The 144,179-nt window shown below is 44.2% G+C and overlaps 3 protein-coding genes, 3 non-coding genes and 1 pseudogene across 9 annotated transcripts; 3 read left to right on the top strand and 4 right to left on the bottom strand.

Annotated features, from left to right (window-relative positions):
• Positions 1 to 33,761: 33,761 nt before the first annotated feature.
• LOC132383889 (histone H2B-like) lies at positions 33,762 to 34,158 on the bottom strand. The gene has a single exon (XM_059955090.1). The coding sequence runs from the start codon at positions 34,156 to 34,158 to the stop codon at positions 33,784 to 33,786; it is 375 nt and encodes a 124-aa protein (XP_059811073.1). The 3' UTR covers positions 33,762 to 33,783.
• A 4,309-nt stretch (positions 34,159 to 38,467) lies between these two features.
• On the bottom strand, positions 38,468 to 139,565 carry LOC132383849 (uncharacterized; annotated as a pseudogene).
• On the top strand, positions 71,877 to 71,948 carry trnag-ccc (transfer RNA glycine (anticodon CCC)). The gene has a single exon. It is a non-coding gene; the product is annotated as a tRNA-Gly (tRNA).
• Positions 73,571 to 73,644, bottom strand: trnan-guu (transfer RNA asparagine (anticodon GUU)). The gene has a single exon. It is a non-coding gene; the product is annotated as a tRNA-Asn (tRNA).
• trnam-cau (transfer RNA methionine (anticodon CAU)) lies at positions 73,762 to 73,833 on the bottom strand. The gene has a single exon. It is a non-coding gene; the product is annotated as a tRNA-Met (tRNA).
• LOC132383857 (late histone H2A.2.2-like) lies at positions 102,882 to 125,634 on the top strand. Of its 4 annotated transcripts, XR_009508781.1 has the most exons (3): positions 102,882 to 103,020; positions 115,414 to 115,517; positions 116,408 to 117,350. XR_009508781.1 is itself a non-coding variant. In XM_059955056.1 (2 exons), the coding sequence occupies exons 1-2, from the start codon at positions 122,848 to 122,850 to the stop codon at positions 124,169 to 124,171; spliced, it is 624 nt and encodes a 207-aa protein (XP_059811039.1). In that variant the 5' UTR covers positions 122,822 to 122,847; the 3' UTR covers positions 124,172 to 125,634. The 4 variants fall into 4 exon arrangements, 1 of the variants encoding a protein (XP_059811039.1); XR_009508783.1 differs by lacking the exons at positions 115,414 to 115,517; positions 116,408 to 117,350 and adding an exon at positions 123,924 to 124,060; XR_009508782.1 differs by lacking the exon at positions 115,414 to 115,517.
• On the top strand, positions 136,941 to 137,558 carry LOC132383863 (histone H1-like). Its single transcript, XM_059955061.1, has one exon. It carries the CDS (start codon positions 136,941 to 136,943, stop codon positions 137,556 to 137,558), a length of 618 nt encoding a protein of 205 aa, XP_059811044.1.
• Positions 139,566 to 144,179: the final 4,614 nt, after the last annotated feature.

Genomic DNA, 144,179 nt, shown 5'->3' with positions numbered 1-144,179 from the left:
GTTCTTCCTACATTGTTGGTACTCACATGGACCAGGTCCACTGTTTTTTTTCCAGTCCCACCCTAAATTCCTCTGCAGATCAGACCAGATGATCTAAATCTACTATTATTTTTGAGATGCAAAACGGAACAGGGACTTCCAGACACTCAAGCTCTGTCACCCAGTTAACTCTGATGAAACCTCCTGTAGTCACAGGACAATTTGAAATGACCAATTCACAAGCCAATTGGTCTTTCAATTGTGAAAAGAAACTCGAGCAATTGGGAATATCGCATGCTTTCCACACAAAGGATGCACAGAGACTCCGAACATGATTAGAGTGGAATTGTTCTCCGCACTCCAGAATGCCCCCGTCGCCCCACTCTTTAAGTAAGGTGTGAGGCATAAGAAAGGGAATTAGCGACCAGTGAATGTGCCTTCAGTGGTTGGGAAGATGTCGGAGTTGATTTTAAAAGATGCGTTTTCGCGATCCTTAGAGGAACGAACTGCCAGTCCTCAGCATGGTTTCCTTGAGAATTCCTTCAAAAAAAGAAACAAAAATAAGGTCGATAGATATGTAGATGTTGTGGAGTAACATATAATAAAGAGTAACATGTCAACAGAAACATTGCGAAAGTTTGTAGTGAGATACCAAAGCAAAATGGATTATTGTGTAATGTAGACTTTCATTGCAAATTTCTTGCAACTCATTGTCCTGTAATTCTGTTTGAGACATCATGCCCGTCATGTTACAGAAATGAAGATAAGATGCAAAAACAGTCAAAGTTTTGATTAATTGTGTTCTCAAATATGACATGGAGAAAGCTTTCAGCTTTTTGGAAAGGAAGGACTAGATCTACCAGTACCAAAGTTGAGTCATCCTGTCAAGGTATTCTGACTGAAAGGTGGAGACTTGAGTAAGCAGGTGACCCTGAGCAGAGCTGTGTCCGATGGGGTTTTAGTACAATGGGTTAGTTACTATACTGTAATCCAGCCGTCGGGCCCTGCAATGAATGAGTTCAAATCCCAATAGAACTGCTGTTAAATTGCCACAGCCTTAGTGAAGAACGAACATTCTCGATAACTACATTAGGGTTCGGCCCGGAGACCGCCTTCCGGGTCTTGCTCCGGTTTCGCACTCCCGACTCTAGGCCTTGCTGCCAGCCCTCCTGTCACCCGGAGCCTTTGGATCGTCTTGGCTTAAGGAGGCACATCTGTCGCCTATTAGGGAACAGGTGGTTATGGGGCCTCGGGGACTGAGTCTGGCTGTGGGGTTGTCCTACTCCGAAGCCGGTTTAACCCGCTTTGTACCAGGGCTGCCGGCTCTGAATTCTGCACTTTCCCTGGTTGCCGGCCTGCTCGGAATCCTTTTCTTCCCTGGTTGCCCGCCTGCTCGGAATCATGTTTTGCCCTGGTTGCCGGCCTGTTCTGCATCTGTTCTGTCCGGCTGGTCTTGTTCCCCTGCTTCTCTCGTGTGCGCTGGTCCCGCTGTTCCACCTTAGTCGCCTTGCCTGCGCTGTCACGCTGCCGGTTGCCCTTGCAAATTTGCCGGTGTATCACGGTAGTCCTGCTGCTCACCCTGGACCCAGCTTCCTTCTGATCCCTTGCCTCCGTCGGGCAGGCCCGGCTGGACTGCCGCTGCCCGGCGGGGATTCTGCCCTTTCCACCCAATGTTCATTAAGGGTTGTGCCCTGCACCTGCCCAGGTGTCTGCTCCTTGCCCAGGCCTCCGTGTTCATAGCCTGGGAGGCGGCCCTGCCCGGGATCCATGCGGCCCGCCACGAGCTCCGGGGTCCTCCTGCCCTGCCACGAGCTCCGGGATCATCCTGCCCTGCCACGAACTCGGGGATCCAGCCCCGCCTGCATAAACCGCTCCATGCCGTGGCATTCCCATCCTGTCCTACCCCTAGTACTTCAGTGCCATTTGGGTCCAATCCTGTCCCCGTCCTGACAAGCTACTGGAGACTTGATTCTATCAAAATGCTTGTCAGGAGGCAGCTAAGAGCCATAAGTCTAGATGTAGGGATGAGAGTGATGAAAAACCAGAATGGGTAAGGATGGCATTTCTCTATTAGGTATGCAGACAGAGTTTGAACAACCAACAGACTTATGATCTGTTATGGTTTCTGTCACATAAAGTGGATGCTTTTCACAGGGTACTGTAAAACAAATGGAAAGTTAAAAACTGTAAATTCCATGAATGGATGACCTCAGCTTTTCTGTAAATGCAGAATCATCTCACCCACTTCCACATAGCAAATCACTGGTCAGCACTTTACACCATTTAATATCGTTGCACCCAAACCCCAGCTCCTGAAGGGAAAAAAGGGAGGTCATGAGGCATCGTGAATAAATTATTGAGATTTATTTCTCGTCAGCTGAGGAGTGCTATGTTACCCTCCAGACTTTGTATGAACTGAACGAGCTGGCCTTTGTGCAATAGATGTCAAGTCTGATCTCTCATTGCGACTAATAGGTATCTGCGGAGGGAAATCCCCATAACTGGACAACTGTAAATCATGCATTCGACTCAGCCGACGGCCCCTGTGCTCCACCATTGTCTTTCCATAGAGTCCAAAAAGAGAGAGTGACCTTCCATAGATTTTCCCAGTTCACAAGCTGGGAAATCCTCTGGCTAAACTGATCTCAGGTTAACTAAGTACAAACTAAGTTAATGGACATTTTTATAACATCTGGAAGACATTTGGACATGTGCATTGATTAGAAAGGTTTTGAGGGTCATTGAGGGCAAATAAGAAGCTCATTCAGGTAACTTGCTCAGCGCGGTTGTGTTTGGCCGAAGTGCCTGTTTTCTGTGCAGTATATTTCTCCAAATCTATTTTATTAAGTAGTTCAAACCATTTTATTTGTTGTAATTGTGGACATGTGTTTTCAGCCGATGTATTGTTCACATTGAGCTTGTGGAAAAAGCTCCTCACTGATTGCCAAAGGCTGTTCTGTCAGCAGAGCAGCTGCTCGCTCTGTAACTGGCCCTGTGCTCTTTGAGTCCAGTTGATGTGCAGTCAACTGGCAAACCAGGGCAGAGAATCAATTGTCAAACTGATCTACGGACACTAGTGCTTCCAGCTCCCCTGTAAGCAGACTCCATTATAGAGTGTGACTTTATATATAGTAAGCAGCACTCAGCTTCAGGGCTTAATACTGAATTAACCCCATGGACTGGCGTTATGAAGTGTCTGTGGGCCAAGATGGAAACATACCCAGAGCAATTGTCTTAGGCCATCCTGAGCAGGTTCTCCAGAGAACAATTGGAGCAAGAGGACAGTTGGCATAAAGTAGATTTTGGGTGAATGATGAGTGATAATCTCAAACACTTTAGTACCTCAGGGTTTCATGTGGGACTACTAAACCTGTTCCACGATCCAGCAGAGATCAGAGGCTGGTCACTGTCTGAACTTGATAAATTCCTTGTGTTCTTTGTCTTATATCCACATCAGGTTTAATAATTTTACTGGTGTTTATCTGCTGCACCTTTATTTCCAGTACTCTCATCGCAGTGACAGATCTGAATACAACTCGTACTGACCCAGACTTTTACATTAGGACCTAATGTATCCTCTTCTACACATCATCACTTGTTCACTTACATCAAAACAGTGCACCGTTCCTCAGTACTGTCTTCCGATATATTGTATGTGCAGTCATAAAGAAATACAGAATGAACAATATATATTTTTCACCCTTTGTATGTTCTACTTGTGCCTGTCGACCATGTGGCCTTGCTTATCTTGGTGCTCCTCAGTACTGTTATTCAGCTGATGTAAGAATGACGTATCATAAAGGGAGAAAGATGAACTTAGAGAAAAGGAGACTGCAAGAACTGCTTCTGTTCCCACCCATTCTCCATGACAGCAAGAATTCTGGACTGGCTGGTTGACAGGACCCGCCAAAGGAGTAACGACAGAACGAACGTTCACAAGGTTTGAGGGCAGCATTAGTGAAATAACAAAGATAAATTTGTTCAGGTCTCGTACCACACATCCGCCAATCTCTTTGACACCCACAATCTTCAGGAAGGAAATGTTGGAGCATCAGGACTACGACTGCCAGACTGGGTAACAACCTCTTCCCTCAGGCTGAGAACCTAATAAATATCCTCGCACCACAAAGGTCTCATCACGAGTAAAGTGAGCTGCTTACTGTTTACTCTTTACTCTTTACGGTTTACCTGTGCCGCCTACTGCATGCATTATGAATTTTATTTTATTCATTTATTTGTGGTAATGGTGTGTTTTACGTGCTGTGCTTTTTGGGTATATGTTTCCTGAGTGCACCATGGTTTGGAGGAACATTTCTTTATTTGCTTGTCTGTACTTGATCTTGAGTTACAGAACCTGTTGAGCTGGTGTATTTCTCGGTGAAGGTTAACAATGCACAAATTAAACAAGTGGAGGAAAGTCAAATTCACCTGTGCAGACTGAGGTAGATCCACTTTGCTTCTGAATCTTTTGAATATAAATTGGGCTCTGGAAAACTCAGGGTTAATAAACAGAGACCAAGTGTACTTTAAAAAGGCATTTACCTTTAGGAAGAGATCTCACTGTTTATGGCTCTGGGAGAAATTCATTGAAACGGGAGGGTTTGTGGATCTTGGATATGAAGTAGAAATGTGGGTCGTTGTGTGAGGGTACTATGTTGTTGAAGGCAGTCTAACATGTCTGGTGCTATGAAAATGCTTTGAAAACAAAGCAGAGTACTGTTGGGGGAGACGGTCAATGGGGGAAGCAACTATGGTGGCAATTCTGGCACAGAGTCTGCCCCTGTGACTCAGATGACAGGGACATCAAAGATGCAATAATAACAGGGTTGACATGGTGGGCGATTTTAATTTCCCAAATATCAATTGGCATCTCCCTAGAGCAAGGGGTTTAGATGGGGTGGCATTGTTAGGTTTGTTCAAGAAAGTTTATTGCCAAAATATGATGATAGGGTTATCACGGAAATGTATGGCATAAATGTGGTAAATGTTCAGGTGATATTTGTGTGGATTGCTGAAGAAATGTGTTCTAATGCGACAGGGAGAGGATGGTACGGTACTGGAACCATGGGGTACAAATGCTCCTGTAAATCTAGTCAAGAGGAGAAGAAAAGCTCATGAAAGTTTCAAAAGACTAGATAATGATTGAGATCTAGAAGGTTGAGGCCAGAAGCGGCCATATGAAGGATTGATGAGCAGGATTAAGGAAAACCCCAAGGCATTCTACAAGGACGTGAATAAAGACGTGAGAGAATAGGACCAACAAAGAGTGCCGGTGGATAAGTGGATAAGTGTGAATGGTACACAGACGACTGTGGAAGGCGAGGGGTGGAGCCCCTGGCAATGTTATTTGCTTCATGAATGGGGACAGAAGTAGTTCCGGAGGATTGGAGTGTTGCAGATCTTGTTCCATTATTCAACAAAAGAAGTAAAAATAGCCCGGGAAATTAAAGACCAGAGAGTCTTACTTCAGTTGATGGTTGGTAAGTTGATGGAGAGATCCTGAGAGGTCGAATTTATAAGCATATGGAGAGGTATAATATGATTAGAAATTGAAAGCATGGCTTTGTCAAAGAAGGTTGTGCCTTACGAGCCTGATTGCATATTTTGAGGATGTGAGTAAACGCATTGATGAAGGTAGAGCCGTAGATATAGTTTATATGGACTTTAGCAATGCAAATCATAAGGCATTCCATGGAAAGCCTATTAAGAAACTAAGGAGGCTTGTGATCCAAGGGGTCATTGCTTTGCGGATCCAGAACTGGCTTGCCCACCGAAGGAAAAGTGTCATTTTAGACGGGTCATATTCTGCATAGCAGTCTGTGACCAGCGGTGAGCCTTAGGGACCTGTTCCGGGAGCTCTTCTCTTCCTGATTTTTATAAATGATCTAGATGATGAAGTAGAAGAAGGAGTTAGTAAATTTGATGATGACAGAAAGGTTGGGGGTGTTGTGGATAGTGTGGAGGGCTGTCAGAGTTCGCAGCAGGACATTGATAGGATGCAAAACTGGGCTGAGAATTGACGGCGGGAGTTCAACCCTGAAAAGTGTGAAGTGGTTCATTTTGGTAGGTGAATTATGATGTCACAATATAATATTAATGGTAAAATTCTTGGCGGTGTGGAGGATCAGAGGGATCTTGGGGTCCGAGTCCATAGGTCACCCAAAGCTGCTGTTCAGGTTGACTGTGGTTGAGGAGACATACAGTGCATTGACATTCAACAACAGTGGGATTGAGATCAAGAGCCGAGAGGATAATATTGCAGCTATATCGGACCCTGGTCAGACCCATTTGGACTACTGTGCCCACTTCTGGCCTTGCACTACAGGAAGGATGTGGAAACAATAGATAGGGTGCAGAGGAGATTTACGAGGATGATCCTGGTATTGGGGAGCATGCCCTCTGAGAATAGTTTGAATGATCTTGTCCTTTTCTCCTTAGAGCGACGAAGGATGAGTGGTGACATAATAGAGGTATATAAGATGATCAGGGGCATCAATTCCATCATTCAAATCATTGTCATACAACAACATTATAATTGGTCACAACACAAACCCATGAGGAACACCAATAGTCAGGGCAATGAATCAGAAAAGGATCCCTTTCTCCCCGCTCTTTTCCTCCTGCCAATCAGCACTGCTTCATCCGTGGTGGTATCTTTCCAGCAATACCATGGGTTGTTAAAGCTGGTTGCTATAGCTTGTTAAACAGTCTTATGTTTGGCAGCTTGTCAAAAGCCTTCTGAAAATCCATGTCGACAACAACAACATATCTATCTATCTTATTTTTTTCTTTCTTCAAAGAATTCCAACAGATTAGTGAGGCAAGATTTTCTCAAGGAAACCGTGCCTACAACAAGCTGTTCGTGCCTCCCAGAATCCCTAAATCACATCCTTTACAATCAACTCCAACATCGTCCCCACAACTGAAGTCAGATTAACTGGCCCCTAGTTTCCTATCTTCTGCCTTCCACATTTCTTAAGAATGGAACCCAATAGTAAAACATAAAATTGGGTAGGGCTAGTCCACCCATCTCTTTATTTCTTTGTAAGTAAACTTTTTTTAAACGAACTTGTTTATTATTCCAAAAATAAGATGTTAAAATTGAACCTAGAGAATCAATGTAGGTATTAGGAATAAGAATAGGTAAAGCCTCAAAAAGATATAAAAATTTAGGAAGAGTCTTCAATTATAGACAATAGACAATAGGTGCAAAAGTAGACCATTCGGCCCCTCGAGACTGCACCGCCATTTTGAGATCATGGCTGATCAACCACTATCAATCCTCGCTTCCTGCATTATCCCCATATCCTTTGATTCCCCTATCCATAAGATACCTATCTAGTTCCTTCTTGAAAGCATCCAGAGAATTGTCCTCCACTACTTTCCAAGGCAGTGCATTCCAGACCCCCACAACTCTCTGGGAGAAGAAGTTCTTCCTTAACTCTGACCTAAATGACCTACCCCTTATTCTCAAACCATGCCCTCTGGTACTGGACTCTCCCAGCATCTGGAACATATTTCCTGCCTCTATCTTGTCCAATCCGTTAATAATCTTATATGTTTCAATCAGATCCCCCCTCAATCTCCTTAATTCCAGCGTGTACAAGCCCAGTCTCTCTAACCTCTCTGCGTAAGACAGTACTGACATCCCAGGAATTAACCTCGTGCATCTACGCTGCACTTCCTCTACAGCCAGGATGTCCTTCCTTAACCCTGAAGACCAAAATTGTGCACAATACTCCAGGTGTGGTCTCACCAGGGCTCTGTACAAATGCAAGAGGATTTCCTTGCTCTTGTACTCTATTCCCTTTGTAATAAAGGCCAATATTCCGTTAGCCTTCTTCACTGCCTGCTGCACTTGCTCATTCACCTTCAGTGACTGATGAACAAGGACTCCTAGATCTCTTTGTATTTCTCCCTTGCCTAACTCTACACCTTTCAGATAATAATCTGCCTTCCTGTTCTTACTCCCAAAGTGGATAACCTCACACTTATTCACATTAAACGTCATCAGCCAAGTATCTGCCCACTCACCCAGACTATCCAATTCACCCTGAATTCTCCTAAAATCCGCATCACATGCCAGCCAGCTTAGTATCTTCAGCAAGTTTGGTGATGTTATTTTCAATGCCTTCATCCAAACCGTTGACGTAAATTGTAAACAGCTGTGGTCCTAATACCGAGCCCTGTGACACCCCACTTGTCACCAACTGCCATTCCGAGAAACACCCGTTCACCGCTACCCTTTGCTTTCAATCTGCCGACCAGTTTTCTATCCATGTCAATGTCTTCTCCCTGATGCCCTGAGCTTTGATTTTACCCACCAAACTCCTATGTGGGACCTTATCAAATGCCTACTGAAAATCGAGGTACACTACATCCACTGGATCTCCCCCGTCTAACGTCCTGGCTACATCCTCTAAAAACTCCAACAGATTAGTCAAGCATGATTTACCCTTTGTAAATCCATGCTGGCTCGGCCCAATCCTATCACTATCTAGATATGTCACTATTTCATCCTTAATAGTGGACTCTATCATCTTCCCCACGACCGATGTCAGGCTGACAGGTCGATAGTTCTCTGCTTTCTCCCTCCCTCCTTTCTTAAAAAGTGGGATAACATTAGCCATTCTCCAATCCTCAGGAACTAATCCTGAATCTAAGGAACATTGGAAAATGATTACCAATGCATCCGCAGTTTCCAGGGCCAACTGGAATTCATTTATTAAAACTTATTTAAAGAAAACTTAAACCTCTTACTGAATTATGTGAAAAAGACGCTTTCTAAATGGTCTCCTCATTCTTTATCCCTAATTGGCCGAATTAAACTGATTAAAAGGAAGACTCTTCCTAATTTTTTGTATCTTTTTGAGGATTTAGCTATTCTTATTCCTAAGACCAACTTTGATTCTTTAGATTCAATTTTAACATCTTATATTTGGAATCATAAAAAAAAGCTCGTTTAAGTAAAGTTTACCTGCAAAGAAATACAGAGATGGGTGGATTAGACTTACCCAATTTTAGGTTTTACTATTGGGCTGACAATATAAGGAATATTACTTTCTGGTCCTATTATATTTATCGTAAAGATTGCCCATCATGGATCTCCTTAGAAGATAATTCTGTAAAAAGAATCCTCTATTGTCTCTCTTCTTGGATCATACTCTTCTTTTCAGCAAACAAAACAACAGGTAACATAATTGTTAAGCAATTTTTGAGGATCTGGTCTCAATTTAGAAAAAAAAATTGGTTTACCGAATTTTTCATTATCATCTCCCATTCTCCTTAATTATTTTTTATCCCTTCCCTGACTGATAAACTCTTTAAAGATTGGGATGAATTAGGTATTAAGTGTATTGGGACCTGTTATCTCAGGATCCCTTGCTTCATTTGACCAATTGTCAAATAATTTTGCACTCCCAAAATCACATTTTTACAGATACCTTCAAATTAGAGATTTTCTACATTTCCAATTAACTACTTTTCCTATAGGTCCTGATAAAAATTTACTGGACGATCTTTTAAGTTTAAAACCTTTTGTTAATGGTTCTATTTCCGATATCTATAAATTGTTGATTGATACTAGACAAGACATTTTAGATAAAATATAAAAAGCTTGGGAGGATGACCTAAATTGTCAAATTTCTGATGATAGATGGAATAAAATTCTTAAACGGGTTAATACATCATCGTTCTGTGCTCGTCATTCTCTTCTACGATTTAAAGTGTTTCATAGAGCTTACATTTCTAAACAGAAGCTCTGCAGTTTTTACCCGAATGTTTCTCCAATTTGTAATGAATGCAACTCTGCTGATGCCTCTTTAATTCATATGTTTTGGTTTTGCCTTACAATTGAAAAGTTTTGGCGGGAAGGATTTCACACCTTCTCTCAACATTTTAGGGTCCAATTTGACCCGAATCTCCTCACTGCCTTGTTTGGTACTATTGCAAATGAAGATATAACTTTAAATACTCCTAACCTACAGGTTTTAGTTTTTACCTCTCTTTTAGCAAGAAGAGCAATCTTGCTTAAGTGGAAGGAGTCTACCGCTCCTATACATCTTCAATGGCTGCGTGATATTATGTCGTATTTAAATTTAGAAATGATCCGCTGCTCAGTCTTAAATTCGAAAGAATCTTTTTATGATATTTGGGGATCTTTCCTAAATTACTTTTCCAATTTATAAAGTTCAACAGTGCACAGATTTTTAAGTATATTTTTATCTTCTCTTCTTAAGTGAATATGTTTTTTTTTCTAATTATCCTTTGTCATCCATCAGCTTTTTTCTTTGATAGTTGGTAGGGGGTTGACTTTTTTATATATAAAAAAAATTATTTTATGATGCATGACCTATCTTTAAATTTTTGATTACAGAGTGGTATACCTTTATGTGTTATGCTATGACATTTTGATCAATTTTATTACAATATATGAATGTACACAAGGTATGTTGAGATGCATCTATGTGTTGCTCTCTGTAAATCTTTTTTTTTCATCTGAATAAAAATATTCTAAAAAAAAGAGTGGGGTGACTGGGCCGTTCTGGAATTTGGAGAACAATTCCAGTCCCATCATATCTGGAGTCTCTGAACATCCTCTGTGTGGAAAGCTTGGGATATTCCCGACTGATCGAGTTTCTTTTCACAGTTCAAGGACCAACAGGCTTGGGAATTGGTCATTACAAATTGTCCTGTGATTACATAGCTTGTATCATGGTTTACTAGGTGTCACAGCTTGAAGGGCTGGAAGTCCCTGTTCCATTTTGCATCTCAATAAATAAGTAAATAATAGATTTGGGGCATCAAATATGAACTGCAGAGGAATTTGGTGGGACCGAAAATAAAAACAGTGGTCCTGGTCCAGGTAGAGTACCAACGATGTAGGATATACAAGGAAAAGCGACTGCTAAGCAGCTAAGAAATAAATATAAAAATCAGAATCAAAGGTTAATAATCTCTGCATTGTTATGTAAAGTGCATGCTGCTTGTTACAGGATCAATTAGTTTGGTGAGTTAAAAGTGTGGCTGAAAGACTGGAGGAAGTGAAGAGTGCTTAGATTCATGCTACTTTGGTTCCACTTTTGGGGAGGGATGGATATGATTTGATTGGACAGGTTCCATCTGAAACATGCTAGGACTGAGGTCCTGACAAATCACATAGCTCGGGCTGAAGACAGAGTTTTTTAACTAAATAGCAGGGAAGTCGGTTCAACAGATTGGAAATGGGAAGTTTTTATTATTGCCATATGGACCGCAATAGAGTGAAAATCTTTGCATGTATACCGTTGAGACAAATCAGATCAGATGATTACAAAGTGCAATGAGGTAGGACAAGGTAAAACTATAATAATGCAGAAGAAGATGTAGAATAATGTGCTGAGTAATTACAATAGAAGTAAAGAAAAGTATGGATGAAATAATAGCATCCAGAACATCTTTGAGGAGCGCTGCCTCAAAAAGGCAGCATCCATCAGGAAGGACTGCCACCACCCAGGACATGCCCTCTTCCCATTGCTACCATCACGGAGGAGGTACAGGAACCTGTAGGCACACACTCAATGGTTCAGGAATAGCCTCTTCCCATCTGTCATCGGATTTCTTACGTATTTAACTTTTTAGTAATATATATACACCTGATTGTGATTGTAAATATTATAGTGCATACAAAGAGTTGGAGAGTCGAAATTCTTGAAGGTGGGTGGACATGACCCAAGGGTATAGCAAACGCAGGCTGATGAGAATGTGGAGGGATTAATAGTGCAAGAATAATTAGTCAGTTATTGCTCCAGGGGACTGGGAAATCACAAATGTCACTCCACTCTTTAAGAACAGAGTGAGGAATAAGATACATAACTATTGGCTGTTTGCGCAGATTGCAGTGGATGGTGCCAATTTTGAGTCCATGTTATGGATGAGGTTTAAGTGTATCTTGGTTTTTACTTCTCCTGGCAACAATACTATTAAATTTGATGGTTAAATATGTGGAATTGATCCCAAGGACAGTGAAGACTTACGATCCCCAGTTGAATACACTGAGTTAGGAACTGTTTGTTCATGGTCACCGTGCATTGATTACTCTTGGCAAAAATGTTTATCCAAATAGAAACTATTTACATCATTGCAGAATACTCCACTACAGGTGTCTCCCCTCCCTGGCTCACGATACATAGGGGGACAACCGAACAAAATCTGATACAGCAGCTCAAAGACAGCAACGTCAAGTTCTTTCTGAGAAAATCTGAACTTTCCGAGTCTTTGATTCTTTCTGAAATAATTATTGTCAAGCTTTAATTTTTACTTTAATTTTGTTTGATAAGGTCATTTTAATTATACTCAGTAAATAACGTCATAGATGCATGAAATAGTTAACTATTTTTCCGAAGGTCAGGACAGAGTTTGATAAGGGTAGGCAGTGCATGTATCTACATTGACTATTGTCAGGCGCTGGGCAAAGTCTTTGTCTTTGGGAGGGTAATCCGGAAGATTCAGATACATGTGGTCGGCAGGGAATTGGCTGTCTGGCTTTCGCAATAAAAGACAGAAGGAGTGTTTGAATGGAATTTTTGTAGCTGGAGGTCTTCGGTTAGTGAAGTTTCACAGGGATCTATTCTGCGATCTCTGCTGCTTGTAATGTATATAGATGGCCTGGATGAAAATGTAGATGGGTTCGGTAGTAAATTAGTAAACGATACCAGGATTGACGGAGCTGTGGATATTAGAAGGGAGTGGCAATAAATTCAACAAAATATAGATCAGTTGCAGATATAGCCTGAGAATTGGCAGACGGAATTTGACCCAGATAAATGTGAGGAATTGCATCTCAGTAGGGCAAATGCAAAGAGACAGAACACCGTTATGGGCAAGGTCCTTTAGAGTGTTGTTGAGCAGAGAGATCATGACATCCTCGTTCATTGCTAGTTTAAAGTTGCTACACAGGTTGATATGGTGGTTCAGAAAGGCTTACAGAATGCTTTCATTTATTAGTCGAGGTATTGAGTTCAAAATCATGTTCCAACTTGGTAAAACTCTTGTTGAGCCATGTCTCGAAGACTGCATACAGTTCTGGTCACCCCACACTTGGAAGGATGTGGAGCCTTTCGACAGGGTTCAGAATATGTTTACCAAGATGCTGCCTCATTTAAAGGGTGTGTACTATCACCACAGGCGTGATCAAATAGTTGTTTTCACTGCAGTTCCAGAGACTGAGAGGTGATCTGATACATGAAGATGGAGGGATTTGGACATGGCTTAGGGAGGAGGGATTAGTGGGTTTGGTTTACCAATGACGGACTGGGCCAAATGTACTCCTTCTTACAGGCTCTCCCGTAGAATGGCATCGATGCTTCCGTATCAGGCCACGATAAAACCAGTCAATATACTTTCTAACATACATCTGTAGAAATTTGTCAGTCTTTCAGAAAATATGTCAAACTTTGTCAAGCTTCCAAAAAAGCATAGCGTTTTTGGTGACCTTCCAATTCTCCTCAAATTCCTATTAAAATATAGCCGACGACATACCTTCCTTATAGCTGCATCAATGTGTTGGGTCCAGGTTAGGTCCTCGGATATACTGACACCCAGGGACTTAAAATAGCTCCCTCACTTAATTTCTGATCCCTCCATGAGGATTGGAGTGTGTCATTCTCTCAACTATTTTATTGCACCTGTCCTCATACCTGAACCCTTTTCAGTGCAAAAGCACTCTGGAAAACATGCTGAGGAATTCTTCCATGTGCAACAATGTCAATCGTCTGAGATAACAGAGCTGCAAGCTGAATTCACTGTTCTTTGTTTATTGTCAATTCACAGGAAGATATTTGTGAAAGTCTGAGATGCATATTCCAACATAGCTGTCCAGGAGACAGCAGGTAACCATTTGGTAAGTAAAAATCTGTTAAGAGCTGTTACGAACACTGCATTCCAGTCATCCATCACTCTCTGGGTCAAAATCCTACCTCTCACATGCCCTTTGAACCCACAACTTCTCACTTTAAATACCTGTCCTTTGGTATTTGACACAATTAGTATCCTCAGTTCCAAAATGATTAAAAAGTGTTATTAGAAGGAAAGGCGATGTAACACAATGGTAAACATGCCTCTGTCCCAACTTTTGTTGAGTGTGTTGCAGCCATCACATTCTAAATTTGTGCATATTTACAAAATAAAATTAAGTTGGTCAGTAAAACTATTGAAAATCGTTTGATTGTACATTTGTCAGTTAAAGTTTTATTTAAAGGTAACGTGAATTAACATATCACAGATTATTGTTTTTATTGTATTTTGGAAAATATCCCAACTTTTCTGGAAATGGGTTGTAATTTTCTGTCTAATATTTTGCCGATTTTAATGTAGTCTTCTCCCACAGTTGTAATATCTATACCCCTGCCATGGTTAAGGACTTCACATTCAAAGTCAACACCACCTCCACAGTGACCATCAGCATTGGTGAACCACAAGGCTGTGTGCCTGGTGCTTGGTGATGGTGTGGCTAAGTACAACTCCAAGGCCATATTTATGTTTGCAGATGACACCACTGTTGCTGAATGATTCAAAGGTGGTGACAAATTTCCCATCAGGAGGGAGATGGAGGATCTGGTTGAATGGAGTCACGACTACAAGCTCTGACTCAACATCCGCAAAACAAAGTGCTGATCCTTCTCTGCAAGAGGAGGAAACAGGAGGGCCATGAGCCAGTCATCATCAGGGTACTGGAGTAGAGAGTCGGTTACTTTCAATTCCCTGTCATTATCATTTCAGAGGATCTGTCCTGGGACGGACAGTAAGTGCCACTATAAAGAAGGAGCGGCAGTGACTCTACTTAGAAGTTTGTGTATAATCGACATAACATCCAAAACTTTGATATAACTTATATGGATGCACGGTGGACAGTATCCTGACTGGTTGCAGCACGGCCTGATATGGAAACACCAAAACCCAGGAACAGAAATTGCCTACATAAAATAGTGGATACAGCCCAGTTCATCACAGGCAAAGCCCTCCCATCATTGAGTTCATTTTCATGGTGTGCTGCTACAGGAAATCAACATCCATCATCAAGGGCAGCCTTCCTCTACTTCATGCTCTCTTCTCGCTGCTGCCATTGGGAAGGACGTACAGGAGCCTTACGACCCACACCACCATCTTCAGGAAGAGTTATTACCCTTAGGAGTTATTAGTCCTGCTGTTGAAACAGTGTGGAAAACTTCAGTGAACTGATTCCATAAACTACAGAGACACTTTCAAGTATTCTGCCACTCATGTTCTCAGTATTATTATTTTTTATTATTTACACAATCTGTTTTATTTGGCTCATTTGTTGACTGTCAGTCTTTACTGTTTATAGTTTTCATAAATTCCATTGTATATATTTTCCTGTATATCCCTGAGAGGAAATGAATATTAAGGTAGTGTAAAGTGACATATGCATATGTTGATAATCACTTACTTTGACTGTGACAGTGTTTGTTGGGTTTTCCCCAAAACAGCAAACGATTGTTTACAAAAAAATATACGAAATGCAAACATCAAGTATTTACAAGACCGTAGAGCGTCAAATTCTGCAGATTTTCCCGTGTAGGTGTCAAATTAAAATGTGATTATTGCAGTTTGAAACACAGTCAATTACCGTGGGATTGGGGGTGGGGGTGTCACCGTTCCTGGATATTCCCCTCTATACTCATTCTATTCACAATGTTCGAAAGTTTCCCTGCGGCTCCACTGATTGACTCACGATCACGTGACATACGAGAAGCCGACCTGTTGCGCACTGACGTCATGGAGTGCATTCCTGCAGAGACGACGTTGCCCGGGAAACGAACAGCGATGGCGGGTCTGCGGTGAAGTGGACTCGGTCTCCACTGTGGGAATCGGCCTCTGCTCTTCCTGCCCACGGAACAGTGAGTGTCTGTCAGCGCCTCACCGCACCGGCTCTCTGCGCCAAGTACAATATTTAAAGCACAGTTAAACGGACAGGAAAGTTTGAGAGGGATAGGGGCGGAATGTAGGCGGATGGGACGAGTTGGGAGACAACTTGGACAGCGTGGATGAGTTTTACCGAAGGGACGGTTTCAGTTCTGTATAAATCACTGACTCTATTTTGGGAGGTTAAACCAAGGCAAGATGTACACAGCGAATGACAGCTTCCTGGTGAGTTTTAATGAATAGAGACTTAGTCCTCCTGAAATTCAGTGTTCCAGGTTCTGTCTCCAGTAACTCAGCACTTGGTCTGTCTCCTACCCTGCACTGGTGATCCAAATGCTCATTCAGATGGTCCTTAAATACCAGCCTGCACCGGCCCTGTAGGCAGTGTGTTCCCTTCTGGGGAGAGAGGAAGTTTTTCCTCAGATCCAATTTAATCACACACTCACCTCTCCTTAAACTTGTTGTACACAAGTAATACTCGTCTGCATTAAGTTCCAACTGCCACTTTCAGCCCATTTTTCAAGCTGGTCCGAATCCCACATCAAAATTTGCTAGCCTTCCTCCCTGTACACTGCATCCCTAATCTTGGTGTCATCTGCAAACATAACGATCTAGTTTACCACATTCTCCAGCAGATCATTAATACAGATGGAAAACGACAAATGATCCCGCACGGGGAAGTTAAACCAGGGCAGGATGAACACAGTAACGACAGGTTGCTGGGAAGTGTTCATCAACAGAGACTTTGTTTGTTTCTGCCTCCACCACCTCCTCTGGCAGCTCATTTGGGATACCAGCTATTCTCTGCGTGAAATATTTACCCTGCAGATCCCCTTTAAATCTCCATTCTCTCATCTTAAAACTAATCCCTTTCGTTTTAGACACCCAACGGTAACAGTCTGTGTCTCTCTAAGCTCTGTATGACTTGGATAATTTTATCTGCCTCCATCTCCTCACTCTTCAGATCCTCTAACACCACCTCTCTGTCACTTTAAAAATAACCCCTCCAGTTTTAGGATGGAAAAAGTGGCCCCGTCCATAGAAGTCCATGGGAGTGAGGTTTTCTCTCCACCCATCCCTAGCAGATGTCCCTTTGATCCATGAAAAAGGATCTCTGTCCACATTCATCAGTTCTATATTCATATATGAATATATGAATATATTAATATATATGAATATATTCTAGCAAATTTCCCTGAGTCCATGTGCCTTCTTGCTCTAACACATCTAATTCATCGTTCTATATCAACTGGGAGTGATACAGAGCTTACTACTCTGCAGGTTCTGCTTTTTATTTTCTCTCTTATTTCTGTAAATTATCTGTACAGGACCACATTCCCCCTTTTCCCTATGTTTTTAGTACTAACATGCACCATTTCTCATGATGTCCGGCTGATCAACCTTCCCTTTGAAATGTTCTGCAGCTGCGCCCGGACCATCGGAGCAGCTGGATTAGGCCATTTGTCCCATACAGTCTGCTGGGAATAAGTGGTCATGACAGGACTCTTATCCCTCACAACCCTGTTCTTGTCCCTTTTGTCCATAACTCCACAATCAAGAACTTCTGTCTACAATATATCCAATGGCTTGTCCACATCTGTCTGTGGCAATGAATTCCACAGGTGTACTACCCTTTACTAAAGTAATTTCTCCTTATCTCTGTCCTAAAGTGGTGTAATATTATTCTGAGGCAGAGCGCTGTGACTCTAGACTCCCCCAATATAAAAAAACATCCTCCCCATATCCACTTTTTCTAGGCCTTTCAGTATTGGAGTGGTTTCAATGAGATGATCCCTCATTCTTCTAAACTCCATTATCAATCCTCAGCTTCTGAGTAGTATATTCGTTCTGTATAATCATCCTTGCTTCTGTGTAGTCGTCCTCTCAAAATGAATGCTAACATTGCATTTGGCTTCCTTACCACCAACGCAAACACTATGTTTATCTTTAGGAAATCCTGCACATCTGAGATGTCCCTGACCCTGATACCATGGAGGTGACACACTATCCTGGCATCTCCCTTGCTGCCACAGAATCTCCTGCACATCGTGGTGGAGGAGAACATCTCCGGTACCCCTTCCATCATGGTGGTCACACAACAATCTGCAGCCTGACCTCACATGTGACCAACTCACTGAATCTCTGGTCTCAGCATCCTGGTTGATCCTGGGTCCATCCATCTCCAGCTCCATTTCCTTCACATGGGCAGTCACATTTTGAATATATTCTAGCAAATTTCCCTGAGTCCATGTGCCTTCTTGCTCTAACACATCTAATAGTTCCATAAACTTCAACAAGGTCTTCGTCAACCTCCTTCACTGCAGTCCCAGCCCATTCAGTCTTTCCTTGTAACTCAAGCCCCCAGTTCAGGCGACATTCCTGTGGTTATTTTCTGCAGCTTTCCAGCTTAATGACATGCTTCCTACAGTACAGTGTCCAAATCTGCACAGGGTCCTGTTGCTGTGACCTAATTAATGAATTTTAAGACTGTAATGTGATGTCCCAACTCCTCTCAGTGCCTTGGACAATAAATGTATGCAGGTTCTTCACCTTCTTCAACACTGTCTACCTATGTTGCTACTTTCAGGGAACTATATACCTGTATCCCAAATTTCTCCTGTTCATTCAGACTCCTTAGGACCTCTGCCATTCACAGTGTATGTCCAGACCTGCTTTAACCTCCCCAAATCCATCACTGTGCACAATAGAGTAAAGAGAATCACAGGGGTATGAGAGAGGAGCTGACCAAAATTGATCTGAAAAGAATACAGGCAAGTATGGTGGCAGAGCAACAATGGTTGGAATTTGTGAAAGCAATTTGGAAGGTATGGGATATATACATCAAAAAAAGGAAGAAGTATTCCAAAGTCAAGATGACACAAACGTGGCGAACAAGTGAAGTCAAAGCCAACATAAAAGTCAAAGAGGGGGCATATGGTAGAGTAAAAATCAGTGGGACATTTGAGGATTCAGAAGCTTTTCAAAGCGAGCATAAGTCAGCTAAAGTCATTAAGAAAGAAAATATGGAATACAAAGTTAAAGAGAGGCAAGTGTACATATTGGACCATTAAAAACTATGCTGGAGTGGTAGTAATGGTGGAAAAATTGATTAAGTATTTTGCGTCAGTCTTTGTTGTTAAAGGCACTTGCAGTGTGCTAGGGTAGGAACTGTGTGAGGTTGTCATTACCAGGGAGAATGTTGTTTGGAGATTCAAAGGTCTGAGAGTAGATACATCACCTGGAGTAGATGGTCTGGGCCCTGAGATTCTAAGAGAGGTGCTTGATGAGATTGTGGATGCATTAGTAATGATGTTTAAAGAATCAATTGACTCCGGCATGGTTCCAGAAGAACAGGAAATTGCAAATATTGCTCCAAGAAGGAAGAGAGACAGAAGAAAGAAAATTATAGGGCAGTTAATCTGACCAGGGTGATTGGGAAGATGTTGGAGGCAATTGTTATGGTTTTCGGGTACTTGGGCCAAAACCTCAAGGAATTTTCTCAAGGGAAAATCTTGCCTGACAAATCTGTTGAAATTATTTGAAGAACTAACAAGCAAGATAGACAAAGAAGAATCAGTGGATGTTAGGGAATTTGGATTTTCATAAGGCCTTTTACAAGGTGCTACACATGATGCTGCTAAACAAGTTAACTGCCAAAGATACCATGGGAAAAATATTAGCATGGATAAAGCAGAAGCCAATTGGCAGGAGGCAAAAAGTGGGAACAAAGGGAGCCTTTTTCAGTTTGTTGCCAGTAATTAGTCATGCTCTGCCCAGGCGTCTGTGTTGGGACGGCTTCTTTTTACCAGATATAGGAGCAGAATTAGGCCATTTGGCCCATCGAGTCTGCTCCATCACTTCATCATGACTGATTCAGTTGTCCTCTCAGCCCCACTCTCCTGCCTTCTCCCCGTAACCCTTCAGGCCCTGACCAGTCCAGGAGCTATCAACATATCAGTGACATGGACGATGATGCGAAGATGGCAGAGAGGCAGCAGATTTGATTCAGTAGAAAGGCTGGAAAGGGATTCAGACAGATTAGAAGAATGGGCAAAGAAGTGGCAGATGGAATACAGTGTTGCTTAAGTCTACGGTCATGCACTATGGTAGAAGAAATAAAGGTGTGGACTAGTTTCTAAATGGAGGGAAAATTCAAAAATCTGAGGTACAAAGGGACTTAGGAGACCTCATTCAGGATTCCCCAAAGCATAATTTGCAGGTCGAGTTGGTGAGGAAAGCAAATGCGATCTTAACATTCATTTCGAGTGGACTAAATAAAAAATCAAGGGTAAATATTGAGGTTTTATTAGGCACTAGTGAGGCACATTTGGAGTATTACGCACTAGATTTCAAAGAATGAGGGATGGCCTCATTGAGACCTATTGAGTTTTGAAAGGCCTGAATGTGGAGAGAAAGTTTCCTAAAGAGTGGGAGTCTAAGAACTGAGGGCAGTCTTTTTGGAAAGGAGCTGAGCAGCAGTTTCTTCAGTCAAAGAGTGGTGGATCTGTGGAACAAAACACTTAATACTGGAGCAACTCAGCAGGTCAGGCAGCAGCTATGGAAAAGAGAGCAGACAACATTTCGAGCTGAGACATTTCAATAGGACTGGAGGGGAAAAAAGTATATTAAAAGATGGGGCTATGGGAATCTATGGAATTCCTTGTCACAGGAGGCTATGGAGGTCAAGTCCTTGGGTATTTTTAAGGCAGAGGTTGATAAATTTTTGTTTGGTCAGGACATGAAGGGATACGGGGAGAAGGCAGGAGATTGGGGCTAAGTGGCAAAATGTATCAGCCATGATGAAATTGCCGATCAGACTCAATGGTCCAAATGGGTAATTCTGCTGCTCTATCTTATGGTCTGACACTGTAACAACACTTGTCTGTTTCTGCATCAATAAATGTCAGTGCACTATTCACTTTCTGGACCTTGTACATGTCTGATCTAATGAACCTCCCGCTAAACCCATCTCTATTTTGTTGTGCAGGACACCTGCACTATCTCAATTTCCCACTTACAACTTCTCTGCACAATAATACTGTGAGAGGCCTCCTTTGGTCAGGGTAGACCATGTATGTTGTGTTGTAGCTGATCAGATGCACAAGCCTGGGCAGAATAATATGGAGAGCAAACTGTCGCCAATGTAGCGAGCTCCCCCTTTCTATGCATTGGATGAACTCAAAGGAACGGCAAAGACGGATACAGTTTGGCACCAGCAGCGCCACTGGAGTTGCCAGTCAGTGTTGAACTGAATGTAGGACTGCCTGAGGGACTCCAGCTCCAGATTTTTTTCCTTGGGTTTTTTTCCTCCCAAAGTCTTCCCCATGAGTCGGTACAGCCATAATTCAGCAGAGATTTGAGATCAGAATTTTGCTTCTCCTAGATAAGCTGCCAACCACATGAAAGAAACCCCATCTGCCCAAAGAGACTGGTTTTAAGAAAACTGGTAGAAATGGTTCTGCTGAGCTTATTAGCTGAGGCGCATGTCATGCCCTGGAGCTGCACTTGGTTGTCAGAGGCTATTTGAGGTGCACATCATTGGGAGCTTTTAATATGTAGTGGGAATTGGTCCAATTACCACCTCTGTCTGTAACAACCTGAAGGAACCACATAAATTATAGTTTAATTACTCATCCTATATCTGCTCACACTATCACATGTTCCCACATTAAATTCCACTTACCAAGTATTCTACTCAGCCAGCTTCTCCCTATCCTCTTCCGGAGACCAAATATCCCATCGCATGTCCCCACCACATTCCCCATTATTGACATCTTTGGATCCCTTACTCTCTGCCCCATCCTCCTGATCATTTGTATCAATAGTAAATAATTGACAGCACAGAAGTGGTCCCTGGGACACTCCACTAGTTACATCATCCCAGCCTGAAAAAAATCTGTTTATTCTGTTAGGTTCCTCTCAGCCTTCTTCACAGAATGTCCTGGACTTTTGTTTGGGAGAGCACCTCTGCACTCAACCAGGGCTTCTGGTGGGCTGTGAGATGACTGTTCTTGGGGTACCAATGTCAAAATACATTTAGAGATATAGTAGACAACGGATGAGACAAACTCCTTGAGGTCTGTGTCTGCTCTGTTTGTGGCAGCCTCCTTGAACGCCTCTCAGTCAGACTGTTTAAAAGAATACTGAAGCATGGAGATTAGGCCACACAGTGTTGTCCTTGACTGGTTTCTTAATTTTCATCCTCAACAGAGTTGTTTCCCAGGTCTGTGTGCTGAGACCATTCCTATATACTCTGCTCAAAGATGACTGCAGAGCCAAACACCCGAGTAATTACATTGCCATGTTCGCTGGTGAGAGGACAGTGGAGGGGCTCATCATCAGCAACGATGAGATTGCGTACGGAGGAAGTGGAAGAGCTTCAGGCCTGGTACCAGGCAAGTAACCTTTTGCTCAGTGTCAACAAGACATAGGAGGTGGTTCTCGACTTCAAGAGAACTCCCACCTCACACCTTCCTTTAGGTCGGCAGATCACTAAAATATGTCAATGTAGCAATGTACTACGTACAGAGCTGGAAACAACAACACACAGTCAGTAAGTCGTTTCGACACTATTTGATTCAAACTTCACGGCGCTGGCTTTTTAATCCCTTGCTCCTGCCCTCTCCGGGCAGAAATGACGTCAGAGGTGCAATACCAAAATCTTTCCCCACGAGTGGGCTATTTGTGAGCCAGTTCGCCTGCACAGAAAGTGGGTCGCTACATCAATTTCATTTGATCACATAAATCTTTACTAAATAACTTGTTATTTCTGCATTTATTACAGACTCCTGCACCTCACCAACCATAGATGTGAAGTTAACAGGACCACAGTTACTTGGTTTTGTCTTCCGCCCTATTTCAACAATGGATTTCCACTCCACTGAGAACTTCCTGGCACACAGTGAGTTTTACTACAATTTATCAGCACTTTCTTTCCAGCCACCCTCTGTGAAACCCTTGAGTGCAGGTCATTGGGACCTGGTAGTGTTTACTTTTAGTCCCATTAGATTTTCCCTCCTGATGGCAATTGTTACATATTATTGCACAATGTTGAAATGTCATCATTAAATATCTGTGGGATGCTTGCTGTGTCCCCACTATGAACACCAATGCAAATTATTGAGTCGACTTATCTGTTTTATCCTTGTTCTTTTTAGTTTTTGTTTCTCATCACTGGTTCCTGAAAAATTCACACTCGTCTAGTCTACCAGCAGCCGTTGCCTCTTCATCTGTTCTTCGATTTTGTATTTTCCTCTACTGTACCTGGTTGATTAGTCTAATCAATACATGGACTGAGGCAAACACAGACAAGATGCTGGAGGAACTCAGCAGAGACTTGATATTTCAGTCTGAGAACCTCCATCAGTACTACGACTAGGGCATACAGGACAGCAACAATTACAGGACAACATCACCTGACTGTGCAGGTGATGCTTCCCTCACAGATGCGCTGAATAACTTGTACGCCTGGGTTGATGCAGAAAATGACATGGTGGCGAGGATGTCCACCTCTTCTACAAATGACCAGGTGCTGTGTCTCACTGTGGCCGATACGAGAAGAGCCCTGTGCAGGGTCAACCCACAGAAGGCTGCTGGGCCAGACAACATTCCTGATAGAGTGCTCAGAGGATGTGCAGACCATCTGGCAGACATTCTCACTGACATCTTCAACATTTCACTGTGCAGCGCCACAGTTCCAACATGCTTCAAGGTCGCCACCATCGTCCCTGTGCCAGAGAAGTCTTCAGTGTCCTTCCCAAGTGACTACCATCCCATTGCACTTACATCCATCATCCTGAAGAGTTTCGAGAGGCTCGTCATGAGGCATATCAAGACCCTGCAGCCCCCCCACTGGACCCCCTGCAGTTTGCATACCGTCCCAACCGCTCAACAGATGACACCATTGCCACCGCCCAACACCTGGCCCTAACCCACCTGGACAAAAACGACATATATGTTTGGATGCTGTTCATAGACTTCAGTTCAGCATTCAACAAAATCACCCTCAGAAACTGATTGGAAAGCTAAACACCTCCCTCAGCAACTGGATCCTAGACTTCCTGACTGGAAGACCTCAGTCAGTCTGCATCTCCAACACCATCACACTGAATACGGGCTGTGTTTTCAGTCCACTGCTGTTCACTCTGCTAACCCACAGCTGTGCTCCAACACACAACTCGAACCACATCATCAAGTTCAGCAATGACAAGACCATGGTGGGTCTCATCAGCAAGAATGACGAGTCAGCTTACAGAGAGGAGTTGCAGCAGCTAATGGACTGGTGCAGAGCCAACAACCTGTCTCTTAATGTGAACAAAACAAAAGAGATGGTTGTTGACTTCAGGAGGGCGCAGAGCGACCACTCCCCGCTGAACATCGACAGGTCCTCGGTAGAGATCGTTAGGAGCACCGAATTTCTTGGTGTTCATCAGGCGAAGAAACTCTCCTGGTCCCTCAACACCAGCTCCAGAGCAAAGAGAGCCCAGCAGCGTCTCTACTTTCTGCGAAGGCTGAGGAAAGTCCATCTCCCACCCCCCATTTTCATCATATTCTACAGGGGTTGTATTGAGAGCATCCTGAGCAACTGCTTCACTGCCTGGTTCTGAAATTGCACCATCTCAGATCACGAGACCCTGCAGTGGATAGTGAGGTCAGCTGAGAAGATCATTGGGATCTCATTTCCTGCTATCACGAATATTTACATGACACACTGCATCCGCAAAGCAAACAGCATTATGAGGGTCCCTGTGCACCCCTCATACAATCTCTTCTCCCTCCTGCCGTTTGGGAAAAGGTTCCAAAGCATTTGGGCTCTCACGACAAGACTATTTAACAGTTTCTTCCCCCAAGCTTTCAGACTCCTCAATACCCAGAGCCTGGACTGACACCTTGCTCTGTTGTCCTGTTTATTATTTATTGTAGTGCCTGCACCTTTTTTTGTGCACTTTACGCAGTCCTGTGTAGGTCTGTAGTCCAGTGTAGCTTTCTCTGTCTTGTTTATTTATGTAGTTCAGTCTAGTTTTGTACTGTGTCATGTAACACCGTGGTCCTGAAAAACATTGTCTCATTTTTACTATGTACTGTACCAGCAGTTATGGTCGAAATGACAATAAAAGTGACTTGACTTGACTTGACTTGAAATAAAGGGCAGAAGCCAGTGGGAGGGGGTGGATTACAAGGCAGGTGAGACCAGGAGAGGGGCAAGGTGTGTTGGTGGGGGGAGGGGTGGTGATGTGAGATGCTAGAAGGAGATTGGTGTAAGACCATAAGACCGGGGCAGAATTAGGCCTTTCAGTCCAACGACTCTGCCATTTCATTACGGCTGATCCCAGATACCATTCAACCCCTTACACCTACCTTCTCGCCATTACCGCTGGTGCCCTGACCTATGAGTAAACTTTCAATTTCCACTTTAAATATACCCACTGACGTGGCCTCCACCAGAGTCTGTGGCAGAGGATTCCATAGACTCACTACTCTCTGGCTAAAAAAAATCCTCTTTACCACCTATTTGAAAGGTTACCCCTCAATTTTGAGGCTGCACCCTCTGGACCTGGCTATCCCCATGATAGGAAGGAGCCTCCACACATCCACCTTATCCAGTCAATCTCTAATATAGTGCAGAGGTTTAGTGCACAGTTCACTTCAAAGTAATATTAATTCAGTTTAATTACTGCAGTTGAAACAATTCGTTAAACCTTCTTTGATCAATTGGACACAGTGATCCATATTCATATCTCAGAATCAATGCTATCAGCGTATAACGGCATCAGACATAGGAACAGTATTTTTTCATTCGGCCCATGGAGACTGCTCCTCCATTCTCAAGTCAAGTCAAGTCAGCTTTCACTTTCATTTCGACCACAGCTGCTGGTACTGTGCATAGTAAAAACGAGACAACATTTTTCAGGACCATGGTGTTGCATATCACCGTACAAAAAAAACCTAGACCGAACTACGTAATTAAAAAAAAACTGAACAACAGAACACAGAGAAAGCTACACGAGACTACAGACCTATACTAGACTGCATAAAATGCACAAAACAGTGCAGGCATTAGAATAAATAATACACAGGACAGTAGGGCAAGGTGTCAGTCCAGGCTTTGAGTGTTGAGGAGTCTGATAGCTTGGGGCAAGAAACTGTTACATAGTCTTTTCGTGAGCGCCTGAATGCTTTGGAGCCTTTTCCCAGATGGCAGGAGGGTGAAGTGGTTTTATCAGGGGTGCATGGAGTCCTTCATAATGCTGTTTCCCTTGTGGATGCAGCGTGTAGTGTAATTGTCCGTAATGGCAGGAACAGAGACCCCGAAGATGTTCTCAGCTGACCTCACTATCTGCGGCAGTGTCTTGCGATCCGAGATGGTGCAATTTCCGAACCAAGCAGTGATACAGTTGCTCAGGATGTTCTCAATACAATCCCTTTAGAATGTGATGCAGATGAGGGGGTGGGAGATGGACTTTCCTCAGACTTCGCCGAAAGTAGAGACGCTGCTGGGCTTTCTTTGCTATGGAGCTGGTGTTGAGGGACCTGGTGAGATTCTCCGTCGGGTGATCATCATCAGACATAGGAATAATATTATGTCATTCGGCCAATGGAGTCTGTTCCCCCATTCTATCATCAGACATAGGAACAGTATTATGTCATTCGGCCCCTGGAGTCAGATCCTCCATTACATCGTGGCTGATTTATTATCCCTCCTAATCCTGTTCTCCTGCCGTCTTCCCATAAAGTGTGTCACTCTTAATATTTAATAACTTACTTACGTCCGCTTTAAATATATCTAATTACTTTACCTATAGAGCCATCCGCTTTTAATATACCAAATGTCTTGGCTTCGTCAGCAATGAATTCCACGGATTCTTTTCTTGTATGTCAATACATAAGCTTTCCGTTTGGTGCCGTCTTCTTCCACAAACCTGTCCCAGATAATAAAGCTGCGGGCCTCAAATTTTTCGTCTCCTACACAACGGTGTGAAACAACATCCACGTCTCGCCCAATGGATTCCTCTCCCTAAAGTTCAAACTTGAAAGATTAATCTATATTTATTACCGAAGTATATACACATAACCACATGAAAATCCACAGTAAATACAACGAAACACAACAGAATCTTTGAAAGACCGCACTCAACAAAAACAACAAATGAGTAATCAAACGACACTGAGTAAACAAGAAAGAACAAACAAAATACTAATAATAAATCAATAACCAATAACATGAAATCAGCAGTTTTGAGAGGGGCTGTGGGAAGAGAGCATGACCTCCAGGGTCGGGGCCCTGTATTCCGTTTATATGTGCTCAGCGGTGGGGAGGCCTTTACTTGTGTAGGACGGGGTCCATTCATTAATTTCTGTGAGTTTTCCCGTAGAAAGGCACTGGTGGTTCCATGCCAGGTCCTCATGCCTTCAGTCAATGACTCTCCACCTACACATCTATTGAAGTCTGTCAAAATTTTAGATGACATGTAGAGCGCTGCGGTGCCTTCTTTGTAATAGGAGGTATGTGTTGGGCCCAGGAGAGATAACCTGAAATGATAACACTGAGGACTTTATATTTCCTACCTCATCTTTCCCTCCCTGCTACTCCCTCGTCCCTCAGCATCCGCACTGTGATCTCACTCGGGTTTTCTCATAGATTCCCTTCTCACTTCCTTCATTAAATTTCTTGAGCCGAGTTTGCCAATTCATTCCTATAATTCCAATTCATTGAAAGCTTAAAGACCTCAAAATGTTTCCAGTGTTTCTTACATTGTTGCTTTCCAGAGCGCCTTCTGTCCAAAGGCAGAACACGCTGCCAGGAGGTTATGGCCATCGTGTACTTATTGATGTCCAAATGCAACTAATATTTAGCCAATTCCTCTCGGTTATTTCGAGGCCTGTCTTTCGTTGAATATGCCCACTGTATTCTCATATTTACTCCTTCAGTTTTCCAGCCACAGCGTTTTCTGCATTTAACTCGTGTGTGTGTGTGAGTGTGTGTGTGTGTGTGTGTGTGTGTGTGTGTGTGTGTGTATGTGTGTTTGTGTGTGTGTGTGTGTGTATGTGTGTTTGTGTGTGTGTGTGTGTGTCTGAGTGAGTGAGTGAGAGAGCTAGATTCACCATCTCATATAACATCACTTTAATGTTGGGAAATCATTCCCAGACAATAGAAACAACTGATATCAAGAGACTGCCTCTTGGAGGGAAAGGCTCCATTTCTGTAATCAAAAAAGGACTTTTAAATACATTTTCTACCATTTGCTTTGGTATGTGTTGATAGTTTTTATTCAAATAATCAATTTGGGTTTTATTTTTGCTATATAACAACATTTCTCTGAATACATACTTAATCAAAGATTTGAGGAGATGTTATGAGGAAGCAGATTCACTGGTTTCGTATGTGAGATAGAAGACACTGATCAACACTCACAAAGTTCTTGACGAACTCAGCAGGCCAGGCAGCATCAATGGAAAAGAGAACAGTCGAGGATTCGGGCCGAGACCCTTCAGCAAGACTGGAGGAGACAAAAAAAGATGAGTGGTAGAATTAGAAGGTGGAGAGAGGAAAAGGAGAAGCAAGGCGATTGGTGAAACCGGCAGGGGCTGGGGTGAAGCAAACAGTTGGGAAGTTGTTTGGCAAAAGAAAAGAGGGAGTCTGATAGGAGTGGACAGATGGACATGAAAGAAAGCAAAGGGAGGAGGAGAACCAGAGGGAGGCGATGGGCAAGCAAGGAGATACGGTAAGAGAGGGAACAGGAGAAGAGGAATGGTGAAGGGGGATCCATACTGAAATTTCGAGACATCCAGGCAGGTTCGGACTGACTGGCGGAGCAAGCTGGAAAAGCTGGATAGTCCTTCTTTGTTCCTGAACTAAAAGCTGAAACTGCCGAAAATACTTCGCAGGCGAGGCAGCGTCTGTGGAGAGAGAAACAGAGTTCACAATTCAGATCGATGACATTTTACAGCTCCGAGCTCGCAGGTAGACGGACGGAGTCTCACCGAGTCTATGCAGGGTAGCCTGAGCTGGGTGAAGGCACGGATTTCCCTCGCACTCTCCTTTCTGACTCTGTTGTGTTCTCGCACAGGTGTAAAAACTCTGAACTAAACACCAAGTATAAACCGGGCAATGAGGGGCAATCCCAGTAATATTAACCGTTTACTGTTCACTCTTCCGCATTAACGTATGATGAAAACTGTTGATAGAACAATACAAAATATATACAGTATTTGTTTCCTTCTTGGCATCATATCTTCATCATAAATACTTGTAAAAAGAAAACTACAACAAACTATATTTGATTAAAGTACAACATACAGTCAGAATCTGCCTAAGCCATCAACTGTTTTAAATACAATTCAACACAAACTATCCGCAACTCATTAAATAACAAAGAACATAAAGATTATCAACCGTCATTACTTTTATGAGAAATAACAGTACTTTTTTAATTTTTACTTCAACATATCGATTATCTTATGAACTTACGGCGTTGCTTCTATGATGTTTCTAGTGCGTAGAAAGAAAACTTTTCTCGCGCTTATCCTGCACACATAAGCTCCCTCCTTCCTGATTCTCCAAATCGGTATTTTCCCACAGGATGCAGCGAAACTGGGTGTGACATCATCGAATTCCGCGATATAGCACAGACAATGAATTTACTTTCAACAACCTTAACTTTAACTAGAAAATTATTACAAACGAATTACTAAAGCGAAAATATAATACAATAAACGAATGCCTTCAGGGGAACACACTCCACACCTGTCCTTTGTAAGGTCACTAAGAACATAATACAAACTTCAGTCTCTAAATCAGTCCTTAGGTAAAAGTAGAATGACTTTTGCAACTGGCCATTGGTAAGTTTTCACATCACCTTGCTTAACCTTCCTGACATATTCATCCTTCCCAGGGAGTGTGGCAGTGATTCTAGCCATTGGCCAGCAGTTGCGGACGATCTGCTTGACTCTGAGCGGTACTAAATCTCCAACTTGAAGATTCCTGCGAGGCTCTGTCCACTTTTGTCTATGTTGTTTTACGTATTCAGGCAACAATAAATATATGTGTTCGGCAAGGGTTTCTTATAACAAACAATACGTTTATTAAACACAGAAAACAAACCCACCAAAAGTAAACAAACACTACCGTAACCGGAAACAGCTGCTGAGCGGCAGCCCAAACAGTTCTTAAAGTGATATTCCAAAAAAATTCTTAAAAGTGGTATTGCCAAAAGTTCGATATGCTCACAGTCCATTTAAAAGGAGAGACTTTACAGGACGATTTAGGTTCTCTTTCACGTAGCTTGCTTCGATCCCCGACGTCGAACTTCCCACGAAGAATTTACCAAACAGAACGGCTTAAAGGCACTGACCTTTCCTTCTCCACTACCTTCAATCCTTTCTAGTTAAACCTAGGGATTAAGACGAAGTTAGTCAACGAAATCCTTCCAAATAAGGATCAAACAAAGGTTGGCTCCGTTTCACCGTAGAAAGCGATTCTCCTCGATCTTTAACTTCCAACTTCCAATCTTCACTCTCCACTAATTTCGAACTAACAGGATCGTAAAGAACCTGCTGGCAATGACCTCTTAAACTTTAGGCATTAAATAAAAACTTCATCTTTCAACTAAACTGCGTCAGCACTTAAAACACGCAGTGGCATGAAGTCAACCTGGCAAATCCAGCCACGAACTGCCCCTCCTCACAGGGTGGGGTCTACCTTTTATAAACTGTAGAAAAAAACCGTCACATGATCTCTACTGGCGGGACAATGACGTCACCACCATCACAAGACCATCACCTCAAGTCCAGTACAGATTCAAACCCAGTCACGTGACAAGGGCTCCACTGTCATGTGTCACGAGTACGTAACAGTTGCGACAAAGTGAGATATTCATGTCTCCAAAGAGACCAGAACTGATTTGAGAGTGCCTGAACCTGTGTCCATTGTTTTGTGTACAAATTATTATCCTAGAAGTCCCCAGGTGGAGGGGGAGATCCTGTCTTCTGCGGAAGGAGCATTAATGGAGAGAGTATGAAAGGGCTTTCCAGGTCAGAAGAGACAGGTAGGCGTGGTCGTGCATTTATATTGGATGAAACCTCTGCCATTAGTGTGCACAGTACTTCGTGGGTCAGTCGGGTGCGTTGCTGCAGAAACACTGAATCAAGAATCCTTCTGGCGATACCAATCATCCGCTCCCATGCGCCTCCCATGTGAGAGGCGTGTGGTGTGTTGAACTCCCAGTTGCATTCCTGCTGACTGAGGTACCTTTACACCGTCTTGTCCATCCCGAGCCCCTTGGACGCTCCAACAAAGTTCGTGCCGCAATCAGAACTCAACTGCTTTGCAGGGACTCTTGGTGCAAAGAAGCGCCTGAGAGCATTAATGCAGCTGGATGTATCCAAAGATTCGATTACATCGATGTGCACCGCTCTCGAACTCATGCAGCTGAACATATTGGCCCACCACTTGCTCTCTGCTTGTCCTCCTCTTGTGCGTCTAGTGGTGATAGTCCACGGACCAAATACATCAAGCCCCACATATGTAAAAGGAGGGCAGGCTTCACTGCATTCTGATGGGCGGTCCGCCATACGTTGAGCTTCCATCTTCCCTCGCAGTTTCCTGCAGGTTACACATTTGCGGAGTACTGAATTGATCAGTGTTCTCCCTCCTAAGATACACAGTCCCGGTGCCCTGATTGCTGCTTCCATCAGGTGACGGTCCTGATGCCTTAACTGTTCATGATGATGGCGAGAAAGCAGTAAGGACACATGGCTGTCTTTGGGTAGGATTACTGGGCTCTATTCTGCAGCTGAAAGGCGACAGTCTATTAACCAGCCTCCAATGCAAATTAGATCGCTCCTCATGATGGGGTTGAGTTTCCTCAAAGGGCTGTCCTATGGTATTGGTTTATTAGCTTGGAGGGCCGTAAACTCCCTTGCAAAAGCTGCTCTTTCAGTTGCTTTAAGGATGACATCCTTTGCCTGGGCCAATTCGTCAGCAGTGTACCTACGTGAGATATGAAGCTGTTTTAGATCCTGAAGTGAATCTCTCCAAGCCTCCCATCTGTTTAGCATGTCTTCTGGTAGGGGAGTATCCCAGTTGGAGGGCTGAGAGATAAGTTCCCTGAGATGGGCTCTTCCTTGGATCGTAACTGGTGCCAGTAGACCCAAGGGATCAAAAACACTGTTGACAGTGGAGGGAACTCCAAGGCGGGTGAATGGCTTGATCTTGGTAGGCACGGAGAACGTGAATGTGTCAGTTGTAATCTCTCAAAGGAGACCCACATTCCTTTGTATGTGTATGTTTTTTTCCATCTAGATCTAGGACTTTGATTGCCGGAGCACAGTCATCGTGTGGAATTGCCTCCATTACTGCCTGACAGTTTGATGCAAACTTGTGCAAGTGGAGTTTTGACTCAGCGAGTGAGGCTTGTGTCCGTCGGAACAGATCGATTGCTTCGTCTTCTTTCTGTAGTGATATCAAGCCGTCACCGACATAGAAGTGCCTTTCTACAAACTTAACGGTGTCATCCCCGTGCTCCTGTGCGCCCACTCTCATGGCTCTTCGCAGTCCATGGATGGCCTCGGCAGGTGATGGACTATTGCCGAAAACATGGTCTTTCATCCGGTACTCAATGACTTCCTTGTTCTTGTCATTGTCCTTGCCCCATAAGAAACGGTGGAAATTGCAATGGTCTTCCTGTACTAAGAAGCAAAGGAACATCTGCTGGTTGTTCGCCAGGATTGCGACCTTCTCCTCCCGGAAGCGCAGCAGGACTCCGAGAAGAGTATTGTTGAGGTCGGGGCCTGTGATGATCACGTCATTAAGGCAGATACCAGCGCACTCTGCACTGGAGTCGAAGACTACCCTGATCTGATTGGCTTTTCTGGGTGATAAACCCCAAATGTTGGGAGGTACCAGGACTCCTGACCTTCTCTCAGTGGCGGTGCAACTTCAGCATGTCCGTTAGCGAAGATCTTCTCCATGAATGCTGCGTATTGATGCGGCATCTCAGGTTTCCTTTTCAGGGTTTTTTGCGAAGACGTGAACCGCTTGACTGCTTGCCCTTTGTTGTTTGGCAAGCGCTGGCATGGTTCCCTGAAAGGTAATGTGGCAACCCAGTTATTTGCTTCGTCTCTGAAGACTTTGGTGTCCATTATTTTTAAGAAGACGGCGTCTTGTGGTGATGGAGCAAGTTTATTATCATGTTCAGATTGAGCGAAGACTGACTGTCCCAGCGTCTTGTCAGTTACTTTAGTACACTTGTTAAAGCTCTGTCGTGCTTCCTTAATACATATGTAGCTTGTGCAGGGTTAAAAAATTGAATGGCGGCCATTCTCTTACACATTGGCCTTCAGTATGTTAACTGTTAGTTTGTGTACATTGCCAAGGCAGATCTCTTCTATCATCACCCAGACCAGATCCAGTCGTTGGGCAAAGGGGTCGTCGTGTGGTCCAGTGACCTGCTCCCTAAACTTGTGCACGTGGAGAAAATCTTTTCCTAATAGCGGGAGTAATTCTGATTTTGGATCCAGTTCTGGGATATGCTTGGCAATGTGGTGGAGATGTGGCTGGTGTAACACTGCACTTGGCGTCGGGATCTCAGTGCGGTTATTCAAAATTTCATTGCACTCTAAGAGCGGAGGGAGACAGATGACAACGTTAACATCCAGAGTTTGATGATAAGGTGATGAGAGAAATTGATGAGGGTAGGGTCGTGGATGATGAGTAACCGATTTCACCAGGACATTTGACAATGTCTCTCCTGGGCGTATCAAAAATAAATTTTCAAACTTACCTCAAATCCATGTCTCAATATTTTGTAACTCTTTTAATGAAACGGTGAGTGGCTCTTAAAAGAGCTTTTGATTTTCCCGTTTGTTTTGTCAGTAAACTTGACTTCACTTGGAGCTGGTGTACTTGGTCACCGCCTTTGTCCCTTCGGACACGGCGTGCTTGGCCAGCTCCCCGAGCAGCAGCAGGCGCACGGCGGTCTGGATCTCCCAGGAGCTGATGGTGGACCGCTTGTTGTAGTGAGCCAGGCGGGAAGCCTCACCCGCGATGCGCTCGAAGATATCGTTCACGAATGAATTCATGATGCTCATGGCCTTGGAGGAGATGCCGGTGTCGGGGTGAACCTGCTTCATCACTTTGTAGATGTAGATGGCGTAAGTCTCCTTCCTCGACCTCTTGCGCTTCTTGCCAGTCTTGCTCACCGGTTTGGACAGAGCTTTCTTGGCGCCCTTCTTGGGAGCGGGTTTCGGTGCATCAGGCATTTCCCCTTCGGCTTCAAACACAATAATAAGCAGAAGCTGTTCCGAGCCCGGACTAAATAGCCAGTGCCCAAAGTGGTATGTTAATGAGGATGGGAACGCTGAGCATTTCCATTGGCTGTTTGGAGAAATGACTCACCAATCGGAACGCTGGGGGATGGGAAGCGGCGCCAATGTGTGGCGGTTACCGCTGTCGTTTAATGCGGGAGGAAGTACAGAAGGGCAGAGACAGGCGGGGGTGAGGGCTGAAATTGAAAAGGGAAACGCAAATTTCAAAAGCAGAATGAAAATAAAATCAGATGAAATGTTGTAAAATTAAACACGAAGACGTTCAGTTCATGACAGGGCAGCAGGGGAGGGAAGGAGAGATTTGAACATTTCAATGTAAAGTTCAAATCGAGCTTATTTATGCACAGGTGAAAGGAACAACGTATTTGTAGCAGCATCACAGACACGTTTCATCGGACACAACATTGACAAGAATAACTGGAATTAAATATGAATTATACCAACATATTCAAATAGACAGAGGACTATCAGAACAAAATCAAAATAACAAAGAGATTATGCGGGCAGTCGGAGAATCACCCTTTTGACTTTCTTCATCTCGTCACTCTCGATTCAGAGTCAGGCAACACTGCCACTTTGATCTGGCCCATGCCTTCATTCACCAGGTCCAACACTTGCCCTTATTGGATCTTCCCCCTACTTACACTAGTAATCGTGTTTGTGAGTGTGTGGCCAGGGTTAGAATGGGTGGGTGCACCTTCTTAGGATTAGGTTTGACGGTAGGGCTGGTGGATGTATATGTGGGGCTGGGAGAGATAAGGCTGTGGAGTTTAGTATGATGAGTTATGTGGAGCTATGGTGGAGAGGGTAGTGGAGCCACTTTAATCTACCCGATGCCTTTCATTAATGTGGCCTGACCACACTTGGCTTAAAGAACCGGGTGTGCTAAGGGATACATCATCAGTACTGCAACCTGGGGTTATTGGGGGTTTCAGGTCGTTAATCATGAGATTCCTTTGGCCAGGTGACCGAGCCAGGGTTGATCAGACCCAGCTTGTGTTTAGCCCATCGACCAAGATAATGACAGGCATGTTGTGGATATTTTAGACCTTGTCCCTTGGCTGTATTTTGACCATTTGTAGAGTTCAATGTTCTGAGGCCTAGTAATCAGGCTTTACCTCCAAGTAAGGTTCAACTTCCATACTTTAAATTTACATCTGTCTTTACTTTGTATCTGTGTGCCTGGGATCGCATGGGTTAAATTAACAGTGTTTACTGCAGTACAAACTAGTGATTAAGGTGTGCAGATTCACCCATAATTCTAAAGTATAAAAACCTCCGAAATCCAGAACTTTTTCTGTTGACATGACGTCACAAATGGAGAATTTTACCACAATTAATTGGCTTGTCATATGAAGAGCCTTTCATGGCTCTGGGCCACTCTTCCCTGTAACATCGAATAAAGAAAGGTTACCAAATTGAAACTGATCAAATAGTGCAAGGGCTTCATTGAGTGGATGTGGAGAGGATTTTTCTAGTGGTGGGAGTGTCTAAAACCAGCCCACACAGCTTCAAAATAGAAGGACATCCTTTTAGAATGGAGATGAGGAGGAATTCCTTCAGCCAGAGAGTGGTGATTCTGTGGAATTTTTTGCCATAGGCAGCAGTAGAGGCCAAATCACTGTTTACTCTTTGTCATACAGGCTACCTGTACTGATGAGTTCCTCCAGCATCTTGTGTTGCTTTAGATTTCCAGTATCAGCAGATGCTCTCGTGTTAGTGATTTACGCCTCATTCTGAGGGTTTCTTTCCTCAGTTATGGAATGCTCCTTCAGGGGAAAGATGCTCGTTGCCTGTTGTCTGTCACATCCTGATCGAATCTAACAGATTTCCTCATTTTCTCATTAACTGCAGGGAATATAGACTTAGCCCACTCCTCTCACATAACCAACCCTCCATCCCTGGAACCAGTCCAGTCAGTGTGGGGAACAGTCACTGCGCTCCCTCGATTGCAGGGATATCCTTCCTGAGGAAGTGTGACCAAACCCGGACATTACATTCAAGGTGTGCTCTCACCAGGGCCCTATAGAATCCAGTGAGACATCTGTACCCCTCTTCTCCACTCCTCCTGGATCACAGAACAAAATAGTGTTTGCCTCTCTCATTACTTGTTGTATCTGCATGTTAACTCAAGTGATTTGTTTACAAGGACACCCAGGTCCCTCTGAACATCCCCATGTGGAAATGACTCTTACAGTTTGATCCTGGGAATGGGTGATCTCACATTTCCCCACATTCTGTTCCATCTGCCCCATCCTCAACCATTCACTCTCCTGTCGACATCCCCCAAACCTTCTCACTACTGACACAGTCCATCCCAATCTGCCACAGCAGCAGACATACTCACTGAATTATGCAGCACAGAAACAGGCCCTTCAGCACAACACATCCATGCTGACCAAGTGGACAAAGAAAACCATTGTCAATTACCTACATTTGGCCCATGTCCCTGTGAAACTTCCCTCTCCACAGTGCAAGAGATATTGCAATGGTGCCCACCTATACCATCACTGGAAGTAGTTTGTTCCATGTAAATAGCGCATTCTGTGTACAATCCCGCTCCTCGTGGTCTCATTTAATTCTTCCCTCTCTCACTTTATGCCTGTAATCTCTAGCTTCCAACTCCATGACCCTGGAGATAACAGATTCACTACTGACCATATCAATGTCTGCCATTATTTTATCAGCCTCTCTAATGTCATATACACTCTGGTGAGAATGTTCCAGTCTATCCAGCCTCCTGTTAAATCCCTTTTGCACCCTCTCTAGTTTAATGTCACCCTCTGATCACTGGGCAACTATAACTGTACGCCGTGCTCCAAGAGTAGTTTCCCCAAGTTTGGTAGAGCTGTAATGTGACGTCACGGTCCAGGGCCCAATACTCTCCCGATGAATGCAAGTGTGGCAAACACCACCTTCACCGTCCTGCCGACCTGTGTTTACACTTTGAAGGAATTCGATATCTGCACCCCGATGTCTCTCTGTTTTACAACACTCCCAGGGACCGACCATTCCCCACGGCAGTTCTGCCCTGGTTCGTCATTGACAATGGAACACCTCACGTTTATCTGTCATTCCTCAAATCACTGACCTCATTCATCACCGTCCTGTTGTATTGCTGGTTACATTTTTTTCCACAATCCACGATATCACCAACTTTAGTGGCATCGGTAAATTTGCAGATCCGGGCATTGATATTGTCAGCCGAGTCTTTAATAAATAAATTGCCGCAGCAGACTTGACTCGATCCCTGAGTCACACTTTTGATCACAGGTCTCCAGTCGAAACGATGACTTTGACTCCTACCACCAGGCCAATATTGTAGCCACTGCCCTGGATCACGGGATCTCTCCTTCCAGACACGAGCCTCACCAGTCTGAAGCTCGCAGGCTTTTCCTTGCAGCGATACACACAATGCCGGAGGAACTCAGCAGGCCAGGCAGCGAGAAAACAGCCGACGTTTCAGGCCTGGACCCTTCACCACGATCTGTAGTTTCCTGTGTTCGGTTTTCCTCCGATCCCAAGTTACTGCATAACATAACCCATCCTCCAATCCTCTTCCACTACTCCTGCCCGAGAAGGGCGCAGAGAGACAGGAGTGGAGGAGACAAAGTCAGAGTGACGGACAGAGCTGAGACCGGACTCTCAACTTCTACACCCGTCAATTTCCAGCGGTTTATCAGAAACACAGAGCTCCTGAGAGAGGAAAAACTCCCTAACACACCACGTACACACTGAAGGAATTCTAGGAATTTACTGGCGGTCGGACTTCATCCAAACGGAATACAACGTTTTTGGCACAGGATTAATTTCAAATCGCCCGCCAATTTCAGAGCACCCAGCAACGGTGCTTGGTTACATTTCTTTAAAATGATTACCATTAATTTTATCACGGATTATACAATGTCAGTTTCATTTAATGCATTTAATATCTAATTCATTCAATTAAGATTTAAATGCATAATTACGAAATCCGTTCTCGAAACGAGTGAACTGCTTTCTGTCCGAGACGGATAAAAGGATTAAGATCGATCTTAATACATTCAGGATTTACGGTAATCACTGACTGGAACGGCATAATCACAGGAATATTTCAAGCGAAACAGATTAATCTGTTTCAAATGTAACTCAGCTGACTGTATCGATAAAAATAATTAAAAGGTTGTGGACACAGCTCCGTCTGTGAGGCGGTGGGTGGCTCTTAGAAGAGCCTTTACTGTGTTCGGGAGGAAGTGGGAGTATTTCAGCCGCCGAACCCATAGAGAGTGCGGCCCTGGCGTTTCAGAGCGTACACCACATCCATGGCAGTGACCGTCTTGCGCTTGGCGTGTTCAGTGTAGGTGACCGCATCCCGGAATCACATTCTCTAGGAAAACCTTCAGCACCCCGCGGGTCTCCTCGTTGATCAGACCCGAGATCCGCTTGACGCCGCCACGGCGAGCCAGACGCCGGATGGCCGGTTTGGTGATGCCCTGGATGTTATCCCGGAGAGCTTTACGGTGCCGCTTGGCTCCGCCTTTGCCCAGTCCTTTGCCTCCTTTCCCTCTGCCGGACATGATGCTGCTTCACTCAGGTCGCTGCTCAGTGACAAACCGACTGCTGATGTCTCATTTTATACACAGCGCCCCGACCTGCCCGAGAAAAGCGCAGAGACAGAGGCGGGGAGGGGAGGAGACAGAGTTAGAGTGACGGACAGAGCCGAGAGCGGCCTCTCATCGTCCAGCTCCACCTTCACTTTACCACACCCACCAATTTCCAACGGTTTATCCGCAACACAGCTCTCGAGCGGAAAAAAACCGCCCTCACACACCACGTACAGACCGGAGGATTTCTGGAAGTTTGCTGATTCGCCTGCTTTAAATTATAGGAAGTGCTTTTCCGTTCCGCAAATCCCCGAAGACCTCGGTCTGTCCCTCCCCGGCCCCATGACCAGTGCGAGCGCCCTCACACACAGCAGTTGGTGGCCGAGGGTGCAGTCACTTCCAGTGATGAGAGGGTTAATTCATCAGAACAATTGTTCCTTTGGGTCGCGAGGGAAATGAAAGTCCGGTCACATAAAGTAACAGGATACATAGGCAGATATAAGGATACACAGACCTCGCTTCTGGCGCCTTCTAAACCCCAGGTAAAGTGGTGGCTGAGGAGCTGGTGTGAGGTAGGTGGGGCTTCAGCTACAAAGCCTCTCGAAGGGAAGGTGGAACGGGTACATTGAGAGGAGAACTTTCTTCCTACTGCACGGAAGGGGTTAAACGAGCAGGGATGAGGTCCTACAAAGTGATTTTCGGGAACTCGGAAAAAAGCAGGACTTCCAGGATTGCAATCTCGGAATTATGACCCAAACCATGTGCTGGTGTACTGACAATTCGATAATGCCTGCACTTTAATATGTTGATGATGATCTGATGCAGGAGGGAGGTCTTCAGATTCATGGATCAATGGGCTCCCTTCCAGGCAAGTGGGAGACCGGGACAAACAAGGCCATTTCCATCTGGACCATAAGGGAACCAATATCCTCACCAGGAGGTTTGATGGTGTCACTTGGCAGAGTTTGGAGTAGCAAGTGGGAGAAAGTACGTATGATAAGACAGTCTGAAAAGAACGAGAGCTAATAAAATTGCTGGGACTGATGGGGTGAAATGAGTTTATTTCAACATTAGGAGTAATCTGTTGTCGGAGGGATAGGGCTGGCAGCTCAACATTCCTGGGTTTCATTGTTTTACACGTGAGTTGGGGTAGGGTGGGTTTAACAGAAGCAGAGGTTACCCCACTGGGATTGTCACAATAAACTGGAAGGCTCACTTGCAGAGGCAATCTGCAGTTACACTGATAGGATTATCATATTGGACCCCAATGACCAGTGTGGGGACTTTATCTTCCCTAGAATTGATTGGATCTTGCACAAGATTTCTTCATTGAATCTGAAGAGTGTTTGAAACATTATGTACAGAGCCCAACCCGAGGAGAGAACAGACAGGAGGAATTAGTTTTGGGAAACGAGCCAGGCCAGCTGACAGCTGATTGTCATTGAATATTCTGGGATCTTATTTTTTTTCTTAGTGATGAGGAAGAATAAAATCAGATCTTGTATGAATTGCAGGAGGGCAGGTTAGTACAGAGTAAGACAGAAACCACGGGGCATTGATTGGGAGCAGCCACTGTCAGACAAGTCCACATCTGACGTGCGAGAGTTGTTTCAAGACCAGCAGATCCGAGTTTGAAATTGAGGTACAGGATTTATGCACATTTGGAAAGGCATGGCCTGATTAGGGACAATCAGCATGGTTTTATGTGGGCAGATCACGCTTGACAAAATTGATCGAGGTTTCGGTGGTGGTGATACAGATTATAAGATACAGGAGTAGAACTAAGCCATTTGGTGTATCAAGTCTGCTCTGTCATTTCTTCTTGGCTGATACATTTTTCCTCTCAGCCCCAATCTCCTGCCTTCTCCCTGTATCCCTTCATGTACTGACCAATCAAGAATCCATCAACTTCTGCCTTAAATATACCTAAAGTCTTGGCCTCCACAGCTGCCGCCTGTGGCAATGAATTCCACAGATGCACCACACTCTAAAGAAATTCCTCCTCATCTCCAATCTGAAAGGAAGACCCTCTCTTCTGAGGTTGTGTCCTCTGGTCTTAGACACTCCCGTCCTCTCCATATCAACTTTATCAAAGCCTTTCACCATTCAATAGGTTTCAATTAGTCATCCCTCATTGTTCTAACTTCCAGGGAATAAAGGCCCAGAGCCATCAAACACTCTTCATATGACAAGCTGTTTAATCCTGGAATCATTTTTGAGAATCTTGTTTGAAACCCATCCAATTTCAGCTCATCCTTACTAAGATAAAGGGCCCAAAACTGCTCCCAATAATCCAAGTGAGAGCTCACCAATACTTCATAAATCTCAACATTACATCCTTGCTTTTATATTCTAGTCCTCTTGAAATGAATGCTAACATCATATTTGCCTTCCTCACCACAGACTCAACCTGCAAATTAACCTTTACAGAACCAGCACAATGACTACAAAATCCCTCTGCACCTCAATTTTTTGTATCTTCTCTCCACTTAGAAAATAGTCAACCCTAATATCTCCTCAACCAAAGTGCATGACCATACACTTCCCAGTTCTGGATTCCATCTGCCACTTCTTTGCCTATTCTCTTCATCCGTCTGTCCTTCCCTATTTCCTCAAAAATACCTGCACCTCCACCTGTCCCTTCATATCATCTGCAAATTTTGCAACAAATCCATCGTCAATTTGGATAGTTATGTGCACAGGAGGGGAATGGAGAGTTATGGGCTGAGTGCAGGTCGGTGGGACTAGGTGAGAGTAAGTATTCAGCAAGGACTAAAAGGGCCGAGGTGGCCTGTTTCCGTGCTGTAATTGTTATATGGTTATAAGAGACAGGTGGAGGCGCAGGTATTTTTGAGGAAATAGGGAAGGACAGGAAGATGAAGAAAATGGGTAAAGAAATCATTGACATATAACGTAAAAAGAATCAGTCCCTACATCTTGGTGCTTGATGAAGGCAAGACTGTGGACATGATCTCTATAGACCTTAGTAAGGCATTTGTAAAAGACCCGTGGGTTTCAATATAAATTGCAATTTCAATTCAGAAATGGATTCCGCATAGAAGTCTATGTCGGGCTGGAAGTCAGTCTACAGAGGTGATCCACAAGGATTGATGCTGGGAATTATGTTGTTTCTGATATATATCAATTTTTGGATGAAAATGTTGATGGGTGGTTTACAAGTTTACATGTGACAGCAAGATTGATGGAATTGTGGACAGTGTAAACATTGATCAATGCACACAGTGTGACACAGATCACAAACATATGCAGAGAAATTGCAGAAGGAACTTAATCTGGGAGGGAATGTGGTATGGCACTTTGGGAGATCAAATGAAAGAAGAAAGTATAATGTTAATGATTGACCCCTTCACAACATTGGTGAGAAGAGTGATCTTGGGGATCTTGGGATCCAGGCACATAGTTCACAGAACGTGGCTACACAACGGGATAAGGTGTACAGAATGCTGGTCCCCACTGGTCACTGTGTTGAGTATAAGAGCAAGGGAGTCACGTATTACGACAGGCACACAAACGCACGGTGAATGGACCATGTCCAGGTAGGTCGACTTTTGGCAGTATGAAGGATAAGAGGGATCTTGAGGTCCGAGTCCATAGGAGGCTCAAAGCAGCTGCACAGGTTGACTCCACAGTTAAGAAGGCGTATGGTGTATTGGCCTTCATCAATCGTGGGAATGAATTTAGGACTGGAGAGATAATGTTGCAGCGATACCCGGCCCTGGTCAGACCCCACTTGGAGTACTGTGCTCAGTACTGTTTGCCTCACTACAGGAAGTATATGCAAGCCATAGAAAGGGTGCAGACGAGATTTACAAGGATGTTGCCTGGAATGGGGAGCATGCCTTATGAGAATAGGTTGAGTCAACTTGGCCTTTTCTCCTTGGAGCGAAGGAGGATGAGAGCTGGCCTGATAGAGGTGTACAAGAGGATGAGAGGCATTGATCGTGCAGATAGTCAGATACTTTTTCCTAGAGCTGAAATGGTTGCCACAAGAGGACACAGGTTTAAGGTGCTGAGGAGTAGGTACAGAGGAAATGCCAGGGGTAAGTTTTTTTAATCAGAGAGTGGTGAGTGTGTGGAATGGGCTGCCGGCAATGGTGGTGGAGGCGGATACGATAGGGTCTTTTAAGAAGATTTTAGATAGGTACATGGAGCTCAGTGAAATAGAGGGCTATAGGTAAGCCTGGTAACTTCTGAGGTAGGGGCATGTTTGGCACAACATTGTGGGCGGAAGGGCCTCTGTTGTGGTGTAGGTTTTTTTTGTTTCTATGACTGAACAGGACTCCAAGGGTATTCAGTGACTTGGAAATTTTCTTGCATCAATCTCCAGATGTACTTTTCAATAAGCTTTTTTGCAGAGCTTCCTGGAGTGTTCTTTTGTCTTCATGGTGTAATTTTTGCTGCGATACTGACTACCAACAGTAGTGTAATTTTATTACAATCAATTGAAACACCTTGACTGCACATGGTGATCTCCAGTTAACTGATGAGGTAGCTCCTAAAACCAATTGGCTGCAGCAGTGATGATTTGGTGTGTTATATTAAAGGGGGTGAATACGTATACAGACAATTAATTTGTATTTTATATCTGTAATTAATTTAGAGCACTTTTTAGAGATCTGTTTTCACTTTGACACAAGAGACTTCTTCTGTTGATCAATAAAAAAAAAGCCAATTTTAATCCGCTGTGATTCAATACTGTAAAACAATAAAACATGAAAACTTCCAAGGGGCATGAATACTTTTCATAGGCACCTTACATGTCGGGACACTGATGAGAAAGGGGGAGGGAAAGAAGACACAGGGAGGAGTGGTCTGAAGAACCTCAGGTGTTCCTCCCGATGGGATAAAACACAAAAAGGGAAATATCAAAGAGAGATGAGAATGGAGCTGTGATTGTCATGAGAGATTTAATCAGAAGCAGATTCGAGTACTGCTGCATCGAGTAACTTTGTTCTGAGAGCTGGAACAACCACGATCTGCTGGTGGCAACCCATTCCAACTGAGTTTCCCATTCACATACCGGCATATCGGTCCCTTACAGCTGTCTTAACCGGTGATGGGGTGGTAATGGGACAAGCTCCTACTTCCCATTAAATGCTGCCAATGGTGTGTGCCTCAAATTGCCTCCGTCAGCTAAATACAGCTCCTGACTTTAAAATTTGGCTTAGCTACTAAGCCCGACGGAACTGTTTCTAGTGTCGGGGGAAGGTGCAAATAGGTTTACTAGCATCATATAACCAACTGCTATGGACAGATGGGCTCGTCAACCGTGCTTGGCAGCTCATCTAGTGGAAGGAAAACCCTGACCTCAAACCTGGACCCTGGTGTTCACCCTCAATCTGTGGTCTGGAGTTCTCCCTCATTGTGATCACTTCTTCAGGGATCCTTCACCACAAGATCTCTCTGTAATCCCACCACATTACACAGATTACATCTGAAATGTCCTGTTCCTGGGTAAGATCCTGCTGTAAGAAACTGTCTCTGACCACTCCACAAATTTCTCTTCCACTGTACCAGTTTGATTAGTTTAATCAATACACAGACTGAAGCAAACACACATAAAATGCTGGAGGAACTCAGCAAACAGTCGACATTTTGGGCTGAGAACCTTCATCGGGATGAGACAGAAAGGGACAAAAGCCAGAATAAGGTGGTGGGGGAGGAGGACAAGTGAGTGGGGTGTGTGGTTTGTGGAGGGATAAGGATGTGAGGAGCTGGGTGACAGGCAGAAAAGGCAAAGAGAGGAAGAAAAAGAAATCTAATAGGTCAGAATGTTGGACCATGGGATGACGTGAAGGAGCTGGAGAACCTAGGAGAGATGATGGGCAGGTCATAAGGGCGTGTGAGGAGAAGTGAAGGGGTTAACTGGCAACAGAATGGGGGAAAATAAGTGGAATTGGGGGAAACAGAGTGCAGTGATATCCGGAATTTTGGGAAATCAATCTTCATGTCATCAGGATTGGAGGCTGCACAGTCGGAATATGAGGTGTTGTTTGGCTAGCCTGTATTTGGCCTCATCGTGGGAAGAGAGAAGGCTACAGACAGACATGTTGGTGATGGCCCTCTGCTGGTCAAGGTCGAAGATGGATATTGTACCCTCACTGTGAAAGTCAATATGCAAGCCAGGGTACTACGATACGTAAAGCAAGCTGTTGCCCATGCAGTGGCTCCTGCTCTCCATGCAGCTGATGAATCCAGAGCAACCGCAGAGACCGATGGGGTCAGGCACCAGAGTGGTCGCATGATTACCAGTCTGCATTGAACACAGGACTGACAGGGAATTAGTGTTCACAGTGGAGACACAGCAAACATCCCACAGATATCTGATGGTGACATTTCAACATTGTGCAATAATGTGTAACAATTGCCATCACGAGGGAGAAGCTAACAGGAAAAAAAGCAAACATTACCAGGTCCCAGTGACAGGCACTGAAGCCTGGAGAGAAAGTAGAGACACTGAAGTCTGTCAAAACTCACTGTTACAGAAAGGTCCCAGTGGAGTTGAAAACCATTGTTGAAGAAGGGTGGAAGATAAAAACCAGGTGACTGTAGTCCAGTTAACTTCACTTCAGCTACTGAAGCCTATAATCTGTGAAGAAATAACAAGTCATTTGGAAAAGTCTAATGCATTGAACTAAGTCAACAGGGTTTACAGTCAGATTCACACAGCACAGATATGAACCCCTCAGCTCAAAAGGTCCACGATGACCAAAGTTCCCATCTGAGCTTGTGCTCTGTAACCCCCTCGCCACCACATTATGAACAAGGCTATTGTCCCATTTCCCTGCATTTAGCCCATATCCTTCAAAACCTTTCCTTTCCATCTACCTTTTTAATGTACCTGACTCAAACACTCCCCTTGACAGCTCAATCCATTTACCGATCAGCCTGCATGTGGAAAAGTTGCCCTTCAGGTTCCTATTAAATCTCATCTCAAACCAATGCCCCCAGTTCTTGATTCCCTTACCCTGGCAAAACTCTGTTATCTTTGACCCAACCCAGGCCCCTTATAATTTTATACACCTCTGCAGTATTGCCACTCATTCTCCAATGTTCCAAGGAAAATTGTCCAAAACAGTTTTCACTAATCAGTCCTTTGAGATCCAGTAACATACCTGTAAATCTCCTCTGCACTCTTTCCAGCTCAATGCTGCCTGTCATATAGCACGGTCACAAAAACTAAACACTATTTATGAAATGCGGCCAAACCAACGTGTTGGACAACTGCACCATTTCATCCCAGCTTCTATATTTGGTGCCCTGACTGAAGGCCGGTGTTCCAAAAGCCTCTTCACCACCCTGTCCATCTGGAACCTTGTTTTTGTCTCTGTAACTGGGGTTACAGAATGTTAAGTGAATGTTTGACAAACATACCAGAGATTTGAGACTTTACAGGGGAAGTTGGTGATTTTGGATTGTCAGGAGCCATTTGCCAAGGAGCCACACAAAAGGCTGGTGCACAAGACCAGATCTCCGTACTGGGAAGGAGGTGTGTTAATATTGACTGAAGACTGGTTATCATACTGAGACAGAATAACAGGTCTGTTTCAGGCTGGGATGACATAACTACTGGAGTGTCCCAGCAACCTGTTTTGGACACTCCATTATTTACTATTGATATTAATGACCAGGAGGAGTGGCAGAGAGTGAGGAATCCATGATTGTCAATGACAGGGAATGTGGTATGGGCATGTTCTGATTGGACATTTGGTCTCTCCAACAGGATATGGGGAAGCTGGTGAGTAGAATACTTGGTAAATGGAATTTAATGTATTAAGTGTGATGATGTAGTAGGAGGAATCAAAATTCACTACTATTTATGTGGAGATAAATTGTAAATGAGAGAAATAGAGAGGGGTCGAGGTGCTGCCTGCAAAACAAAATAGAAATGGATGCAGTGAAGGGTTCATAAGACCATATATGACCAAGGTTCAGAGGTGAATGGTTCATTGACATTTATTGCTGGGGCATTAGTGCTGCGAAACAGAGAAGTGTTGTTACAGTGTCAAATAAACACACAGTGACTGATTTTGGGAAGTTAAAGCAGGTCAAAACATACCCAGTGAATGGCAGGGCCCTGCAGAGCACTAATGAAAAGATGAACCTGAGGCACGGGTACATAGTTCCCGGAAAGACCCAACACAGTTAGAGAAGGTGGTGAAGAAGGTGCACGACATGCTTAGCTTCATCGGCAAAGGCTCTGAGAGGAGTTTGGACATCACGTTACAGATGTACAAATCAATAATTAAACCACACCAGGAGTACACTGTGCAGTTCTGTTCACCACGAGAGGAAGGATGTGATTAAACTGGAAAGGTGCAGAAATGATTCACAGGAATGTTACCTGGACTGGGGGATTGAGTTACAAGGAAAGATCAGACCGACTGGGACTGTTTTTCCTGGAGTGAAGTAGGCTGAGGGGAGACCTGACACAAATTTTTAAAACTATGAGAGGTGCAGACAAGGTAGACAGTCAGAATCACTTCCCCAGGGTAGAAATATCAAATATGAGAAGGCACAGCTTTAAAATGCCAAGGTGAGAATTTAAAGGTGGTTTTCAGGGCAGGTAAGATTTCTGTTTCTGTACAGAGAGTGGTGAAGGCTGGGTTTGGTCTGCCATGGGGAGTAGTGGAAGCAGATACGATAATGACATTTAACAGGGTTTTAGATAAGCCATGAATATTCAAAGAATTGAAGCACATGGATTACACGCAGGCTGAAGAGATTTAGTTTCATTTGGCATCCTGTACAGCACAGACAAAAGAAGGGTCTGTTCCTGTGCTGTACTATTGTGTGTTCTCGGTGAGCCTCAGTGACGGGGAATTCTTTAGCCGGGGTCACAGACAGGCGTATCTGTGGCAAGGAGAGAGACTGCAAGATGGTGCATTACCAGCCTGGTACCAGAGCCAAGGATGTAACTGAACAAGTACAGGCCATTCTGAAAGGGCAGGGTGAGCAGCCAGAGGACGTGTCCATATTGGTTCTAACAAAAGAGCCAAAGTCCTGCAAAGAGATTTAGGGAGTTCAGGAAAAAGTTAAGCAGAGTCTCTTGGGGGGGGGGGGGGGGGTAATCCCAGTGTCACCTGCTAGCGAGGGAAGAAATAAAAAGGTGGTTCAGTTTTATGTGTGGCTAACAAGCTGGTGCAGGTTAGTTACATGGATCATTGAGTTTTCATCAGGAGAGGCGATGGGAAGAGTTGACAAATAGACAATTTACAGTGTCTCAGGAGCACTACAAGTGTGCAGATAAACAAATATTAGAAGTAAGAGAAAGAATGAAAAGTTACCACAAACAGTCTGACATGAGGGGTGTCATCACTTCCCCGGGGGTCAGAATGACTTCATACAGCGCTCCTTGGAGCAGCACAATGGTGTTAGTCTGTTACTGAAGATGCTCCTCTGTTCAGCCATGGAGGCATGCAGAGGGTGAAAAACATTGTGCAGAATTGTCAGGATTTTCTGTCTGGTCCTTTGTTCCACCATGGCCTCCAGTGTGTCTAGTTTGACTCCAATAACAGAGTCAGCCTTTCGAATCAATTTATTCTCAGATGGCATCACCCATGTTGATGCCACTGGCCCTGTACACCACTGGATAGTTAGGCCAAGTTAATGAACACAGGGGCACCAAGGGGCAGAAGTGTGTTTGTATCAGTGCCTAGTTAATCCAAACGTACTTAGAGTCTGAATTAGTACATGGCACGGAGATTCAGCCATTACAGTGAAGGGTAGGACTGGGAGCTAAGCATTCCAGGATTCAGATTCAGACAGTTCAGAGGGAGGTGAATGAGATTGGGGAGCTGTACTGCTGATCAGGCAGAATGTCACAAATTCAAGGTCATCCCGGAGGCTCATCCAGTGAGACCATGTGGTGGAACTCAGGAATGAGAAAGGCACAATCACTGTGATGGGATTATACTGTAGGGCTCCCGATAACCAGTAAGAGTGAGGAACAGATATTTTGGCAGGTTATGGACTGATGTAAAAACAACAGAGTATCTATAGTGAATAAACTCCCCAGAGTGACTGGGACTCCCTTATCATCTGAGTCTTGATTGGGGCATTATTTGTTAAGTGTTTTCAGCAAGGTTTCCTGAAACAGTATGCAGATGGTCCACCAGGAGGGAGACTTTCTTGACTTTGCCTTGGGAAATATGGGACTCACCAGATTGTGGTAGGAACAACCAGTGTTCAAAGAGGAATTAGACAGGTCCTTCAGGGGAAATAACCAGCAGAGCTGTGGGGACAGAGTGGGAAATGGGACTGTGGAAATGTTGTAACAGGAGTTGGTATAAACTTGATGGTCAAATAGTCCAGATCATCCCAGAATGATCCTGTGATCTGTAATAGTCTGAAAAAATTATTCTAGTCACCGGTGAACCTTCTAAGCTCCAGGGTGGACAAGATCAATTGTGTAATAAGGACACACTTCGGTAAAATCACTGACACCATATTCCAAGCACACTGAGCTGAAAGAGCACAGCACCGGCCAGTGAGGACACAGACCAGTACAACACCCGGCTCTCTACTACAAAGTTCAAAGCTGTAAGTAAATGTATTATTAAAATACATTTCTGTCATTGTATGCAACCCCGGGATATATTTTCTTTTGGGCATACCGTTGGTTTGTTAGAGCTGTTGGGCAGGGTATAAACTAATTTGGCAGGGGCATGAGAACTGGTGTAAAAGGACTCAGGACAGTACAGATGGTAAAGAAAGAAAATATAGCATGCAGTCACACTGTCAGGAAGAGTGAGCAGATGATAGGACATAACTGCAGCCAGCAGAGGGATGCAGAATCAATAAGGGTAGCAAATCCAATACTTGTAGCGTCATTCATCAATGCACAGAGTATAAAAAATAAGGTGGATAATCTTATTGCCCTCTTACGGATTGTCATGTATAATGTGATCATCACAGAATCACAGATGAAAAATATTTATAGTTGAGAGCTACATGCCCAATTTGACATATCAGAAGGACAGAAAGGTAGGCGATGGGGATGGCATGGCTCTGCTGGTAAAGAATGTTATCAAATCAGTAGGAAGATGAGCCATAGGATCGGAAGATGTTGAATCATTGCGAGTAGAGTTAAAAAAAACTGCAAGTGTAAAAGGACGTTGATGCAGTTATAAACAGGCCATCAACAGTTGTTTGAATGTGGACCACAGATTACAACAGGAAATAGAAAAGGCATGTCAAACGGGTAATGTTATTGGAGATTTCATGGGAGATTCAACATGCAAGTCGACTGGGAAAATCAGGTTGGAAATAGATCTCAAGAGAGTGAGTTTGTTGAATGCCTAAGAGATGGCTTTTTAGAGCATTTTGTCATTGAGCCTACCAGGGAATCAGCTATACTGGATTGTGTGTTATTTAATGAACAGGAGGCAATCAGGGAACTTCAGGGAAAAGTACCCTTAGAAGGCAGCGATCACAGTAACATTGAGTTCAACTTGAAATTGGATAGGGTGAGAGTACAGTCTGACATAGCAGTGTTTCAGTGGAGTAAAGGTAGTAACAGTGGTATGACAGAGGAGTTGGCTAAAGTAAATTGGAAGGAGATGCTGGCAGAGATGGTAGCAGAGCAGCAAAGGTGAGAGTTTCTGAGAAAAATGAGGGAGGTACAGGATAAATGTATTCCAGAAACAAATAAATACCCAAATGGCACAATAGTACAACTGGTTCAGCTCGCTTCTCCACTCTGCACTGAACTAAGCATCTGTGCACAGTCTCTCTTTGAGCATTTCAGTTCAAAACGCTACAGAACTTGCTTGTGTTTATTGTTTGCAGGATTTGTCTTTCTTTCTGCACATTGGGTGTTTGATGGTCTTCTTATTTTATTAGTGGGTTCTTTTCACTTCCTTTGTTTTATGGCAAACTGTTTGAAACAAACCTCAGTTGCAGAATGTATACGTACTTTTGATAATAAATTTACTTTGAAGTTTGATTCAAAAACCTGATGCTTGAGGGATAAAGTAAGGACAAAAATTTAACAAAACTTAAAACTGATGCTCCATTAGTTACAGGCCAGGATGCAGAAAAGTGGAAAATGATAAATATTCTTCCTCTTTTTAAGAACTGCAATAGGGACAAGAGAGGAAAGTATACCCTGGTGATTCTTACATTCGTGGGAGGGATATTACTCGAAAAGATATTTAACGATAGGATCAGCTCAGGCTTTATAAGGCATTGGTCGGATCACACTTGGAGTACTGTGAACTGTTTTGGGTCCGTTATCTAAAAGGCTACAAGTTCGTAGAGGAGGTTCACAAAAATGATCCTGGCAATAAAAGGATTAATGAACAACGATTGTTAGATGGCTTTGGGCCTGTACTCTCTGGACTTTAGAAGAATGATGGAATCTCATTGAAACCAATCAGATATTGAAAAGGCCTAGAACAGAGTGGGGAGGGTATTTCCGATAGTGGGGCAGTCGGGGACCACAGGGCACAGCCTCATAATACCATTAGAGCAAAGATATGGAGTAATTTCCTTAGTAATGGGTAGTGAATCTGTGCTGCCGATGTCAGGATGTTTTTCTTTGACCAGAGTTCAGCGATTAACACCATCATTCCCACAGTCCTGATCAATAAGGTACGGAACCTGGTCTCTCTGCAATTGGATCCTCAACTTCCTAATCTGGAGACAACAGTCTGTGCAGATTGGTGATAAAACGGGCTAATCCCTATTGACATCAATGGATCTGGGGTTAAATGTGATGCTGGTCCTGACTCTGAATTCATCCCCACAGACAGATGTGGCCAACTTATTGGGTACATTGAAAGTGGAGGTTCTTGATTGTGGGGGCGGGGGCAGAATAAGCGTGTTCGAGAGTGTTAAGAGATGTGACATGATCTCTTATTCCTGGCAGAATGGGGCAGCAGACATGATGGGACAAATGGCCTAATTCTGCTCCTGTGTCTTATGGTCCGCTGGTCTCGGAGCAGCTGCAGGACATTTCAAAGGGAAGGTTGAGCAGCCAGACACCGTGGTGGACGATGCATGTTGGTAATAGCAACGTAAGGAGGAGGAGGGATCTGGTCCTGTGCAGAGAATTTAGGGAAATAAGACAGACAGACATACTTTATTGATCCCGAGGGAAATTGGGTTTCGTTACAGCCGCACCAACCAAGAATAGTTAAGAAATATAACAAAATAAATCCATAAATAATTAAATAATAAGTTAATCATGCCAAGTGGAAATAAGTCCAGGACCAGCCTATTGGCACAGGGTGTCGGACACTCCGAGGGAAGAGTTGTAATGTTTGATGGCCACAGATAGGAATGACTTCCTATGACGCTCAGTGTTACATCACAGTGGCTGAATGTACTCCTGTTCCTAACCAGTACCTGATGGAGTGGATGGGAGTCATTGTCTAAGATGGCATGAAACTTGCACAGCATCCTCTTTTCAGACACCACCATCAGAGAGTCCAGTTCCACCCGCACATCATCACTGGCCTGACAAATAAGTTTGTTGATTCTGTTGGTGTCTGCTACCCTCAGCCTGATGCCCCAGCACACAACAGCAAACATGATAGCACTGGCCACCACAACCTCACAGAACATCCTCAGCATCGCCCGGCAGATGTTCAAGGAACTCAGTTTCCTCAGGAAATAGAGACTGCTCTGACCCTTCCTGTAGTCAGCCTCATGGTACTTTGACCAGTCCAGTTTATTGTCCATTCGTATCCCCCCCCCCTAGGTATTTGTAATCCTCCACCATGTCCACACTGACTAAAAAGTAGTAAACTCTGTATTACTCCCAGTGACACTTGTTAGTGGGGTGAGATATAGAGAGGTACCACTAATGAATGTGTGGCTGAGATGCTGGTGCAGGGGGCAGAGTGCCAGTTTCATGGATCAATGGGACATCTTCTCGGGATGGGTAGGCAGAAACTGTTCACCACCTAGGGTCTTTTAGGGAAAGACCAGTTTTCTTCATCCTAAAACTGCACGGAATAGTTTTGTTTGTGACAGGGCGGAGGTTGAAAGGGAATCTGAAGGTTGAGTTGATGCAGATGGATAAAATTACGTGAGGCATACAAAGGTTAGTGAGACAGAGACTGTTTCCAGTGGTGTGGCTGTCGAAAGGGAATAGTTGTAAGGTGATAGGGGGTGATTTAAAGGGAATCTGAAGGGTAAATATTTGACACAGAAAATAGCTGGTATCCCGAATGAGCTGCCAGAGGAGGTGGTGGAGGCATAAACACACAAAGTCTCTGTTGATGAACAATTTCCAGGAACCTTTCATTACTGTGTTCATCCTGCCCTGGTTTAACTCCCTGGTGCTGGGTCCATTGTTGTTTTTCCATCTGTATGAACGATCTGGATGAGAATGTGGTAAACTGGATCAGCAAGTTTGCAGATGACACCATGATTATGGGGTATGATAGACAGCAAAGGCGGCTAGAAAATCTTGATGTGGGATGTGGACCAGCTGGAAGAATAAAGCAGGCTACAATCTGGAATACACTGTCTGAGGGGTAGTGCAGGCTGGTATTTCAGAACCATCAGGATGAGCATTTGAATCTCCAGAACAGGGTAGGAGACAGAACAAGTGCTAAGTTAGTGGAGACAGATTCTCGATGGTCAGTATAGACATTCAGAAACCACTGACTGTGAAAGTGCAGTGGGAACCTGGAAGACAGAACTTCAGGACGGACATACCCAAAACACTCAGAACCCAGGACAATGCATTTTTGTTGGACAAAGGTATTAATGCATTAGGGTTAATAGTGCATCAACCCCCTCAAAAGGCTAGCAAAATGCACCCATTCCCCGTGCTCCAGTAACAGTACTTTTAAATGGGAATTTGGTGAAGAACGCTGGTTAATATTAAGAGAGATGGCAGACAGCTTGGTCACAATGGAAGGATGCAAATATCTTCTCAGAGGATAAGGGGTTCAGTGGAACAAGCTCACAGGTAACAAACCCCACTGCAGTGGAGCACTGCTGTTTCCAGGGTTGTCCAGGGCAGAGACAGACCCTCTGGCCCATCACATTTATGCTCCCCCATCACACACAGCTATACTAATCCCTCTTTCCTGCATTAGTTTCATATTCCTCCAGGCCTTACTCAATGAAGTACCTGTGCATGTGTCCCTAATATTGTTACACAGTTCCCTGTATGTGGCAGCACAGGTAGATAGGGTCTACTTGCCTTGTCAGCTAAAGAACTGCTTCTCATTAGAATTGTACAAAACTGCTTAAAGACAGATGTAAAGGGGCTCTGAAGGGTACATACTTCACACAGAAATAGCTGCTATCCTAAAGCAGCTGCCAGAGGAGGTGTGGGGGCAGAAACCCACAAAGTCTCTGTTCAGTAAACCTTCTCAGGAACCTGTCATTCACTGTGTACATCCTGCCCAGTGATTTATACAGAACTGAAACCGTCCCTTCGGTAAAACTCATCCACGTCGACCAAGTTGTTAGGCCCGTGTCCCTCTCAACCTTTCCTATCCATGTAACTGTGAAAATATGGTTTAAATATTGTACCTGAGGCAGGGAGCCGGTGCGGTGAGGCGCTGACAGACACTCACTGTTCCGTGGGCAGGATGAGGAAAGGCCATTCCCACAGTGGAGCCAAAACACAAAGTAGAGACCGACTCCACTTTACTACAACCCCGTGCCCACCATCCCGGACCGTTCCCCAGGCAACAACGTCTGTGCAGGTGGGACCTCGGTGACGTCAGCTCGTTACAGAACGGCAAACGCGCTGTCTCAACAGCCCAGGAGGCGGTGCAGAGTGAGCTGTCAATCAGTGGAGCCGCTGAGAAATTACGAGCATTGCAACAGAGTGGGTACAGGGGGGAATTTCCGGGAACGGTGACCCCACCCACAGGAACTGAGTGTTATAGACAGTAATATTCACATTTTAATATGATTCCTCGGTCTTATAAATATTTAATATTTGTATTTTGTATATTTTTGTGTGGATAATCTTTTATAATCTGGGGTAAAAAATATCCACTGAACCATAGAACATGACAGCACAGAAACAGGCCTTTAGGCCCATCTTGGCTGTGCTGAACCATTTTTCTGCCGGGTCCCACTGCCCTGCAACTGGGCCATATCCCTCCATACACCTCTCATCCATGAACCTGTCCAGGTTTTTCATAAATGTTAAAAGTGAGCCGGCATTTACCACTTCATTTGGCAGCTCATTTCACACTCCCACCACTCTCTGTGCTAAGAAGCCCCCCCCCCAATGTTCCCTTTAAACTTTTCCCCCTTCACCCTTAAGCCATGTCCTCTGTTTTTTTTTCTCTCCCCTAACCTATGTGGAAAAATCCTGTTTGCATTCACTCTATCTATACCAATCATAATTTTATATAACTCTCTCAAATCTCCCCTCATTCTTCTATGCTCCAGGGAATAAAGTACCAGCAACATCCTTGTAACACTTCTCTGCACTCTTTCAACCTTATTAATATCCTTCCTGTAATTTGGTGACCAAAACTGCACACAATACTTCAAATTCGGCCTCTCCATTGCCTTATACAACCTCACTATAACATTCCAACTCTCATACTCAACACTGATTTATAAAGGCCAATGTACCGAAAGCTCTCTTTCCAACCCTATCTACCTGTGACGCCACTTTTCGGGAATTTTGTATCCGTATTCCAAGATCCTTCTATTCTACTGAACTCCGCAGTGCCCTCCCATTTCCCTTGTATGTTCTACCTTAGTTTTTCCTTCCAAAGTACAATACCTCACACTAGTCTGTATTAAACTTCATCTGCCGTTTTTCAGACAATTTGTCCAGCTGGTCCAGATCCCTCTGCAAGCTTTGAATACCTTCCTCAGTGTCCACGACACCTCCAATCTTTGTATCATCAGCAAATTTGTAGATCCAATATACCACATTATCATCCAGATCATTGATATAGATGACAAATAACAATGGACCCAGTATTGATCCCTGTGGCACACCACTAGTCGCAGGCCTCCACTCAGAGAAGCAGTCCTCCACTACCACTCTCTGGCTTCTCCCAATGAGCCAATATCTAATCCAATTTACTATCTCACCATGTATACCTAGCGACTGAATCTTCCTGACTAACCTCCTATGTGGACCTTGTCAAAGACCTTAATGAAGTCCATGTAGACAACATCCACTTCCTTCCCTTCATCCACTTTCCTTGTAATCTCCTCAAAAAATCTAATAGATTTGTTAAATGTGACCTACCATGCACAAAGCCATGTTGACTCTCCCTAATAAGTCCCTGTCCATCTAAATACTTGTAGATCATATCTTTTACTACTCCTTCCAATAATTTACCTACTACTGACATCAAACTTACCAGCCGATAATTTCCCAGATTTCTTTTAGAGACTTTTTTAAACAACGGAACAACATGAGCTATCCACCAATCCTCCAGCACCTCACCGTAGATACCAATATTTTAAATATATCTGCCAGGCCCCTGCAATTTCAACACTAGTCTCCTTCAAGGACCGAGGGTATACCCTGTCAGGTTCAGGGGATTTATCTACTCTAATTTGCCTCCTCTTCAATCTGTATATGTTCCGTGGCCTCACTACTTGTTTGCCTTATTTCCATTGACTCCATGCCAGTTTCTTTAGTAAATACAGACACAACATACCCATTTAAGATCTCCCACATTTCTTCTGATTCCATACATAGCCGACTACACTGATCTTCAAGAGGACCAATGTTATCTCTTATTATCCTCTTGCCCTTAAGAAACCTGTAGAAGCTCTTTGGATTATCCTTCACCGTGACTGCCAAAGCTACCTCATGTCTTCTTTTTTCCCTCCTGATTTCTTTAAGTATCTTTTGTAATTTTTATGCTCCTCAAATACCTTATTTGCTCCCTGTTTTCTGTTCATGTCATACATGTCTCTCTTCTTCTTTATTAGAGTTCCAATATCCCTAGAGAACGAAGGTTCTGTATCCTTATTCACTTTGCCTTTAATCCTGACAGGAACATACAAACTCTGCACTCTCAAAATTTCTCTATTGAAGGCCTCCCTCTTACCAATAACACCCTTGCCAGAGAACAACCTGTCCCAATCCATACTTTTTAGATCCTTTCTCATTTCTTCAAATTTGGCTTTTTCCAGTTGAGAACCTCAACCCAAGGACCAGATCTATCTTTATCCATGATCAAGTTGAAAGTAATGGTGTTATGATCACTGGAACCAAAGTTTCCCCTGCACACACTTCCGTCACCTGTCCTAACTCGTTTCCAAATAGGAGATTTAATTTTGCATCATCTCTAATTGGTACCTCGAAATATTGATTTAGAAAACTTTCCTGAAAGCACATTACAAACAAAAAATTGTCTAGACCTTTAACAGTATGGGAGTCCCAATCAATATGTGGAAAATTAAAATCCAGTACTGTCACAACTTTATGTTTCCTGCAGTTGCTTGCTATCTCTCCGCAATTTGCTCCTCCAATTTTCACTGGCTATTGGGTGGACAACCAAACAATCCCATTAACGTGGTCATACATTTCCTGTTTCTCAGCTCTATCCATATGACCGCAGTAGAAAAGTCCTCCAATCTATCCTGCCTGAGCATCACTGTAACATTTCCACTGACTAGCAATGCCACCCCCACTCCCTTCATCCCTCTGCCTCTATCACATCTGAAACATCGGAACTCTGGAACCTTAAGCTGCCAGTCCTGCCCCTCCTGTAGCCAAGTTTCACAATTGGCTACAGTGTCATAGATCCACGTCATTTCACACCCTCAGCTCATCAGCCTTCCCCACAATACTCCTCACATTGAAATAGACACACCTCAGAAGATTACCCCTGCTCCACTATCTACTCTGGCATTCTGGTTCCATCCCCCTGCAAATCTGGTTTAACCCAACCCCCCCATAACACTAACAAACCACCCTGCAAGGATATTGGTCCCCCTGTAGTTTAGGTGTAACCTGTCTCTCTTGCATAGGTCCCAATGATCCTGCAATGTGAAACCCTGCCCACTACACCAGTTCCACAGCAACGTGTTCATACTCCAGAGCATCCTATTCTTACCCTTACAGACACGTGGCACAGGTAGGAATCCTAAGATTACCACCCTTGTGGCCCTGCTTTTTGACTTCTTGCCAAGCTCTCTATGCTCATTCTTCAGGACCTCCTCACTCTTTCTTCCTACGTCATAACGTCATAAAACATTGTAACTAGACCACTGACCCCTTGCTGAGCAAAGAAAGCTACGGAAAAATATTGTCAAAGCCAAAATTTTAATCTAAAGTAAGTTAATAGAAACATAGAAAACCTACAGCACAATACAAGCACTTTGGCCCACAAATTTGTGCCGAACATGTCCCTACCTTAGAAATTACTAGGCTTACCCATAGCCCTCTATTTTACTAAGCTTCATGTACTTATCCAAAAGTCGCTTAAAAGACCCTATCGTATACGCCTCCACCATGGTTGCCAGCAGCCCATTCCATTCACTTACCACACTCTGTAAAAACTTACCCCTGACATCTCCTCTGTACCTACTCCCCAGCAGATTAAACCTGTGTCCTCGTGGCAACCAATTTAGCCCTGGGAAAACACCTCTGAATATCCACACAATCAAGGCCTCTCATCATCTTATACACCTCTATTAGGTTACCGCTCATCCTCTATCGCTCCAAGGAGAAAAGTCCCTGACACCCTTTCTATGGCTTCCACATCCTTCCTGTACGTGAGGAAACCAGAACTGAGCAGGTACTCCAAATTGAGTCTGACCAGGTTCCTGTACAGCTGCAGCATTACCTCTCGGCTCCTTAATTCAATTCCATGGTTGATGAAGGCCAATACACCGTATGCCTTCTTAGCCACAGAATCAACCTACCCGGCTGCTTTGAGTGTCCTATGGACTCGGTTCCCAAGATACCTCAGATCCTCCACACCGCCTAGATTCCTAACATTAATACTATATTCTACCATCATATTTGAGCTACCAAAATTAACCACTTCACACTTATCTGGGTTGAGCTCCATCTGCCACTTCTCAGACCAGTTTTGCATCCTATCAATGCCCCATTGTAACCTCTGACAGCCCTCCAGACTATCCACAACAACTCCAACCTTTGTGTCATCAGAAAGCTTATTAACCCATCTCTCCACTTCCTCATCCAGGTCATTTATAAAAATCACAAAGAGTAAGTCCCAGAACAGATCCCTGAGGCACACCACTGGTCACTGAGCCACATGCGAAATATGACCCGTCTACAACCACTCTTTGCCTTCTGTGGGGGAGCCAGTTCTCGATCCATAAAGCAATGTCCCCTTGAATCCCATGCCTCCTTACTTTCTCAATAAGCCTTGCATATCAAATTCCTTGCTCAGTTCTGGTTTCCTCACTACAGGAAGGATGTGGAAGCCATAGAAATCCTTGTACCCTATATCTACTGCTCTTCCTTCAACAATGTGTTTAATCACATCCTCAAAAAATTCAATCAGGACCATAAGCACGACCAAGCCATACTGACTACGACTACTCCTATTTATGATACCTTTCCAAAAGTTCATAAATCCTGACCCTTGAGATCTTCTCCATCAAATTACAAACACTGAGATAAGACTCACTGGTCTATAAATTCCTGGGCTATATCTACTCCGTTTCTTGATTAAAAGAACAACATCTGCAACCCTCTAATCCACCAGAATCTATCCGGTCCACATTGATGCTGTGAAGGTCATTGCCAGCAGCTGAGCAATCTCCTCCCTTGACCCCTGCTGTACCCTGGGTTACATCTCATCTTGTCCAGGTGACTTAAACAAATTGATGATTTCCAAAATCTCCAGCACATTCTCTTTCTCAATATCTACATGCCCTTGCTTTTCAGCCTGCTTCACATCATCACTACAATCACCAAGATATTTTTCCAGAGTGAATACTGAAGTAAATTATTCATTAAAGTACCTCCACTATTTCCTTTGGTTCCATACACACTTTCCCACTGTTACACTTGATAGGTCCTACACTTTCATATCTTATCCTCTTGATCTTCACATACTTGTAGAAGTCCTTGGAGCTTTCTTTAATCCTGTCTACCAAGGCCTTCTCATGGCCCCTTGGGGCTCTCCTAATTTCCCTTCGAAGCTCCTTCCTGATAGCCTTACAATCTTCTAGATCTCTAATATTGCCTTGTTCTCTGAACCTTTTGTAAGCTTTTCTTTTCTTCTTGACTTGATTTATTACAGCCTTTGTACACCACGGTTCCTGTACCCTACCATAACTTCCCTGTCTAATTGGAACGTACCTATCCAGAACTCCGCACAAATATTCCCTGAACATTTGCCACATTTCATCAGTACTTTTCCCTGAGAACATATCTTTCCAATTTAAGCTTCCAATTTCCTGCCTGATAGCCTCATAATTCCCACTTACTACAAGAAAATGCTTTTCGAACTTGTCTGTTCCTATCTCTCTCCAATGCTATTGTAAAGGAGATAGAATTATGATCCCTATTTCCAAAATTCTCTCCCACTGAGAGATCTGACACTTGACGAGGGTCATTTCCCATTTGTTATAACAGTGCGCATATTTCACCATGTAGTTCAAAGTTCAAAGTAAATTGTATTCTCACAGTGCATGCACGTCACCACATTCAACCCTGAAATTCATTTGCTGCAGGCCTCCTTTGTAAATCTATAGAATAGTAACTGTGAACTGTAAATATCAGGAACTATAAACTGTAAACAAACAGTGCAAATGCAGAAAAATAAATAGCAATAAGTAATGAGCATGAAATAACAATATAACAGAGCCCCTAAATGAGTCCTTGCATGAATGCCGCTGTCCCCTTTTCTTCAGGTCCCTGATATTTGAGGGGTGGTAACTGTCCTTGAACCTGGTGGTGCAAGTCGTGAGGTACCTGTTCCTTCAACTTGATGGTAGCAGTGAGAAAAAAGCATTGTCTGGATGGTGAGGATCTTTGATGATGGATGTTGCTTTTCTACGATTATGTTTCATGTAGATGTGCTCAGTTGTTATGTATGTTTAACCCGTGATGTACCTGAGCTGAATCCACTACCTTTTGTACGATTTTCCACAAAGGGCATTGATGATCCTATACCAGGCCATGCTGCAACCAGTCAGCACACTTTCCACCACACATTTATAGAAGTTTGGCAAAGTTTTCGATGACATGCTGGATCTCTGAGAGCCCTGAGAAAGTAAAGGTGCAGTCGTGCTTTCTTCACAATAATATTTATATGATGGGTCCAGGACAGATCCTCTGACAGAGACACACTGGAATTTAAAGTTATTGACTCTCTTCACTTCTCATTGTCCAATGATTACTGGCTCATGGATGTCTGGTTTCCCTCTCCTGAAGTCTGCAATCTGTCCCTTGGTCTTACTGACACTGAGTGAGAGGTTGTTGTTATTATGCCATTCAGACAAGCTTGATCTCTGGAGTCTTGCTCTGTAAGATCTGTCTGTATGCAGGTAGGACAAGTACAGTCAAATTATCTGACTTAGCAAAATGCGGTGTTGGGAGCAAACAATAGGCATTCCTTATTGTAGTTCAGTAGAGGTGTAGTGTGTTGGGACCTCTGGCACAAAAGGGTACTAATTTCAGATTCACTTTTTTCAGCTACTTACAGGAAAATGAATACAACGGAACTTATGAAAACTATAAACAGCAAAGACTGACAGACAACTAATGTGCAAAAGACAGATCATGCAAATAAAACATTAATTTTACTGTGACATCCAGTTGTAGAATACTTGAAAGTGAGTCTGCAAATTGTGGAATCAGTTCAGTGAAGGAACCTGTGTCATTTCAAGACCATGACTGCCGGAGGGTAAAAACTCTTCCTGAAGCTGGCGGTGTGGGACATAAGGCTCCTGTGCATCCTTCCCGATGGCAGCTGTGAGAAGAGAGCATGAGGTGGATGAAGGATGTTGTTGATGATGGATGCAGTTTACTTGTAGAAGTGCATCTTGTAAGTGTACTGAATGATGGGGAGGGCTTTGCCTGTGATGAACTGGGATGCATCCACTAGTTAGAAACATTGAAACGCTACAGCACAATACAGGCCCTTTGGCCCACGATGCTGTGCCAAACCTGTACTTTATTTTAGAAAATTTGTTTTAAAAATTAACTGTTGTTATCCATTGCCCTCTATTTTTCTAAGCCTCACATACCTATCCAGGAGTCCCTTAAAAGACTCTATGCTATCCGCCCCCACCACCTTTGCCAGCAGCCTATTCCATGCACTCACCATGCTCTGCGTAAAGAACTCGCCCCTGACATCTCCACAAAGTTCTTGTAGACCTTTCCTTTCCATTCCTAATCATTGTGTTTCCATATCAGGCCATGATAAATCCAATCAGGTTTCTCTCCACTGTGCATCTATATATGTCAAAGTTTTAGGTGTCATGCTGACTATACGCAGGTAGAGTCGCTGCCTTCTTTATAATGGCACTTACTGCTAGTCCCAGGACAGATCCTCTGAAATGATAATGCTGAGAAATTTAATGTTACTGACTCTCTCCACCTCCAGTCCCTGATGATGACTGTCTCCTGTATCTCTGGTTTCCTCCACCTGTCGTCAGTGATCAGCTCCTCGGTTTTGCTGATATTGAGTGAGAGGTTGTCATTGTGGCATCATTCAACCAGATCGTCCATCTCCCTCCTGAGGGCAAATGTGTCAGAACCTTTGATAAATCCAACAACAGTGATGTCATCGGCAAACGTAAATATGGTATTGGAGTTGTATTTAGCCACACAATCGCTGGTATAAAGTGAGTAGAGTAGTGGACAAAGCTCACAGCCTTGTGGTGCACCAGTGCTGATGGTGATTGTGGAGCAGATGTTGTTAACATCTGAGAAGAAGATTACATGAAAATCAGCAAAACATAAGAATGAAAATAAGTTATTTTTTCCACAAGCATCTGAAAAATGGGGGCCCATTTGTCCATGCTGACGTTTGTCCATCCGCAAGGAGTATTGTGAGCAATGCTGGACTCTTTATCCAAGGAAAGATGGTCCAGAGCAGTTCACAAGAATGACCCAGGGAACTATGGAGTGAGTGATCCCGGCTGAAAGTGGAGAGTGGTGTGGGTGGAAGGATGTGTTTAGTGCTGGAATCCCTTTGAAGATGGTGGACTTCATGTAGAATGTTGTGCTGAATACGAACACTCGTGAGGTGGTACGTAAGGGCAAGGGGAACTGTAAACCTGTTATGGCAATGAGAAGATGGGGCAAGGGCAAATGTCTGGAAAATGGGGGGATAACTGAGGGTGAAAGCAGCAGCAATGAGAGAGGAAGGGAAACCTTGTTCTTTGCAGAAGGAAGTCATCGCTGTTATTCTGGCAAGGAAAGCCTCATCCTGGGAACAGATGTGGTGGCGACGAATAAAAGGATGACATTTGTACAGAAGACAGGGTGGGAAGAGCGGTAGTCAAGATAGCTGTGAGAGTCAGTAGGTTTATAGAAAGATATCACCAGACAGTCTGTCTCCAGAGACCAACTGCTGCTGTCTCCTTTTATACACAGTGTCCCGACCTTCCCGAAAATCGCGCAGAGAGAGGCGAGGAGGGGAGGAGACAGTCAGTATGACAGACAGAGCTGAAAGCGGCCTCTCGTCGTCCAGCTCCACGTTCACTCTCCCTCAACCACCAACTTCCAATGGTTTATCCGCAACAGAACAGAAACACAGCGCTTGGATAAACCTTCAGACGCACAGTGTTGGTACTGATCAGTCTGTAAAGTTTACACCTAACACTCTGGATACCTGACACATAAACACTCTAAATTTCTGCTGAAATCTCCTAAAACTTAATAATGTTAATCTGGAACAATGATTGACTCAAAGATGGGAATTCTGACATTCCAGTAAAACACAGAGACAGCTGGAAACACACAGCATGTCAGGCAGTGCCCGTGGATAGAGAAACAGAGTTAACGTTTCAGGCCGAAGCCCCTTCATCATATACATTCAGTCCACATTCCGAATTCCGTCTGAGGCTGCGAATGGACTTTTGTGAATGATGCACCAGGTCTCCAAGTTCCCTCTGCACCACCAGACCCTGTTGCCTTTGAACAATTAGAGAATGTTCTGTATTAGTTATTTTTCCTGTCACACTGTACAAGTTCACATCCTCCCTCCCCCACAATATCCCAGCTGCCAGACCTGGGTCCAATCACATCACCCTTTGTAATACTCCTCACTGCTCTTCACAAATCATTTCCCATCTCTGTTTGTCATCAGCAAGTTTAACACAGTCTGCACTCATTTTCCCCAACCCCCTGTGATGGAGCGGCTTATCAAACGTGTCCTGGACATCTCAGATCAGTGTGTCCCTGGGTCCCTTTATCCACAGTTGGTGTTACTGCTCCAACCACTCGATTGTACTTGTTAAACGTGCAATCACTTTCACCAAACCCTGTTGAGTTTGCCTGATGGTTTGAAGTTTAGTAGGTTTGCAATAATTTCCTGCTTTGTTACAGATCCAAATATTTTCCTGGTACAGGTGGTGATCTGACAGGTCTGGAGTTTCCTGTTTTCTGCTTTTGCTTCAGACTACAGAATCTGCAGCATTTATTTTAATTATTTTCTATTTGCTTATTTTTTTCCTACTTGGAATGAAGGACTTACTCAATTTGTTTTCTCTACAGACGCAGTCTAGTTTATTTTTCCTGACCATCCTCACCCAGGTCTGCCGTCACATCGAAGTTTATTGATACGGTTCATTTGGTCCTCAGTCTGGCTATTTAGGAAATTGGATCCAGAACTGTCTTTGCAATAGGAAACAGAGTGATGGCAGAGTGCGGTTTTGTGATCAGATACTGGTGACGTGCTGTTTCACTTCGATCTGTACTGGGACCTTTGCTGTTTGTGATATGGCTGAGTGATTTGGGAGTGGATGTAGGGACCGTGAGCAGTAAGATCACACTGAGTGTGAGATGGGTGGAGTTATTGCTGTGTGGAGGGTGGTCTTAGGCTAAAGGGTGACATCGATGTGGTGGTGAAATAGACTGAGAGCAAACATGTAGGTCAGTTTGTGTGAGAGCTGGGATTCCCCATTAAACAATCCCAAAGCCCCGACAGGGAGAGGTCAGGGGGATAATATGTGTCATCTCTGCAATAGTGTAATGAGCAGGAAGAGACAACCCTTTCATCTGCCATATCAGTGGCTCTTAAATGAGCCTTTTGTTGTGTTTGGTGCTGAGGCCAGGCTTAGGCTAGCTTCTGGCAGATGCAGTGGGTCATCTGAATGTCTTTGGGCACAGGGGTGACTGGCTTGGTGTGGATGGTGCAAAGAGCCTCACCAGATAAGCCTCGATGGCCTCCTGCAGGCCTTTGATGGCTGAGCTCTGGAAGCGTGGATCGGTTTTGAAGTCTTGCGTGATCTTCTGCACCTGATGCTGGAAGGGAAGTTTGTGGATGAGCAGCTCGGTGGATTTTTGTAGCATCGCTTCCCCCTCAGAGTCACGGTGATGGGCCAGTAGTGCCCCAAGAATACGTACACAGACACCCAAGGATATACAGTGCTCCTTTACATTTAGCAATTATTTTACAGGGATCGGTATTTTACATGTTGCTTCCATGTCGGCTCATTAACAAGCCACATGCCACAAAATCGTACCACTGACACTCAGTCAAGAGTTTGACCATAAAATTTCAAATCAATTAATATTGAGGATGATATGGATAAATAAAGAGATGTATTGATCCTTTGTAAAACACATATATTTTAGCTACTGAAAGCTTAAACCTGCATCTATTCACCCGCTGTTCAACATTATTAATCACGAATCACATTCCATTTACAATTAAACTGAATTTTCTACCTCTAATCCATTAAGATCCATTCATCTGCAAAAATTGATATCCCCGCTCCCACCAGTACCTATCTCAGAGAAAGTATCAGTAGTCATAATATTAAAAAATAAGGACTACAATCTCATTCTCCAGCACATAGAAGCCCAAATGTACCTTAACCACCCTTACCTGCCTGGAACATACATAAAAAAACTTTGGAAAAAATGTACATCCTTCCTCTCACTCCAAATTTCCATAATTTAATCCTCTCATAACATATCATATGATTTTTCAATATCAAAATACTGCATTTTGCAACTTCCTTATTTACCTGTGCTTTCCTAATATCATCTTCCAAACATAATGTCATTCAGCACTTTTAAAATCCGCACTGATAAAATGCTATATCACCTCTCTCTCCCAAAATAAAATTCAATCGTTCTATTACCATACGTTCTATTCAAGTTTACCCTAATGATATTGGGCTATAAATAGAAGGATCCTATGGGCCTTTCCAGGTTTTGGACCATTTTCTCTGAGGAACCAAGATGGCCTAAGCTCCAAATATGATCCAAAAATGGTAATATTATCTCAAGAGTTGTAAGCCATCTGTTGAAACATGCAATAACATATATCACCCTTTCCTGGAGCCGTCTGACCTGTACTATCAAAACCTTTCTTAAATTCGCACAAAAAACTATACATCACTATCACTGCTAAAGATCGCTTCCAATACATCAGCGTATTCACTTAAAACCTCATCCTTACATCATTTAGGCTCTTAAAATTAAATTATATTGATTATGAATTGCAGAAAATTACTAAGCCAGTGCTTAGCCTTCTCTAGATCAATACTGGAATGTTAATTCTATGAGTTAATAACACCCCCCCCCCCAATTTTCTTAATCGTTCCCCAAACATCTCTAAGTTTAATGTCGTGTCAACACTATCACAAGATAACCTCCAGTAAACCTCTTTCAGAACCTTGAACAATTTCCTCACCACACCCTGTGGCCTTTCATACTTAATAAGATCACTTGGAGAGTGATAATTCCCAACTCTCGCAACCACCTTATGTCTCTCCCTAATTGCCTCTGCACACTCCTCCATCCTCCATGGTACTGTATTCATCCTACCAATGCCATTTTAACAGGAGACACTTACACAGCAGTTTGATGAATAATATGACATAAACCATTCATTGCAGAAATCCATATAATCTTCGATGTTCAGCCCTGACCGACATTCATAACATAAAAACTCTCCCAATTTGATTTACCAAAATTCCAACTCGCAAAAGCAGATTCTGGTCCCCTATATAACTCCAAACACAAGCTTAAAAATATAGGATAATGATCACTCCCCAATGTTTCATCACCTATGACATCACTCACTCCAGCCAGAATGCTTGATACTGGAGTTAAATCTACAGCAGTTTTCAGCCTATTATAAACATTAAATCTCATAGCCCTCCTATCATTAAGGCACAAAGGTTAGAAATAACTAAAAATTCCTCTACCAACAAACCATTCCATGAATGGCCCCACAGTGAACTATGTGCACAAAAATCCCCACACCATACCATCCTTAGTGAGCTGGAGCTAGAATTGAATTGAAAATACACTTGGACTAAAATGTTAAGGGACCTGTGCTGTCACCAGTGGGATCATCAGTTGATCTGTCACCTCTCCTCAGGAGTTTCGGCCCGCTTATGATCAAGGTTCCCTCGAGGTGGCGGGCCGGCAGTGCTAAAGCACCACCTCCAGCTGGTAAGCTTAAAAACTTGGCAGCTGTCTCTCAGAATTGTTGGTCGCTTCGATCCAACAGATCGTCTACTCTTCAGGTGTCTATGCAACTACTGGAAGGTTTGCAAAAGATGGAAACACTGTCCGATTATCTGCCACTCTGGACGTCCACTCCCATGATGATCCTTTCTCTGCTGCCTCAGTGACAGCCCTGCTGGTTGACTTGATCTCTCTTCTAGTGAAGCCTGGGTCACGCAGCCACTTCTGGAAAGTGAACACAGTAAAGCCACAGCAACCGACTTCGAATGGATAACTTGAGACCTTTCACCCTCTGTCTCTACGTATACATTCAAACAAATCAAAGAAAAGCTTCCCACAAGAGATTTACCGATTTAAAACCCCTAACTGTTGAATCAAATACATCTACTACAAGTGCCTCACACTTTATTTACATCCAGAACTCTATGTCCGATCCCTTTCCTTATTAAACTTGCAACACCACCCCCTCTACCGATTAACCTAACACATCTAATTACAACATAATCCTGCAAAGGGAAACATAAACGTGGTAACAGTCAGGTTTCCTGAATAGATATGATATTGGGTGAAATTGATAAATCCGAAATAAATGTCTTAATGTCTTGACAATCAGACTTCTCGCGTTCCACTGCAATATTCTTAATCCCATTATTTATCCGCAGAAGGAGACTGAAGTAGAGATACACCCACCTATTAAAGCATCATTTACAGTTTCCCACATGACGCCAGTTATGAATAGACGCTTTTCAGCAGCTTTCACAATAACTTTAATTTTCTCTGAACGGTAACTGGGCAGTACAAATCACCACAGGCTTTATAAACATCACATGCTTCAGTGTATCAACAAGTAAAATATGTTTAGTAATGGAACTTTAGTAATGCGACATATAGTCACTGATTTCACATTCTGTTTTCCAACTGGTAATACTTGATCAACATTTGGTTTAATTTTTCGCAAGGCATCTGCATAAGACACACTTTACTATAACCTTATCAACCAGCTGCCTTCTTAAGCACCTCACATCCTTATAAACTGCACTATGTTCTCCTCGCAATTACAATAATTAAACTTTCCAGCTTCACTTTCTTCATACTTATGTTCCCACTACACTCTCTACAACTTAGTTTCCCATGATATACTGCCACAATATGCCTAAAACTCTGACATTGGTAACATCGAAGCAGAGGTGGAATATAAGCTTGTCCATTACAACACATATATCAATGCAGTTAAACTCTCCATCCTTTCTCCATTTCTATCAACTTGCAATCTCTTTACCTTCTCTACCTTGCCTCCCAGTAAATGAGATTTAATGATTTCATCTCCTCTATCGAAATCTCCACCAGAACACCGGTTGTAACACCACTAATATCTCTATTTTCATGAGGCAACATAGATTCTATCTTACTTTTACCCAAATAAAGCACTCAAATATAACGCCTTCTCACACTTTCTTATCTTGAGTCACGATTAGCACATCACCTCCTCTTCCTTTCTTTTTCAATCCTTTTATTACATTTCAAATTAATAAGGTTATCGATATTGATAATGGTACATAGAGATCAGGATTACATTAATAAAGGTTGACATGGAAAAACACATCCTTAAAATAGCAAATAGTGTTTAGCCTCCCAATCTCTCAGTAAATAACCATGAAAAAAATATATTTATAAAAAGGGAAGAAAAAAACCCAGACGAAGAAAAACTAAACTTTAAAAAGAACAAACAAAGAATGGGCTGCCATGTTTCATTGGTTAAAATTTTAATTTTTGTTAACTCTGCTCCTGTATACATGAACAAAAAAATCTAAAAAGAGGATGCAGAGAGAGTCGAATTACATGATATGAAAATATGGAATAAACGGCCTCCAAGTTTCTTCAAATTCAACCGAAGGATCCATAGTACCACTGCTATTATTATCCCAAATTGAGATATCTTATCGTGTGGGAAAAAACATTGAGGAGTGGTAGGAGGACTGAAAGCTTTCCATTTAAGTAAAATGGATCTTCTGGCTATTAATGTCACAAATGCAATTAAACGACAAGCTGATGAAGATAAGTGACTGGAGTCTATCACTGGTAGTCCAAAAATTGCCGTAATAGGATGAGGTTGTAAATCAAAGCGCAGAACTACTGAAATAATCCCAAAAATATCGTTCCAATATTTTCCTGGAAGAGGACAAGACCAGAACATATGTTTCAAGGAAGCTACTTCAGAATTACATCTACCACAAAGAGGATTTTTATGAGGGTAAAAACGAGCTAACTTATCTTTGGACATATGAGCTCTATGAAGCACCATCAATTGTATCAAAGTGTCTCTGGCACACATTGAAGAAGTATTAAATAGTTTATGAATTTTCTCCCATTTCTCTGTAGATAAAGTTATCTGAAATTCGTTTTCAGATTCAGATTCAGATTCAGTTTATTGTCATTTAGAAACCACAAATGCAATGCAGTTAAAAAATGAGACAACATTCCCCCAGAATGATAACACAAAAACATATGACAAAACAGACTACACCAGAAAATCCACGTAACGTTTGGCGATCCCCAATCCAGAGTCCGGAGAGGCTGCTGCGTATTAATATCGCGCTAGCGTTTAGCACGTTCCCCGGAAAGGAGCTCCAAAATCCACCAGACAAAACCAAGACCAAAAACTAAAGCTACGAGACCTGCACAAAACCACATAATTACAACATATAGTTACAACAGTGCAAACAATAGCATAATTGATTAAAAAAAACAGACTATGGGCACAGTAAAAACAGTCCAAGATGTTAAAGGTAAGTTCTGTAAGTTCAAAAGAAATCACTACAGTTTCCACAAGTCCCCAGGGTCCCGACAGACTCGCCATCCCAGTATTTCTTAGTTTTATCAGATGTATCTAGACGTATTTTCGTAATCAAATGAGAAGTAATTGCTATTAAACTCTTCTTAATGTTGAGCACAATCTATAATCCCTAAAGCAGATTTCAACTCTCTGGTTAAATTGCTGGAGGAAATCGGGGCTGATGAATGGTCTCGGCATGAATTGTCGACTGAACTCTTTTCCATAGATGCTGCCTGGACTGTTGAGTGCCTACAGCATTTTGCGTGTTGCAACAGTTAATTTAATGGGATTGATAAAAGAAGGTTGTTCCGGGTCAAATTTAAACAATACTGTAACTTGAAGTTGAATTTCATTTTTTTTCAAAATATCCAGCCCTTCCTCTCGATCAGTTGAAATCATTCCCAGATTATGCAACTTTCTTCCGTTTTCCAGATCTAGATTCAACTTCATTCCAACCTTCACCCGCACTCACCAGACTCTTCAGTTCCGGTTCCTTTTCTAGACACTCGCCCCCCCCCCCCCACCTGAACATACATTATTTCCCAACATTCCCACGCATTCACAACCAGCATCATCAACCGCCACTGTCAGCAACTCGAACCCTCTTCATGTGTTCTCCTATGAATCAGGTCTAGAGGCCGAGCCACGCAACCCGTGTTGTAAAATCGTCACAAAATTTAAGCGTACATTCCTCCAGTGCACTTTGTAAGCGTCTGTTCCGAGGGTCCTGTGTTGCAGGAGGGGCTGCGTGGCTTTACGCCCGGCGGTAAACACGTCCGCATGGTATCGTTCTCTCCAAAGTGTTTCAGCTGTTCCTTTCTCTGTCTTCTCCACACAGTCACCCAGACAAACTGAGAGCGTCGGCAGGAGTGCTGGGAAAGTGCGGAAGTTCATATCTCACAGCAACAGCCCCTGTTTAATGTTTCGGAGTGAAGGATTTGGTCACCGAGTGTAACGCCGAACAGCGTTGAGATACAGTCACGATGAGGGATGACTGAAAAAAAAAACGCTGAACAGAACGTTCTCGTTCTCGGGAAACTCTCCAGTTCCGGGCTATTTGCACACTAGATTGTCCCATCTTCTCATACCGGTTTCATGTGAAGCAGGAAAATTTTCTCCCCATCGGTAAATTTCACCCCGGTCTCCTGCGTGACAGGCGGGGATTGAACTAACGAGGTATAAACAAGAGTGTGGAATCTCATACGGATGTCAGGGTTCAGGAGAGTTCATAAAGTCACTCTGATGTTTGTCCGTTGAGTGCAGAGCTGGCGCTTTTTACTCATCCCCTCCTCACTGTGTGACTGGAGGAGTCTCAGCATTCTTCAGTGATTCAGTCATTTACTGAGTTCAAGTACTGGCCAAAGGAAGAGTTCCCATTAGCATCCAACTGCGTGTTGTTTGAACGGACAATTATAATCAGCAGTTGTTTCCCCCTTCCTGAAACGTGAAGCAGAAAACCATTTGCAGCCCTTCGAATCTCTCGGGTCGATTCTCCATTTACTCGGATCCCAGGTGCTGTGTTTCTCCGGTCTGTCGGAATGTCGCGATATCCAGTGATCAGAATAGGAACTGCAACGGAGAGAGGAATGATCCTTCAGAAAACAGCTCAGAAAATGATATTCGAGTGACAGAATCTTATAGCACAAGAGAACATTCTCGTTTGTATCGGGGTGCGATGGTGGTATAGTGGTGAGCATAGCTGCTTCCCAAGCCGTTGACCCGGGTTCGATTCCCGGCTATCGCAGGTCGTTCACTTTTAGAACTATGAACGCAGAATTCACGGGCAATTTGCTGTGAATGAAGTTCACTCCATTGGATCAGATGGATCCCTCATGTACGATGGTGGTGATCCCTCATGTTGGATGAGCCAGGACCCCAAACTGAATGAAAAACACAACATTAGACCCGGGAAGTCCGTTAGTTCCAAGGAATCGGCTCGAGGAAACGCACACTTTCTGGTCAAATCGAACAGGCAGAATCGTGATCAAAGACACAACGCGACCCGGATATTCTCTCGTTCCCCTCGTTCATCTGGCAGAAAGTACAAAAGCCTGAAAGCACAATTCACAGTCTCAGGGATAGTTTCAGTCCCACTGCTGTGTCTATTGAATGGTTTCCCGTTAGATCGGACGGACGCTTGACCTCACAATCCACCTCGGCATGAAGCTGCACATTATTATTTACCTACACCGTGCTTTCCCTTTCGCTGTTACACTTTATTCTGCATTTTGTTATTGCTTCACCTTGTTCTCTCCCAATACACTGTGTAATGATTTGATCTCTATGAACAGTGAGGATGAGAAGCGTTTAACTGTATTTCGGTATATGTGACCGAAACACGTAGAACAGATTCAAATCCCACTGAGCCCGTTGCGGCAGCAGTAGGGAGCGCCGGCCTCCGGACAGCGCAGAGGTACCCAGCTGAAAAAAAGAGCTGAGATCACAGAGGGGGAGCAGTGAGAAAGGGTTTCACTGAACTCTCATCGATGAGAAGATTCACACTTCTTCAGAGTAGGCATCCCCTATTGACTTCAATGGATCTGTGTTGAGAGGGTGAACGGCTTTCATTTCCTCGGCATACACATCAGCGAGGATCTCACGAGGTCTGTACACACCGGCTGCGTGGTGAAATGGGCACAACAGCGTTTCTTTCACCTCAGACGGTTGAAGAAATTTAACACGGATCCCCAAATCCTAAAGACTTTCTACAGGGGACCATCCGGTATGGATGCATCACTACCCGGGATGGGAACTGTAATTCCCTCAATCGTAGGAATCTGCAAGGAGCGGTGCGGACAGCCTAGCTAGCGTGTCTGTTGATATGATCTTCACAGTATTCAGGACATTTACAGAGACAGGTGTGAAATAGGACCCGAAGGATCGTTGGGGACCCGCGTCACCCCAATCTCAAACTGTTCCTGCTGCTACCATCCGGGAAAGAGTACAGCAGCATAAAAGCCAGTACCAAAAGGCTCCGGGACAGCTTCTTCCACCAGGCCATCAGACCGACTAATTCACGCTGATACAATCGTATTCCTATGTTATATTGACTGTCCTGTTGTACATACTATTTATTACATATTGCTATGTTGTACATTGCACATTTAGACGGAGACGTAACGTAAAATGTTTACTCTTCAAGTATGTGAAGGACGTAATTAATAAAGTCCATTGAATTCCATTCCACGCAAGTGACTTCGCAGTGTAACAGTTGAATCACAGACGGGAATGTGTGTAGATGCAACATACACAAAATGCTGGAGGAACTCAGCACACAGGCTGCTTCGTGATCCTGAAGAAGTGTTTCGGCCTGAAAAAACCGACTGTGTATTTTATTCCACAGAAAATAAACCAGTGGATCACTAGCGTCCCTGGGTGGGCTCGAACCACCAACCTTTCGGTTAACAGCCGAACGCGCTGACCGATTGCGCCACAGAGACGACTATTTAAAAGAGTACGAATAAATGATAAATTCCAATTGAAATGCAATTTCTTGTTATAGGTGCATAGTGTTTTAAAAAACAAAGTTGAATACCAGCTGCCGCCAACAGAGAATATAGCAGAGGATGGTTTCGATCCATCGACCTCTGGGTTATGGGCCCAGCACGCTTCCGCTGCGCCACTCTGCTACAAAAAGTGTAATCAATTGTTGAACTGTGAATGCTGCGCTTTTTCGTGTGTGTGTATGTATGCATTCGTTTATGTCTCTGTCTGAATCTGTACATGCAAGGTCTGGGTCTGTGCCTGTGTCTGTACATGTCTGTGTCTGTATATGTCTGGGTCCATTCCGTCTTTTTCCCGTTTCATACTCACGTTCTTCAGTTTCTTTTGATGATTCCTTGTTTCTACTCTTTCTCGTTCTCTCCACCTTCCCTACTCTCTGACTCACCCAGTTATTATCTATCTGCCGATTATGCTCTATCTGTCTTGAACCTCGTTCCCGATATTTCGCCACTGAAATGCATTTTACATCATTTAAATATTCAGACGGACAATACATCCCTCTGGTCGGCTTTTTTAAAAAATAAATAACGACGTTTTCACCCCAGGTGCCATTAACTTCTGTAAAGGGGGTTTCTTCCTTTTTCTTTGTTACTGTGCATGTAATCAAAAGGGCTTCTTTGTTTTGTTAACTAGCAGGAATGCTAATTTACTGATAACGAGAATTGTATTCCTTTGTAAATCAAATGGCGATTGATGTTCTTTCTTCTGAGTCTGTAAGCTTTTGTTGACGGGCTTTTGGGCAGATCGGCGCGAGGGGTCGCGAGAGAGGACGCAATGCTGTAAACTGGGCGAGAACGGACCCCAAGCGGGGGTCCGTGGCCCGGAGATACTCCGAGGGGGGGGGGGATGAAGCTAGAAATGCTTGGTTGACCACTTCGGAGGGTCCTGAGCTGCGAGTCGAGGAGTTCGGAGGGGATCGAATGGTGGCCAGAAGACTTCAGAAATTGAGCTCCAACGGTTGTGCACGAAGTGGTTTGGACTTTGATAAGTTTGGCGCCTTTTCTTTATTTTTTCTCTTCATATATACTGTATCGTTATTAATCACTTAGTTATAGTAATCTTTATAAATTGTACTCATTTAATCGCATATGGTGTACTGTCTGTTTTGGGGCGAGGCGGGGACATCACACAGCACCCACACCAGCTGATTACCCAGATTGGCGGGGCCGAAGGCTGCTCCCCCTAGACGAGAACGAGTGTGAGCGAGCCCGAGGTGACCCAAGGGGTTACACTTCCTTATACTGTCCTGATGATTGGATGTCTGCCCGAGTTCCTTCAGTGTTGAAACTGCAGATCAACTAGTGAAGCGGAACTCGCGCCATTAATGTACTGCAAACGCTGACATCAAATGCAACAATTCCTCCTCCGGGATTAACTGTTGGTGTCATGTTCAGACCATCACAGCCGGAACAGTTAGTGACGGATGGGGAGATGTGGAGTATCGCTGATGCTTCGCCCCTCCCTGCCACACGGGGGGAGGGGGGTTCCATTCCTGCACCAAAGCTGTGTGACTGACACTGTAAAGGTCGGGTTTCAACTATCCTACGTAGAACGGTGTGAATACAGACTGGCACTTGCTTATCCCGTGGCCAGTTGAGTTACTCCAGCATTTTGTGAATGTTGCTCTGAATTTCGCAATCTGTGATTTCCCGCCGATTTTTCAATTCACAGGCACCAACCTGGATTTCGTTACATGCAAGCATACGATTTCTCATTGAAATATATCCGGGTTGTCAAACGTACTTGAAATCTTCTTTCTGAGTCACCGAGCACAAAGAGCGAACATTGAAAGATAGAAAACACAAGTCGGAGGGGGTATCCAGCTTCTCCGGACTGCCCGCTATTCAATCCGATCCTGCCTTGATTTCTCGAACTTCCGGTAATGCCCCCTCCCCTTCAGAATTTCCTTTTCCTTCTCTCACCTTATCTCCTTGCCTGCCCACCGCCTCCCTCTGGTGCTCCTCCTCTGTTTGGTTTCTTCCATGGCCTTCTGCCCTCTCCTTTCAGACTCCCTCTTTTCCAGTCCTGTGTCTCTTTCGACAAACAATTGCTTGCTGCACCCCAGCCCCTCCCAGATTCACCTATCACTTTGTTGCTCCCTTTCCTCCCTCCACCTTTTAATTCTACTACTCATAATTTTTTTCTCCAGTCCTGCTGAAGAGTCCTGGCCCGAAAAATCGACTGTTCTCTTTTCCATAGATGCTGCCTGGCCTGCTGAGTTCCTCCAGCATTCTGTGTGCGTTGATCCATGTCTTCTATCTCACTTACCAAACCAGTGAATCTGCGTCCTCGTAGCAGCTTCCCAAATCTTTGTTTAAGTATATATTCTGAGAAATGTTCTTATATTGCAAAAATAAAATTCGAATTGATTAATTGATTAAAAGCTAGTAGCACATACCAAAACAAGCCACAGAAAAATGTAAGTTAAAGACGCTTTTTGAGTAAAGAATTTTTTTTTTCCCTCCCAGAGGCAGACTCTTGATATGAGCTGTTTGTCTGGTCTTGGAATGAGTTCCCAAACATTAAATTGACATTATACCAGAGACTGACTGGTACCGAATGAAACCCACACTCTCACAATGTATCAGAAACTGACAGGTACTGGAGGAACCCCACCCTCACACTGTACCAGAGACTGACAGGTAAGAATTAAACCTGCACTCTCATACTGTACAGAGACTAATGTGTGCAAATGTTTTTGATTTGCCTATTTTGTGAACCGTACTTAAATTTACTGCTAAAGCCTCTTTGTTTCCTCTTGAATAAATCCACCCATCACGTGACCGTGACCAGTCTCTGCCTTTCTAACATGGGATTAAACTGTACCTGTGTCGTGTCAAAGTGAAAGCTAACATTGTATTTGCCACCTTCCTCCCAACTCAGCTGCAAGCCAGCATTTGGGGAATCCTGTACAAGGACACCCAGCTTCATTAGTACCTCTAATGTTTGAATTTTCTCCCTATTTAGTAAATCAGTCACTTAGAAAATATATTGTTCGTTATATAATGCTTAATAATGGAGTCTGACGTCATGTTAAACACTGAAATCAGTCCATTTGACTGTTACCCACTTCTGTTCCTCAAAAATGTGTGGAGATATTTGCAATTTTCCAATGTCCGGAAACATTTCTATATCTAGTGATTCTTGAAAAGGAGCAACTAATGCTTCCACCACCCGTTCAGCTACTCTTTCATATCTCTGCCATGAAGTCCTTCTGTCCCAGATGAGCTGGCGACATTCAGATGCTTCCGCTTCCCAAGCGCCTCAGCCTGTTCAGTTATGGGAGGCTACGGGACGACACCCAGTGATTGGGGCGTGGTAGGCGAGGCAAAGGTGGATACGCGGGACAAAAATGTTCAAAAGACATGATTAACTTGGTTGTGGGATACAGATGTAGACACGGTGTCCCGGGCCATGGAGACCAACGACTTGCTCTTTCTTTCCGCAGGAAGTGAAATTAATAGCCAGCGCTGGACTGAGAATGATGAGCCGACATATTTTGATAGTTTTGCAGATTTCTCCCTGTGCCATAGACTGGGACACAAGTGTGCACCTTGATACATCAGAGACGAGGGACGCATGACGCTTTGATGATGAAAAGAATTTTAGACAACACATAAGAAAAAAATCAGGAGGGCGAAAGGAAAGTAGAAGGCTGCTCTGGCAGTCAAGGGGAAGGAGAATCCCAAGGGCATCTACAGATATATTAAGAACAAAAGAATAGCAAGGACAATATCAGCGTGGTCATCTGTAAATGGAGCCAAAGGAGACTGGGGAGAACTTAAATGAAAATTTAGCTCATTTATTTTCCCAAGAAATGGACGGACAGTCTATATAACTAAGATAAAACAATACTGAGGTCATAGACACTATTCTGATTACAAACGAGAAGGCAAATCGTGGTCAAAACACCCCACGGCCTCGTAAGGTGTCCTCTTTGTCCTTGTTGAAGGTTAGTGCAGAAATTGCAGGGGCCATCGCAGATATAGTTCAAATATTCTTAACCACGGATGATGTCCAGAAGGTTTGTTGTTATGTTGTTTAAGAAAGATTCTATGAAATTAGACGTCGCTGAATCTGAAGTCAGTAATGAGTACATTATTGGAATATTCTCGAGAATCAGATATACACAATACGTATATTTGGATAGACAGGGCCTGATTAGAGACAGTCAACATAGCTTTGTTCATAGTAGGATTATGTGTAACCGGTCTGATAGAGTTTTTCGAGCAGCTTACACGAATGGTTGATGAGGAAAACTATCACACTGGATCTTTGGACACAATTGTAGTATCAAGCAGACTCAGAAGGAATAAACAAAACTAGGCGTGTTAATAACAAAAGAGACAATACTGCAGAACTTATAAGATCTTAGATAGGCCAGAATAAACTCGGCTGCAAATTCACTGGACAGGGATCAGGGCCACCAATACAGAATAGATTAACATTGCCATTTTACATACACTCCAGGCAGAAAAGAATCCGTGCCCAGCTATATAAAACACCAGACTCTTGACAGGCTTACAAAAAGCCATTCCGATAAAGAGACGGGTCCAAGGACACTAGATTTGACACCTGCAAAGTCTCGAGGGGAATTAACTGCAAGTATCCAAAGACTATTGCAAGTTATATGCAATCTAGAGAAGCTCTAACTATGACAGATACCACCCCGAAGCGGAAGATACCTTATAATTATAATTTTAAAAACGCAAAAATACAGGAAAACAACAGTAAAAAGCTCAGAGCCCTAAGAATACTCTACCAACGGTCCGACGTTGTGACAGATGGAGCTAGACAGACGTCCTAACTGGTCTTTCTGTCAAGAATGTACTGTCCTGTTACAGAGAAAGTTGTTGAGACCGAAAACATTTTATTCACCAGCGTTCTGGGATGATTGTGTTAAACGCTGAGCTGAACTGGAGATCAACAATGTCCAGGCAGCTGAGGAGCCATTTTCCAGATGGGGAAAGGTGCATTGAAGTTGAAAGGATATGGCATAATCAATGGACCGAATTGAGCGAACTGGAAACGGTTGAATAGTTTTAGAAAATGGAACTTAATGCGATACATAACCAGCTGCTCAAAGCATCTCATGTTAATTGAAATGAGCGCCACAGGACGATAGTTATTAATTCAGTTTACTGTCGCCCTCGTGTTCACCGGGATGATGGCGATTGTCTTGAAACCCGAGGGGACAGAACACACTTCTGAAGAGATGTTGAAGGTGTCTGTTTGAATCTCTGCTAACAGGGCTGCTTAGTCACTCAGCATCGGACGATCTATGTTATCAGGCACCGCAGATTTACGCGGGGTGATCTTTGCGAGGATCACCCTCACAGCAGCTGCGGCCAGAGACAGTGTCGCTCCTCCGGGAGACGGGGCTTTCTCGCTGCCACGTCGTTCTGTACATCGAACCGTGCATAAAAGTCAATCAGCCTACTACGCAGAGAGGCGTCCCGGTCGCTGACGTGCGAGTTAAAATTGCAGTCCATTGTGATCTGAATACCCTGTCACCTGCACAGGTCGTTCTGGTCTCCTTATCTGACTCAACGTGTCCGGGTTTTCAGAGGACGTTCACGAGTTTGCTCCGGAAATGAAGTTGTTACCGTATGACGGAGAGACTGAGTTGCCTTGGACTATGCTCGGCGGAATCCAGGCAATTCAGAGGAAATCTTATAGAAACACAGAAAATTCAGAGAAAGATAGATGGGATAGAAACAGGAAAGTTGTTTCGGCTGTTAAATGAGGACCAGAGCGAGGGGACATAGCTCAAGAACCGGAGGAATACAATTAGGATGGAGATGAAGAGAACAGCGCATCAGCGGAACGATGTGCCCAGGGAGGAAGTAGGATATAAGTGGTTAGGTACATTTAGACAGCATTTTGCACAGAAAGGAATTGAAGATAGGTGGAAAGGGTAAGTTCATGTACCTCAGGCCACGGCTAGGTACCCGTGATATTATTGAATGGCAGACTAGACTCAATGACATGATGGCCTACTCCTGCTCCTATTTCTTACCTCTTATTTCTATAATGTTTTATACTCTGCTTTATAATGCTTCGTTCTGTGTGTGTGTGTGTGTGTGTGTGTGCGCGCGCGCGCTAGTAGGATGGGGTGTGCGATGTTCAATGCTTTTATTGTATCTTCATTACACAAAACCGAGCCAGAGGTTTTTTTGTCTCCAGGCGACAATCCCATGACATTATATTTTAGAATCTATGTTAGAAAAATATTTTGTATAGGGAGTCCCACTCCATGATTAGGCCCCTGTGAAACTGCCCGCCACCATTTGTTTTCGTTATTTTATTCCGGAATCAGTGCCTGATGAACATTTGAATGCGGAGCCCCATCCCTTTATTAGATCCCCATGAAACGTTGTCCACCGCCTTTGCTTTCTCATCTTTACAATCCCACGTTGGGATCTTCTCATCACTCTGGCTCATAAACCTGAAATTTCTCCGCCTCACTCCCCGGTTACCATGGATACGGGTTATTTCAACCCAAGTGACAAGGGTTAATTTGACTTATCAACATGATTGTCGCGTTGATTTTAAATCTGTAATATATGTTATCGTTATACGAATATAACATATATTCACATATATGTTATCGTCCTTAAATTTTGTTGAAACGTGGCAAGAAAAAACACCCCCAGTCTTTAGTGCAGCGCCAGTTCTCGTTCGTTTGAAGGACCTATTTATACCCATGAAAGGCAGCAGTCGGAGCAGACTATTCGCAAATCCGCGGTAAAGAAACTATTTCTGATACACAGACATGGAATTGTTGATAACTGTGACAGGAAATATAGGAAATTAGCACGTTTCTGCCAAATAAGTCGGACATCAAATTCTCGCTTGATTGGTTTTGTTATTATAGCATTGGTAAAAATGGTTATATTTACAACATAGTAGCTTTCGATTCAGAAGGCAGAATGCCAACTAAGCATCTTTTTTATTGTGCTCTACACACGGTCTTCTGCACCAGACACTGCCCTCTCCTCAGTCAGCTCCTCAGTTACCCTCTCTGCAACACCTCATTTTACCTCTGTCCGGGCCCAATTTCTGCCGTAAGGTCCATAAACATAATCTGGCCGGCCCATTGTCTGTACTGCTATTCAATTATGTCGGACTTATTACAACCCCATTCTGCAGCCTCCCCCTCTGGCGTTCTTAATCACGAAAAGTTGGGAAACCACAGCTACGATTCTGAACCAGCCCTCATATTAACTCTGCTGAACAAGTCCATTCATGGGTCTAACTAGGGCTTCGTTTGTCAGTCATTGGAAGGTACCACACGCTATCTGAACGAAAAGGCATTAGTCACATTGATTGCACTGGCACAATGGAAATTGCAGGTTTACCAGCTCACTTTAACTGACATCAGGTGTTCATGTCCAGGAATATTTCTCCAGCTGTCGCTGATATCCCTGGAACAATCGACAATCCTGTGAATGGGAATAGAATTTTACCATTGTAAGAAAAATCAGACTAGCTTCACATAATTTGTTGACCCATATTCCGATGTTAAAGGAAAGTTCTGAATAGACTTTTTGCTAATGTAACTATCACATGAGCTTCTCTTAATTGGTTGGTACGAGACCCATTTAATTACACTAACTATGCTGACTTCACTAGAAAAGGAAAACTACCGACATTCGCTCACTTGGCGTCACGAGTATAGACATATAAGCTATGTATAACTTTGTTTGAACTCTCGTCAAAGCTTTCAATTCGATTTGCATTTTATCCACAGAACCGGCCATCCAATGTAAACAGATGTTTGACGCCAGTCTTCATCTCCTCTCTGAATTTCCCCTGTGACAGAGTGTAGATACACGTGTTGGTGCAGGTACTGAGAAAATGCAACATGATCCCACATTGTTGCAGGATGTACCTCGGGGTATTCAAATATTGATCTGTGTAAAAGTAATTCTGAATTTGCCAGTTAGAAGTATATTCGGTAAAGGGGATCCGCAACAATATAACATTGGCTGATAGAGCGAACAACAAAATCATAGACCTTCGCCGGTTCCCTCGCTCTGTATTCTTATTTCCTCTGCTGATCCTGAGACCCCGGCGGATTCGGCTATAATATACCAGACTGTTAAAGCATTAAACAACAGAATCAAGCCGATTGGCAATAAAGGTGTAGTAATGGAGTTAAACAACCAGTATGATTTCCATACCGGTAAATTAAGGTAATCCGCTTTCAAAAGGCATCGCCGAAAGTACAATGGTACACGCCTCGCACAACTCCCCAAACCCACAATTATTATTATCACAGTCGTTGTCCTCTCGGTGCAGTATCGCTCCCGCTGCTTCTGACTACAAACTGCAATACAGCGATCGAACGTAAAAGCCACCGTGAGCCGAACAGAACAGTCCATGGATGCGACGCTCAGGCAAATGTCACGGAGCAAACCGATGGAATGAACAAAGGACCGGCATAAAAATAAGTATTATTGATCATTCGAGTACAACACTAATGATAGTGCAGATTAAATCAGCTGCTGCTATTCCCACCAGATAACAGGAGATGCATTTGGAAAAATCATAGTTTCCACGAGACAGGATCGAAATCGCCATTAAATTAACTGCAGGAAAGCAGAGTTGTTTTCAGGAGCATAAACACTGATCCGTTTCACTTGGGAGCCATGCGGAGAGAAGCATTGAAGCGGATTGAGTGAACCTCATTTTCTGATCCTATGCCGGGACAGGCTGGTCTCAATTTGGATAGAGGAAATATAATTCGCTCGGGCTCAGTCACTGCCCTTCGATTGAAGGATTATGGTGGAACAGACCAATAGTTGTGCTGCAAATTTCCCGAAGTTGTCAGCAGAGATACCAGTGAGCGGGTTATCGAACGACTCATTTAAACGGACCCACCGTTGTAGCTGAGAACGCTGAAGGTTGTACTTATAGCGGGAATAAAATGGACACAGGGAGATTGCTTCTTCCGACACAACATATCGCAGTTCACGAAACTTAGAGCTAAAGGTATATTTCGATGCACAGCTACATCAAACTGTAATCTTGAATATTAACATTAAAACCAGCCAAAGAAGGAGAATGGGTAAATCGGAAGAGATCTGTGCGTTATTGTGGAGTTTTAAAGGACATTTAGACAAATGGAAAAATAAGTTTCTTGTTTTTGGCTTTAAAATAAAAGAGAAGGACCGTGAGTCGTCTAAAACCAGTGAGCTGGATGATAAAGGTGGACCGATGGAAAAGATTTCTTTTTTGTTTATATTAAGTTTTGAGTTTTTATGTTTATACCGAATTAGATTTGGAGCACATCATGCTGTTACTGCTTTGGAAAGTCGAGTGAAGTAAACACTGGAACAGTATCAATATTAACACTCATTAATTGCTAAAGTTGGATGTTAGAAATTATAGAAAAATAAACAACGTATGTTTAGTCCTGAACAGGCTAAAAACGCTGATCACGTGAGGCACCATCTGTAACAGATTTTATATCTTCATTATGCCGTACCACAGATACAGTATGAAGAACAACAGCCAGCTCCTGTTTCTTACCAGGGATACCAATCGCTGCCAGTACAGGATAGTCGATACTGGCTATGTAGTAAATTGCAGCATACTCCATTTTCCGTGCGATGCAGCGATCTGTTCAAAATGGTCCAACTACCGGAATCTACTGTTGATTGTTTTGTAAGTTATTATACGGGAGATGAAAGTGCATCTGATAATTAATCATTCCACCTCGTTAGTCACATCAGTGGCAGTCTATTTCACAAAATCCTCAGGTAAATAATTCATATGAGTCGTGCAATGAAAGTCGTTCCCAGGAACAATAAAAAAACACAATTGTTTATTCACCCTTTTGAAAACAATATTGTATATTCCTTGCCTGACGCTAAAGTTGCAGGTTTCAAATGTCTTCATATTTTTACAGTGGGAACTATCCACAAATAATTATCATTTGCAACAGTAGGCAGAACGCATTAAGATACTCAAATTTTTTTTAAAAAGGTATTTTTAGTTTGGCTGTTGAAATCGATTATCTTTTTTTCTGCGTGGGGAACGTTCACACCTGTTTGTTTTTGTTTAGATTTGGTTCCACAGTACTAGTCAATTTGGATGAGAAATTACTTCCTAAACGATTAGATTAGTTAAACGTGTATCTCGAAGGACATCACCACGCCCACGCTGATATGTGGGTCATCTGTGATTACTGTAGACTGACTGATTCATGAAACTAACTGTAACATATGGGAAGATTAAATATCTATATCCACTAGCAGAAAATAGAACTGTTTAGCCCAAGGAAACGCGATTTTCCCACTAACAGTGCAACCCATCTCTGATCTCACTATTCGTGTTGTGTGAAATTTCTTGCAAGTGTTTTATTTTCATGTGTTACACGCAGCGTTTTTTCCTTACCTTTTCAAGAATTTACAAGGTTCAGAATCCACGACATTTTTCATCAAGTCTGAAGGAAACAACGTCTAAAAGTGTTGATCTATCCATAGATGATGTTAGTTGCAATATTCGCCCTACTGGATTTAAGACACTTGGGTATTTAAGCCAGAGTACATTGATAATTGTGAATAGAAAGTGACATAAAATGGCAATAAGTTATACTCGCACTGTGTTTGTGTTTGGGAAATCTCATGCCTCCATTAAATTTCCATAAATCACAGCCAGGCCAGTCTTTTTTCTTTCTTTCTAAGCAACAATCACACGTTATTTTATTCTAGAATCTGTGCCTGATAAGCACATTTTGTGGGAATTCCCACGCCTTGTTCTATCACTATGAAACACTGCACGGCCAGTCCTTGTGTCCCAGCGAAATAATCGATAATGAAATATTGGAATACTGAAATACTTGAAATATTCAAGTCAGACAGGATCCGTACTTTTACGGTTCCTTGTAGCGGATCCCATTCCCTTTTTTCCAAATGCATCCACCTCCTTGCTGATTTTAATATTTCATTTTGAAATTGTTTGTGGCAGACTACAACGCCAGCACAGGAACAAGGGGGATTATGGGCCAGTTGGCCAGTTATAGATCGATGATTGGGGGAGCGTTCGAGTCCATCATTCAGGAATAGGTTTTGGGATACCTGGAGACTAATGATAAAGTAAATCAAAATCAGCAAGGCTTCTGTGCAGGAAACTCTTGCCTGAAAAATCTATTAGACTTCTCAGAGGAAGTACGAAGCAGGCTGGACAAAGGTGAAGCGCTGGATCTCATTTACTTCAATATTCAGATGACATTTGATAAGGCGACACACATAAGTCTGCTTAACAAGATAAAACCCTTTGGTGTTACAGGAAAAATACTGGCTTGTCAGGCAGGAGGCTGCGTGTGGGAATGAAGGGGACGGTTTCTGGTTGGCTGCCAATGAATAGTGGCTTTCCTCAGGGGTGAGGATTGGGACGGCTACTTTTCACGTTGATTGTGAATGATTTAAAAGTGGAGTTAATGGGTTTGTGGCGAAGTTTGCGGATGATACGAAGATAAATGGAGGAGTGTGTCCTGCAGAGGAATCACTGCGATTGGAAGAATTGGAAAAAAAGGTGGCAGATGGAAAACAGTATTCGGAAATGTATGATATTGTATTTTGGTAAAAGGAGTAATAGTGCAGCCGAATCTCTAAATGGAAATAAAATTCAAACATCATTGAAGAGTGCCCAGAGGAGGTTTCTAGGTATGAATTCGGGGGTTAGCATATCAGGTGTGTTTGGCAACTCTGGGCCTGTACCCACTGGAATTTAGAAGAATGTGGTGACTCTCATTGAGCCCAACCGAATCTTGAAAGTACTGGATAAGGTGGATATGGAGAAAATGTTTCCTCTAGTGGGGTTATCTTGACTGGGGGCACAGATTCAGAAGTGAGGGGCGAGCGTTTAGAACAAGGTTAAAGAGAATTATGTTTCGCCACCGCGAGGTGAATCTGTGACTAGCCAGGTGCTTGGTTATATCGAAAACGGAAAATATGAGGTTCCTGATTGGTCGGGTCATCAAGGGATTTGATGAGAGGGCAGGTGTATGGGGTTGAATGGGATCCCGGATCAGCCATGATGAAATGACGAAACGAATTCGATCGGTGACCTAATTCTGCGCCTATGTCTTATGGTCTACAAGCCGACTAACTATGGTTGTGCTGAGAGGCCTGGAAGTTCAACCTAAAATTGGATTGGTCTAAACAACATTTCAGTAATTCTCGAGTTATTCCCGGATGGTTGGATTAAAATGTCTCGATCTGATCAGTTAGTCTTGGCACTACAGGTTTAGATATAGTGGGGAATGATATCAAAGTTTCTACCTGCCGTGCAAATAATCCTTATTATGCTGGAGAACGCATGGATGTCAGGATATGACAGCAAATGATCTTTAGGGACCATTATGTTTCCTATCCGGATCAGCCATACATTCATATAGTACACAGGAAGCAGGTGAGAACACGGAGATAGCCTACTCGAACACTGCTACTCCCCCTTCCGCAACGCTTACAAAGAGATCCTTCGCCCAACACCCACCCCGTTTGGATAATCAGATCACTCCTCTATTTCCTGGTGCCAAAGTACAGGCAGCAGCTGAAACAAGAGACGGCCATAGTTAGATGGGCCCAATGTTGGTCCGACCAATTGGCTTCCATGCGGCAGGACTGCTCCGATGACGTCAACTGCAATGTGTTTCCTGATGAGGATATCTTCAAGTTCACGGAATGGGTCCGGAAGCGCATCGAGGATGTTGTTCCCCAGAAATCAGTCAGGCTCTTCCCAAATCAGAAACTCTTGATCAACAGTTCCGTGCAAGAAGCATTTACCGCGTCAGATAGAGCTTACATTGCCGGTAATCAACAAGAGTTCAGGAAAAGCAGCTTTGATCTGAGCAAAGACATCAACGCAGCGAAATAACGACACGGAGACACGATTCAGATTCCACTTTCCACCATGTGTGATGCCTGTGTGAGAAAACTACAGCTCTTGATGAATACTACAGTTGAACCTTCAGTGCCATAATTCCCTCTAGGCTCGACAAGAAGCTCAGAGACCTCAGCCACGGATGTATTTGAACTTGTGTAGCCGGATCCTGGTCTTCCTGTCATGTGGCCGCTAGGTTGTAAAAGTGGGCACCCTCACCTCTGTCCCTCTGACTCTCAACATAGATGCCCCTAAGGGCTTTGTACTAAGCTGCCTCCTTTACTTTCTATATACTCGTGGGTGTATCGCCACCCACAGAACAGCGTGCTAATTAAATTTGCTGCCAACTACACAGATTGGCCTAATCTCAAATAATAATGAGACAGCCACGAATTATAAGAAGGGATGGAAAGAGTGTTCTTTGGAAGGTTATAATGTTGAAATTGGGAGCGTGAATATAGGATTCGCTGATGGAGGACGAACTTCATCTTAGCCATCCATATATCTGATAATGAAGGAGAACCTTGCAGCCCCATGAACTGATACGCATCGATATTTGTGAGGCTCTGTTCTTACTGAGTTGCATCAGTTCTGTCTATTGACTGGACACGAGTTGTGGAGAAGGCAAAGGAGACAATCCATCAATAGGCTAAGCATACGAATGTTATTAAAGCATGCTGATAAAGCAAATGAAATGTTGAACGTCCCAGACTCGTGGATTGAGTTTTGTAGTTCCGGATCAAATGTTCAATACATGATTGGATGAGGATACTATCGTATGCTGCGGTAATATCAATTTTATATCCGATGTGTATCACCTTAGACAGCTGAAGACTGCAGTTGTGCAAAAGGAACAGGCTGTCGGTCGTTTGGCTTGATCAGCGCTTTAAAGAAGACTTTTGATAATTCAGGTAATCCTTCAAGATCATTTAAAAAAAAAACGTTTCTTTGATTGAATACAATATGCGGGATTTTGACTGTTGTTGACTACATCTGTTCCACGTAATTCAGGGCAGTTGATCATTTGAGAACAAAGAGCCATAAGTTGCCGATTGTCACTTCTTGAGAAGAAGACAGTTAATAAATGTTGGTCTGGGACAGAGACGATGAAAAGGTGTTAACATTTAGACACATGACCTACAGCCAATGAAATTCGAAAGGATTATGCGAATTGGACATATCCGCAGAACCTTTTATAATACTGGCGACGGTAACGATGTAAACGATCAATTATCGCGGATAGGACGTGCCCCACGACTTCCGTTCAGGCAATAATGTACTTGTCGGTAAATACAGATTCTCCTCATATTCCAATGATCATTACTACAAGGGATTATTTTTTGTAAAATCACTTTGGAAAACTGAGCTACAAATGGTCTTGTTGTATGAGGCGGACATTGATGTCAGAGATTTGTTCAGTGATTTCACAGTTTACACCATTTGGATTCATCATCAACAGGAACAGGGACGAATGGAGATGAAATGTTCAACAGGTAATCTGAAAACTAAATCGTCAGGCATTCATTGCAATCATAGCACCATCGGGAAAATGAAGCCCATCATTGACGCATCATCAAATGTGCATTTACCTTATCACAGGGTTAGAGGATCTGCAGGATTTACGTTGTGTAATGCTCGCCCAATGCGGCAACTCTACTACAAGGGCAATGTCTGTATGTACACGCAATCTTCAGCACCGGACTGTTCCCGTGCAGGGTCATTCCGTCCTTAAATAGAAGTATATCATTCGTTCACCATTGTTTTTCGTTCCAAGTCTTTCCATCCATCGAGGTAAAAAGCAGCTAACCACTACATTCCCATGGATCAGTTTGAGATCGGTGATAAATGCCACCGAGGTAGCAACGCGCATAACCGTAATAAATCAGCAAATAAAACTAAAGGGTCACAAGGAGACCCTTCGGGAGGCCCGAAACGTCGACCGTTCTTTTTTTCCATAGAAGCTGCCCGGACTGTTGAGTTTCTCCAGCATTTTGGGTGTGTTGCATCGCTATATAGAGTAGCGTTCTAGATCGGAGTCTGAATCTTGAGAAAAACTAGGAACTTTACCATCAAGGCATGTCAGCTCTTTCGGTGAAATTTCCAGTTGACTTTCGATACGCATGCATTTCATATTACACGTCAGCAAATCAGAACTCTTGTTTTATATCTGTTTTAATGTCGCCTCAATATCGTCAACAGCGTGTAAACCGTCCGGTATACCCCGCTGACATATGTTTACAAGTTTCAATTTTAAAGCTGTGGTTCTAGTTGCCGAACACTTTATGCTCAAAGGAAATGTCTCCGTGATTATTATGACTGTTCTCTTCACCATTTTCAGCTCCAATGGCGGGTCAAATGTCGATGACACGGGCAATCAGCAGCTCACTGGTACATTATAGTCTTCGAATTCCCCGCAGTAAACTGCTGAAGAGTTTTAGATTCAACTGTTCTCCCGGTGGGACTCTGTCTCGCAGAATGCAGATTCCGGACGTACAGTATCCTGGCACAAGGATTCCAAGGCAGCCATTTTAAAATCCGGGGGATGGGACGATTCTCTGATGTCTAGCGGAGTTATCAATTCAAGCGGATCAGTTTTGGCCTGGTCGAAATTGTATCCATGTCTTTCCGGTTGATTTAACACTGATTGTGATCCTGTTTCGGAGAACGCGTGGTCTGAAATGGATCAATGTTACCTGGTGAAAAAAAGGTAAAAACTGATCTCATGGGATTTGCCTTCGTTGCTATTGTGTAGCAGACTAATTACATCTACAATTATTCAAACTCTTGCTCATTATCCGATTTGTCTTCTGAAATGTGGCCCAATGATTGCAATTATTGATTTTTCCGTTCAGCTAACAGCGGATTTCAATTTCGACCTCCATATCGCACTTTTTTGTCAAAGGCTGCGGGATCGATACTACACCAAGAGAACAGACACTGTGGTTATAGTGACCGGGACTGCCGTGAGCTCCGCGATGAACGGTCCGTTTTACTTTGCCCTGGAACCTGTCGTCAAACTTGACAACGTACTGCGGGGCTATTTTCCCAGGGACGATGAATTCCTTTATCAGCGTGTAAAGAACACGAGTGACCAGACAGTATCTTCACTGTCTCCGCCTCTTTATTTCTGCTGTTCAGTGGGTTTGCAGTCAGATAGATCTTCGCGGCAAATAAAGTCGAAATGGGGACGTCGGAGCAAAAGTGGAAATCAGAAGGACGAAGAGGTGGTGAGCCAAAATTTTGTTGTTCGCTGTATCAGTTAATTCCCCTGTTATTCGGGATGACCTGTTGAGTATATTCTATGATCTGGCTTGTGGTCAATTCTACGCAGACAGATATTTGAATGTCCTGACATACATCCTGCAGCAGATCGCGTGTGTGTTGTCAGTAATGTGTATATGAAGCAACACGTGCATCAATGGACTAACGCAGAGAATGCTGTGAAAAGAGCTGAAGAATGAATTAACTGTGTGTTTGCATTAAGTCGCCTGATGTGTAGATCCAATCTCCCTAAATGCCCATCGGTTTCCACTGGTACTCTTCCCCCAACCCTTTCTTCAATGGCCTTCTGTCCTCTTCAATCAAATTTCTCCTTTTTCAGCATTTGATCTCTTTACCAATAGTCTTTCCAGTTATTTACCTCAAACCGCCCCCGCTCCAGGTTTCACCTCTCACCGTGTACATCTTCCTCCCTTTCCCCATTTAACCCTTACTTCTAATCTAATTTTTACTGTCCTAGTGAAGTGTATAGGCCGAAATGTCGACCGTTTTCTCGTTTCCATGGATGCTGCCTGCTTTGCTGAGTTCCTCCAGCATTGTGTGTATTATTTTTATTTCCAGTATCTGGAGACTCTCTTTTGCTTGTGATTTGGTCCTGACCACGGTGAGTCCCCTGTCTCCCACCACGTCTTTACTCCTGTCAACCACGTACACAGGGGCAGTTTCCCGCGGCCAATGGACGCAGCATCCAGCGCGACTTCTGTATGTCGAAGAAAACCGTTTGGATCAAGTTTTGATTCTCACCATTCAACAGTTGACCTCGCTGCCTGCTGTCCGCCATTTTCAATATCACGGCGCAGCAGTATTTTTCTGAGAGATTCTCAGACAGTCAGCCCGAGTCCACTGCCTCATACGCTACCCGATACTGGGAGTTTCATTGTCAAACGAGACAATGAAACCCCGAAATATTCAGCAGTGAGATAGAAAGCGCGGAACGAAAGATAAAACAAAATCACAAGTTGATACTGTGCCTTCAGAGCTCGCCAGTACTGATGTTATTGAATGAGGTTGTGAAACGAAATGATCCATGTCCGACCATAGCAGTGTTCCGGCAGGCAGGATTCACGGAACGATAACGGTAGTAACTGTTACGGGATGAATTATGCGAAAGCACAGTGCACCAACGATCAGGGTAAAGGAGCATCACCACAGCTCAGTTTTGTTGTGGAATCGAACAGGCAGAGTCATGGGCTTTAAACATAGACGCATTAGAAAGCAATGAGACGAAATCCGGTGCAGATCGCTCCGGCCACAAACGGTGGTGGTGGTGTTGAGGATGGGAGAGCAGGTGCTAGATCGGAGCCGATTGCGTTGTGTTGAAAATCGAGGAAAATGCTGCAGGGAAATGAGAATAAAAACCAAAACTGACGATGTTGGAAGCACACAGAAGAAAAAGAGACTGTCAGGGTCCCGACTGGCAATTCTCCATCTTGATATTACCTTCTTAATTGTGCTTTAATCCCGTCGTCTGATTTCCAATCATTCCCAGTTCCGCTAATTACAGCACACCGGGTTCCCTTTAGCGAACATAGGATAAAACTCGAGCGTCACAGCTCTGGTTTGCCGGTTCGTTGGTCGACGCTGGTGTGAGTAAACCTCGTTTCCTGATTCCTCAGGACTGTCGGTTCTCAGCTCCGCATCATTTCCTGGATATATCGTCGTAAACCTTGTCTCCGTGTAAAACTCTCCTGGGGACCGGTTCCTCGTTAGCGACGGTGCTAACGCCTCACGTCTCTGCCTTCGCGCCTGTGTCCTGCACTTGAGGTCGCCCTCAGCCTCGTCCTTGCAACTGAGCGAACTGGCCAAGAGTGAACCCAGCAAACACGGACATCGTGCAACAGGCCCCCGCCAGCCTGGGCTACCTACTGGGCACCCACGACCAACTGTTCAGAGAGGTCACGGAAAACCTTCGTGTGTGTCCACGAATGTGAGGAAGGTCAGTTAGCAGGTTGACCGGGCATCCACTTCCCTTACTCCGTCCCTTCCAACAACCCCGACTGACCAAACCGCACAGTCTGGGATTTTCACGCCCCTTTGGTCGGCAACACAGTCCCCTGGAGAACTGTACATACCCGGGCCGGAATCCTACGCTGGGAACCTAGGGAAGTGGCAGGCCTTATATTACAAAGCTCTTTGGTCTTTGAGCAACAGCCACGTCCGTACACCTCGGACAGATCAAAGATTGTGTACATCATGGGGCTGCTACGAGGTGTTACCTTGGCATGGACCACCGCGACCTGGGACAACCAACCAGATGTTTGTTCCTCCTTCCCCTCTTTCGTCTCCGAAATGAGGAAGGTCTTTGAACACCCCATTCGCGGTAAGGACGCCGCTAAGGGCTTGATAACTCTCTGTCAGGCTTCGCGAAGCGTAGCAAAATACTCCATCGAGTTCCGAACATTGGCGGCCGATTCTGGGTAGAATGACGAGGCTCTACGGGAAATGTTTCGACAGGGCCTCTCAGATAAGACAAAAGATGAATTGGCAGCGAGGGAGGACGCGGACAGCCTGGACTCTCTGATCTCTCTAGCCAGCAGGAGGCAGGGAGCTGGGGATTTTCTCCATTGCGACGAGCCGGGACATTTCCAGGATCAGGTCCTGCGGCCAAAAGGGAGGGACCACTAGTAGAAAGAGGATCCAGGTGTGCCGGACGACACATCGTTCAGTCTCCGAGACCCGGATGCAGATCTCGGCTACTGTGAACTATCGACAAGTCCCTGTCCCTATCTGCCTTGGTGGATTCCGGTGCCGAAGGAAATCTGCTGGACGAGGACATAATCTCCCGGGCCAGAATAACTCGGGAGACGTTAAGTATCCCTCTGGAGACCCGGGCGCTGCACAAAAACTGCTGGCTCGGTTTACCCACTGTAGGCCAGCGCTGACCTTGATTCTGTCCGGAAATCATCGAGAGGAGGTATGATTCTGATTCAGCTTGGTGCTCCGCAAACGCCGCCGGACAACTGTTATAACGCGCAGTCGGTGTGAACGGCCTGAGAGTTAAATTGCAAAGTGAGCTTTGTTGACTCGATCCCCTAAATTGATTTGATTGAGTCTATATTTTAAAATATTAATGTAAGAAGTACTGCGCAGCTCTGGCGACAGAACATTCCACTCTCTTTTTGATTTGGGTAGTGTTAATCTCACCCATTCACATCAAGCCACTGAACTTCTAGGATGTCCCTGGCTGAACCACCACAACCCCTACATCGACTGGTCTAGCGGGAGTATAGCCAGCTGGAGCCAGTTTTGCCGCGCTACCTGTCTGCTGTCTGCTCTACCCATTATGGAGGTTCCCACGACCTCGCCTGCCTTGGAAGCCCTCGCCTTGTCCAGAGTCCCTGCAGAATTCCATGACCTGGGACGTATTAAGCAAACAACGGGCTCTTTCCCTGCCTCCGCACCTCCCGTATGATTGCGCTATCGACCTTCTCCCCGGAGCCTCGTTGCCCACCAGTCGTCTTTATTACTTATCCCGCGCGGAGAGAGAAGCCATGGAGAAATATATTAGTGGGTCCTTAGCGGCGGGCATTATTCGACATTCATCCTCCACGATAGGCGACGGTTTCTTCTTTGTAATGAAGAAGCATGAGACGAATTGTCCTTGTATTGATGACCGAGGACTAAACAATATAACAGTTAAAAAGAAGTACCCACTACCCCTCATTCACTCTTCACAGAGCCACCATCTTCTCGGAGGTGGAAAATCGAAGCGCCTACCATCTAGTCAGGATGAGGGACGGAGATGAGTGGAAGACGGCTTTTAATACACATTTCGGCCAGTCTGAATGCTTGTTCATGCCGTTTCGCCTCACCAATGCCCCCACCGTTTTTCAAGCCCTAATGAATCATATGCAGAGGGACTTTATTATTCCTTTCGGTTTCGGCTACCTAGATGATATCTTACTATTGTCTAGCAGCCCCCAGAACCACATTCACCATGACCGTCCAGCCCTCCAGAGACTGTGGGAGAACAAGTTATTTGTGAAGGCTGAGAAATGTGAGTTCCACGTCCCTTCGGTCAGCTTCCTGGGCTACATCATTGAGAGTGGGCAGCTGAGGGCAGACCTCGAGAAGATCCGAGCGGTGGAAGAATGGCCCAAAACCACAACCCCCAAGCACTTTCAGCGTTTTCTGGGGGGTTTGCAAAACGGATCGCCGATTTATCAGGGATTACAGTCAGGTGGCGGCGCCCCTTACCCGACGTACCTCGCCTACAATACCTTTTTGTTGGGATTCCGAGGCTGATTCGTCATTCACTCACCTGAGGAGGCGGTTCACAACCGCTTCCATGCTGGACCCTCCCGTCAGTTCATTGATGAGGTCGACGCCTCCGTCTCCGAGGTAGGGTCAGCCCTATCCCAACGATCAAGTACGATCTCAGCCTCGTTCTGGAAAAGGGAGCATTAGCTTGTTGATCAGAGTGGATGTAAAATATGAAAGAAAGCGCAGAACTCGACGGATCAGGGATAGTGGAAGCAGACATATCAATTGTCTTTGTTCCAGCCATGTGATTGGAGATGGAGGCTGACATTTTGTGAAACTGTTTTACATTCTCCGTTTTGTGAGATGGAGTTGCTGTGTTTTCTGTATTTTAAAGTAGACACAATGATGTTTCAGGAAATTTAGTGGACGGGAGATCTGTGAGGTGTCGTTTGATATATCAGAAGATGCGGGTTTGTGGGTATCGGTGGCTGCCTGGAGTGAGATTCGAGCTGCTTACTGAAGAGAACAAACAGCCATAAATTGTAGACTATCAGTTGCTGGGAAGAGGGTAATAAATGAATGCTGGCCTGGAGCAGAGCTAATAAAATGGTATAAACGGTCAACCAAATGACCTACAGCAAGCCAATGACTCTGGAATGTAATGTTTAGTTGGTAACAGGGATAAATGTGGACACTTCGATTGTGCTGTCAGTGACAACTCCGGAGAATCCCCATCGCGAGGAAGAACCCACACGCCAGGGGCCGGAGAGGAAATGATCAAATGTTTGGCCCACGAAGATCCCCCTACTCCGGTGCCATAAACTGGACAAGTTGTCTGAGTGAGTATTGGCACAGAGGGAACAGTAGAATTCACTTTCCAAGTTGTTGGCCCGGAGTCAGCATCGTTAGGCTGTTGTTTGTGCAGAGACAATAAAGCGTGACCTTCGACTAATTATGAGTTCCGTTAATAAACATAGAAATATAGAAACATAGAAAACCTACCCCACAATACCGGCCCTTCAGCCCACAATGCTGTGCCGAACATGTACTTACCTTAGAAATTACCTGGGGATGACCAGAGCCCTCTATATTTCTAAGCCTCATGTATCTACCTTCTTACAAGACCCTATTGTATCCACCTCAACCACAGTCGCCGGCAGCCCTTTCCATGCACTCACTACTCTTTGCGCACAAAAATACCTACTCCTGACATCTCCTCTGTACCTACTTCCAAGCAGATTAAACGGTCCACACTCTAACACTCACAGCAAACTACCCGTGATTTACTGTGAGTCGACTACATGGCCCCCCGAATTCTGAGCAGGTGATGTTCTGAAACAAGTTATTTCTAGATTGAAGATTGAATTAGCAGGGGAAAAGTAATTTACTGAATAAAAGACCAACAGTCGACGCAAAAGAGAAAAAAAATACAAATCATGTAAACAATTGAAGCGAACAACAATTTGGAGTCGGCCGAAAGTCTCCCTTATCAGTTCATCATAATAGCGGGCACGGTGCACAGCAGCCGGGGGCAGTCTTCTCAGGCTCAGCGCCATAGAGATGACTATCGCGGAGATAAAGAGAAACCGGCTCTCGTCGCGACCAACAAGAAGTCTTCAGTCTGTCTGGGCCGGCGTTTAAATTGATTGAATGACGGAACTGCACCATGGAGAGAGGAGTAAAGATCACGGAGAGCGAGGGAAGTCAGCTCACGCCTCCGATCAGGCCGTCGTTTATATAGTCTATACAGTGTATGATACCTCTCATTAGGACCCGGGCACCGGGCCCAGACCAAGTTGGCAAACACTTTGTTCTGGGCCCAGATTCCTTCACCAAACGCGAAGCCGTTTTCATGCACCACAGAAACAAGAGAAAAACTGCAGATGCTGGAGTTCCAAGCAATAAACACACACACACACACACACACACACACAAATCAACAGTCCAGGCAGCATCGATGGGGAAAAAGTTCATTCTACGTTTCGGGCCTAGACCGCTTGGCAGCTGTAGAGAAACAAAGATGAGGAGTGGATTTAAATGGCGGGGGAGGGAACAGGGTGAGATAAGGGGTTGGAGAAGGGGGAGTTTGATTTGTAGGGATAGAAGGCCTTGGATGAAAGAAAAAGGTGAGGAGTACCAGAGGGAGGCGATGGACAGGCAAAGAGATAAAGTGAGTGACGGAAAAAGGGAAGGGGACTGATGAAGGAGAGAGCGGGTGGGGTGGGGGCATTAATGAAAGTTCGAGAAATCAATGTGCATGCCATCAAGTTGCAGGCTGCCCAGACGGAATGTAAGGTGTTGTTCCTCCATCCTGAGTGTGGCCTCATCGTGACAGTAGGAGGCCATGGATTGACATATCAGAATTGGAATGGGAAGTGGAAATACAATTGGTGGCCACGGATAGATCTCACTTCTTCAAGCAGTAGGTGCTCGGTGAAATGGTATCCCAATCTTCGTCTTATTCACCAATATACAGGAGGCCACACCGGGAGCACCAGACACAGTATATGATCCCAAACAAACTCGTAGGTGAAATGTCGCCTCACATGGACATTGAAAACCAATGAGGGACGAGGTGCAGGGGCAGGTTTAGCACTTGCTCCATTTGTAGGGTTAAGAAACAGGACAGAGATCTGTGGGGTCGGGCGAACGAACAAGGAAGTCGCATAGGGAGCGGTCTGTGTGGAATCATAAAGTGTGTGGGGGTGTCATATTGCAGAGGAGGGAAAGATGTGCTTCGTGATGGGATCCAATTGGGGATGGCGGAAGCTACAGATAATTATGTGCCGGCTACGGAGGCTGGTGTGGTGGTAGGTGTGGACAAGCGAAACTATGTCACTGGTGACGTAGAGGGAGGATGGTGTTCGAGCAGAAATGCTGGAAACGGAAGAGATGCAGTTGAGAGTTGAGTTGATGGTGGAGGGAGAGACGCCCTTTTGAGGGCATCTCCTTTGTTCTAGAATGAAAACCTGATTCTGAGAGCAGATGCAGCGGAGACGCAGAAGCTGAGAGAAGGAGATATCTGTAACGAACAGCCTCATCCTGAGCGCCCAGGACTTAACCCGGTAAAACTTCTCCACACACATCCTGGTATAATCCTGTCCTCTCCATAATGTGGCCATGAGGAGCCGGTGCTATCCGAGTGCATCCAGGTGCTAAAACACATTATCAACGGACCAAAATCAGATTCAAGGAATAAAATATTCCCGACAACCACCACAGCCACCCCCACCCACCCCCGCCACACCGAGGCTTGATGCCCAGTCCATGCACATATAAGTCAACAAGCGCATTCAGAATATCAGTAAAATACATCGACTCGGAATGTGTATGTTCATAGTCCAGACATCCCAGCCCACCGAGCTCATCTCTCAACAGGCTCCCAACGACCATCCCGGCGCATGACAATGCCGTGGCTTACAGGCGCAGTCCTCAAACATGCAGGCTCATATCTAAGTGTTATTTCTTTTTTACTGCTATCTATCTATTTATTATTAATTTACTTATTTTCACATTGGTTGTTTGCCATTCTGCTTGTGTGTAGTTTTTCGTTCATTGACGTTGTTGTATTTCTCAGATCCACTGTGTAGGCCAGCAAGTAAATAAACCCCAGAGTGCAATATTGGTAATGATATTACTTTGAACTTTAGATGTGCTCTCAGAGTTCCCATTCCTCATTATTTATTGTTTACTCTCTGGCTTTTTCTCAGATTATGGAAGCTGGGAGCACACAGCTCCGTCCTTACAGCGTTTTTCAGGACCATGGTGTTACAGGACACAGTACAAAAACTAGACTCAGCTATGTAAAAACAACACAGAGAAAAACAAACAACAACTACACTAGACTAAAGTCCTACCCAGGACTGCATAAAGTGCACAAAAGAGTGCAGGCATAACAATAAATAATGAACAGGACAATAGGGCAGTAAGGTGTCAGTCCAGGCTCTGAGTATTGAGGAGTCTGACAAATTGGGGGAAGAATATAGTCTGGTCGTGAGAGCCCGAATGCTTCGGCGCCTTTTCCTAGACGGCAGGAGGGAGAAGTGTTTGTATGAGGGGTGCGAGGGGTCCTTCATATTCCTGTTTCCTTTGTGGATGAAGCGTGTAGTGTAAATGTCCGCGATGACGGGAAGAGAAACCCCGATGATCTTCTCACCTGACCTCACTATCCGCTGCAGGGTCTTGAGATCCGAGATGGTGCAATTTCCGAACCAGGCGGGGATGCAGCTGCTCAGGATGCTCTCAATACAACCCCTGTAGAATGTGATGAGGACGGGGTGTGGGAAATGGACTTTCCTCAGCCTTCGCAGAAAGTAGAGATGCTGTTGGGCTTTCTTTGCTATGGAGCTGATGTTGAGGGACCAGGTGAGATTCTCCGCCAGGTGAACACCAAGAAATTTGGTGCTCTTAACGATCTCTACAGAGGAACCATCAATGTTCAGCGGGCAGTGGTCGCTCCATGCTCTCCTGAAGTCATCAACCATTTCTTTTGTTCTGTGCACATTCAGAGACAGGTTGTTTGCTCTGCACCAGTCCATTATACTCTGCACCTCCTCTCTGTAAGCTGACACGTCATTCTTGCTGATGAGACCTAGCACGGTCGTGTCATCGGCGAACTTGTTGATATGGTTCGAGCTGTGCGTTGCTGCACAGTCGTGGGTCAGCAGAGTGAACAGCAGTGGACTGAGCACACAGCCCTGGGGGGCCCCGTGCTCAGTGTGATGGTGTTGGAGATGCTGCTCCCGATCCGGACTTCCTGACGTCTCCTAGCCAGGAAGTCTAGGATCCAGTTGCAGAGGGAGGTGTTCAGGCCCAGTAGGCTCAGCTTTCCAGTTTCTGAGGGATGATTGTGTTGATATGCCTCATGACGAGCCTCTCGCAACACTTCATGATCATGGATGTGAGTGCAACGGGACGTAGTTATTTAGGCAAGACACTGAAGACTTCTTCGGCACGGGGACGATGGTGGCGGCAGGGTATCCTGAACAAGGGCTCCTAAATTCCCTGTGCATCTCTGCATCTTTGAATTATCTCACCAGCTAAATAGTATTCTGTCCGTCTATTTCTTCCACCAATGTGCATGACCATACTCTTTCCAATATGTTATTTCATTTGCCACTTCTTTGCCCATTCCTTTAAACTATCTAAGTCTCTCTGCAGGGTCTCTGTATTCTCAACACCACCGACTCCTTCACCTATCTTTGTATTATCGGCAGATTTAGACATTAATTGATTAATCCCATAGTCCAAGTCATGGACATACATCATAAGAAGCAACTGTTCCAACACCGAACCCTGTGGAACACCAAAAGTAACGGGCAGCCAGCCAGAATAGTATGCATTTATTCCACTCTCTGCTCTCTGCCGAACAAGCAATGCTCCCCCCATGCTAGTTACCTGCCTGTTATTTCAGGGCCCTTATCTGTCTGAACAGTCTCCTGTGCAGCACCTCGTCAAATGCCTTCTGAAAATCCAAGGGCACCACATCCACTGCATCCCCTTTGTTACCCTGCTTGTAATTTCCTCGAAGAATTGCAGTAAGTTAGCCAGGCAGCATTTTCCTTTCAGGAAGCCATGCTGGCTTTGGCCTATCTTATCATGTTTCTCCAGCTACTCCGGAATATCATCCCTAACTATCGACTCCAAGAACTTTCCAACCACTGATGTCACGCAAATTGGTCTCTAGCTTGCATCCTGCTGCCTCGTGCCCTTCTTAAATAGGAGAGTAACATTTGCAATGTTCCAGTCATCCAGGACAATGCCAGAATTTATCAAGTCTTGAAAGATCATTGTTAATACCTCCACAATCTCTCCAGGTACTTCCTCCAGAACCCGAGGTTGCATTCCATCAGGTCGAGGAGATTCAGCCACCATCAGACCACTAAGCATACCGAGCACCTTCTCGGTCGTAATTTCCACTACACATACTTCACTTCATTGACACTCTAGAATGGCCGGTATACTGCAGCTGACTTCCGCTGTGAAGAATGATGCAAAATACTCATTCAGTTCCTCTGCCATCTCTGCATCTCACATTAATATATCTCCAGCGTCATGTTGTATTGGTCCTATATATACCCTCAACTCTCTTTTATCGGATGAAGAACTTCATGCAGATGGTGTTTGGAAACTGGAACCCATGCTGAGTGACTGGTGGAGGCAGGTACACTCACAATATTAGAGAGTTGTCCGGACGAGCACTGGAATCCTCAAGATACTGGAGGCAATAGCTGGTAAGCGAGCTCTTTTCTGGTGTGATCGGTAGTTGATTGTCAACATGGACACTGTGGGCCGAAAGGCCTGTGTCAGGGTTGCATGATACTTTGATTCCATATTATACTTGTTAATCAGAATAAAATGTTAAATTTATTGAGCAAACATGAGGAACTCTGCAGATGTCAATAGACAATAGGTGCAGAAGTTGACCATTCGGCCCTTCGAGCCTGCACCGCCATTTTGAGATCATGGCTGATCATCTACTATCAATACCCGGTTCCTTCCTTGTCCCCATATCCCTTGATTCCCCTATCCATAAGATACCTATCTATCATGTCGTAATGATGGGGCCGGGGAATGAGGAGAGAGATGCCACAGGGTATAATTACACAGAGTGGGTGGTGAGTAGACTGACCCACTCAGTGTGAACACATCATCCGACACGTTTTGATGTGTCCTGGTTTGTTGTGGGAACCTGGATTGGAGTGAGAACAGGGAGCTGTATTGATCGGTTCACCGGGGAAAATGTGAGGGACAGCAAATCCATCCATGATCCACCGGCCAGCCTAGGGTGAACAGTAATTTTACACCCACTCAGATATTTAAATAATTTCGGGAGTTCGTACGCCAGTTGGCAGGGTTAGAGCACCCGGACGCTAGAAGTCTGCACGGATTGGATTCTGTGAGTGGTTTACATCTGACAGTTTCGATGGAAGAAGATCAAAAGTCTACCAACTACGATCGTCGGAAATCGAATCTGCGTCAATTACCTGGAAGACAGCTATGTTCAGCATTATATCACCATCGTTCTATTATTCTGCGGGGGACTCGGGTCCTGAACCGTCTCCAGTGGTGTATGACCGTGGCTGGGACTGGTTTCAAACTCTGGTGACTCTGATGCATCACTCTGCTGCAGTTCCTGATATATCCAGTTTAGGTCGCCGTTCTCCGTCCGCCCGGATATACACATTTTTCAGTGAAGTGTTTGGTTGAAGTGGATTCGATGAGCTACAAATCGTTTCCCTGCTGAACCATAACAAAATCTGATATATATACTGTGATTAAAAATGATCTTTGCAACAACACGGAGTTGGGCTCGAATGAGAACGGTACGTTTCACTAGTCGTTGAACACAAAAAAGTGACCATATCGCTGGAGAAATAGCGATAATAGCGAGATAGCGAGAAAACTGAGACAGTGTTGTGGGAAGGACACGAGTGAAAGGCTCCAGTATTACAATCAATAAACAGCAAGACAAATCTATTTATCTTCGTGTACTCTTGAATACTTATGCCAAGAGGTTTCATTTGCAGTTCTTTGTTAGTATAGTGGTTAGTATCCCCGCCTGTCACGCGGGAGACCGGGGTTCAATTCCCCGACGGGAGAAGTAAAACTTTTGCAGCATTCTTCAAGAAGAATATTGTCTTAAAAGGACAAATAAAAGCGGACAAAGAACTTGTGTTTACGCGATCAATTCATTGGGCATTGGGAAGGTGGAATAACTCAGGCTGCTGTGAGCCCAGGACGGTAGAGTCTTCCGAGAAGAAAGGGGCGTTCACTCTCTTTCCTCATCTGTCCCCTGAGAATCTGTATCTCATCACCGTTCGTTGTTAAACTCAGTGATAGATTCCATCACTCCGAGCACATTAAACCGGGGCTTTGTTGCCAGCTATAAACTCCCACCGAGTCCCACCGAGGTGTAAGTAAGTTAAAGGACCAATATCAGTCCTGCTCAAGGGTGCCGGTCCGAAACGTCGACTGTTTACTCTTTTCCATTGATATTTCCTGGTCTGCTAAGTTCCTTTATCATTTTGTGGGTGTTGCTCGGATTTCCAGCATCTGCACATTTCTCTTGCTTGTAACCAACGTTAACTGTCAGACTGGAACTCTTCGTGTGCATCCTCATCTTGTTTTGGTGCTCAAAATGGCTCCAGTCCCCTGCTGTGCACAGGGACACTAAGCTCTCAAAGACCATTCTTGTCTGGGTTGTCTGACATTCTCTGTAAACTTTCCTTGCCAAATTCTACATTCACTTGACTTGCTGTAACTTCCACGCTCTCCGCATCCCTTTTGTTTTGCAAAGGAAAACATGGATTGTGGCTGCTGTTGAATTGCATAGAAAATTCGGCTCTCCACAGTGACCCTGTCATCATCTATCTGAAGAGGACTGCTGAAAGATAGGAGGCAGCTGTTCTTTGGATCATCACTCCACACATTGCACCCAGTAAGAAATTTAAACAAGTTTCAACATCAGCGGGAGTATAAACCCCCTTGCCCACTGTACACTGGAGTGACACAAACATCCTTGCAGGGAATGAGGCTAATGAAGTAATGGCCGCGCCGCATTGTTTGGTTGCTTGTCGTCGTCTATTGCCGTTCCTGGAAATCCAACCCCCCCCCCCCCCCGCCCCCACATCCCATACCGATTCTATTTACAATTCTCACATGTTTTCTTGTGGCTGCACTGATTGACAGCTCCTTTTGCCCCACCCAGTCACGTGATTCAATCTTCACCGAACACAACGAGCTGACGTCACATCGTCAACGACGTTGTTTCCCTGGAAACAGTCCAGGGCGGGGACGGGGCGAAAAGTCCGTATATGGAGTCGGTCTCTATTTGTTGGGGTTTCGGCTCCACTGTGGGAATCGGCCTCTCCTCTTCCTGCCCCCGGAACAGTGAGTTTCTGTCAGCGCCTCATCGCACCGGCTCTCTGCCTCAGGTACAATATTTAAACCATATTTGCACAGTTACATGGATAGGAAAGGTTGAGAGGGACACGGGCCTAATGCAGGCGGATGGGACGAGTTCAGATCGACAACTTGGTCGGCGTGGATGAGTTTTACCGAAGGGACGGTTTCAGTTCTGTATAAATCACTGACTCTATTTTGGGAGTTAATTCAAGATTCCAGCTGTTCTCTGTGTGAAATAAATACCCTTCAGATCCCCTTCAAATCTGTCTTTAAACCGTTTTGTACAATTCCAATGAGAGGCAGTTCTTTGGCTGATAAGGCAAGTACAACACACAACCCTGTCTACCTCTGATGCCACATACAGGGAACTGTGTAACAGTATAAGAGACAGATGCACAGGTACTTCAGTGAGCAAGGCTTGGAGGGATATGAAATTAATGCAGGAAAGTGGGATTAGTATAGCTGTGCGTGATGAGGAGGATAAATGTGATGGGCCAGAGGGTTTGTTTCTATCCTGTACAACCCTGACGACAGCAGTCCTCCACTGCAATGGGTTTGTTACCTTCATTCTCAGCTATGAGCCTGTTCCAGTAAACCCCTTATCCTCTGAGAAGATATCTGTACCCTCACACTGTGATGAAGCTGTCAGCCATCTCTCCTAATATTATCCAGAGGACTTCACCAATTTCCCATGTAAAGCACTGTTACTGGTGCACAGGGAATGGGAGCATTTTGGTCACCTTTTGAGGGGTTTGGTTTACTGTGTGACCATTAATACTTTTGTTCAGTAACAAAAGTATTGTCCCTCGTCCTGGGTTCTGAGTGTTTTAGGTAAGTCCATCCTGAAGTCTGTGTTCCAGGTTCCCACTGCACTTTCAGTGGATTCTGCATATCTATACTGACCATTGAGAATCTGCCTCCACTAACTCAGCCTTGGGTCTGTCTTCTACCCTGTCCTGGTGATTCAAATGCTCATCCAGATGGTCATTAAATACCAGCCTACACCACCTCCTCAGGCAGTGTGTTCAAGATTATAACCAATTTCATTTTGCCACCTGCTCCACATCTGATATCAAGATTTTCTAGCTGCCTTTGCTGTCCATCACACCCCTAAACTTGGTGTCATCTGCAAACTTGCTGATCCAGTTTACCACGTTCTCATCGAGATCGTTAATACAGATGGAAAACAACAATGGACTCAACACCTGGAAGATCAACCAGGGCAGATTGAACACAGTAATGACAGGTTCCTGAGAAGTGTTCATGACCAGAGACTTTGTGTGTTTCTGCATCCAACACCTCCTCTGATGGCTCACTTGGAATACCTCACTGTGAAATACTTACCCTTCAAATTCCCTTTAAATTTCCGACCTCTCACATTAAAACTATTACCTTTAGTTTTACACCCATATCAAGAGAAACTGTCTCTGTCTCTCTCACCTCTGTATGTCTCACATAATTTTATCCACTTCCATCACCTCACCCTTCAGGTTCTCTTTAAACCTCCAACCTGTCACGTTAAAACTATTCCCTGCAGTTTTAGGAGGGAGAAGACTGTTCCTTCCCATGAAGACCCTAGGGAGTGAACAGTTTCTGTCAATCATTCCTAGTAGTTATCCCCATTGATCCATGAATCTGAATCTTTGTCCCCTGCACCAGCTCATCAGGCACACATTCATCAGTGGTATCTGTCTGTATCTCCATGCGCTAACAAGTGTCACTGGGAGTAATATAGAGACTACTTTTCAGTTTCTGTCTTATTTCTCTAAATTCACTGCACAGGACCACATTCCTCCTCCTCCCTACGTTGCTATAACCAACATGCACCATCCACCACAATGTCCGGCTGCTCAACCTTCCCTTTGAAATGTCCTGCAGCTGCTCCTGGACCATAAGACACAGGAGCAGAATTAGGCCATTTGGCCCATCCTGTCTGCTGCCCCATTCTGCCTGGAATAAGAGATCATGACAGATCTCTTAACCCTCTCGAACACTCTTACCCTGCTCCCACAATCAAGAACCTCATCATTCAATATACCCAATGATTTGGCCACATCCGTCTGTGGGGATGAATTCAGAGTCAGAACCAGAATCAGGTTTATTACCACCGGTTGGTGTCAGGAAATTTGTTAATTTAGCAGCAGCAGTTCAATGCAGGACGTGATAATATAGAAAGAATAAGTAAATTATAGAATGTGTGTGTATATGGATATTATGTAGATTAAATATAGTGCAGAAACAGAAGTAAAAAATAATATATCAAATACATCTGTATCAGGTTTTGAGTGTTTTAAAGTGACAAACCAAATATCCTCAAACTCCTGATGAAATATCTCCACTGTCTTGCTCTCTTTATACTGTTGCTGCATCGATATGTTGCGACCAGGTTAGATCCTCAGAGATATTGACACCCAGGAACTCAAAATTGTTCCCTCACTCCACTTCTGATCCCTCTGCGGACTGGTTCATGTTCCTTAGCCTTACCCATCCTTCAGTCAGGTCTTTTGTCTTACTGACATTAAGTGCAAAATGCACTGAGGTGGAGTGTGGCAAGAAACAGAGGATAGTGATTTCCTGAATTTGAAGAAATCAATGTTCATGCCTTTGAGATTGGAGGCGACACAGTCGGAATGTGAGGCGTTGCTCATTCAACCTGTAGTTGGCCTCATTGTAGTAGGAGAGGAAGCCATGGACAGACATGTTGGTGATGGCCCTCCACTGGTCAGGGTCGACCATGGATATTCTGCCCTCACTGTGAAAGTCAATATGCAAGCCAGGGTAGTAGAATACGTAAAGCAAGCTGTTGCCCATGCAGGGGCTCCTTCTCTCCACGCAGCTGATGAATCCATCGCAACTACAAAGACCAATGCAGTCAGGCACCGGCTGTGTCACAGGATTGCCCGTCTGCATTGAACATCGGACTGACAGGGAATCCAGTTCTGGATTTTTCCTCGGAGTTTACTCCCAATACCTTCCCCTTGAATGGGTCCAGCCTCAAGCCAGTGGGGGTCTGGGATCAGAATTTTCCTTCCACTGGATGAGCTGCCAACTGTGGGTGACAAGCCCCATCTGCCCTAAGCAGTTGGTTATATGATCCCAGTAACACATTTGCACCTTCCGCTGACACTAGAAACAGTTCCATCGGGCTTAGTAGCTAAGCCATATGTAAAAGCCAGGAGCTGGATTTGGTTGACAGATGCATTTTGAGGCAGCATTTGATAGAAAGTGCCAGCTTGACCCCATTACCACCCTGGCACCGGTTAAGACAGCTGTAAGGCACCGATATGTGGGTATGGGAATAGGAAACAGAACTAGAATAGGTTGCCACTGGCAGGTCGTGGTTGTTGCAGCTCACAGAGCAAAGGTACTCAGTGCAGTGGTATCCCAATCTGCTTCTGATTAAGTCTCTCATAACAATCACAATTCTATTCTCATCTCTCTTTGATATCCTCCACATGTCTACTTTCCCTTCCCCCTTTCCCAATCACTATCCCCACATGTAAGGTGCCTATGAAAAGTATTCATGCCTCTTGAAAGTTTTCATGTTTTATTATTTTGCAGTATTGAAACACTGTGCATTGAATTTGGGTTGTTATGATACTAATGAATGGAAAAAAAGACTTTTTTTGTCAAAGTGAAAACAGATCTTTACAAAGTGCTCAAATTTAATTGCAGATAAAAAAAAAACACAAAATATTTGCCTGTCTACGTATTCACCCGCTTTAATATGACTCACCAGATCAATACTGGTCCAGTCAATTGGTTTTAGGAATTGCATAATCAGCTAAGTGGAGATCACCGTGTGCAGTCAAGGTGTTTCAATTGATTGTAGTAAAAATACACCAATATCTGGAAGGTCCAGCTGCTGGTGTGTCAGTATCCTGGGAGAAATTACACCATGAAGTCAGATTAACACTCCAAGCAACCTCTGAAAAACGGTTATTGAAAAACACAATTCAGGAGATGTATAAAAAATTCAAGTCACTGAATACCCTTGGAGTACAGAAATAGAAAGAACATGGCAGAGCTGTAAATCTGCCAAGAGCAAGACATCCTCAAAAACTGAGTGACTGTGCAAGAAGGGGCCAGTAAGGGAGTCCACCAAGCGACCTGTGACAACTCTGGAGAAGTTACAGGCCGCAGTGGCTGAGATGGGAGAGACTGAACATACAGCAACTGTTGCCTGGGTGTTTCACTGTCACAACTTTATATGAGAGTGACAAAGAGAAAGCCACTGATGGAAAAAAAAACTCTCATGAAATTTCACCTGGAGTTTGTCAGAAACCTTGAGGGGGGACTCTGAAACCAGCTGGATAAAGGTCCCATGGTCTGATGAAACCAGTGTTCAACTTTTTGGCTATCTGACTAATCACCAATTCTGGTATAAGCCAAACACTGCACATCATCAAAAACACACCATCCCTACCGCAAAGTACATTGGAGGCTGCATCATGCTGTAGGAATGCTTCACTACAGCATGTCCTGGAAGGCTCATAAAATTAGATGATAAAATAAATGCAGCAAAATGCAGGGAAATCCTGGAGGAAAACCTAATGCAGCCTGCAAGTGATCTCTGAGTTAGAAGGTTTATTTTCCAGCAAGACAATCACCATAAGCATAAAAACAAAGCTAAACAGGAATGCCTCAAAACAAAGTTAATGTCCAGGAGTGGCCAAATCATAGTCCAATTGAGAATTTGTGGCTGGACTTGAAAAGGTCTGTTCGATCATGAACCGCGTGCAAACTGACAAAGCTTCAGCAGTTTTCTAATATGGAAAGGAGAAAATTTTCAGTGTCCAGATGTGCAAAGTGGATAGAGACCTATCCACACAGAGCGAACTGTAATTACTGACAAAGGTGCATCAACTAATGACTGAATTGGAGGTGAATACTAATGCACTGAATTATTTTGTGTTTTATATTTGCAATTAATTTAGATGACTCTGAAGAGATCTGTTTTCACTTTGACACCACAGAGTCTTTCGTGTTGATCAGTGTCAAAAAAGCCAAATTCAACGTTCCAAAACAATAAACTTGAAAACCTCCAAAGCAGACTGAATACTTTTGATGGCACTGTATCCACCCCTTCACCCGCACGTTATAAACAAATCTACCCTGCTCCTTTCCATTTTGCTGATTCCATGTGGAACATTAAACATGTAGGAATATCAAATTCGCAGTCCAAGTCTCTGTAACCATGTCCCTGCAGTAGCTGTTAGATAAAGCACAGTACACAATATGGAACAGATGGCAACCTGCCCTTTGGCCCACAATATCTGCACCAATCATAATAATGTACTGTATAAAGTACTGGTGCGATCTCACTGTTGTGAGCTGTTTTGGGTCCTTTATCTCAGGAAGGATGAGCTGGATGGGTTACAAAGAATGTTCTCGAAAGTGATTCCAGGATTAAACAGCTTGTCATATGAAGAGTGTTTATTGGCTTTTGGCCTGTCTTCACTGGAATTTAGGAAAATGAGTGTTGACCTAATTGAAATTAAATGGTGAAAGGCCTTGATAAATTGGATGTGCAGAGGATGAGCATCTACCTCTTGCACTACCTTCTCCTGACTGTTACCCACTTACCTGTCTCCCCAGGCCCCAGAGTGACTACCTGCCTATAGCTACTCTCTATCCCCTCCACACTTTCCCTGACCAGATGAAAATCATCGAGCTGCATCTCCGGTTCTCTAACATGGTCCGTAAGGAGCGGCAGCTCCTGGATTCTTGTTATTTACCTTCTTGATCAAAGCTGCAACATTTGCAACACACCAGCACTGTGGGACCTCACATGTGGTGATCCAGGACACACTGGTCCTTGTGAAATCCCCAGCCATGTGCTCACTTGCTTCTTTCACTATTGTCGGATATATGCCTTCAAGTCCTGGAGTCTTATCCATCTTATTGCTTTCCAGACGTCCCAGCACAACCTCCTCCTTAATCTCAACAAGTCTCTGCACATTAGCCTGCTCCACTCTGTTTTCATTGACATTCAATTCCTTCTCCTCGGTAAATATTGACACAGCATACTCATTTAGTACCTCAGCCACTTGGTCTGACTTCATCCACATCATTCATCCTTTAATCTTGAGTAGACCTTTCCATTCTCTGGTTAGCCTTGTTTTATTAATACAAATCAAAAGGCCTTGGGATTATCTTTGGTCCTACATTGCAAGTAGAGTTTGTGGTGCCATTTGGCCTTTCCTATCAGCTCCTTTAGCATTTCTCTGCTATCTTTATATTCCAAAGTTTCCCAGTCTGATTTTAGCTTCATAAACCTTCCATATCCTTCAATGTAGGATCTTTCCACTTATGTGAAGTTCCCTTACCTTACTATCCTTGTCCTTGCTCCTTACAGGAACATGCTGATCCTGAACTCTGAGCTGCTGATCATTAAAAAACTCCCGCATGTCAGATGTGGACTTGTCTGACAGTGGCTGCTCCCAATCAATGCTCCTTGACTTCTGTCTTACTCCGTCCTAACTTGCCCTACTGCAATTCAGTACCTTCATACAAGATCTGATTTTATTCTTACTCATAACCAAAAAAAAATTTGCGATTACTGTTCCCAAAATGTTCACTGACACTTAGCTGTCACCAGGCCTGGCTCGTTTCCCTAAACTAATTCCCGTATGTTCTCTTCTCTGGTTGGGCTCTGTACATAATATTTCAAATACTCCTCGGATTCACTGAAGAAGTCTTGTGCATCTAAGTATTGAGAAAGATCTAATTAATTCTATGGAAAATTAAGTCCCCCACTAAGACAACCCTGCTCGGCACCTCTCCATAAACATAAACATCTCCGTTCCTGCACCACCTGGTGGTAATTGGGGGCCAATACGATAATCCCATCTGTGTAACTGCAGATTGCCTCTGCAGGCAACTGACAATGGTTTTGTTTGGCCACTTGGTCAGCATGGATGTGTTGGGCTGAAGGGCCTGTTTCTGTGCTACATATATCAGTGACTACGTCTGCGGCTGTGGCAGAGCGGGAGGGACAGTGTCAGTTGTGAGAAGATTTGGGGGATGTCAACAGGAGAGTGAATGGTTGAGGATGGGGCAGATGGAACAGAATGTGGGGAAATGTGAGATCACCCATTCCCAGGAACAAACTGTAAGAGTTATTTCCACATGGGGATGTTCAGAGGGATGTGGGTGTCGTTGTAAACAAATCACTTGATTTAACATGCAGATACTACAGGTAATGAGAGAGCAAACATTATTTTGCCTGTGATCCAGGAGGAGTGGAGAAGAGGGGTACAGATGTCTCACTGGAATTCTATAGGGCCCTGGTGAGAGCACACCTTGAATGTAGTGGGTTTGGTCACACTTCCTCAGGAAGGATAACCGTGAATTAGAGGGAGCGCAGTGACTGTTCCCCACACTGACTGGGCTGGTTCCAGGGATGGAGGGTTGGTTACGTGAGAGGAGAGTGAGTGGGTTGGGTCTGTATTCCCTGCAGTCAATGTGAAAATGAGGAAATCTGTTAGATTCTTTCAGGATGTGACAGGCAGTAGGCAAGGGGGATCTTTCCCCCGAATGAGAGCTCCATAACTGAGGAAAACACCCTCAGAATTAGACATAAATCACAAACATGAGGGAATCTGTTGATGCTGGAAATCCAAATCAACACACACAAAATGCTGAAGGAACTCAGCAAGACAGGCAGCCTTTATGGAAAAGAGTAAACAGTCGACACTTCGGGCCGAGACCCTTCCATCAGTTCTCATCCTGGTGATGATTCTCAGCCCGAAGCATCGGCTCGTTACTCTATTTCATAGATGCTGCCTGGCCAGCTGACTTCTGCTAGCATTTTGCATCTGTTACTCAGAATGAGATGACAAGCATTCAGGGTGGAAAAGAGATGATATTTCTTTAATCTGAGCAGAAAGGACTTCTGCATTCCATATATAAGTAATCTGGAGCCTCAGGTGCTGGGTTGAGTCAAAGCTGAGATCAGCAGTGTCTGGGAGAATTTTAGTCACTGAATGAGTCCATAAGACCATCAGATATAGGAGCAGAATTCGGCCATTTTGCCTGTTGAACCTTCTCTGGCATTTCATCATCACTGATCATATTTTCCTCTTAGTCCCAATCGCCTTCCTTCCCTTGTATCCCCTCATTCCCTGACCAATCAGGAATTCATCAATCTCTGCCTATACCCAGTGATTTTTGCTTCCAGAGCTGCCTGTGGCAAAAAAATTCCACCGATTCACCACTCTCTGCCTGAAGAAACTCCTCCTCATCTGCATTCTAAAAGGATGCCGCTCTATTTTGAAGCTGTGTGGTCTGATTGTAATAAATAAAGACAGGTGTAAATTTAAAGTAGGGAAGTTGAACCTTACTAGGAGGTAAAGCCTGATTATAAGCCTCAGAAGATTGTACTACCCAAATGGTCAAAATAAGGCCAAGTAACAAGGTCTAAAATATCCACAACATGTAGGATTACATGCCTCTCATTATCTTGGCCAATGGGATAAACACAAGCTTGGCCTGATCAACCCTGCCTGGTTCGCCTGGGTGAGGAAGTCTCATGATTAAAGACCGGAAACCCACAGTGACCCAGGTTGCATTGCTAATGATGTGTCCCTTTGTTCATTAAGCCAAGTGGTGTCGGACCACATTAATGAAAGGCATCGGCTAGATCAAAGTGGCTCCACTACACGACCCGATCCACCATAGCCCCACGTATCTCACCATACTAATCTCCACAGCTTTATCTCTCCCAGCCTCACAAATACATGCACCAGCCCTACCCTGAAACCTAATCCTCAGGTCCAAGGGGGCACACACCCCGATTAACCAAACCCCCACAAACCCAATGTGTAAGGAGGAGGGAAATACAATAAAGGCAAGAGTTGGTCCTGGTTAGTGAAGGGATGGGCGGGATCAAAGTGGCAGCGTTGCGTGACGCTTAATCGAGAGTGACGAGATGAAGAAGCACAAGATTCTCCCACTGCCCGCACGGTTTCTTTGTTATTTTAATTTTATTCTGATAGTCCTCTGTCTGTTTGAATATTTTGGTATAATTCATATTTAATTTCAGTTTTTTTTGTCAATGTTGTGTCTGATGCAATGTGTCTGTGATGCAGCTACAAATACGTTGTTCCTTTCTCCTGGGCACAAATAAACTCGATTTGAACTTTACATTGAAATGTCCAAACCTCTCCTTCGCTCTCTTGCTGCCCTGTGTCATGAACTAAACGTTTCAGTCTTTAATTTTACTATATTTCATCTGATTTTATTTGCATTGTACTTTTGAAATTTGCGTTTCCCTTTTCAATTTCAGCCCGCACCCCCGCCTGTCTCTGCCCTTCTGTACTTCCTCCCGCATTAAACGACAGCGGTAACCGCCACACATTGGCGCCGCTTCCCATCCCCCAGCGTTCCGATTGGTGATTCCTTTCTCCAAACAGCCAATGGGAATGCTCAGCATTCCCATCATTATTAACATTCCACTTTGGGCACTGCCTATTTAATCCGGGCTGCGAAAAGCTTCTGCTTATTATTGTGTTTGAAACCGACGGGGAAATGCCTGATCCACCGAAACCCGCTCCCAAGAAGGGCGCCAAGAAAGCTCTGTCCAAACCGGCGAGCAAGTCTGGCAAGAAGCGCAAGAGGGCGAGGAAGGAGAGTTACGCCATCTACATCTACAAAGTGATGAAGCAGGTTCACCCCAACACCGGCATCTCCTCCAAGGCCATGACCGTCATGAATTCATTCGTGAACGATATTTTCGAGCGCATCGGGGGCGAGGCTTCCCGTCTGGCCCATTACAACAAGCCGTCTACCATCAGCTCCCGGGAGATCCAGACCGCCGTGCGCCTGCTGCTGCCCGGGGAGCTGGCCAAGCACGCCGTGTCCGAAGGGACAAAGGCGGAGACCAAGTACACCAGCTCCAGTAAAGACAAAACAAACCCGAAAATCAAAGGCTCTTTTAAGAGCCACTCACGGTTTCATTAAAAGAGTTATTCAATGTTGAGACATGGATTTGAGGTAAATTTGTAATTTTTTTGTTGATGCGCTCATTCAGAATCTTATTTCCGTTACTCAGAACTTGCTGTCCAATCTTCAGTGTAATCCCGATTTCCCTGTTAATTCCTGCCCTCTGCACAGACACGGAATAGTTACGCACCCCTTCCCCGTTGTTACTTCTAGGTCATCAAATTTCCCTAACGTGACACTAATTGTTTCTGGTTTAGTTTCTGCGGGGAATGCGGTTCATTAAGTTTTGTCCCATTTTGTTTACTTCTCTTAACTACATTCCAACGCGAGTGCCGAACACTGTCACGGTTCGTTCAGAGTATTTCTGAAGCCCACTTTCTGGAGGGCGACCCGATGGTAAACTGACTTGAGTCTACACAATGACCGACCGCGAATAGACGCTGACAATCGGTTTTATTCTGATCATTTATCAATTGATGGAAGTCGGTGAACTAAAATACCAGACACCATCGCAATATTGACTCTACTTGGTTTAAATATTTCGGTCTTCAGTAACGTGGGTAAAGGGGAGACAAACAAACCTGTTGTGGTTTAATTTTAGCAACAAAGGCGTTTGTGGCGGTGTTTTGCAATTTTGAGTTTATTTCGGCGGTTAGACGGTTATTTTTCGCGCTTCTGTCGTTGCTGTCTCTTGATTGGAAAAAAAGCAGCTCCCTGATTGGAATATTTGCTCTTTCCAATCAGATCAGTCACAGATTCACCAATCATTAACATCCCAGTACATTCCCCCAGACTCTAGAAGAAGGGCGCTTTCCGAAGGGCGCTTTATAAGAAACGCTTTCCGAAGCCTGATTTCTCATGGTCAAGACCTCAAGTTAATTTCTGAAAATAAAAATCAAATCTATCTGATGTTGTATGTATTCAGGAAACCTGGTTGCTACCACATTTAAGTGCTTCTTTCCAAGATTATATTGTAATTGGGCATTGTGTTGCATGTTTCATAATGAGAGGGCTTAAAGTTTTGGATATATATGAAATGTATGAGGCATTTGAAGACATATGTTCTTCCACAGGTAGGGGCTTTAAAGTGGTATATTATTATAACCATTGTGGAAAGCTTTTGATTGATTTGTTGGAGAGTTAAAGTTGGAGTCCATTATCTCACTAAGGGCCGTATGGTGTGGGGATTTTAACACATAGTTAGTAAACTGTGGGTTTGTTCTCAGAATGATGGTGATGGTTTGATTGTAGAGGAGTTTTAGATATTTCACATCTTGTGTGTTTTAATGGTGGGAGAGGAACAAGATTTAATGTGCACAATAGTTAGGAAACTACTGTAAATTAACTTTAGTTTTGAACATTGGAGTGAGTCGTGAGATGTCATGGGTGATGAAGCATTGGGAAGTGTCAATTTCCCTATATTTGTAAGCTTGGGTTTGGATTTATAACAGGGGCAGGAAGCCACTTTTAGGAGGTGGAACTTCAGTAAAGCAAATTGGGAGACATTTTAATGATTTATGTAGTGAGCATCTGTATGAGCTGAATGGTGAGAATGATGTGGATTTCTGCAAAGAAACGTCATGTTATTCATCAAACTGGGGTGGATGAGATTCATATTAAAAAGTGCATTAATAGAGAAAGGCTGTACCATGGTGGATGGAGGAGTGTGCAGAGACAAATACTGAGAGAAAGTTAAGAAGTACTGTATCACTCTCCGAATGATCATATTTAGTGTAACAGGTCACAGGCCGTGATGAGGAAAGTAATGAAGGTTGTGAAAAAGATTTACTGGAGGTCATATTGTGATAGTATTGGAAGGACTATTAAACTTGGAGATGTTTGGGGAATGATTAAGAAAATGGGAGTGTGGGATTCACAGTGTTCCCAGTATTGATTGAAAAAGTTAATACAATTGTTCCTGAAAGAGAGAAGGTTGAGTACTGGCTCGGTCATTTGCTGCAATTCATAATCAAAATTGGTTCAGAGACTAAACAATGTAGGGATAAGCTTTTAAGAGAATACCTTAATATATTGGAAACCAGCTGTAGAAATGATAGTGATGTAGAGTTTCCTTTGTGTGAATTAAAGGAAGCTATTAATAGTACAGGTCAGATGACTCCAGGAATGAATGATACATGTTATTGCATGTTTAAATGTATGGCCAACAACTCTTTTGAGATAATATTGCACTTTTTGAATCATACTTGGACTTCCAGGCCATCTTCCCTCCTCATGGAAAATGGCAATTGTAGTGTCTTTTCTAAAACCTGGGAAACCCCTGTTGGATACTTCTAGTTATAGACCAATATCACTGATGTCCCATTTGTGTAAAGTTATGGAATTTATGGTAATAGAATGGTTGAATAATATTTTGGAAAAGGGAGGTGATGTGCTGTTGTTAATATACTGGATTAATTTGAGGGGCAAATGCTGGTTCAATGCCACATGTCCCAAAAGCTGTCAATGTTTTTATGCAGAAAACTCAGCATCTACTTCAACACAGCAAGCTTCCACAAACAACATAATCAATGGAAATGTCAATCCATGGCCTCCTATACTGTCCCAATGAGGCCACACTCAGGTAGGAGGAACAACACCTTGTATTCCACCTGGGTAGCCTCCAATCTGATTGAATGAACATTGATTTCTTCATCTTCTGGTCATGCCTCCCCTCCATCATCATTCCCCATCCCCTTTTCACATTTGTTACCTGCCCATCACCTCCCTCGAGTGTTCCTCCCCAATCTTCTTACTTCCATGGCCTTCTGTTCTCTTATCAGACTCCACCGTCTCCAGCCCTGTATCTCTTTCACCACTCAACTTCCCAGCTCTTGACTTCATCTGTCCCCCCTCCGAGTTCCACCTATCACTTTGTGTTTCTAGCTCCCCTCCCCCATCTTTAAAATTTACTCCTCATTGTTTTTTCAGCATTTTTTGTTTCTCCAGCATTTTGTGTGTGTTCCTTGGATTTTGAGCATCTGCAGATTTTCTCCTGTTTCTCAATGACAACGGGAAGTTTGTGTGACAAAATGTCTAAGTCCCACTCACTTAGAAATGTAGATTTGAAACTTGAGGTTCAGCAGATGCTGAGAATAATCTGCAAAGTACCACACACAAAGTACTGTGGGAACTCAGCAGGTCAGGCAGCATCTAAGCAGAGGAATAAACAGTCTAGATAGGATGAAGTGTCTTGGCCCATAATATTCACTATTTATTCCTCTCCATAGATGCCGCCTGGGCCACTGAGTCCCCCCAGCATTTTGCAAATATAAACCTCCTTTTTTAGTCAATCAGTTGCCAAATGTTTCTGAACTTTCATTTGTAGCCTCATCCTCCTGGTCTGAATCCTTCCTTCTACACCCTGTAAACTTGAGGCTCCATCACGTCTGGAGTCCCAAAGCCCTCATTAGTGTAGAGCTCTCTTGTTTCTGCTCCATCGAATATTTAACCACCATTCTGCTCATATTTCAGAGGACAGCATTGTATTGCAACAGCCTGGCTGTGTGAGGCACAGCCCTTCAAAATCAGTGAAAATGACCCAAAACAATGAATAGAGCAGAACACGAAGATTTTAACCACACAAGACGTCATCCTTGGTCCAGAGCTGTGAGGAATGAAGACTATTTGGGACAAAACCCTAGTGAATTCATCTTCTGCAGTTTCCAGAAAGTTATGGATTTAATTCAAAGTAAACCTCTGTATCACAAGCTGAGCAGTTGCAAAATGTATATTATAGGGTGAGTGACAGGTGAACAGCAGTGATGGATTTGAAAGCTCTGGGGTAGAAAAGGAACAAAAGCCGGTACCAGATGAACTGAGTGGCCTTTCTACTGTACATTAGCTGTGTGACAGGCAGGAAGCTCCTGAGACACAAGATTTGAAATAGAGCTGATTAATTTGTCACAGATCCACAACATTAATGCCAGAGTATTTTCAGACTAACTTCAGCAGAACAAACACTCCAATGCTCAGTGACCAGGGTTCAGTCACAATATCTGCAAAATCTGATATTGACAGTCTCACATGAACTTCCAACTAGATTCAGTCATCATGATGGTTAAAATGTTCACCTAGAGCTTTATTAAACTTCCTCCCTGATGTGAAGTTGCCAGTGTTTCTGCAGGTGGGATGACTGAGTAAATTTCTTTGCTGACACAAGACCGAAGTGTGTCCTCTATGTATTTTAAACTTGCTGGAGCCTCACAAAATGGGTGAACTGAGTGAATCTCCTCCCACGCTTGGAACAGGTGTGAAGCTATACTGAGAGACAGAGACAACTGAGCCAAGTCTAGCTGCTCACCGATGTGACCCGGCTGATGGAGTAAGAGCTCATGTGACTGAATGAATCCTCTCCCACACACAGAGCAGGTTAATGCCCTCTCCCCATGTGAACTGGCTGGTGTATCTGCAGGTGAATCCCTTGCAAAATGAGAGGAAGTGAATGTCAGCTCAGCGGTATCAACTCTGTGGCCATTTATCAGGTCAGATGAAGGACATGTCCACGTATTGGGGTTCTCCTTGCTCAGACTGGTGGGCAGTCTTCTCAACCATCTCCTCCTTCACATTCAATGATTAGTAGTATTCAAATGTCAGGGAACTGACAATCACATGAGTCCAGACACACTGTTGCGTTTGAGATTCTCAGACATAAATTCTTTGCCTTTTCTGCCCTGTAAAATGTTTGCAAAGAAGACCAATAGGTGAAAGACAACATTTCAGCTGAGATTATTTAGTTTTTTTCATTGATGTCTGATGTCACACTGTTAAGGAGAGGCTGAACACAATTTGCTGGATCAACATTTCCAGCTGAGAATAGTTCAGGCATAAGGACACAACATCAGATTCTCTGTTTTCCTCTCTGCCCTTCATCAAGCTGTGACTTGGCTCAGTTTGTCTCTCTCCATTCGTACAACTTCACATTCTGGGTATCTCCCACAGACCTACTAAGAACACACATTTGTTGGCATTTGGCAGTGGTAAACTCGGAGTCAGCAATGCCATTGAACCTGAAGAGAATGTGATCAGGCTTTCTCGTTGCAGACTGACACTGTGGTATTCTTGTAGTGTGAATGCTACTGGTACCCAGTATGTTATTGTGGGTTTTTACAAATAAAATGGCATGAGGCATTTTATGTTTAGTGACAACTGTAACAACTCATTTATTATCCTCCAAACACAGAAACAAAGCACAGTTTAAAATAAAATGACATAATTACATCATAACATCTGTCCAGCCTTTTAAAGAGAAACACAACTCAATGTTGGTGGTTGTTAATTCTGCATGTTTCCACCCATTACATTAATCTACACAGACACCCCTCCCCCCCCCAGTCCTCTCACTGCTCCCCCTCTGTGATCGTTATAGCAGTTTATTTCCTTTCAATGTCAGTACTGTCCATTTGACAACCTTCCTCACCACCCACAACTGCACCAACATTCATATCAACAGTGATCTGATCAGCCCGTGTGTATTTTAATCTGATCATACAGAGGCCCCATCATTGATCACTGTGTGGACACACTGGTTACATATCTACAGTTAAAATCATTCTCAATTCCATCACTCCAAATGTTGCTACATGATACTCAATACATACCCTGTAACTGGGTGTCTTACCAGCAAAGACAGGTATCCATTCGAGTCTGGTGATACTATTTTCAACAATATTTATTAGCAAAAATATACAAAATAATAGCAATGCAAATATACGTTAACAATACTAAACTTAAAAGTGCGAGTATAATAATAATCACTAGTGAAACAAGCTCTATCGTTGTCTAGGGGATAATGAATTGTCAGATGAAAATATAAAGTTCCGTTCAGTTCATGCAGTTTGCGGTAGTTGTTTGTCACAGTGTTTCAATTGTTGAGAGAGAGAGAGAGAGAGAGAGAGAGAGAAAATGTGTGAACAGTAACAGCTATTATCTTGCCAACCTTCATTTACCATTTTGATCCGTCAATGCGTTGTTGTTGTGGCCATTCACATATGACCCCTCCATCCTTTAGCTAGACTGTTCTTCCGTGGTGGACTCGGCACCCAGGCAAGGGTGGACACACACACAAGCCCCCACCGGTCTTGCTACAAAACACTCTGAGTTAAAAATTACCAATCCTTCATTCAGTCTCCGATATCCCACCCTGTCTCGTGGGGTTCTAATGCTCACTAGCATTTCTCCTGGTGTGTCTGAGGGGTGTTACCCCAGACCTCACTTTTATCCCCACTCACAGGGTCTCAGGTGTCAGTCAGGTTGGGATGATGTACCCATCAAACCAGCCCACTCTGTTGCCCCCTGAGGGGTTTCAATGAATAGAACTGTACCAAGTAAACAATCCTTCTCCACAAGACAATAGCAGTAAATCAATGGCTTTTGTCAGTAGGAGACGTTCCATCTTAGCTGTGTCTCTCATTCTCTTTCATGAGCTGTTATCAATAACAACTGCTCTGGCAGCTTTCCTTTATCTCTCTTACTTCCTTGATAACAGCATCCAAATAGTAGCGATTTGCGATTCTCCAAAAGTGGGGGGGGGGGCATGGGCGCTTTTGCACCCTTCTGCCCAACAGAGTTGTTCATCCTTCGTAACAATACGCACCATTCAAACCCTCACACACAGAACTCGAGGGAAGTTACATATTTATCACAAGCCCAGAGTTGGATTCGATGGTCTGGTCTTGTTGCTCTGTATGCTCTGCTGCAAAGTCCATTCAGAGTAGTTCTATGTAACCAGATACATCATCCCTGAGATACCAATATACAACACTGTGTCACAAACAAGAGAAAATCTGCAGTTGCTGGAAATCCAAGCAACACACGCTGAGTGCTGAAGGAACTCAGCAGGCCAGGCAGCATCTGCAGGACAAAAAAATACAGTCAATGTTTCAGTCCAAAAACATTCGGCAAGACTGGAGACAAAAAAGATGAGGAGTAGAGTTATAAGCTGGGGATAAGGGAGAGAGAAAACAAGGTGATGGGTGAATCTTGAAAGGGAGGAATGAAGTAAAGAGCTGGGAAGATTGGTGAAAGAGAGCGAAGGTCATGGAAGAAAGAAACGAGGAGGGGGGGAAGAGCACACGGGGGAGGGGATGGGTGGGCAAGGTGAGAGAAGAAAAAGGGGAGGGGAACTAGTGAGGGGGGCATTACTAGACATTCAAGGATTTGATGTTCATGCTATCAGTTTGGAAGCTACCCAGATGAAAATGTTGTTCTTCCAAGTTAAGTGTGGCCTCATCGCATTGTATGATTTTATTTAAGAAGCAAACTTGATCTAATCAGCGTTCAATAGTAAGACTGAATCTGAAAGAACTTAATACATTTACACTGCATGAGAAACTGGAAGATACAGTGTGAAGTCCAACTGCCACACTGTACCAGACAGTGACAGGTACAGAATGAACCCTGCACTCTCACACTGTACCAGAGACTGACAGATACAGAATGACCCCACACTCTCACACTGTACCAGAGACTGACAGATACAGAATGAACCCCAAGCTCTCACACTGTACCAGAGACTGACAGATATAGAATGACCCCACACTTTCACACTGTACCAGAGACTGACAGATACAGAATGAACCCCGCACTCTCACACTGTACCAGAGACTGACAGATACAGAATGACCCCACACTTTCACACTGTACCAGAGACTGACAGATACAGAATGACCCCACACTTTCACACTGTACCAGAGACTGACAGATACAGAATGAACCCACACTTTCACAGTCTACACTTTCACAGACGGGTACAGACATTCTGTGGTTTAACAAACATGGACAACCCTCATCACCACCTCAGTAGCACCACTTTACAATGCAATTGGCTCTTGTTGTAATTCTGTTACCTCTTTATAATTCTGTAGAGTATGATTTTATTCTGTGAATGTTTTGTCTCCGATACTGTGAGTCTTTGAATCTGCTGTAAGCCAGTTGTATATAACAATAAACAACTTTCACCCTCAATCTGAAATGGGTCTCTCATGATGACTTTCGATCTCCTGCTGCCATGTTTCATTACATAAACGTTTCATATTTTCAAGTGTGTGTTTTTCTCATTCGATCTGCTTTTCTACCAGATACGATAGGTTGAATGGCCGAATACTGCGCCTGTAATTTATGGTCCATTTTGTATTTTCGATTTCCTTGCTGCCGAATTACCCAACAGCGGCAACTCCCAGTGATCAGCACCAGTTCCCAGTCTACGGTGTTACCCAAAGCGACAATGGGCAGTGGAGAGAGACAAAGCAGGTTCACCCCGATACTGGCATCTCCTCCAAGGCCATGAGCATCATGAACTCGCTCATGAACGATATCTTCGAGCATTTCGCGGGTGAGGCTTCCCGCCTGGCACATTACAACAAGCGGCCAACCATCACTTCCCGGGAGATCCAGACCGCCGTGCACCTGCTGCTGCCCGGGAAGCTGGCCAAGCACGCCGTGTCCGAAGGGACAAAGGCGGTGACCAAGTACACCAGCTCCAAGTAAAGCTCGCCAGTGAGATGATCGAAAACACAACGGCTCTTTTAAGAGCCACTCACAATTTCAATGAGAGAATTGTACTACCATTTAGATAATAAATTATACATATTTTATGTCCGGTGACTTTTACAAGAGCTAAGTCACGGTTGGCATAAACTCCCACTGCAGTGAAAAGGAATCGTTACCTCCCCTCCACATCAGTCCGTCCCACTCGGTATCCACGCCAAGCGGAGGATTGCTGTTTTATTTCTGGCTTCAGGAGTTTATTGGTTGCAGTTGGCTAACACCTGAATCTCATTTTAACACAAGCCTGGAAGACCTCATGACTATTTCATAGAACAACTTTTTAAAATTGCAGACTAGACGCTGGTCACAATTTGAGAAGAGCCGTTTGTCTATAACCTGATAACGTTCACACAGTGACCGACTGTGGGCAGAAGCTGAGGGTCAGTTTTTTTTCGGTTCATGGAAACATAGAAAATAGGTGCAGGAGTAGGCCCTTCGGCCCTTCGAGCCTGCACTGCCATTCAGTATGATCATAGCTGATCATCCAACTCAGAACCCCGTACCTGCTTTCTCTCCATATCTCCTGATCCCTTTACCCACAAGGGCCATATCTAACTCCCTCTGAAAGATAGCCAATAAACCAGCCTCAACTGTTTCCTGTTGCAGAGAATTGCACAGAACCACCACTCTCTGTTTGAAGAAATTTCTCCTCATCTCGGTCCTAAAAGGCTTCCCCTTTATTCTTAAACTCTGACCCCTTGTTCTGTACTTCCAGAACACCGGGAACCATCTTCCTGTCCAATCCCTTTAGAATTGTATACGTTTCAATAAAATCCCTCCTCAATTTTCTAAATCCCAGTGAGTATAAGCCCAGTCGATCCAGTCTTTCTTCAAATGAAAGTCCTGCCATCCCAGGAATCAATCTAGTGAACCTTCTTTGTACTCCCTCTATGGCAAGAATGTCTTTCCTCAGATTAGGGGACCAAAACTGCACACAGTTTTGAAAGGTTTGAAAGGAATCAGAGAATTGAGTTCCCAGACACTCCAATATCAACTACATTTGTATTAAATGGGCCCTGTTTCAGTAACAGAGGGAAATGCGAAGACCCAATCTTAAAACAGGTCTGGAATTATTTAATTTCAAATTATATTTTAATAATAGTTTGATTTTTGGCGGGCTTTTTCCAAATTTCAGTGCACTTTGATGAGACGTTTACTATGCGCGCTTCTGCTTTTACGGACTGCTGATTGGTGATTCTGGCAGTTCTTCGATTGGGACGTTTCTCTTCACCAATGAGAATAAGCAGGATCACACCAGTCACAAACATCAGATTCTATTCTCAAAGAAGGTATAAAAAGGGCGAGTTGGAGCGGGGTGAACATTCCTTTATTTTGTTTTGAAGTTAGCAGTTGTTGTGACTGTGGAAATGTCTGGACGTGGAAAAGGCGGCGCTGGCAAAGCTCGGTCCAAGGCCAAATCTCGCTCGTCCCGGGCTGGACTACAGTTCCCTGTCGGCCGGGTTCACAGACTCCTAAGAAAGGGCAACTATGCTGAGCGGGTGGGTGCCGGAGCCCCGGTCTATCTGGCTGCTGTGCTCGAGTATCTGACGGCCGAAATCCTCGAATTGGCGGGCAACGCGGCCCGGGACAATAAGAAGACCCGCATCATCCCCCGACACCTGCAGCTGGCCGTCCGTAACGACGAGGAGCTGAACAAGCTGCTGGGAGGGGTGACTATCGCTCAGGGCGGTGTGTTACCCAACATCCAGGCCGTACTGTTGCCCAAGAAAACCGGCGCTGCCAGTAAGTGAAGTGACGTAAGCTGAACCTGTTTACCCAAAGGCTCTTTTCAGAGCCACTCACAATGTCCATGAAAGGGCTGAGCAGCGGGTGATCTCCGTCCGTTTGATATCCTGTATCTGTCACAGCCTCGACATGTTTCTTCCGGGAGGTCAACTGATATAAGTCTGCACAGAAACCGGTTCGCTTCAGTCCCGACTCATTTTCTCCCCTCAGCCGGCTGATTGGAGGTCTCTCCCCCTGCAGAGTGTCAGCGGATCACTAGGCGCAGGGTCGTGAAATAAACTTTCGGAGTCGGCCCCGGGAGGGTGAATTTAATCTCCGACCTCTGAACGACTCCGCTTTTGATCACCTAAAACCGCGTTGTCTGGGTTCCACATTACGGTTTTACCCCGGACCGTTCCGGTTTGCAGCAGGCGGGAACATCGCCTGTTCGTTGCTTCATGAGCGATTCCCATCGCCTCACTGAACAATATTTGCGACTTTCATTTCAAAATCAAGTTTATTATCACCGGCATGTGACGCGAAATTTGTTAACTTAGCAGCAGCAGTTCAATGCAATACATAATCGAGTAGAGAGCGAAAAATACTAGTAAATAAAACATAAATACACATGTATATTGAATAGATTTTTTTTAATGTGCAAACACAGAAATACTGCAAATTAATGAACGCTGCGTTTATGTGACTCCGCTCCCTACAGATGTCCTGGGTACTATCAGCAGCTTCTTTCCGTCCTGTGCAGTAGTCCCTCCATACCAGACAGAGATGCAGCCTGTCAGAATGCTCTCCGCGGTCCGGCTATGGAGTCTACAAAGGCACATTTACCCTGTGAAACTGACGGTATCAATTGAAAAAAAAACTCGTCCTCCAAGGCCTCTGAATATAAATGAACAGTTTGCGAAAGCAACGGTCAGTTTGGTCAGATCTCCCGAGAGGCTCCCTGTGTGAGGTCGTCAGAGATCAGACTTTGGTTTGTGCAGGGTGGATGGATCGAGTTCTTCAGCACCGTAGTACCAGTCACTTCTCTACAAATTCCTGAGTCTGTCTAATACTTCCCTGAATACCCCTGTGCTCTCTGCCTCTGCCACCACACCTGACAGTGCAATCCAAATCCCCACCACTGCTGTCTTCACATTCTTCCTCCGATCTTAAATACATGTTTTCTTCTAGAAGACATTTCACCCCTGCGAAAAATATTAGACTGTCCTTGTAAATGTCACCTCTGGAGCAGAAGAGGTTCCAATGATCCAGAATCCTGAAAAACTTTCCCTGCACCAGCTTCTCAGTCACTCACCAGCACTCCAGCCTTCCCAGTCAACATGATGTAATTTGTAATGTCCCTCTATTACAACCCTATTGAGTCCTCTATTCCTGCTGACTGTTTGATGTCCTATAATACAATCCATGAGAGCATTCATTCCCTTGTGCTCTCTGCCTCTGCCACCACCCCTGACAGTGCATTCCGTCCCCATTTCTCTCTTTCCTTCACTTTCTTCCTCTGACCTTAAACACATGCCTTCTAGTAGAAGACATTTCACTCCTGTGAAAAATATTACTGGCTGTCTACACTAACTATGACAAGCAGATTTTTATAATCTTCTATAAAATTTCTTCTGAGCCAATGACATCAGATGAAAAGGTTCCAGCATGTCCACCCTCTCCTCACCACACACCTCCTCCTGACATCCTGGTAAACCCCCTCTGCCCCTGCTCCTGAACCTCCACATGCTTCCACATACAGTGTTCAGTACACTGTACTCTCACTGTGGCCTAGCCAGCATTTTGTAAACCTGTAACATTATATCCTGGTGTTTGAACTCAATGCCTTGTCTGATGAAGGCAAACATGCCATACACCGACTTTTCCTCCCTGTCAACCTGTGCTCACAGTCAATATCAACATCCCTCTCTTTGCCAATACTATTCATGTTCCTACCATTAACTGTGTAACCACCCTTAATGTTGGATCTCCCAAAGTGCACCCCTGGGTATCCTTTTCAGCAGAATGAATGTCAGAATGCAATGGGATTATCATTAATTCTACTCGCCAGAGATTTTTCTTCGTTGTTTCTAGCTCTCTAAATGTTCTTGAATTCCCTTCTGTTTTCTAAATATAGTCCTCAAACACCCTGGTTGATTCCAGCTTCCTAAGCCTTACATATGCTTCTCACTGTTCATTGACAAAATGTGCTTCCTCTCTCATCATCCAAGGTTCCTGAACCTTGTCATCCTTGACCCTCCCTCTTACTGGAACAAACTGGCCCTGAAACACTGTGCAGCTGATCTTTAAACAAACTCATGTCAGATGTGTATTTGTCTCAAAATCAATCCTTACGGTGTTAAGCATTAAATTTAGCTTCAATCTCTCCATTCAGTGACTGGTGTTATGGTTCACATCCCCGTCAATCTAATTTCAACCCTCTCAGGGAGCAGCAATAAACCTCATGATACAGACCCCCCCTCCAGTGAAGGTGCAAACCATCCCTCTTGTAAATGTCACCTCTGCACCAGAAGAGGTTCCAATGTTCTGGAATCCTGAAACCCTGTCCCTGGACCAGCACCTCAGCCACACATTCATCTGCTCTAACTTTCTGTCCCTAACACCACTACCACACAGCATGGGGAGTAACTGGGTGATTACAACCTTTCAGGTCCTGCCCGTCAACTTGTTCCCTGACTCTCTATATTCACTGTAGGATCTCATCCCTTTTCAGGGCCCCAGATAGTCCTTCCAGGTGAGGAAACACTTCACCTGCGAGTCTGCTGGAGTTGTCTATTGCATCCGGTGCTCCCGGTGCAGCCTCGTCTACATCAGCGAGACCCAACGCAGATTGGGGAACTGCTTCGGCGAACAGCTCCGCTCCACCCGTCACAATAGACAGGACCTCCCGATTGCCACCCACTTCAACTCTGCCTCTCATTCACATCTAGATATGTCCATACATGGCCTCCGCTACTACCATGATGAGGCCCAACTCAGGTTGGAAGACCAACACCTTATCTACTGTCTGGGTAGCCTCCAGCCTGGTGGTATGAACATTGAATTCTCCAATTTCCGGTAATTCCCTCCCCCTCTCCCAGGTCGCTCTCTGCCTCTCTCCCCTTTCTACTTCCTGCTCCTTTATCTCTACTTTCTGCTTTATACATTCCTTTCTGCTTATCCCCTCCCCCCTTTATCTTTCCTCTGATTGGTTTTCCTCCTGGCTCCTCTGGGCCCTAACCCCTCCCCTATCTCTATTACTGGGCTTCGGCCCTCTCTTCCCCCCATTCCTGATGAAGGGTTTTGGCCCGAAATGTTGGCTACTCTTTTCTCACAGATGCTGCCTGACCTGCTGAGTTATTCCAGCGTTGTGTACATATTCTCTCATCCCTTTTCTACCTGTCCACTGGTACCGACGTGAACCACCACCTCTGGCTGAATGAACATTGCTCAGCAGCTGCTCTGAGACGTCCCTGACACTCAGTTATACAATTTACAAAACTTTTTGAAACCATCTATAAAAGTGTTTAGGAGAGGAAAAAGATCAAACAAGAAGGTAAGCTAGCCATTAATATTAAAGAGGATACCAAAAGTTACTTCAGATATACAAAGTGTAAATGAGAGGCAAAAGTCAATATTAGTACTTTCGAAGATGATGCTGAAGAGGTAGTAATGGGGTACAGGGCAGTGGCAAAGAAGCTGAATAAGTATTGTGCTTCAATCTTCACTGGAGAAGACAATAGCAGTCTGCTGGAAATTCAGGAGAATCAGGGGGCAGAAATTAGTGAATTAGCCTTTACTGAAATATCTGAAGGTAGATAAATCAGCTGGACCAGATTTTCTACACCAATGCTATGAAAGAGGTGACTGATGAGATTAGTAATAATCTTTCCATAATCCCTGGATTCTGGCGTGGTTTCGGAGAACAGGAAAATTGCAAACATCATTCTACTCTTGAAGAAGGGAGGAGGGCAGAAGAAAGGAGGCCAGTTAGTGTGACGTCAGTGGTTGAGAAGATGATGGACTCAATTGTTAAGGATGTATTTTCGGGCTACTTGGCAACACATGATAAAATAGGACAAAGTCAGCATGGTTTCCTTTAGGGGATATCCTACTTCTTGAGTGTGTTGAAATTCCTTGAAGAAATAAGCAGGATAGACAAAGAGAATCAATGGATGGGTGTGTGTTATGCAATTGGATTTTTAGAAGGCCTTTGACAAGGTGCCACACATGAGACAGCTTAAGTTAAGAGCCTATGACACAGGAAAGATATGAGCATGGATTAAGACTTGGCTGATTGGCAGGAAGCAAAGAGTGGCATAAAGAAAGACTTTTCTGGTTGACTACAATGACTAATGGCATTTTTTGGTATCGCTTCTTTTAATGTTACAGTATATATCAATGATTTGTATGACAGAAATGATGGCTTTCTGACCATTTGTATATTAAAATAGGTAGCAGGAAGCAGAAAGGCTACAGAGAGGCTTAGACAGATTGTGAGAATGGGCAAACATATGGCAGGTGGAATAACATGTCGAGAAGTTTATGGTCAAGGACACTGGTAGAAAAATTGAAAGAATAGACAATTGCTCTGAAAGGAGAGAAACATCAAAATCTGACATGTAAAGGAACTTTTGAGTAGAGGAGGATCCTGAAGGTTCATTTGTACTGTGAGCAATTCTGGGCCACTTATCGAAGAAAGGTGTACTGACATTGGAGAGGGTTCAGAGGAGATTCACGAGAATGATTCCAAGATTGAAGGTTTATCATATGACGACCATTTGATTGTGCAGGGCCAGACTGACTGGAATTCATAAGAATGAGAGGGGATTTCATTGAAACCTACCGAACGTTGAAAGGACTCGGTAGAGTGGATAGGGAGAGGATAGAGGGGGAATCTAGGAACAGAGGGCACAGCCTCTGAGTCTAAATGGAGATGAGGAGGAATTTGTTTAGCCAGACTGTGGCTCAACCATGGAATTTATTGCCAGAGGCCATCATTGGTTATAATTAAGGTAGAGGTTGATACATTCTTGATTTGTCAGGGCATGGTGGGTTAAGGGGAGGTCAGGATATTGGGGCTGAGAGGGAAATGGATCAGCCATGATGAAGTAAAAGAGCAGACACAATGGGCCAAAGGGCCTAACTCTGCTCCTATATTTAATGGTTTTACAACAAAAAGGCTCCATCCCGGACAAAATCTTGGTAAACCTGCTCTACAGTGTTCCTGTTTCCTGCGATTGACATGGGATGGGGACCAGAGACCCAGTTCACTCATTACAGTCATCATGTTCTTTCTGCAGTGTGTCGACCAGACCTGCAGACAGGACTCCAGCAGTGTGGGAACCCACATGTTATCAACCTGGTGCCTAAAACCTCTTTGTTAATCTATTATCTCTTTATTTTCTGCCATTAACACCCGCACCATCCCCAAAACTCACTGTGGTTTACAGATGTAGTTTCACTTCACAGCAATAAGTCTGTTCATATTAAATATCTCAGTGTTAGTTGTCAAATCTCTCTAGCTTTATATTTCACAAATTGCTGGAGGAATCAGCAGGTCAGGTAGCATCTATGGGGAAAAGAGTACAGTCGACTTTTCGAGCCAAGACCCTTCAGCAGTCCTGCTTTTCTTTCCCATACATGCTGACCCATACATCGTGACCCCTGTTTCCATCCAAGGGGTCAGTGTGGACATGGTGGAGGATTACAAATACTTGGGGATATGAATTGACAATAAACTGGACTGGTCAAAGAACACTGAGGTTGTCTACAAGAAGGGTCAGAGCTGTCTCTACTTCCTGAGGAGACCGAGGTCCTTTAACATCTACCAGATGATGCTGAGGATGTTCTACAAGTCTGTGGTGGCCCGTGCAATCATGTTTGCTGTTGTGTGCTGGGGCAGCAGGCTGAGGGTAGCAGACACCAACAAAGTTAACAAACTCAGTTGTATGGCGAGTGATGTTGTGGGGGTGCAACTGGACTTTCTGACGGTGGTGTCTGAAAAGAGGATGCTGTCCAAGTTGCATGCCATCTTGAACAAAGTCTCCCATCCACTTCATAATGCACTGGTTAGGCACAGGAGTACGTTCAGCCAGAGACTCATTCCACCAAGATGCAACACTGAGCATCATAGGAAGTCATTCCTGCCTGTGGCCATCAAACTTTACAACTCCTGCCTCGGAGTGTCAGACACCCTGAGCCAATTGGCTGGTCCTCGACTTATTTCCACTTGGAATAATTTACTTATTATTATTTAATTATTTATGGTTTTATATTGCTATATTTCTACACTATTCTTGGTTGTTGCGACTGTAAGGAAACCCAATTTGCCTCGGGATCAATGAAGTATGTCTGTCTGCCTGGCCTGCTGAGTTCCTCCAGCATTTTCTGTGTGTAGTTTGGATTTCCAGCATCTGCGGACTCTCTCTTGTTTGTAGCTTTATATCTCGCTCTCTTTCTTTTTTCGTACATCTTTATTGTTTTCCTTTACAGTAAGTTCTTTTCCCCTTTCCCAGTTATAGATTTAACACTGAAATGTCTCGCCGTGCAGTCACTGTCCGCTGTTGCTCCTATGATTGACAAGTACATTGCTCCTCCTCCCGGGCTGCGGCCAAGATATCATGTGACGAGCATCCCTTTCGCTGCCCTGATGTCGCAGAGTCAGAGGGCCTCCGGAACGTCGTTGCCTTAGCAACAGGCCCAAGTCTCCACGTAGAAGGATCCTGGGTTGGAAGTGCAGAAAAGGCTTCCCCCCGACGGGGCTTTTTCATGAAGGGCTCAGTGATTTATTTGCAATATTTGCGGGTGACTGGCGGCTTCTCTGATTGACAGCACGCACCCCCCCCCCCACTTCGGAACGCAGCCTCCCGCCTCGTTGCATGTGATGTCACAGTAACGCACCTGTTTCCAAGGCAGCGGGCGCGGGAATGTGGCAAGGCCCCGCGGAGGGGGGAGGGGGAGCGCCTTGGGCCCGGGGGTCTGTGCTTGTTCAACCTCGCCTTATAACTGAAACTGTCCTTCCTGTGATGTGGCAACCGGCTCTGATCGCAAGATTTTAAAATGTTTCTAATGTGTCCGCCACAATCACTGGCAGTTTATTCAAAATACCCACCACCCTCTGCCCATTATGTCTGATCTGAAATACTTGCCTTGTTTTTATCAGACATTTCCTGTGAAAAAGACTACGTGCTTTTACCCTATCTATGCTCCTCATGATCTACAGACCTCTACTAGGATCATCTCTGAATCTGCTCTGCTCCAGGGAATAAAATACTAGTCTATACAACCTCTCCTTGTAACTCAGACTCCCCAGGACAAAGCAAATATCTGCTATTTTTCTTTCTCCCTGCACTCTCTCTAGTTTAAGAACAGTTTCCTACCAACACTATACACAATATCCCCCGTCAGTCCTCACCAAAGACTTTTATATTTACAGCATATTTTCTCAAATCAAAGAAAAACCTTCTCATCTCTGCAATGACTGAAGAAGGCCAGCAGGTCAAACACCATATCTAACTGAGATGTCACTTTCAGTGAACTATGCATTCACATGGACATTGTTTCTATAAATTACTAACAAAAAGATCCCAGCACCTAGAGGCGCACAACTAGACAGAGACCTCCAGTTTGAGGCACAGCCCTCAACCGTCAGCCTCTGCTTCCTGTCACTGAGGCAATTATGAAACCAATCAACTATCTCCCGTGGATTCCATCTCTCAGATCTAACCTCCCAGACCAGAGTCAAAGGCCTGTCTCCCGTCCATTTAGACAACATCCACAACTAACCTCATCTACGCACTTGTGAAACTCCTCAAAGAGCTGCAAGATAATTGTCCGACATGATTTCCCTTGCACACAACTGTGCTGTCTGTCTTGAATCAGACCAAATGTTGGTAGATCCTGTTTCTCAAAACCTCCTCCAATAAATTACCCAACACTGATATCAGACTGATGGGCCAGTAGTTTCCTGACTAGTTTCCTGGCACTGCATTAAAACAAAAGACCTTAAGTTATTGGAGCAGGATTGCGTCTTTTGGCTCATCCAGTCTGTTCCATCATTCCATCATGCCTGATTTATTATCCATCCCAACACCATTCTCTGCCCTTTTCCCATTAAACTTCGATGCCCTTAATAATAATTAAATCATCCTAACCTCTGTTTTAAATAGACCTACTGACTGCCTTCATGGCCGCCTGTGCCAATGAAATGTATCGAAAGATCACCTTCTGAATACAGAAATTACTCATCTCTATTCTAGAAGGGCATCTTTGTATTGAGGGTGTAGTCTGGTTCTAGACTCTTCTATTATTGGAAACATCATCTCATATCAACGCTACCTATGCCTTTCAACATTCAATATGTTTCTATATGATGCTCCCTCATTCTTCTAGACTCCAGTGACTACAGGCCCAGATCATCAAATGATCTTTATATCCTAACTGTTTCAGACTTGGGATCATTCTCGTGAATTTCCCCTGCAAACTCTGCAATGTCAGCACGGCCTTTCTTAGAAAAGTGACCCAAACCTGCTCATGATACTCCAAATAATTTCTGGCTAAAGCTTCAGCATTAGATGCTTGCTTTTATATTCTAGTTCTCTTGGAATGAATGCAGATATTGCATTTGCCTTCCTTACTAGCATCTAAATGTGCACATTAAACTTTAGGGAATCCTGCATTAGGAGCCACAAAGTCCCTTTACATATCTGATTTCTGTTCTTTCCCTGATTAGATGGAGTCTATGCCTTTATTCCTCCTCCCAGTGTTCATGACCACACACTTCCTTACACTGTATATTGTCTGGAACTTCTCTGTCCATTCTCTAAATCTGTCCAAGTGCTACTGCAGACTCCCTGCATCCATAACACTGCCTGGCTCTCTATCTATTTTTGATTCATCCACAGACTTGGCCTCAAAACTGCAAATTCCACGTTAGTCACTCTCCAATCATGTCTAACCTCAACTGATGCCTGTGGTGAAGCAACAATCTCTCCCGTGGCCTCTACAGTGTATTCTCTAACTTCTCACAAAATACAAGAATGTACCTGAAAGGCCCGGTAGGTTTCACAACCTTAAAGCATCTTATGGCCTCCAATATAGATCCCTGCTAACTTGAATGTGGTCGAAGATATCACATCTGATTCATGCCATTTCCGTAACTCCATCACTTTCCATAATTTTCTCAATGGTGAAATAACTGTCAGAAATATTCATGGAAAGCCTCTCCCATTTCCTTCAGTTCCACACACAGATGGCCATCCTCATCTCCAAGCTGAACAATTCTGTCCAAATTCCCTTTTCCTCTGAATGCACCGAGAGAATCTCAGGGGATTTTGCTCAATTTTCCTTCCAAATCCTGATCTTCTCCTATTCTAGTCCTAACTTTTATGAGAGATGCTATGTCTAATAATATTCTCGAACAATTCCCCTGGCATTGATCCAGGTATCACCAGTTCATAATTTCCTGGGTTGACTCTGTTGCCGGAGGAACAACATGCCTTGGAATTTCAGCATTCCCTTCTCTGATCACACTATCCTCCAGGACCACATTGATGAATACTGATATGAAGTACTGGTTTAGTCCCTCACCCACTTCAGAAGTAAACTCTCTCCTTTGTCCTTGTGTTGTCCTACCCTCTCCATAGTGCCCCTTCTCCCCAAAGTTATTTCCTGTCCCCATTTGACAAGTCTGATTCTCTGTTTAACTTCTCTCTTGCTTGCTTCATATTGCATATTCATATTCATATTCTCCAATTTATACATCTGAAACATGCCTTATCTTTCATTTTCTATCAGATTGAATTCATAACATCTCCTACCCCTGTGCCAGACTTTACCAACCTTGTCTTTCTTCCATATAGAAACAGTCTGAATTCTGACCTTTAACCACTAGTCACATGTCAAATGTGGATGGACAAATCACAGCTGCACCCATTCCCCTCACCTCAGTTCCTGTCCAACACAGTTTCCCTTAGTTATATACCGATTAACCACATTACCTCTATGACGAGTCCTGTGCTTACTTACTGCTCTCAGAATGAAATTTCTATCTGTTGACAGGCTCATTTTCCAATACAATGTCTTCTAAAACCCACTTCCCTGGTTAGACTACCCACTTCTATGTTAAGAAACATCCCAGTATTCTTCTAACATACGCAATGATATCTAAGCCCCTGAGTCTAAGGGAGTCCCAGTCAACACTGGGGAAATTAGTCACCCACTGCAACGACCCTGTTGCTTTTACATCTTTCATGTCCTGCTACATTTCAGTTTCTTTACCTTCTGCTGGCATTTGGGAGGCCAGTAGCACAACTCCATTGGTGAATGCACCTCTCTTATCCTGAGCTCTATTCACACTGGATAAACCCTCCAGTGTGTTCTCTCTTAGTCCCTCACCCACAATTCCATATAAAGGCTGATCTGTCATCAGCCTCTTCTTGTATGTTGATCCCACTTCCCTGATTTTATAAACATTTATCTTGCTTCTCTTTAAATCTTTATGGTCATCCAGCGTCTCCACTCCTCTCAGTTAGGGGATTCTAGTGTTTGTTATACAGTGTTTTGTTTGTTTTATCATGTCTGGTCTTGTCGAACAGTGCAGGCATGTTCTTTGGTTTCCTGCAGTTCACAATTTTGTGCACCACAGTCACAAACAGTCATATGATTATGTAGACAGAGAGGGAGTTTAAATGAAGTGAACATGGGCAGTTGGCATATTTTGCATGTCATAGTTCCAAGGGAATCGTTTGCTTGTGCATATTTAGGCACTTATCAAGATCCAATAAAAAGAAGTTAGATTTAAAGAGAGCAGTCATTGTATGAGTGGGCCAAAATTGGAGTGGGGAGATGAGGCTTTGGCACATCTGAGAGGTGTAGGCAAGAAAGATAAGTTTTTCTTTATTCCTTACTTCTTCTGTATTACTCATTTGGAGCAGAAAGGATGCCAGACAAGATACTGCCTAATATCAGCGTCACAAAATTGGGTTGATAGAAGGTGACAGAGGGTGGTTGTGGCAGCTTATCATTCAGGTTGGAGGCCTCTGACCAGTGACGTTCACAGGGATCAGTTCTGGTACTGTCATTTGTCATCGATGTGAACACTTTCTCTGACATTGCTGTGAACGTGATTAGTGAGTTTGCAGATGACAGCGATGCTGTTGGTAGAGTGGGATCCCGAATGGGATGGGGACGAACTGGGGAAGTTGGCCAAAGAATGGCAGATGGATGTTGATGTGGACAAATATGAACTCTTGCATTTTGAGAAGTCCAACCAGGGAAGGACCTGCACAGTAAATTCTGTTCCTTGGAGAGTATTGCAGGCAGAGTGTCCATGGAATACAGAAACATCATTCACTGAAAGTGACAACACAGGTAGTCAGGATGGTGAAGATGATGTTTGGCCTATTTGTCTTCATTGGTCAGGGAAATGAGTTACAGGATTTGGGATGTCATATGACAACTGTAATCGTCGAAGTGAGATTGCACTGTAATGTGCACAGTTCTAGTCACCCAGCTACAGGAAGGATGTCATGAAGCTGGAAAGTGTGGAGAGAGGTTTGAGGAGGGTGTTACTGACACTGGAGGATTTGAATTATTTGCAGAAGTTTGGACAGACTGGGACTCTCTTTCTCAACTGAGAGATTAAGGAGCTGACCAGTGACCATCCAAAGCTTTACAAAATCAGTACGCGATAACTGTTTGTGTCAGGGTAGGGAAGTATAAATTTACAGGACAATTGTTTAAGGTGTAGGGGAAACATTTAAAGGCTACCTGACTGGTGGGGGGATGCTGCGTGTTTGATAAAGGAGACCAACACTGCAGTAATGTGACGGATTTGATGAGATTTTCTAAGTAAAGGATTCAAATAAAATGATGAATGGTGAATTTGATGGGATTACACTGCTCGCCTCCCAATAGGCTGAGATATTGTGGAGCAGACATGTTGGTAAATCACACAGAGGTGTAATGGGAACAGGCTTACAGCAGTCGGGCATATTGACATCCCCAGCATTAACCAGATTACCTTTATATGAAAAGCTTCAGTTTCCAGGAGTAATTTGGCAGATGCAGGATCAGTTCATCCCTCAGCAGAAACAATATTTGAAAGGGAAAATGAGGCCACCATCACCAACAATAGAAGACAAAAGCAGCATAAAATAACATGAGAGAGCAGAGAATATCACAAAAGTTAGTGGGAAGCTAAAGGATTAGGGAACTTAAAAAGAACAGAAGGTAACTAAAATTGTAATTTGGAGAGAACAGATGAATTATTAAAGTAACTGGCCAATAGTATAAAGGAGAATACAAGATTTTTTTCAGACATTTAAAGAGTAAAAGAGAGGCAAGACTGGATCAGGATTCAGGTTTCCCATTCTCACCTTCAGAATCACATCCCTCCCTGATCTTCTTTTACACTGTTTAGTTTATTCAGTATTTCTTATTTAACCTGGCAATCTTGATCATTTAGTGAAGAGGGCCACAGCGTGGCAAATGCATTTCAATACAGATAAATGTGATGCAGTGCACATTGCAAAGTCAATCCAGTGTAGAACTTACACTGTGAATGGTCAGTCATTAGGGAGTGTATTGGGCCGGAGAGATTTAGGGGTAAATCTCTCACACACAGTTCATTGAAAGTGGTGTCACTGGTAGACAAGGTGGTGAAGAACTGGGTTTAACATGCTGGTCTTCATTAGTCAGGGGATTGAGTATATCAGTTGGGACATTATGTTACAGTTGTGTAAGTGACTGGAGGTCACACTTATCGTTTTGTGTACAGCTCTTGTCACCGTTTCAGGAAACGGGGTTAAACTGGGGAGAGTGTAGAGAAGACTTCCAAGGATGTTTCCGGGATCTGAGATTCTCAGTTACACAGAGATGTTGGTCGGACAATGTCCGTTGTTCTTTATTCTTTGGTATCAGAATCATTTACCACCGTGTTACATGACAAGGAATCTGTCTTTTTATTTTGACAGTAGTACAATGCGATGAAGGTGCAGATGTGAACATTGTATCGGCATAACGCCAAGAGATTCTGGGAATCGTGAACAACGCGGACAAAATGCTGGGGGAACCCAGCAAGTCAGGCAGCATCTCCCACCAGAGTCTTGATGAAGGGTCTCAGCCCGAAATGTCGGCTGTTTATTCCCACCATTGATGCTGCCTGATTTGCTGATTTCCGCCAGCATTGAGTGTGTACTGTGTCAGAGAGAGTGAGTTAAAGGAGCGGGCGGCTTAGACCAGTGTCCCTGTGTTTGTGAGTCCGAATACATCGTAGGATTTCTCAGCGCCTCCCGTAGAAAGAGAAAAGATGTTTTTTGTTACGGAAGCACCCACTCCCCGGCTCAGTCCCGAAGAGGGAATTAACCGCAAAGTTTTAATTAGTTTAAATAATTCAGCCAAAAAGCAGAGAACAGGTCTACGATCGGGAGAGAGAACGCGGGCAATGCAGTAATAGAAAGCGCTACCTTTAATCCCGATTAAACTTTCTTTCCAGCGAACATTCTGGCCTCAGTGACAGACAGGGACTAGTCCGAGTCTCCTCAGCGTCCGATTTGAATTGGAATCAGCGAGTTTTTGAGGAGAGAGAAGCACAGAAAAATGAAGCTGCCTGGAGCTGAAAGCAGGATGTCTCCGCCCCGTCCGCACGCTGCCTTTAAATTGCTCTGCGCCGCCACCTTTCGCTTCATTTCTCATTCAGTTCTGATTGTGAGAAGGATTTATCAGAGTCGCCGACATGACCGAGACAGCACCCGCCGAAACGGCTCCTCCAGCCGCACCCGCCGCCGCAAAGAAGACTCCCAAGAAGAAGGCGGCTGCCCGGAGCAAACCAACCGGTCCCACGCTGGGCGAACAGATCGATAAGATCGTGGCGGGTTGTCACGATAGGAAGGGTATGTCCGGTGCGGCCATCATGAAGGCTCTGGCCGACAGCGGTGTCGATGTGGCGAAACGTCGCCCCCAGATCAAGATGAGCATCAAGAGGAAAGTGGAAAGCGGCTCTTTGGTTCAGATGAAGGGTTCTGGTCTTTCGGGATCCTTTAAATGCGGTAAAGGGAAAAGTGCCGTGAAGGTGGTGAAGAAAGCGAAGAAACCATCGGCAAAGAAATCTCCCAGCAAGAAGCTTGGCGCCAAGAAACCAGCGGCTAAAAAAGCGGGAGCTAAGAAACCAGCGGCGAAGAAACACGCATCTAAGAAACCAGCGGCTAAGAAAGCGGCAGCTGAGAAACCCGCGGCTAAGAAAGCGGCGCCGAAGCCCAAGAGCCCCAAGAAAGCCGCAGCCCCTAAGACGAAGGCGGCCAAGAAGCCGAAGTCGAAATCCGCGAAACCCAAGAAGACAGCAGTCAAAAAGTGAATTGAGAATCCACCATATGTAACTATCTGAACCCAACGGCTCTTCTCAGAGCCACCCACATCTCAGAAAAGATCTGATTCAAAGTGTTGTGATTCCCGTCCCGGGTCTGACTGAGCTTTCCGGGGGAACTTCTCACATAGAACCGGAGATTGACGGTACCTGACATATGGTGCGGCCGTGCCGTCTCAGTGTCTGAAATGAGACACGGATGCCCGAGCTGAGATTGAGAGATATGGGATGTGGGCAGTTTCAGGCCCAATTCCTTCTCCGATCTGGGAGAGAGTGACTGAGACATAGACACCTGCGGAGATTCAGCTGAGTTGATTGGGAACTCCTGACACCTATGCGAGAGGGGAGGGGGCGTGTTGAGAGAGGGATCCGTCACTGGGGATGGACTGCAGCGAGAGGATATATGATAAACTACCCGGTAGCATTGCCGACTGACCTTCATTCAGGTCCCAGCTACAAAACTAGTTTATTTACACAAAACATCAATCATGTACAGTATTTGGCAGCCCTTTCCTTTGCCGTGGTAGTGGCTCTGAAAAGAGCCTTTTCTGGTGTTCGGAGTGTAGGCTGGGCTTAGGCGCGCTCCCCGCGGATGCAGCGGGCCAACTGGAAGTCCTTGGGCATAATGGTGACTCGCTTGGCGTGGATGGCGCACAGGTTAGTGTCCTCAAAGCGTCCGACCAGGTAAGCCTCACTTGCCTCCTGCAGCGCCATGACGGCCGAGCTCTGGAAACGCAGATCGGTTTTGAAGTCCTGAGCGATCTCCCGGACCAGGCGCTGGAAGGGAAGTTTGCGGATGAGCAGCTCGGTGGATTTCTGGTAGCACCGGATCTCCCTCAGAGCCACGGTGCCGGGCCGGTAGCGATGAGGCTTCTTCACTCCGCCGGTGGCAGGAGCGCTCTTCCGCGCCGCTTTGGTCGCCAACTGTTTGCGAGGAGCTTTTCCGCCAGTCGATTTGCTTGTGCTTTGCAGTCTGCTTGGTGCGGGCCATTCTGCTTCGGGAGGGAGAACACAGGCTGAAATACAGGAACAAGATAGACGAAACGGGCTCCAGCACAGGCTTTTATACCGCTGGGGGAGGGCCGTCCCACCGCTTATGACTGGCTGAACACCGACTGTCTATTAAAGGAACCGCTTGCTGCGATTGGTTTATTAATTTCAAGCAGGCTGGCGGCGAATAACAATTTAGGACAAAATGGGAAACTGTTAACTGGCGGTCGGACTTCATCCAATCAGAATTTACTGTAATTGGCGCCCGATAAATTTCGAATCGCCCGCCAATTTCAGCGCACCCAGCAATGGTGCTTGATAAATTTTTATTAATTACAATTAATTCTATCACGGATCATACATTTTCAGTTTCATTTAACATCTAAATCCCTTAGTTAAGATTTGAATGCAAAATTACGGAATTGTTCCTCTAAACGAGGGAACTGATTTCTGACTCAGACGGACGGGAAGATTAAGATCAATATAAATGCATTCAGCATTTACGGTAATCACCGTCTGTAAAGGTAGAATCGCGGCTAAATTTCAAGCGGAAGATTAATCGATTTCAAATGTCAACAGATGAATACAGTTGGATCGATAAAGAATTAAAAGGTTGTGGACACGGCTCCCTTTGTGAGGCGGTGGGTGGCTCTTAGAAGAGCCTTTGTTTTGTGCTCGGGAGGAAGTGGGAGTTTTTCAGCCGCCGAAGCCATAGAGAGTGCGGCCCTGGCGTTTCAGAGCGTACACCACATCCATGGCAGTGACCGTCTTGCGCTTGGCGTGTTCAGTGTAGGTAACCGCATCCCGGATCACATTCTCCAGGAAAACCTTCAGCACCCCGCGGGTCTCCTCGTAGATCAGACCCGAGATCCGCTTGACGCCGCCACGGCGAGCCAGACGCCGGATGGCCGGTTTGGTGATGCCCTGGATGTTATCACGGAGCACTTTACGGTGCCGCTTCGCTCCGCCTTTGCCCAGTCCTTTGCCTCCTTTCCCTCTACCAGACATGATGCTGCTTCACTCAGGTCGTTGCTCAGTGACAGTCTGCTGATGTCTCCTTTTATACACAGCGCCCCGACCTGCCCGAGAAACGCGCAGAGAGACAGAGGCGGGGAGGGGAGGAGACAGAGTCAGAGTGACGGACAGAGCCGAGAGCGGCCTCTCATCGTCCAGCTCCGCCTTCACTTTATTACGGCCGCCATTATCCGACACAAAGCACTTCAGCGGAAAAAAAAACTCCCTCACACACCACGTACAGATTCTGTACAAATTCTGGAAATTTGCTGATTCGCCTGCTTTAAATTATAGGAAGTGCTTTTCCATTTCGCAAATACCCGAGAACCTTGGTCTGTCCCTCGCCGGCCCCTTGACCAGGGCGAGCGCCCTCACACACGGCAGTTGGTGGGCGAGGGTGCAGTCACTTCCAGTGATGAGAGGGTTAATTCATTAGAACGACTATTCCTCTGGGTCGCGAGGGAAATGAAAGTCCGGTCACATAAAGGAACAGGATACATAGGCAGACACAAGGATATATATACCGTGCTTCTGATGTATTCTAAAGCCCAGGTAAGGTGGTGGCTGAGGAGCTGGTGCGAGATGGGTGGGGGATTCACGTACCAGGATCATTGGGGTCCCGAGGGTAAGTTGAGACAGGTCCAAGGAGGAGGGGAGCCAATATGTTTTACGGTGAACTTTCTCCGTGCTACACCAAAGGGTTTAAATGAGCAAGGTCCAACAAAGTGATTTTCAGGAACTAGGTTAAAAATCAGGACTTCCAGCATTGTAATTACGGAATTGTGGGTCAAACCTTGTGCTGGTGTGGTGAGAAAATGATATGCCCGTGCAGTTTAATATGTTGCTGAGGAACTGATGTAGGAGGGAGGTTTTCAGATTCATGCTCCCTTCCAGGAAGGTGGGAGACCGGGACAAACAAGACCATTTCCATCTGAACTGGAGGGGAACCAATATCCTCACCAGAAGGTTTGATGGTGTCACTTGGCAGAGTTTGAACTGGAATAGCAAGAGGGAGAATGCATGAATGAAAAGACAGTCTGAAATGAACGAGAGCCAATGTCAGGCTAACAAACATGCTAGGACTGATAGGTTGAAATTAGTTTATTTCAACATTAGGAGGATTATGTTGTCAAACAGACAGGGCTGACAGCTCAAAGCTCCTGTGTTTCATTGTTTTACATGTGAGTGGGGTTTAACAAGAGCAGGGGTTACCCCACTGGGAATGTCACAACAAACTGGAAGGCTCATTTACAGAGGCAATCTGCAGATCAACTGATGGGATTATCATACTGGCCCCCAATGACCAGTGCGGGGACTTTATCTTCCCTAGAATTGATTGGAACTTGCTTAATACTTAGATGCACAAGAATTCTTCAGCAAATCTTAAGAGTGTTTGAAACATTATGTACAGAGTCCAACGAGAGGAGAGAACAGACAGGAGGAATTAGTTTTGGGAAATGAGCCAGGCCAGCTGACAGCTAAGAGTCAGTGAATATTCTGGGTTCGTATTTTTTTCTTAGTGATGAGGAAGAATAAGATCAGATCTTGTATGAAGGTACTGAATTGCAGGAGGGCAGGTTAGTACTGAGTAAGACAGAAACCACGGGGCATTGATTGGGAGCAGCCACTATCAGACAAGTCCACATCTGACATGCGGGAGCTGTTTAAAGACCAGCAGATCCGAGTTAACCAGAGAATGGAAAGGTCAACTCAAGATTAAAGGAAGACTGATGTGGTTGAAGTCAGACCAAGTGGCTGAGGTACTAAATGAGTATGTTGTGTCAATATTTACTGAGGAAAAGGAACTGAATGTCAATGAAAACAGACTGGAGCATGCTAATGTGCAGAGACGTGTTGGGATTAAGGAGGAGGTTGTGCTGGGACGTCTGAAAAGCAATAAGATGGATAAGACTACAGGACCTGAAGGCATATATCCTGCAATAGAGAAAGAAGCAAATGAGCAGATTGCTGGCAATTTAACAAGGACCAATGTGTCCTTGATCACAACATGTGAGTTCCCACAGGACTTGAGTGTTGTAAATGTTGCAGCTTTGTACAAGAAGGGAAATAACAGAAATCCAGGAATCTATGGGCAAGGCAGCCTCATTTCAGTGGCAGAGAACCTACTGGGGAGGATATTTAGGTACACGATTTATGCACATTTGGACAGGCATGGCCTGCTTAGGGACAATCTGCATGGTTTTGTTTGGGCAGATCACGCTTGACAAAATTGATCGAGGTTTCAGAGGTGGTGATATAGACTCTAAGATATAGGATAAGAATTAGGCCCATCAAATCTGCTCTGTCATTTCATCATGGCTAATCCATTTTCACTCAAAGCCCCAATCTCCTGCCTTCTCCCTGTAAACTTTCATGATCTGACCAATCAAGAATCTACCAACCTCTGCCTTAAATATACATAAAGTCTTGGCTCCACAGCTGCCCGAGACAACAAATTCCACAGATTCACTACTCTCTGGCTAAAGAAATTCCTCATCTCTACATTCTACAAGGATGATGCTCTATTCTGAGGCTGCATCCTCTGGTCTTAGACACTCCCATCCTCTGCACATCCACTTTATCAAGGCCTTTCACCATTCGATAGGTTTTAATTAGGTCAGCCCTCATTGACCTAAATTCCAGTGAGTGCAGGCCCAGAACAATCAAACGCTCTTCATACGCCCAGCTGTTTCATCCTGGAGGCAATTTTGAGTCTCCTTTGAAACACATCCAGTTTCAACTCATCCTTCCTAAGATAAAGGGCCCACAAATGCTCACAATTCTCCAGTGAGACATCACCAGTACTTTATAAAGTCTCAGCATTATTATGATTGGTGCAGATATTGTGGACTGAAGGGCAGGTTGCCATCTGTTCCATATTGTGTACTGACGAATATGTTTGATCTACCAGCCATTGTAGGGACATGGTGACAGAGACTTGAACTGGGAATTTGACATTCCTACATGTTTAATGTTCTACACGGAATCGGCAAAATGGAAAGGAGCAGGATGGATTTGTTCATAACGTGCTGGTGAAGGGGTGGATACAGTGCCATCAAAATTATTCAGCCTCCTTTGGAGGTTTTCATGTTTATTGTTCTGCAACTTTGATTCACTGTGGATTTAATTTGGGTTTATTTTCCCACGCTGATCAGCAGAATGGACTCTCTGGAGTCAAAGTGAAAAACAGATCTTTACAAAGTGATCTAATTAATTGCAAATATAAAACAAAAAAATAATTTAATTGCATTGGTATTCACCTCCTTCAAGTCAGTAATTAGTTGATGCACCTTTGTCAGTAATTACCGTTGGCTCTGTGTGGATATGTCTCTATCCACTTTGCACATCTGGACACTGAACATTTTCCCCATTCTTCTTTACTAAACTGCTGAAGCTCTGTCAGATTGCATGTGGTTCATGAGTGAACAGATCTTTTCAAGTCCAGCCACAAATTCCCAATTGGATTAAGGTCTGGACTCTGACTTGGCCACTCCAGGACATTAACTTTGGTTTTAAGTCATTCCTGTGTAGTTTTGGTTTTATACTTGCAGTCATTCTTCTGCTAGAAAATGAATTTTCTCCTAAGTCACAGTTCACTTGCAGACTGAATTAGGTTTTCCTCCAAGATTTCACTGTATTTGGCTGCATTCAATTTACCCTCTACTTTTCTGAGCCTTTCAGGGCCTGCTGCAGTGAAAACACCCCACAGCATGATGCAGCCTCCACCAGGCTGGGATGGAGTGTTTTTGATGCTGTGTGGTGTTCGTCTTGCGCCAAGCTTAGTGTTTAATCTGACGGCCAAAAAGGTCAATTTTGTTTCATCTGTCGATAGAACCTTCTTCCAGTTGACTTCAGAGTCTTCTGGCAAGCTCCAGGTGAGCTTTTTTCAACAATGGCTTTCTCTTTCTCCCAAAAAGCTCTGACAGGTGATGCATCTGGGCAACAGTTGTTGTATACACAGTCTCTCCCATCTCAGCCACTGAAGATTGTGATTTCTCTAGAATTAGCAGAGGACTCTTGGTGGCCTCCCTCACTCGTCCCTTTCTTGCATAGTCACTCAGTTTTTGAGGATGGCCTGATTCTGGCAGATTTACAGCTCTGCCATATTCTTTCCATTTCAGGATGAGTGACTGAACTGTACTCCAAGGGATATCCAGTGACTTGAAAATTTTCTTGTATCCATCTCCTGAATTGCGTTTTTCAATTACTTTTTTGCAGAACTGCTCAGAGTGTTAATTTGTTTTTATGGTGTAGTTTCTCCCAGGATACAGACTACCAACAGTTGTGTATTTTTACTACAATCAATTGAAACACCTTGACTCACACAGAGACCTGCACTTAACAGATAATGTAATTCCTAAAACTACTTGACTGTACCAATGATGATTTGGGTGTGAATATTTATACAGTCAATTTTTTTGTGTTTTATATCTGTAATTAATTTAAAACACTCTATGGAGATCTGTTAGGAGTGGTCTCAAGATCCTCAGGTGTTCCTCCCAATGGGATAAAGCACAAAAGGAGAAATATCAAAGAGAGATGAGAACGGAAATGTGATTATCATGAGATATTTAATCGGAAGCAGATTCGGGCACCACTACATTGAGT

Source organism: Hypanus sabinus, chromosome 31 (genome assembly GCF_030144855.1).
Source record: "Hypanus sabinus isolate sHypSab1 chromosome 31, sHypSab1.hap1, whole genome shotgun sequence".
NCBI lineage: Eukaryota > Metazoa > Chordata > Chondrichthyes > Myliobatiformes > Dasyatidae > Hypanus > Hypanus sabinus.
Note: the sequence above shows the minus strand (reverse complement) of the source record. Positions and strands in the feature narration are given on the sequence as shown.

Coding starts and splice junctions, on each gene's coding strand:
- LOC132383889 (XM_059955090.1), bottom strand. CDS start 34,158: ATGCCTGATGCACCGAAACCCGCTCCCAAGAAGGGCGCCAAGAAAGCT.
- LOC132383857 (XM_059955056.1), top strand. CDS start 122,848: ATGTCTGGACGTGGAAAAGGCGGCGCTGGCAAAGCTCGGTCCAAGGCC. Junction 123,224..123,923: donor CAAGAAAACCGGCGCTGCCA/GTAAGTGAAGTG, acceptor CGCTCCCTACAG/ATGTCCTGGGTACTATCAGC.
- LOC132383863 (XM_059955061.1), top strand. CDS start 136,941: ATGACCGAGACAGCACCCGCCGAAACGGCTCCTCCAGCCGCACCCGCC.